The sequence below is a fragment of the Thunnus thynnus genome, chromosome 17 (genome assembly GCF_963924715.1).
Source record: "Thunnus thynnus chromosome 17, fThuThy2.1, whole genome shotgun sequence".
Classification (NCBI taxonomy): domain Eukaryota; kingdom Metazoa; phylum Chordata; class Actinopteri; order Scombriformes; family Scombridae; genus Thunnus; species Thunnus thynnus.
The window spans coordinates 11,403,449-11,547,099 of record NC_089533.1 but is presented as its reverse complement, the minus strand read 5'-3'; the positions used below and the strand labels follow the sequence as shown (position 1 = coordinate 11,547,099).

The window sequence follows — 143,651 nt, the reverse complement described above, 5'->3', positions numbered from 1 at the left end:
ACCATCAGATGCGCAAAAAGATGTCGGTGCGTGTATGTGTGTGTGTGTGCGTGCGTGTATGTGTTAGTCAGAAGAGAGAGGGAAGAAGGAGAGAAAGCGAGCGTGAGAGGAAGAGAAGCGGTTCCTTTGTCCACAGACAGTGCGCGTACGGACGGCAGTCTGTGACGCACGTAGTCTGGTTTCTGATCGACAAAGCAACTTACTTTCTCACTCATGATGGCACAAACACAGCGGTAGTCCCGAGCGGGACAAACACAAAACAGTCTAGCGTGGTGAACACAACTAAACAGGCAGCAAACTTAAAATACTCCTAAGAGTAAAGCAGGAAAAATGGACTCGGTGGTCCGTCAACAACACAACAAACAATAGCAAAAGCTAAATGCTAAACAACAGCAACTGATGCTGATAGGAACACACAAACAGTCCATACAGTTCACAAAGTTCAGAGTTCAGAGGCTTGTCTGGGCAGCTACTGAGGCAAAGTCTGAGGCAAAGTCTGAGGCAAGGTCCGAGGCAAAGTCCGAGGCAAAGTCAGGCTAGTGACAGAGTTAGAGTCTGGCTAGTGACAGAGGCAGAGTCTGGGCAGTGTTCTGACAAAAAAAGAAGCGTTTCTTCCTTCTCGAGGGAATTTGAGGACGCTGGTTGCAGCAGTGGTCTCTCTCGGATCCGGGAATGTGTTCGGGTGAACACGGGCGAAGTCTCGTCTCGTCCGGCGAGGGGAGTCTTCGATGAGGGGAAAACACGTGCCTGGGGTACCCCCTTTAGTCAAGCTGACTAACAGAGGAACAGAAGTTACCCCTAGCTCAGTGACATGGGAAAGGCGTGTGCTTCAGGGGACGTTCAGTTTTAAAGGGGCGGTGATGTCATGGCTGCGTCATCAGGACGCTCCGCTGTGCAGGAGTGTCTCCGCCAATGAGAGACTGTATGTTGACTGTTCCCTGCTGAGGTGTGAAAATCGCAAAGCATCCTTGGAAATGGAGTTTGCAATGGACTCCCATTGTCTGTAAGCAGCATTTTGGTGCTATTCCTTTGTCTCGGGGGAAACAAAGGAAAAAGCACCTCGTGGTCAGGCCTCACAGGTTACATGTAGGCCCTCTCCGTGTGACCTCATGGTTTGAGGCCCAACAATGCCTTTCCCCCTCTTCGTCTCATTCCCCCTCTACTGAAGAGAGTGAAACAATAGCAGCTATTCGTGGTGACCACAGCAGTGCTACTCTCAGATCAAACCCCTCCTTTGTCCCCAAGAACATAAGGAGTTCGTTTAGGTCGAGAACTATTTAGCTAGAGGCATTTTTCCCTCCACCCTCAATGTCATGTCAGGGAGGCAAAATTACATCTATTATGCCCAGTACGTGCATTGTCATGTTATGTTGAATGCACAGCCCCCATTCGGCGCACTGAACAGCTGTTGTGTGTGCTATGGAGAATGAGTGGCTCGTAAAGGCCTATTCAAGAAGCACCTAACTAGTTGGCTTTGTGAGTGCATCTCCAAAGCCTACTGGCAGGCGGGTGAGGACCCCCCCACCATGGCCGAGTGCATTGCACATGTGGTGTAGCAGCGTCAATGGTCTTATTCAGTGGGTTGAGTTTCAAGGACATGCATGGCAGTGTCCTGGTCTTGGTTAGCGTCTTCAAGATGGCGACTCAAGACTTGTGAAAAGGGTGGTGTGAGTGTCAGCTGTGGTACACCTGATCCATAATGACTCAGGGAATGAGGTGTGCAGGGTGTCTGTTGTATGGTTTTTGACCTCTGCCATGGTCCACCCAGTTTTATGTTCATGTTAACTGGGCTGGGTTGGGCCCCCTACTGCTCTGCTGAAGCAGCTCGGATTATAAAGTGGTAGGAGGGCCGCGGCAACTAACCTATAGCCACTTGAGCTCATTGAGGCTGTCTGATAGGTTCCTCTTCCATAGAGTCCAGTAGAGGGCTCCGCCTGTGCTTATAGATCTAGGGTTACAATATCGTAACTTTCGTTATACAGAATGGTGAACATATTTTTGTTAATGGTATGGTGAATAGAGTAACCAAGTTCATTATCCATCGGTTTGGATAACTGCCAATGTAATGTAATGTAATGTAATGCAATGTAATAGGAATTAATTTTGGCTTTGAAGGTTATATTTTGCCAATGATGATGTATTTATGTTTAAGTTATGCTTTCTGTCTCTGTAAATTGTGAAGGTGTCTTTTAAGCTTGGAGCTGACACTGCCATCACTCTTCCAAAAAGTGATGCTAAGCAGAAGACAGTTTCATTTTACCGGACATTACCATGTGGGTAAGAATCATGACTATTCCTAGTGAAGGAAAATGTTAATGTTGAGCTTAAAGACCTCCCCATCCAGACAACTAGATTCTAGCACAAGTTCTAGCCAAGTTAACTGTAGTTCCACCTAGTTACTGTGTTAAATACTGCGTGCTCAAGCGTGACTTAAAGAGAAACCAGAGTAAATAATACAGACTGAATATTATTAAATTATGAGGAAAAAGTTTATTGAATGAATACATTGTAAGAAGATAATTCAACAGCTAGTTCATATTTTATGAACTCTGTTGAAAGGCACCAAAAGGATGTCTCTTATTCAGCAGCATCAGACTAGAAATAAAACAAGAAAAAAAGATTCACCATGTATTCTTACAATAAAAAATAAATTAAAAATTGTATAGAAATATTTAGCTTATAAATAGACTTAAATAACCCCATTAAATTAAGATGCCGGCAGAATAATTTTTGTAAAATATCACGTGGTTACCTTTCCATGATCACGGCTCTTGGCTCTCAGCTTGTTGACCTGGGACTCAGAGATGTCAGCGCGCTCCTGAGCTTCCTCCAGCTCATGCTGGACCTTCCTGAACCTAGACAAGTGAGTGTTGGCCTGCTCCTCCTGTTAAGGGTTGGGAATTGAAGTATGATGATGATGTATTTTTTTGAATATGACATCATATTAGTATGCTTTCTTTCTGTTATTGATTTGTGCTACATTCCTATATGAAAAATTACAAAAAATTTGACTCACAGCCTCCTCAGCTTGTCTCTTGTAAGCCTTTACTTTGAGCTGCAGCTTATCCACCAGATCCTGAAGTCTATGCACATTCTTCTTGTCTTCCTCAGTCTATACAAAAAAAGGAGTGTTATGAATGGAGTACAGAAAGAAAATTATGAAATTAGAAAAAATCAGAATAGTTTTTAGTTAAATGAGAAATTACCTGGTAAGTCAGCTCCTTCACTCTCCGCTCATATTTGCGGACTCCCTTAACAGCATCAGCTCCACGTCTCTGCTCGGCATCAACTTCGGATTCCAGTTCACGGACCTGTAATGTGATGTTATACAGTTTGTGAAAACCTTGTTAAGGGATTTTAGTAGTGAGAAAGATTTAATTTGTTCCATACATTGAAATTGTGATTAACATCCTAAAGTGAATATATTATGAGCATACCCTTGACTCCAGTTTCTGGAGCTGCTTCTTGCCACCCTTCATGGCGAGGTTCTCAGCCTCATCCAGACGGTGCTGCAGGTCCTTGACTGTGACCTCCAGGTTCTTCTTCATCCTCTCCAGGTGAGCACTGGTGTCCTGCTCCTTCTTCAGCTCCTCAGCCATCATGGCAGCCTGAAATGATGGGCATCAAGCATAAACAAATATTTGGGGAGGTGAAGTTGAATTTTATAAAAAGAGGACTCATAAACATGAACTCACATCAGTGATAGCCTTTTTGGCTTTCTCCTCAGCATTTCTTGATTCCTGAATAGTGTCGTCCACTTCACCCTGAACCTGCACAAGGTCAGACTCCAGCTTCTTCTTGGTGTTCAGAAGACTGGTGTTCTGAATATTAAAAAAGTCACATTTAATTTGATATTGGTTATCTATACCAAAGTTTGTATATATACTCTCTTCATTCTGTAGAAAGACATTTTGAATTAGTGAACATAAACCTGAGAGTGAAGCAGTCCGACACGCTCACTAGCATCAACCAACTCCTGCTCAGCCACTTTGCGTCCTCTCTCTGTCTGCTCCAGAGCAGCTCTCAGCTCCTCGATCTCCGCCACCATCAGGCCATTTCTGCGATCCACCATGGCAGCCTGCTCCTTCATGTCTTCATGTCCTCTGATAGCATCATCAAGGTGCAGTTGGGCATCCTGACAACATGTGGAGGAAAAAAGAGTTAACTTTCTTTGCTCTTCAACATTCATTTATGCATTGATTAGACAAAGCTCACCTTGAGCTGTCCCTGGACATTCCTCAGTTGTTTCTGGGACTCAGCAGCCTGCCTGTTGGCATGGCTCAGCTGAATCTCCATCTCATTCAGGTCTCCCTCCATCTTCTTCTTGACTCTCAGGGCATCATTCCTGCTCCTGACCTCAGAATCGAGAGTGCTCTGCATGGAGTCAATCACCCTCTGGCTGTTCCTCTTGATCTGCTCCATCTCCTCGTCCTTTTCTGCAAGTTTCCTGTCAACCTCACCTTTGATCTGGTTAAGCTCAAGCTGAACACGGAGAATCTTGGCTTCCTCATGCTCCAGTGTGCCCTAAAGGAAAAAAATTGAACATGTACCTAAAGGTTACCAGTCTTTCTCAGAAAAATTAAAGTGAAAATCAAATGAATACATGCCATTACATACATGCTTTTGTATTTTATCACATAAGTGGTCTAATGTTGTAATTTAGACTTTTACCTCTGCTTCCTCCAGTGCTGACTGAATTTCAGTCTTCTCGGTCTCCACAGTCTTCTTGGCTTTCTCCAGCTCATGGATACTCTTTCCGGTCTCACCAATCTGTTCAGTCAGGTCTGAGATCTCCTCTGTAGTACACCAAAATCCAAAATCCAGTTTAGAGAAACTTAGACTATGCTGTATACATTATATCTAGAAAATTAGGTTTTAACACCACAAAACCTCATGGCCCACACCTAGAGAAGTCAAGGAAGAATGCTTACAATCAATATAATAGGTATATTAAATATCATGGGATTAACATACGCTGCAGGTTCTTGTTCTCTCTCTTCATGGTCTCCAGCTGATCCAGAGCCTCCTCGTAAGAGTTCTTCATCTTGAACAGTTCAGTGCTGAGAGAGCGAGCCTCCTTCTGGGCTCCTTCCAGCTCTGCCTGGCCCTCCTCATATTTCTGTTTCCATTCTGCAAGGACCTAGAATGATATAGATGAATAACAATGATTAATTACTAAGAAATATTTGTGTTTCACTCGTATCAGTGTGGTTTTGATTTCCTGTTACCTTATCAAAGTTCCTCTGTTTCTTGTCAAGGTTGGCAGCCAGACCATTAGCTCTCTCTACATCAATCATGAGGTCCTCCACCTCACCCTGTAGCCTCTGCTTGGTCTTCTCCAAAGAGGCGCACTTTGAGTTCACAGCCTCAATGGACTCCTCAGCATCCTGCAGACGCTGGGCAAGCTTTTTCCTGTAGTGAGGAAGTATTTGTTTACATTCAATTGCATATTGATAGCAAAATATGTGGAATGTTATCTGGAAAAGCAAGCAATTGAATTGAAAACTAATTTAAATTCTAAAAAGGTAGTGACTTACTTGGCCTCCTCCAGCTCCTCAGTGCGCTGGATAGCATCAGTCTCATATTTGGTTCTCCACTGAGCCACTTCGCTGTTAGCCTTGGACATTCCACGCTGCAGCTCAGCTTTAGCCTCTTGCTCCTCCTCAAACTGCTCTCTGAGCAGATCACAGTCATGGCGGGCTGACTGAACACCATGGGCCAGAGCATTCTTTGCCTGATGAACATGGCAAGAGGTATTTTAATTGATCTATTAAATATAGAAATATCATCTATTTCTATCAATCTTGTTTAAATACAATTTGTCATGGTGGCACATGTTGATTGAGTCATTTAGTTTTGGATAATTTACTTTTACATCAGATTTGCTATTTAGTGTAGTGTGTGGGACTGGGATGTTAGGAATTCAGGTGGAAGGTGCTTGGTGAGGAAGGAGAAGCTGGTGTGTTAGTGGGAGGTGCTTAAGTCATAAAAGACAAGGCTGAGGAGTAGCAGCAACACCCCATGAAGAGGATTAGATCCAATTCCCACAAATCCCCTGGTCAGTTATATGGTAATATGGTGATAACATTCCTAAACAGGCAATCCAACATTCACAGCCACTAAGCCACTAAGGTGTAACACTGCATTAAGAGAAATAGGTCCTATTCCCACAAATCCCCTGGTCAGTTAAATGGTAATATGGTAATAAAACAACCCAACATTCACAGCCACTTTGCGCAGTGATTGGCCAGGTATGGTGGTAGGAAATGAAGCATAAGTTTGAATTTCTCTCTCAAGCTCTTTTTTTTGCTTGATCGGATGACATGTTGCAAGACCTTTTTTTCTTTTTTTTATGCTTAACAGCTAGGAGATCTGGTGGGTTAGTAGTAGGTGAAGAGTAACAGGTGATTGACTACATTTGAAAAGGAGGACTCATTTCATCCCTTGTTAAAAGCTAATAATAGTACATAGTATAGTAACATTTAAACTTGTTATACCTTCACTTCTTCCTCAATGTGTCTCTTCAACTCCTCAATTTGCTGAGTGTAAGCCTGCTTGCCCCTGGTCAGTTGGGAAACAAGAGCGTCTTTCTCCTCAATCTGGCGGGAATACTCACCTGAATGATAAATTGTAAATGTGTTATTTATCAAAATGATCATTACTTTTATTTTTTTTACTATTTTTTATTACAAGTGACTCACCATTCTCTGTCTGCAGTCTTGCCCTCTGTGCACTTATGTCATTCAGCTGGCGCACATTCTCATCGTTTTTGGCCTTCAGCTCACTCAGCTGGTCCTCAAGAGTTCTGCACATTTTTTCCAAGTTGCCCTATCAAGAACACAACATTATGTATTTAAACATATTTACATGAACAAAGAAAATGCTGAGCATTTATCTAAGTTGAAAGTTACTGCCATACTATCCATTATAGTTCATATTTATAAGCATAATAAAAGGCAAATATTTCAGTTATACACAAAACACCCACTTTGGATTTAGCTATAGCCTCCATGTTACTGGAGAGGTCATCAATCTCCATCTTGTACTCGCTCTTCTCCTTCTCAAGCTTCTGTTTGACACGCTGGAGGTTGTCGATCTGCTCTCCCAGCTCTGCAACACTGTCGGCCTGTTTCTTGCGGAGAGCTGCTGCGGTAGCTTCATGCTGCAGGGTTGACTCTTCAAGGTCACGGCGCAGCTTCTGGAACTCAGCCTCACGCTTCTTGTTCATCTCAATCTGAGCGGCTGTTGCTCCACCAGCTTCCTCAAGCCTCTCACTGATCTCCTCAAGTTCCCTGGAGAGGTCAGCCCTCTGCTTCTCCACCTTAGCCCGAGCAGCCCGCTCAGCCTCAATTTCTTCTTCCAGCTCCTCAATACGAGCCTAAGTTTGATGATAGTAATATCAAGAAGGCTTGTTAACTGGAGCATATTGTAACAAGTGGTTTTTCAGTACAACATTAGAGTATAACATTCATGTCAAATACTAACCTGGAGTTCCTTGATCTTCTTCTGAAGCTGAGCACCAAGAGACTGTTCATCCTCAATCTTGCTGAGCAGCTGGCTGGTCTCAAACTCCTTCCTAGAGGAGGAAAAAACAGTTATTGCTGTTATAGTTTTAGTTTTGACTCAGGATCATTGTGTTGCATTATGGCAGTAGTTCAATGTAAGGGTTAAAGATGAAAAAGAAAACTTACTTCTTAATTTTCTCCTCAGATTGCTGTTTGTCATTCTCCAGATCCATTATGGATTCCTGGGCCAGTTTCAGATCTCCCTCAAGCTTCCTCTTGGCTCTCTCAAGGTCCATACGGAGCTTCTTCTCTTGCTCCAGTGATCCCTCAAGCTTTTGAGATAATATTATAAATTTGACATGAAATAATGCTTTGATTTTTTATCATGGAATGTCAATTCTAACACACAAGCTAACAATACAAACATGTTATCAAAAGAAATGTTTTCTCACATCATCCACTTGCTGTTCCAGCTTTGTCTTGGCCTTGGTCAGAGTGTTGACTTTGTCTTCCTCTGCCTGGAGATCGTCCAGCGTTTGCTGGTGAGCCTCTTGGAGGGCTTTCTTCTCCTTGGTTAACTTGGCAATAGACTCATCTTGAGATGCCATCTCCTCTGTCAGGTTTTTCACCTGGAAGTGTCAGGCAAGGTGCATTATTTCCATCACTTTATACGTTTGAAAGGTAATTTCATATACTTTGTCATTTTTTATAAATGTAGGTTTAAATTTATTCCAACCTTGTTTTCAGTTGCATGTTTCTCTTTCTCCACTTTAGCCAAGGTGAGCTCCAAGTCATCAATATCTTTCTTCAGCTCAGAGCATTCATCCTCCAGCTTCCTCTTCTTGCCAGTCAGCTCAGCATTGATTTCCTCTTCATCTTCCAGTCTCTCAGTTGTCTCTTTGAGTTTGGCCTCGAGTTGGATCTTGCTCTTAATCAGACCTTCACACCTTTCCTCTGCATCTGAGAGGTTCTCAACTTCCTACAGTACATTTTGAATAAAGTGTAAATCAATAAGTCAGTTATTCTCTGAATATATATATTTTCAGGATTAATACAAAAAAATAAATATACATTTTTAATATATTCATTAACATTTGTCAATCTAAATGCTTGGTAAGGCACATAGAACATGAGATGACCAGAAGATTATGTGGCGTCTTTAAATTTCACCTAGATATTTGAAAATGTTAGTGACAATGTTCAATTAGTATAGTGTGGATGTATCCTACTTACAGAAGCCACTTGAAGTTGCAGGTCATTCTTTTCCTGCAGCAGGGAAACCATCTTCTCCTCCAGCTCCTTCTTCTTGGCCAGGGCAGTGGCCAGGTCTGTTTTCATCTTCTCATAGTTCTCCTTCATGTTCATCAGCTCCTTCTCAGTCTCAGCGCTCTTTAGAAGAGGCTTGATCTTGAAGTACAGATTCATCCATGGCCAGTTTTTGACATTCATGAATGAACGGATATTGTACTGAATACCGAAGACAGCCTCTCTGGAAAATTCATATATATAAAGTGTCATTTTTACTGCAACGTGACTTAACAAAAACAGCTGTATCTATTTCATTGGACAGAAAAGTTCAGTGTACTGTATGACAATCATACCTCCTCTCCATCATCTTAACAAACTCAGTCCTCATGAGGAATCCTCTGCAGAGAGCCTGAGTCATGGTCACCAGATTAGCCAGTTTCTCATCTCTCATCTCCTCCAGTGTACCCAGCAGACCAGCTTTGAAGAACACCTGTGTGGTTGTTTGAAGGAACTCAGTCATCAGCACAAATTGATGCAAAAGGACATATGTACATGGCATATCTATTGAAATTGTTGATAGAAATTAACCTTAGTGTGCCCAAACTTGTACTGAGTGTGATCCACATCAATGGAGCCTAGCAGCTTCTCTGCAGCTTTCTTGTTGTCAATGAACTGTCCCTCAGGGATGACGCTGGCATTTAATACTTTGTATCTACAAGACAACATTATGTTGTTACTTACAATGACTCCACATCTTGGCCGGCTGTTTTAACTCAGCTGAAATCAACTTGACTTGCTTATATTAAAAATTGCATCACCTCTGCTTGAAGTCACCGTAGAGGATTCTGCTGGGGAAGCCCTTTCTGCAAATTCTGATGCCTTCCAGCACACCATTACACCTTAGCTGATGGATGACCAAGAAGTTCTCCATAAGACCTGAAAGTTGCAAACTCATACTGTTTCAAATATTTCTTTTAATCACTATGTCACATTTAGTGTGCAAAGCTGGGCTATGTGCTTCTAACCTGGGGTCTTTGATTCATTAGGAATCAGGCAACGGACAAAATGAGGGTGAGTGCTCCTCAAGTTGGTCATCAGCTTGCCCAAGTTCTCCTGTGGATCAACAACACAAGATAAGCGGTCAACAATATTTCAAGATGAGGTTTTTAATTAGTATCAAAAAATATGAAACAATACATACCCTGAAAAGAGCAGACACAGTCTGGAAGGAACCACCCTTCTTCTTTCCCTTTTTGCCGCCACCACCAGCCTCTGTTTTCACAAACATTAAATTTAATTAATGGCACAGAATAAATAACTTCGTAGAATTTCTCCTAAGTTTTCTTCTCTGTGGAAATAGTATTTTTTAATTAAGTCAAATGCGTGAATATATTACCACAGAGTACTCATCAGCTTTATACTATGCCTGAACCAAGTGTAACAGACACACAGTTTCTAATTTCTTACCATCAGCTCCACCGTGTTTTGCATACATTTTGCAACATAAACCATCATCTGTACTGATACTCAGAGTTTCTCATCACTCTGCTCAATCTAATTTCTCACCATCAGCTGCACCATGTTTTGCATACAGGAAGGCCAGAAGTTTGTTTGAGGCCTTCTGATAGAGCTGGACAACTGAGTCATTCAGGGGGTCCTTGTTCTTGTCCAACCAGCCACTGATATTGTAGTCCACTGTACCAGCGTAGTGAACCAGGGAGAAGTGAGCCTCAGGCTTGCCCTTTACAGGTTTTGGCTTCTCAAAAGCCTTGGTCTTGCCAAGATGCTGATCATGCAGCTTGTTCTTGAAAGTTGTGTCAGAGGCCTTGGGGAACATGCACTCCTCTTCAAGGATGGAGAAGATGCCCATTGGCTGAGGAAAAAAAAAATTCACACCATGGAAGCAATCATTTGCACATGAATCAAGAAGTCACTTCGACCCGATTGACTACTTACCTTCTCAATAAGCTCAATGCAGGCAGCCAAGTCCATACCGAAGTCAATGAACTCCCAGACAATGCCCTCTTTCTTGTACTCCTCTTGCTCCAGGACAAACATGTGGTGGTTGAAGAACTGTTGCAGTTTCTCATTGGTGAAGTTGATGCAGAGTTGCTCCAAGCTGTTGAACTGCAATTACATGAATGTATTAAATTGCATGTCAAAAAATTGTTGATCTTTGAATTGCTCAGACACTTTTCAGCCACTCACATCAAAGATCTCAAATCCAGCGATATCCAACACTCCAATGAAGTATTGTCTTGGCTGCTTTGTGTCCAGCATCTCATTGATACGGACGACCATCCACAAGAACATTTTCTCATAGATAGACTTGCACAGAGCCATGACAGAATTGTGGACCTAGAAATAAACATTTTAGAGTGAGATTTTGTCAGAATCATATTTTCATGTCAAAATGCAAATATTGCCCTTTTATATATTATTTTCAAACAATACATTTTCTTTATCTTACCTGTGGGACAGTCTGACCTTTGGTCACCATCTCATTTCCGACCTTGACTCTAGGGTAACACAGAGCTTTCAGCATATCAGCTGAGTTCAGGCCCAGGAGGTAGGCGATTTTATCAGCCACTGATGGAAAAACAAACCTTTAGCTATCTGTGAACTGGGACATGTTTACAAATATGTTACATACTAACCCTTGGTAGATTTCCTAAAAGACATCTATCAGAATTACCCTCAGTGCCATCAGGTTCAGCCTGCTCCTCACGCTGCTTTTGCTTGAATTGCATGTTGCCATGGTGCATCACAGCACCAGTCAGCTTGTAGATGCCCATCTTCTCCTCAGCAGTGAAGCCCAAGATGTCAATAGCAGTCTACATTGTACATGAAGCAAAGTTTGAAACATTTTCCACAGTTGTCTTAAGCATGCAAGATCTATTTAACTAAAATGTTGTTTTTTTGTTCGTTTTTTTACATCTGTTGCAATGAACTCCTCCACATCATCGATGCTTTTGACAGAGATTTCACCCTGACTGACCATTGGGTAGTCATAGGGGTTGGTGGTGATCAGAAGACCCTCTAGAGGAGCACAGTAACGATACCTATTATTGTTTAGTGTTGTCTTTGGTATTATTTCAATGTCATTTTCAAATTTGCATAGTAACATACCCAGGAGCTCAGGCTGGTGGCCAGTCATCAGCTGATAGAAGATGTGGTAGCTCCTCTCAGCAGACAACTGGAAGGTTACACGAGACTTCTCCAGCAGATCTAAGAAAAACGTATTTAAGGAGAGACTGTGAGATTACTCTATTACATTGTAATACTATTACTTTATCAAAGACCAGATTATAGCCCAGATGAGGCTTGAGTCATACCATGGTTGAAACTTACATGTTTCAATATCAGCTGAAGCCAGCTTTCCAGAAGAGCCAAAATGGATTCTGATGAATTTACCCTAGAGAGCCAGATCATTGATAACATCCGTTTTTTGCAATTTAGTAAGAAAATACCTTGACATGTTTCCTGGATTACTTACAAAACGAGAGGAGTTGTCATTCCTCACAGTCTTGGCATTACCATAGGACTCCAGCAGAGGGTTGGCTGCAACAATTTGGTCCTCAAGGGAGCCCTGCAAGAGAGGATTTGAGTTACACAAGCTAAACATTCAAATTAACTATCCTCTGACGAACAGTTTTACCTTAAACAACCAATTTACCTGCATCTTGCCAGGTGTTGGCTCAGCCTTCTTGGCTCCAATAGCTGCAATTGTTGCAAAGTATTGGATGACACGCTTGGTGTTGACAGTCTTTCCTGCACCGGATTCTCCACTGGGGTATAAGAGACACATGTCAAGAATCTGCTTTATCGTCATTATATGATTTAGCATTACAGTTTCTGTTATACTTACGTAATCAGGATAGACTGATTCTCACGATCTGAAATGCAAACAAACATTTCACATGAATTCCAGTTTTGTAATTCCTTCAATACACTCATGTTCAAGTTTAATTCCTACACAATTTAACACTGCTAACTTTGACCTTACCTGTGTGCATGAACTGATAGGCATTATCAGAGATGGAGAAGATGTGAGGTGGTGCCTCAATCCTCTTCTTGCCTCTGTATCCTCCCACAACTACAGCATCATACACTGGAAGCCACTTGTAGGGATTAACAACAACGCAAAACAGCCCAGAGTAGGTCTGTAATAGCACAAATAGAAAATAAACATAGTGTTAACATTTAGATATGCAGATATAAATGCACATCACATTAGTAAAGTGGAAACTCACGTAGATCATCCAGGATGCAAAACGCTCTTTGAGGTTATACAACACACAGGGCTCGTTGAGGTGGGTCATCATGGCCATGTCCTCAATTTTATCAAACTTTGGAGGGTTCCTGGGAAAGATTTCATCTTCTTTCACAGTGAGTGTCTGAAGAGATATAGTAAAAATACAGTAAAAATGTTTTTACTAAAAAAATTTTTCTTCAAATTTAGAGTTAATCAGATGAATGTCCTTGTTAACCACTGTGTCAGTATGAATTTAAAACCACTACATGTTTTCCTAAGATATAGTTTTAAATAAATATTAATGGAAAGAATGGCATCCTCCTTCAATGGAAATAGATGGGAAAATGTTGTTAAAAAAGTAAAATAATGAATTGCCTACCTTACCACAGTCTGTTTCAACTGTGGCTTTGCCACCCTCTTTATTCACAAGTTTACCCTTGAGATACATCTCCTCCTTTTCAGTCACAAAGACGGCGGTTTTGGCATCAAAAGGAGCGGTTTGTGCTTCAATCCTCTCCCTCTCTGGCTTCCGGAGGTAGATGGCCGCCGGGCCATAGCACTCCATCTCCGCGTCTGTGCTCATGGTGGCACTTTAGTGGAGACTGAAAAAATAGAGTTAAAATATCAGCATGATGTCGTAATGGTGTTGTATCCATCTGATGTTGGAGATTTTGACATCTTTTACCTCAGCTGGTTCCAAAAAATGATGAGTGGTAGAGTATCTGGTGGAGTCAAGATGCTATAAATAAGATGATTAAATGTGAGTACAATAATTTTTTTCAGTTTGGTTTTCTCACTTTAAATCTTCCTGGCAGAATGTCAGTTTGAGAGCAGTCGAGCATGAAGGTGGCAAAACTTATTCAGATTTAACTGATAAGTGCTAGCTGAATTCAGTTGAATCATTAAAGTTCAATTCTCTCCTATCCCCTCAACTGCCCCCCACACCCAGAGAAATAGTACTGCTCTTAATGATCACTTAGTATAGAGTATGTGTTGAGACAGGATGTGTACTGCACATCAACACAAATGAATTAATTGTGCGATTTCTGGGAAAAAAAAGAAAGAAACTACTTAAATGTTTTAAGAGTATTTTAAGTAAATGGTTTTGGAAAACAGTTGCCAACTCATTTCAGGTATTGCTCAAAATAAGTTTCACATGCCAAATGAACATCAGCCAGTTGCTACATTTGATACTAAAGAAGTTGTTAAAGAAGCATGATACAAGTGTCCTGGCAGATCTTGAAGGCTTATGCCCATTATGGCATGTTTGATTTGAATTCGGCTCACCAAAGAAAATATAATATATAATATATAAAAATATAGCAACATTTAACCAATATCATGAGGAGAAATAGTACTGCTCTTAATGATCACTTAGTATAGAGTATTTGTAGAGACAGGATGTGTACTGCACATCAACACAAATGAATTAATTGTGCGATTTTTGGAAGAAAAAAAAAAGAAAGAAACTACTTAAATGTTTTAAGAGTATTTCAAGTAAATTGTTTTGGAATAATATCTGCTCAAGAATACTTAAATATGACATGAAATTTCACCTGAATATCACTTAAAACAAAGATAACTCTGACAAAGAATCATTGACAATATGCATTAGTAATTAGCAACACATAAACTTTACCCACTGATCAATAGGAATTCAAACCAAGATCATAGTCGATACACTCACCTGTGTTGGGTGCCTACCAGTTCATGCAGAAGTCCAGGGCTGCCTCTTTTATAGAGGGTGGGAGTGCTTGATCAGCTGTAGTCTCACTCAGTTTGGTCATGGCCTCATCCTGTTGCTTGTTTTGTGGCAGTGATGTTTATGCAGCTTGTAAGCATTTTAATTTGTAACTAGAATTTGAAAACTACATAATGCAGCATGATGTTGTACCAATTGATTTGATTTCATCACAAATGTGAATGTGACACACAATATGGGTGTTAAAATACTGAATAAAATGTAAAATTTGACCATTGTTAAGTAGGATAATGGAAATTTATAGTAGAATGGACTACTTTGCTAAGAAGTTCAATTTAAATTATACTGAAGGCAAATACCTTCCTCACAGTTAAAGTAATTCTAATTTATTTTCAACATGCTTGCTTTCATAGGAAATGTTGACTATGAACACATTCTCTTAAAAGACAAAAAAGACAAATTGTAGAGTAGGAGAAGGACAGTTAGACATGCACACATACTTAAGTAAGACTTCAGTAAACCAAATAGGACCCAAGGGTCTGCTTAAGTAAGCATGAATATAAAATTATTTAGAGTGAAAGAAGGAGGTGCTCATTAATTTCTCACCTAGATTAACTCAGTGAGTTAAAAAACTTGTTATTATACATGTTGTTGTGTATATATGGTTTGTGTACATTTCCAATAAATGTAGCTCTTGATTTAAAGGTCATGAAAGTTGAAACATCAAAAATATTTTTTTCAATTCATGGACAGCTTTGGGGGTTGGTTTTGGAAACTCATCCAAATTCCATTGGTATTCAGTTGCAGGACACTTGCGTATTCAAGATCTTTGAAACTTCACCCCCAAATGACACTAATATAAGACAGCTTTCAACACACTTAATTAAACGCTTATATTCACCTTTAATAGAAACTATATACTAAGTCTGGGGGGAAATTATGTATAAAGCTTAATAATAAGCTTAATAATACTGACCATGGTAATGCTATATTCACCAAGACTTTCATTGTGCTCATGAAAACTTCTGTGTTCCTGTGTGTGCCAGTAATACAGAAAGAATAATCTATACCATAATATAAAGCTGTATTTGTGCACTATTTGATCTTTTAAATCTTATAAATGTAAACTTGCCAATTTCAAAATCGAAATACTTCATTAATTGCGGTTACATTACATTAATATTTTTAAAGGTCCATTTATAAATGGAGCTTAATTTTGTGAATGTGCCAAAATGTTTGTTGTCTACAGTTTCTGGATTCTGGCACATCTTGTACTCCTGTAATAAAATTAAAGATGAAGTACTATCATTAAAAGTTCAATCACCTTTTATATATCTCCCTAAATGGACATGAAAACAGTTGCCAACTCATTTCAGGTATTGCTCAAAATAAGTTTCACAGGCCAAATGAACATCAGCCAGTTGCTACATTTGATACTAAAGAAGTTATTAAAGAAGCATGATACAAGTGTCCTGGCAGATCTTGAAGGCTTATGCCCATTATGGCATGTTTGATTTGAATTTGACTCACCAAAGAAAATATAATATATAATATATAAAAATATAGCAACATTTAACCCATATCATGAAGTGAGTTAACAGTTGTAACTTCCTTCTTAACTGATTTGACTCATCTCAAAGTGGCTCTTGGGACATATACTGATTAGTTTCAGCAAATAGTGGGAGAACTTAAAATGACTAACATACGAGTATTTTCTATCACTTTTCATAGTTTCTTTGCTACTGATACTGACTCTATTCGCCCAAATCATCCCTTCAGAATGTATATTTTTATACATCTAAGAATGGATATATGTGGTGCTTTAAGTGCATATAGAAAGATAACACCTGCTTACCAGTGCAACTTTGCCTTTGTCTCTTGTTCTCTTGTATCACCTCACACAGGCTGTGAACAATGAACCATGATTAGATAATGGGATTTACTTGCAGAAATAAGTGGCCCATGAGTTGTACCTTTTGTTCTAATGATGTATGGGATTTGGGATTCTGCTATGAAAAAGAAATCCACTTTGATGTATTGGTGTTGTTATTTTGTTTTTGTTTTTCTTTTTGCTGCTTATGTGACATTGATGTGTTTATCCTGTCACCATATATTCCCTTTAGGAGGATACTCAAGCAACGCAAAAGTGATGTAAGATCCAGGCAACTTTCACCAAAAAGTCCTCAGGGCTAGCAGATGAAGGGTTGCCAAATGTCTGAATAGAGATGACTCATTCTGCTCCAGTATGCCAAGTCAAGCTTTGATGTCTTCCAGAGAATTTAGTGTAAAGACATGGAATAACTTGGCAACCTATTTTTTGCCTGTGACATCCCAATTAGAATGTTGCATGAATGCAGGGAAGGCCTGAGCCTAAGAGGAATTTGATTTGATCATTTTATTAATATGAAAAATAAATGTTCTTCATTCCAATTAGAAAATATTTTCCCATTATTTTTTTTTATCACAATCTTGATTAATCTGGATTATGAAAGTCAAAAAATGCATTAATTCATAAGATGTTTGGAACTCAAAATATATTAATAATGTAACCAGGTGCATACAGTATGATGGAAGAAAAATGTAATACAAAATTCTATGCAATAATCTACCAACAGTGGAAGAAAATTAATCAATAATTAATCTCTGCATGTGTGTCTGAACTCTGTCAATCTGATAGCTCCATGTCATTTCAGCTATACTGGAGGATGAGTGAGGAGGCTCAGGCAAGGTTTATTTCAGTTCTTGTGTGGGCATTTCTTCGTCACCCTATACATTCACATTACAAAACTGCAGCAGCATTAACAGCCCAACCACCCTTCCCAGCACCTTACACAGCCATCCCTTATATACTTTTCACTAACTGAGACCACACCGAGAACATTAGATTTCCATAGTTTAATTGAGATAATGAAAGAGAGCTGATATGTTGATGGATGGGTTGGAGAACCTGATGAAGGATTAGGGATGGAGGGATGAAGTGATGGGGAGAGGAAGGGGGTGAGGTGTGAGAGTTGAGGAACATAGAATGGAGGGTTGAGGGACGATGATGGATGTATGGTATGTCGACTGGACGACGACTGCCGACAGTAGGGAGGTAGGAGGGAACAGGGGGGAGAGGTTGAGACTCTGAGTGGGGGAACTGTCTCTCCAGTCCTTCACCTGGATAGAGCCCCCTGTTCCTGTGTTAAAACAGAGGAGAAAGGATGGTTGATGAAAAGAGATGGGTTAGGGTGGGAGGGACTTTCAACTGAGACAAGGGGAGAAGAACGGATGGGGTGTGCCTAAATACTTTGTAGTGCGGAAGTGGGATGTGTACTCAGCGTGGTCTCTGTTCCCGAACCTTGTTTATAAATCTATAAACTTCATTTCATTAACTGAAACTACACCGAGAACATTAGATTTCCATAGTTTAATTGAGATAATGAAAGAGAGCTTATATGTTGATGGATGGGTTGGAGAACCTGATGAAGGATTAGGGATGGAGGGATGAATAGATGGGGAGAGGAAAGGGGTGAGGTGTGAGAGTTGAGGAACATAGAATGGAGGGTTGAGGGACGATGATGGATGTATGGTATGTCGACTGGACGACGACTGCCGAAGGTAGGGAGGTAGGAGGGAACAGGGGGGAGAGGTTGAGACTATGAGTGGGGGAACTGTCTCTCCAGTCCATCGCCTGGATACAGCCCCCAAAAAGAACTTCATGCGGAGATGTGTTCAAGAATGTGGCTGGAGTAGTGGTTCTGGAGAAATCGCCAACTTGTGCAAAACTTGCAGGTTGGGCGGTGGAGAGCAGGTCTTGTGGATATGCGTGGTGGGCTAGCCTCTGGTTTATGTAGGTTTGAATTGTTCTGAAGGCTCGAATAAGAATTTACATGAAGAGAAAAGTGGGGCAAGAGAAGCCAAGCTGGTTGGTTTGCTTGCTTAAGGTTAAATATGAGGGTGTCTGGGAGTGGCGTCCTTGTCTCCGAAGAATGAATGGGAATATCAGACGTCGTTGCATGCTGTAGAACGTCTGTAGAGACATGGATTCTACAACTTTGTCAGGGTAGGGAGGCAGGTGGCCTGTACGGGGAATTCTGGCATAGCAGGCCAGGATGATGATGATGATGATGATGAAGTCGGGGGCAAGCACTTCGGCTTAAGGCTGGGTTCGGCCTTACTGACCTTGTTTATAATGGTGAGCAACGATATAGCGTGGGAACGAGGATGACTAAGACCTCTCTTGCCCCCAAAGAAGGGCTTCGATGATGACTTGACATGGTTCATCGAGCAGGGTGAGGGGGGGGGCAGTTGAAGTGGCCAACTGGAGGTGAACCACCTAAAACTGCTGTAACCCCGGAAACAGAGAGAGACACTGAGTCAGTGCAGCTGTATGTTGCGAGAACAGGCAATGTGGTTGTCTCCGGAAGAGTCGAGTGTCAGGATTTGGTAGAAACTATGGGACAATCACGTACGAAAAATGGATGGTCTGGCGGTTGAGATGGTTCTTTGGAGTTAATGGCAATTAGTGCTTTAGGATATAGTGGTGTCATGGGCCGTGCTTGGTGGGGTTCTGAGGGCCACTGCACCTAACATAGGCACCACTGAAGGAGGGATACTGTACGTGGGTATTGGCAGGCGTGATGCACCTGGATGGGTACGATGGCTGTCGGAAGCGAGAGAAGTGCACGGCCTGCAATGAGCTTTAGCTGTCAAGACTTTAGTACCCTGTGATGGGGCTTGAGACTGTCAGGACCTGCAAAGCCTGCTGCATGAAGGGAGTCGAAGAAAGGGGGAAAAAGGGGGAGATGGTTGGGTGTGGGGGCTGAGTGCGAACTGTGGGATAACCGTTTACGGGAAAACTGATGGTCTGGATGGCTCTTTGGAGTTAACCAAATGGAGTGGGTCAGAAGAAGGAAGCTCTGTGGCCCGCTGATGTCATGAACTAGTGGTGAGGGAATAGAAGCTGACTGGAGCACTGAATTGATGATGAATGGTTGTATTGAAGATGATTCGTTGTGTTGAAGCATTTTATATAGTCGATTGACGGCAATGAAAGAGTGAGGGCGCACCCTCCATGATGCCTTGCGATTCAGATGAAGGTAGAATGGATGAAAAGAAAATGGACGGATTTGAGTGAGCCATGTCGGCTGTGGCTAGAAAGCGAAGAACGAAAAGATGCTGTTTTATGGATAATATGGGAGGAATGAAGCCGAAGTGATATAGGAGGAAAAGATAGAAAGTCTGGAGGGAGGCACGGGGGATGAAGGGGTGAGGGTTGGAGGGATGAAGGGTGGGGAACTCAATTCAATTCTATAATATAGCACCGAATGACGACGAGGTCGTCACGTGGCACTTTAACGCAAAGCAGGTCTAGACCATTCTCTTTAATTAACGGAGACCCAACAATTCCCCCATGAGCAAGCACTTGGCGACGGCGGTGAGGAAAAACTCCCCTTTAACGGGAAGAAACCTCAAGCAGAACCTGGCTCTAGGTGGGCGGCCATCTGCTTTGACCGCTTGGGTTAGAAAAAAACAAACAAACAAACAAACAAAAAAAACAAGGGGGGGGGGGGGGGGGGGGGGGTGAAGGAGGTAAGGATGAAAATGAAAGGGTGAGGGTAAAAGTAGGGTGGAAGAGGAGGAAGGATAGAGTTAGAGGGATTAGGGGAGGGGGAAGGGATGGAGGGGGAAGGGAGAGGGTCGGGGGGCGTGAGGATGAGGGGGTAAGGGTCGAGTTCGTGGGATGCGGGATGAAGGGATGAGGGTCGCGGGATGAAGGGAATACTTACCACGCATGAGGAATGGGGGGGGGGGGGGGGGGGATGTTTATTGGGTGAGTGGTGGAAGAGCAGGTGTGGAAAAGGAGGAAGGATAGACTTAGAGGGATGAGGGGAGGGGGAAGGGATAGGGTCGGGGGTGTGAGGATGAGGGGGTGAGGGTCGAGGTCGTGGGATGGGGGAAGAAGGAAATATTTAGCATACTGGTCGAGAGAGAAAGGGAGGAAAAGAAGAGAGAGAAAGGGAGGAAAGGAAGGGAAAGGAGAGAGAGATGATAGTGGTGGGGGTTGAAGGATGAAGGGTCGAGGGATGAAGGATGAGGGGATGCATGTATGGCTGTGGGCATGAGGTCGCTCAACCTGGCCCTCGGCAAATGTGGGAGCCGTCCGCTGCTCCGCTGTAGTGGGCGGTGTGGTGCCGTGGGTGTGCCCTGTATAAGAGACGTTGGGCAGGGAACCCGGAGGTGAGCAGCTGGATACATCGGTGATGAGCTGGAGGCTGTGTGGAGCGGGAAAAGCACGGCTTTTGAGACGAGGAGGTGGCGTCTGAGTCGGGTAGAATGCGTGTATGATACGCTGGGGATGATCGATGGTCCGTTGTTTGGAGAGAAGAGGATGAGAGTTCCTGAAGAGAAGTAGAAGCGTTAACGAAGAAACATGAAAACAGAAAAGTGAGTTAGTATGAACCATGGAGTTACACGAGCACTTAATAAATAAGCAGGAAAATGGGATGAAGGGTTAATTCGGAAAATAAAATTTAAAAAAAGGGGGGGGGGGAAGAAAGTGGAGTGTGCCCTGGCCAGGGCTGGAGAGTCAGGGCTCCGTTGCACCGGGAAGCGTGGTGATGTCATCGGTGTGCGGCGTGCGTCGGGTTAGCGTTAGGCGGTGAACCCGGAAGAGCGGGACGATTTGAGCTGCCGGCAGGAGAGGTGAGGAAAAAGTTTCCGTAGAGTTGGAAAAGTTTGGCAACGCTATTGTTTCGCTGGAACAGTGTGTTTGTCCATCTGAGAGCACTCTGTAGGTGAGTGAGCGTCCGGTTGAAGATGTTGCTTGAAGGAAAACGAGCCGCGTCGGAATCGGCTATAGCGTGGGTGTGTATGGGTCCCAGGTGATCAGCAGTGTGGCATCTGAGGGAGTAGCTTTTCCTCCGAGGAGCAGCGGTGTAAACAGCCTCTGCGTGGATGTGGTGGTGAAGGAGGTATCTTGTTGGTACTGCTGGATCGAGTCGTGGATGGTACTGCCGGGGAACGTGGTCCAAGGAACACGGGCGAGGGGTAGGCGTTTGCGATGCAACCCTGTCACGGGTCACTTGCAACTGAGACGAGGGGAGAAGAACAGATGGGGTGTGCCTAAATACTTTGTAGTGCGGAAGTGGGATGTGTACTCGGCGTGGTCTCTGTTCCCGAACCTTGTTTCTAAATCTATAAACTTCATTCACAGGTAGTTGACACAGGTAATTCGCACTAATTGTGTGGACTTATCCACTAGGGGTGTGCCCGAATACAAATACGTTATTTGGCAAAGCACAAATAATGGGTTTTTTACGAACATTTATTTCATACAAATATTTTAAAATGTAGGCTATTTGTTTTCGGGAAGAAAAAAAAACATGTGAAATACCATCACACAGGTCGGTTACCTCGCTGTCTCAGTCTCTCTCCTGTGCTTCACTGTTAGACCTATCAGCAGGTCTCAAAGAGGGGAGTCACATCCACCTGCTGCATGATGCACATTTCCTTATTTGGACGTCACTCCTGGAGTTGGGGGGGGGGGGGGGGGGGGGGTTCCTCAGAGATAAAGCTGAGTCACTGACACAAACGAAGGGACTCTCAATAACCTGTTGTCCCCCTTCTCCTTTCCACAAAGTTAGGATGTAAAAAATAAGCAATAAATGAAAAGTGCATAGCAAGAATCGCCTTTGAAGTTCTTCTCTACATGTTACACACTGTGCTGTCGCTGTATTATGGAATTATAAATAAGTAGAGGTCTGTCTGTATGATAGCAATGCAATTGGCTTAGCTCAGTAGTCAGTGCAGTCATCTATGAAGTGGGAGACCCGAGTTTGAGACCCCGTGTGGGACTTCCTTTATAAGATAGTTTATTCATAAATACCTATTTTAACACTTTAATATACTAAAATTAAAAGCGTAATAAAAACAAAAACTGGATTTTTACACCTATTTCCACTTTTATTTGAATACAAATACATATTACAAATACATATATCTTTGCCGCCTCAACAAACATAGATACAAATACAAATGCTGAGCTCTCTGCACATCCCTACTTTACACAATTAGGCCAAATATACTGTATATATTCACAATTTATAAATTTTAAATTGTATTTATTATCAACCTGAACCACAGCTGACCTGATCATGGAGCCGAATGATCATAACAGGGTGTCTCAAGGACTGCAGCAATACCAGTGTCTGCTTCACCCTTTCATTTTTACTTGGCGGTCTTAGCTTCACACTATCTTTTCTTGACACTTTCTCAAACCTAAATGTCTGTTACAGGGAGATAAGTTTTCAAAAGCAATACCGATTTAACAAAAGCTAGATTCATTCTAAACTTAACTCTATAAAAACCTCTCAAGGTTTTTGTTCTTGCACTAGTCTCAAGTTTACACTTGTATGCTCAGTACACCCCCTCTCATGTCTGTCTCCATCTTGCTAGTTGGCCAATACACCTGGGAAATACTGAGCTTACAAACAATTTTGAGATTCTGGTACTTCTGGTATTTCGATTTTTTGCAGCTTTATATGTTTACTTTACATCAGTTCAGACTACAGCTTTTTAGCTCGACTGGAAGTAGTGAATGTTTTTTTTTTGTGAAATTTTAAATGTTGCAACACACTGACCATTTAGATGGGCAGTGGATTTGAGTGGTTTGAGCAGTCTCTGTGGATATTTTTATACTTTACTGTGCCACAAAAACTTGAAATCACTGGTATCCAATCTATGAATTCAAACTGACCATAGCTACTGTCTCTTGTGAGGGAACAAAACACATTACAGCTACCTCTCAATCCCACTCGGAGTGAGTTTACTCAAAAGATATATTTGGTGATATTTGGTGGAGTATGCCTTTAAGTAAAATCTTGAATGCAAGACAAAATGTATTTTTACAGTATACTGCTTAGTTACTTTAAGCATCTGAATACTTCCTCAGTCACTGCTGACAAGGAGTTCTGTTCAGTCATATAGTATCTCTCATAGAATAACTTGATTCCACATAGTCAAAGGGTGACCAGTGAATGATTCTGATACTGTACTACAAGACCTTACAACATGGCTAACTGCTCTACTTAGTTGCATCACTGTCTAGGAGTAACTGTTTCAAACAAAAAAAAGACAGAATTCAGGATAGTAATGACAATTATCATCTTTATTGAAATGTTAAAAAGCCCTCAACCAAATGTTCATATTTTATGAACTTTGTTAAAAGGCCTAAAGTTGATGATGAGTCTTACTCAGCAAAATCAGCCAAAGTGAATGTTGCTGCTCCTCCTGTGAAGGATGAAGGGAGTAATATTCAGTTACAAAACAAATTATATCATTATTGATTAAACTGTAGATTATTGGTCACAACAATTTATTTGACACACAGCCTCCTCAGCCTGTCTCTTGTAAGCCTTGACTTTGAGCCACCAGATCCTGAAGTCTGTGCATATTCTTCTTGCCCTCCTCAGTCTACACAGATAAAGGCTTATAAGTGATGAAGAACAGAGAATTAAGAGATATTAAGGTTGTTTTTATTAAAATAGGACATACCCGGTAGGTCAGCTCCTTCACTTTTCATTCATATTCGCATCTGCTTGGCCTCAACTTGAGCTTCTAGGTCACGCACGTGAAAAGTGATGATAAATGATACATCAGTATTATATACACAGTCAGTTAGACAGATCACAGTCAATCGAAATAAACATAGAATTAATTTCACACATTAAAAGTGCGATGCACATCCAGACAATAATCTTTTGTGAGCATTCATACAGTGCATACCCTTGACTCCAGTTTCTGGAGCTGCTTCTTGCCACCCTTCATGGCGAGGTTCTTAGCCTCATCCAGACGGTGCTGCAGGTTCTTCTTCATCCTCTCCAGGTTAGCACTGGTGTCCTGCTCCGTCTTCAGCTCCTCGGCCATCATGATGAGAAAATGATGAGAAGTTTTCTAATTCAACTTTAAGTTATAACGAGCTTATTATATTATCAGTCTATGGCTGTATACAAAATGTAATTATTCATAAAATTGAAGAGTTAGAGGTGTAAACTCACATCAGTGATAGCCTTTTTGGCTTTCTCCTCAGCATTTCTTGCTTCCTGAATAGCATCGTCCACTTCACCCTGAACAAGGTCAGACTCCAGCTTCTTCTTCTTGTTCAGCAGACTGGTGTTCTGAATATTAAAAAAGTCACTTTTAATTTGATATTTGTTATGTATAACAAAGCTGGTATGTATACTCTTTTCATTCTGTATAAAGACCATAGACAACTGTGCTGACTACTAAGCTAAACTGAGTGCATTGCCAATATGCAGCCAGACCTCTACTTTTTTATACACCTGTGAGAGAAAAAAAGGCTTATTTGTGAAGGAGAGATGTTCAAAATTCAATTAATGGAAATGTTCTACTCATAAGCTATGTCTTTTCATAAGAATGTGCTAATCAAAGCCTTGATGTGATGATTTAATCAACAGGGCCTCACTCTGGCCTGCAAGGTCTTTTACAAGGGAAGTTTTATATTCACGGCACCAGGCTGGGAGGTAAGGTGGTAACCTTGGATGGGTAACAACAGCTGTCCACATTATTTTCCAATTAGAGTTCATTCTGACACCAAGTGTCCTTGTGTCTCCCCTCCCTGGTGGTGTGACCTGAGCAACTCTATAAGAAGTGATTGTTTTCCTGTTTGTGCTAAGTTTTTGGTGTGATTGTATCCATGTATACACTGTGCCAAAGGCTTCTCTGATATCAGATATTTGTTTTCAATAAACTTTATATATTCAAGTAAGCATCAACTGCAGCCTGTGGAGTCTCTTCAAAGTATTGTTCGACAATTATTCAACAAATACAAGATTTTCCACATAAACACCCATAACACGGAGACATCATAGCATGTAGAGGAAAACTTCAAAGGTGATTCTTGCTTTGGACTTTTCATTTGGACTTTGTGGAAAGGAAAAGTGGAACAACAGGTTATTGAGAGTCCCTTGTAAGCACTATGTTTGTGTCAGTAGCTCAGCTTTACCTCAGGGGAACACCCCCAACTCCATGAGTGATGTCCAATGGTGAGGTTGACCATGACACCTGGTTAACCTCCTTCTTGGTGATCCTTCCTTGAATGATGTTCACAAGGTGAGAAGAATACTGAAAGGTTACTGAGTCCAGCTGCTGATGTTGTTAAACCTCTTGGAATCTCCTCACCAAGTGCTTATGTCACTCAGCTTGATTCTGCTTTTAGTGTCATGGAAGATGGAGAGGAGTTATTTGCAGTGTTTCTCAGCCTCATCCAAAGCAATGGGGAGAAACCCTGAGCATACTTGAACAGGTGTCACAGCCTCCTCACAAGGGAAATTTCCAAAAGGGGGGGGGCCTCAGCTGAAAATTCCAACAACCAGTTACTCAGACAGTTCCGTAGGGGCTTTTGGGATCAGAGCATCATCATAGGTCTGCATTTACAAAATGAGCAATCTACCATTATTTCCTGAATTCCTCTACATGTTGAGAACTGAGGAAAATTGCCGCTCAGTAAAGCTAGACAGAATGCAAAAGCGTTTACAAAAGCTACAAAAGCTACTGCACATGCTCATTACATTTTTGATACGCCCTCCTGTAGTTGTGAGCCTCTCCCATCACCCAACACAAAGCAAAATGAGGCATCAAAGCTTGAAAAGAAAGTGAATGAGCTAACTAAACAAGTTGGAGAGTTAAGCCAAAAATCACAGAACCCCACTCATGATAGTAAGCCTCCCCCAGTGCCGAAACCAAAACAAGATGAAACCTTTAAGATTGAAAATAAGATAGCTGAGCTATCAAAACAAGTTGAAAAGCTAGCCCAGAATCAAAAAGAGAGTGAGAGTATCTAAATGAAAGACTACCTTGTGATCAGCAACAATAGCAAGAAGAGTCCTCTCAGGGTCCCTAGAATGCCAAGGTTGAGGTTCTGCTTTAAGTTCGGAGAGGTAACTCATATTACAGCTAATATTTCAAACAAAAAAACCCCACACTAGTTAGCAGTAAAAATGCAGAGCAGGGCCATCTCCATGTCTATCCTCGTGGTGGCACTTTAATGGAGACTGTAAAAATGAGAGTGTCAAATATATGGGTGGAGGGACATAGAGCCAGACTGGGACAGAACCATGACCATGAGATATATTATTAACACAAAGTTGTATTACAATACAAATATCTACCTATATTACATAGGTAACAAACACAGTATAAACCCATCTAACTATTTATAGATATTGGATTTAATTGCATAAACAGTCTAATGATGTATACCAAAATACACCAAGTACAGTGTCAAATTAATTCTACTTAAAATATGTAAAATGTTATTACATTACACTTATTAGATATCATTTATATTACATTTACATCCACGTTGTCCATATGTAACTTAAATCCTTCATTCTGATACAACTTAACTTATAACTTTTAACTCGATCTTCAAAATTAATATAATTATACACCAGGTTGAAAATTACTGCCAGTAACAGATGACAATATTATTAGGTTGACATAATTTGGATCTTGATTGTGCTCATGAATACTGAGTAAACCAGTTATGTCCACAGTGTAACCAGGAGTAAATTGCAAAAGTGTACTGTGTTGTTTGTGGGTTTTTTATTCCAATAAATTTAGAGGTTGAAATCATTTCAAATTGACACAGTTTATGATACGCATGATAGGCACTTGTGTCCCGTTCATCTTGACATCAAAGCCAGTAATCAGTTTCAAACTTGGAGAAGCACTGAAATGTCACTTGTGTATAGTTGCAGCAGAACATAAATCTCAGATATCTGAAATAAAACTCAGACGGATGGTCTTTCCATGAAGGCTGAATAGATATTATATGTCTCCTGAGAATAGATTTTAAAAAGGATTGCCAACTCAGATAATTTAACACCAGAAATAAGTTCCTCACAAACGTCATTGATGTTTTGCTGTGAGGAATAAAAAAGATGCAGTTTTTAAGTGAAAGGGGTTGATATTTTGACAGTTCAAGTTCAAATGATGCCTTAAAGAAAAAGACTGGGATCATCTCCAGAATCAACTTTTATTTCCAAGTTTTGCACAGATGTAACTTATTATTTGCCATCTTATGAGCAGATCACGAGGTATTACCACGGTCAAAAATAAGTTCAGTTAAGGGAGGGAGCAGTGATTCATATTTGGCATAGAGAGATGGATATATTTTTAGACACGTTTAGATATGCTGTTAACACTATTTCTCAAGTTAAAAGATATTTATCTTATATCTCTTATTTCTCAAATGTATTTTAAATTAATAATATAATGTCAGTAAAGGTATGGTAAGACCATTGTCAGGGATTTATGCCTGATCTCAATGTATTATCACATCTAGACTATTTTGGTTGAATTAGGGAGAAAAAGGAAAGCCGACATGACAGAGGTTTCAGTATGATTGAAACAAACTATTTTGTGTAACGCGTTGTCCGACCACATCTGAAGGCAAAAGTGTTGATAGTTCTTCTTGAAGGCAGGCTGAAAGAGCCTAAAAGCAAGTTCATTAGATTCATAATAAACAAAGATGGTGATGTTGTTTTCTGTGAAAAATGAAAAGAGAAGTTATGAGAGATTTATGTGCAACCGCATATAAGAAAATAGACAATTTTAGTATTTTAAGAGAAATCTTACTCAAACCTGAAGCAACAAAAGGTTTTTATATTATTCGTTTTGATTAAAAAAAAAAAAAAGCATATGACTACATTTCCAGAGATTTTCTCTGGGCTGTGATGAAAGCATCAGCTTTCCCGGTGACTTTATACACTTGGTAAGATGTCTGTATTTTAAATGAAGTGATCGTGTAAATAACAATGGGTTTTTAACTGAGTCTTTTGAAATGGAGAGAGGTGTGAAGCAGGGCTGTCCATTGAGCACAGCTCTTTATATTTTAGCCATCAGCCCTCTAATTAAACAATGAACAACGACAGTCGTTTTGCTGGAACGTGTAGACCATGCACACAAAGTCACAGCTATTGCTTACGCTGATGATATTACCATCATTATAAAAAACAGTCAAAGATGAAAATGCTTCTGGAGCAAAACTAAATCACAACAAAACAGAAGGAGTTTGGATTGGAGTGAAATGAAGACTGATAATTAGTCATGTGACTCAGATGTATTTATCACACCTGTGAGTTCTCAGCAGTTGTACTGAGCAAACCTGAAGAAGTACAGTAAAGTCATTACAGTGTTTGGTAGTTAATTTTGATTTTCATCAAGAAATTTAAATACTCGGTTTGAACATTTTTAACAGTGAATGTAGTGAAAGAAACAGGGAGAAAAAAAATGTGTGAAATTAAAGAAGTGGTACAGAAATGAGAAAACAAAGATACTAATTATGAAACAAGAGTAAATATTGTAGAAACCTTCATCCTATCCAAGCTCCTCTTTCCAGTGACTATTTTTCCTCCACTCAACAAAATAATCCAACTAAAAGAAAAACAATGTGCCAACCTAATCTGAAGAACAACCAGGGAAGTCACCAAGAGAGAATTAAAGTATAAAAGCAAAGAATATGGTGGTTTGGGTGCTGTAGAGCTTGGTAACAGATTAAAAATTGCCTTTGTAAAAAACATATCTACTGCCATCACCAGAAATACTCTCTCTTAAGAAAAGAAGAGGCAGGGCAAGACATGGCATATTACACAATTTCAACATTTACATTTTTCTGGTTTACCCAGAAAATGATTTATAATTAAAAAAAAGTGATTTTACATATGGGGGATTAATTAATTATAAAAATTTGACTTGAAAGCACAAAGGTGATAAAAAATCTAAAAAAAATGAATCTGTCAGAGAGCAATAGGGATGTCCAGTGGCTGACATCTGTGGGAAGACTTCCTGTTAGAGCTGTTGTGTCTTGGAGTTGTTAGGTCACATCAAAAGAATGATTTACTGCAATGATGATGAGACACAACAGTATCTTCTAATGGACTGTTAATTCAAAGTGCTTGGAGTACATTTTGATGTATGTTATAAATCTCTCATGTATTGTATTATGGAAGATAAACTGCCAGCCAAACATACAGAACTGATGAAGATAATTATATGCATTGTATGTTTAAAACTGTGGAAAACAAGATGTTCCATGATAATTAAACAGAATGTAATCAACAGCGACACCATAATTAAACAGATACTTGCTGACCTCCGGAGGAGAAGTCAAATCTCAGTACCTCCCCTGGAACATACTGGACTTATGAATTGACAGCACTTTATACAAGATCACTGAACTCTATGCACTTTATAAATGTTTGCACACTGGCACTGGCTGCATTTTATTGCTTGATGTACTGTATTTGTAATTTTGTAATATGAAATTCAATAAAGATCTTTTCAGAAATGCAAAACTCCACAGGAGGGTGTTAATGCCCCTGAAACTGTTTGGTAATGGCTAAGAGTTTAGCTAGCTAGGTAATAACCATCACTTAACTCTTAACACAAACAGATGGATGACTCACATAGATTACCTACATAGAGACAAAAGTTTTGCTTGTCTTCATGTTCTTGCTCTCCCGTCACTTTCTCATCCATACAGATCAAAACTGCATGACAATTCAATTTTGAAATCATCCGTTTCATTGTGCTTTTCATGACAGCTTTACAATGTTTTAATTTTGAAAGTTCAATATTGTGTATAATATCAAATAAAGATTTTGCAAAGCATTCAAATATCACAGGGAAAGGGACAGCTCAGAACGCCTGTGGAGCTCAGCTATCGGTGATGACATACAATCAATCAATTTATAAGACTTTCTGAGACAGCTTTCCTGTCATGGTGTTGTTTGTTTTTGTGTTTGGGGTTGTTCTGTGTTTCCTTTTCCCCCCTCCCTCTTTCTGTTTCTCTCCCTGGCAGTGTGTGTGCAGCTGAGGGTGTGGCTGGCTGAGTGGGGCCTTCACTACGAGGTACACCTGGTGCTCATCAGTAATCACTCCTGCCATAAAAGCCTGGTCAAGACACAACTATGAGTCCCTGATGATTCCCTTGTTCTCCAGAGCTTCTTGTGACTTACTCGAGCTTCTTTGAGTTTTCATTTCTTGTTATTTAGAGTATGGACTGACCTTCCAGTGTATAGTTTTCTAGTGTGCCTCGCCTGCAGTCTCCAGTGCTGCTGTTTTTCTGGTGCTCAGCCTCGGTGGATCTGCTGGTCAATTTGCCACCTCACCTGCAACGCCAGCCAGCCCTCAGCCACCACTTCCAGCCTCTTGCCTTTTTTCATTGAGACATTATTCTTTCAATAAACACCCCAAGAACTCTCCTTGCCTCTGTCTCTGCATTTTGGGATCCAAACTCCAAAACTTAAAACATAACATTTCCAGGATGTAAAATTGAATAAATAAGATCACATATTTAATAGGAAATGTTTACACTGTTTAGGATCCGTTGAATTGATAACATAGTTTTTGTTGTACAAAATTGTTATATGTCCATGTTTGCCTTTTTGTTGTTAACATTGTAGATCATGTGTAGCAAATCATGACCACTGGAGACACTGAACCCATTGAAACGCATCACAAATACTGTCATTGTGATGAGTCTTTCTTAACTCAAGATTTGTAATTTGGAGACACACCATGAAATCTGCAGGACATCAAATATATACATTTATGTATGGATTTTTATTTGAGCTGCTTACATTCTATTTATGAGCAAGGATGAGAGTAACTTCAAAATATATATTGTGTAATTTATCAAATACCAAATCTCTCCATTGTAATATATATGATAGTGTATATGATGGACTTAGGAGCAGTTGTCAATCCAGTTTGGAAAAGAATCAGAATAAGTCACATTTTCTGAATCACTGGAGTTTGGGTTGCTGAAATGAAAATGTTGTGGGGACTTGAGGCGTGAGGCTGAAATTGAAATAGTGCAAATGTTAGGCCACATTTATAGTTAAGCAGAGGGTGTGTGGGTGTGTTTGTGCTCTAGAAAGTTACCACTCTGAAACAATCAGAAAATAACGTTTTATTGATGTAATTCACCGGCTTTCTCCTACCAGCGATCCCTCTCTTCATTCACTGTCTAGCTCGCTAAACCATAGCTGCTCTCTCTGTCTGTCTGTCTGTCTGTCTGTCTGTCTATCTGTCTGTCCGTCTCTCTCTCTCTCTCTCTCTCTCTCTCTCTCTCTCAGATTAGAAACCTATATTGCCAAAGCAGTACAGAAAATTATAAATATTGACAGATGATTGATTAATAATTACACAATAATATGCAAATATCAACAATAATATTAAATACAATAAAAGGCAAAAGGTCTTTTTTAACCGATGTAATCAAACAGAAACATGTACTATAGAGCTTGTTTCTCTCAGAGAATGACAAGATCTAACAGATTTTGCAGCTATTATTAGGGACCGAGCCCAAAAGGCAACAATAGGGTCCTCGCCCTTAGGTGAAGACTACTGTTTTACAGTAGTCCTGTAAAACAGTAGTCCTCACCTAAGGGCGAGGACCCTATTGTTTTTCGTGTGTTTGTTTGTTTGTTTCTTTCTTTCTTTATCATTACGGGACAGCACACCTAAATTTGACCCCCTAAACATGCTCAAAAACTCACCAAATTTGGCACACACATCAGGTCTAGTGAAAAATTTGAGAAATTTGATGTGCTCTCTAGCGCCACCTATGTAACTAAAATGGCCGCCACGGCCCATAGGAATGTCGTAGAGAGATCAAACCAAAACTTAATTATTCATCTCATCAAGACCTACAAATCATATGCTGACACCCCTTGACCTAAATCCAACCGGAAGTCCGCAATTAGCCTTTCAAAATAAGACGTTGGCCCCCGAACAAACACTATCTCCTCCGAGGGTGTTAATGGTATTAGCTTCAACCTTTAATAGGTGACTTATGACACTATGCTGAAAAAAAGTTGTTAAAAACTTTGTAATAACTCGAACGGTTTGGATTTAATAAGCCCTGAAAGTTGGGTGATGTGGCACTGAAAGCAGTAAACCAATGGGGAGGCAATCTATGGGCATGAACTTTGTGTCAAAAAGAGGCTTCTGACGTCTAAACTATAAGTCTGACCACTTTCAAACCTGTATCAATGGATTCGCAATGAAATTTCCTACCAAAAAATATGATTTTTAATGTAAGATTTGGCCAAAGTAATGGGATTTATGAGGAGATTTCACAAAAACTGGACTCTAAAACCCTGCTCTCCAACTGCTCCTGGTGATGTCACTCCCTCAGTGCTGTGAAACATTCCGCAATACACACTCATTATCAAATCACAGGCGGAGCAAGAAAAGACTTTAAAACTCACACTCTAATATCTCAAAAACAGTAAAAGATAGAAAAAACATGTAAATTCAAGATTTGTAGGTCAAAGTCTCATGACTCATTTAAAGTTAAAATGAAGTTTGTATCTAAAACTATGTGGAAGCAGTAAATGTTCAAAAAGGTGTGGGTGTATGAAGTTTGGTGTTATTATTATTTATTGTACAATAATTATAGGTCTTATATTTATAATTCAGTAGTGGGGATGACCTATGAGGGGAAGGGAAAAAATGGAGTGAGGGTGACAGTTCAGTGTTAAAGTGTTGTAGGAAAATACCATCAAAACTAAAATTTGTAGCTCTGTACTGCAGTTCTTCCTTTATTAGGGCCTGAGCACCTAGCGGTTCGCTCACACTCTCCATTCAAATATATGAGTATTTTTCTGTGTCCAGCTGCAGTTAATTATTGTCTCTTCACACCTGACAGTACACATGTCAATCAAACTTTGACCAGGTCATGTGGGTCAAAAGTCTTTCCTTTTCTAAAAAGAGACGATGAAAATTAGGAAAATAATTTGTTTTACACATAAACTCATCAAGAGTTTTCAATTTATTAATTGAAATTCAAGTGAAAGGGCCCAAAACTTGCATGATTTTGATGACACAGGTGTGAGCAAGACAGACATGTCTCACCCTGCAGAAAATTCTCATCCTGTCAATCAAACTTTAAAAATAAAACACACCACACTTGTAAGAAATATCCCTCATTTTTAAAAAGCAAAATGATCTGATCCCGAGGGGCCAGGGCGCAAGGTCCCGACCAACGCTGCTTGCAGCTTTAATTACTATTATTACCATAGCTGCTCTCTCTGTCTGTCTGTCTGTCTGTCTATCTGTCTGTCCGTCCTCTCTCTCTCTCTCTCTCTCTCTCTCTCTCTCTCTCTCTCTCTCTCTCTCTCTCTTAATGTTACCAAATGAGGAGAATTGTCACCTCAACGTTCTGCTTTGTATTTTGTTCATTTGAATTACTTGGTATATCTATTCTTAATTGAAATTAATCATATTTTAATTCTGCGTCGGGTAAAAATACTTAATCTGTGTATTAGATGTGCTGTGAGGGAGATATCAGATTTTATTAGTGGCATGTGCAATTTATTTGATGACTGCAAACATTTTCCGTTGGGGTAAGGGTATACAGCATGGTCAAAAATAGAAAGGCATTTGCAAGTCTGGCCATATGTGTCGCTAAGCAAACTGATGTCAGAGGCTACTGGAGTACATATAAGGTGGTACATAAGGTGTTATATGCCTGCGTAGTTGTGTGATTTCATCAGTAATGTAGGACTTTTATTTCATCTACAACTACACGTCCTGCTTTCCTACTTGCAGATACCACGATGTGTATAGCCAATGAATTTAGCATGTGTTGCTCATACAGTAAGTGTTTGAAGAGGACTTTGCGCAATTCATGCACAGATGTTTTGGCTTTGTTTTGCTTTGATAACCGTGAAATGGTGTTTCTAACCATTTCATTTGATAAGAGAGTTTATAGGTCTTTCTGTACAGTTCATGATTGCTTACAGCTCTGAAATTACTTTGTTTTAAAGGAGATGTAGTATGGCATGCTTAGCTTACTGAAAGATAATAGAGGATATAGAACGTCATTACTGCCAAGGTTTCAGAGCTCATGAATTGTTCCTAAATTTTGCGATAGATTGCATGATTGGTATTTTTGCTGTGAAATGCAAAAAGGACAACTGGAGTCAGTATTTTCATAGAGATTTTTAGAGCGTTCTCACATGAATGTTTTAGTTTGTTTGTTTTTTACAATAATTACATAAGCTCTTTTCTGTCACTTATGCATACATTTATAATTAAAGTCTTCACCAAAATACAATTTACTGGTTTTTCATTTGTTAGGTCCTCACTTGGACTACCCTGATTAGCAACTTTCAAAAATGTATGTTGGATTTTGTCAGTTTGCCTATTTTAGCATTAACTGAATACCAGCTCTGAGTAAGAATTTAGGGAAGACTGTCCCCCCAAAAATATGGTGTTATTGAGGCACTTGTTGTAAAATTCATATTTTTAACATTTTACATTTAACATGTTAATTTCTTTTGTAATGCTAAATTGATGCAGAGTAAGTCATCAAAGTCTGCTGATTGGATTCTCTTCTAATCTACTATAGTACAATGTAATTTTTAATTTCACTGAAAAAAGTATGTACTTTTTGAAATATGACATCTCTGGCCACAGCATTCAAGATCCATACAGAGACATAATCCTATATGCTGTTCCATCTAGAGCAGTGGTCCTCAAACTGGGGGTCCTTGAGGTGGTTCCCCAGCAAAAAGAGGAATGATTTATTTTCAATATAATTCTATCCATAAGTAACACAATGACAGAGTGTATGACTATTTCGATCATGGGTTTCATACACTTTCTGTAATAAAACATCTAAAAACAAAATTCTTATCAGATGGGGGTCCGTAGTCTAATTTGTGTCAGTTTAGGGGGCCTTAATGTGAAAAAGTTTGAGAACCACTGATCTGGAGAATTCTTGAAATAGCTTTTAATGGAAATGTTTACACATAAATTTCAGGTGCTAAAATGTGATGATGAAATTTTCCTATTCATTGAATAGATTATAGTCAGTTAAGAACATATGAACAATTTTATCGTTTGTTTGTTTGTTTGTTTTGTTGCATCATAAAGAAATTAAGCTAATATCAGTGCAAAACCATAGCCAGATACATCAATAATAAGTTTAATACATGGATTCAATTATGTCAGATGAAACCTTAATGATGCTCAGTGGGAAACAGGTGTTGTACTTTACAGTTAAAGATCATATTATCCCTTTACTGCTTTTTGACCGTCATGCCCTCCCATTTATAGATATTTTGATTTTTAATCTTTCTGATGAATCAAATGAAGACCTGAAATAAGTATAATATTGCATTTTGGGGTGGGAACACCCTTTCTTGCACTATGCCACACAAGAATAGGGTACAATAAATTTGACTATTTTAAATCATTAAAGAAGGTGGTTTATATACATATTCTATTTTTATATATATTCCTAAACTTCTTGTTGCCTTAGTCTACTTGTTAGGAAAACATCATGCTCAATGATGAAGATGTATTATGATGTAACATATAGAGACTGTAAAAACATTTTCGTCTTTATAGAATTAGATATTTCTTATGCCTATAATAATAAATATTTGCCATTGATGGTAGCATTTTGTGAAATGCAGTGGAATAGGGCAACATTTAACCATACAAATATATTTTTTCTCAACCAAAAGTAACTACCTTTCGAGGGTCCACACATTTTTTTGGGACTGATACATTATTAGAAGATCCTGTCACAAGTGGTGTGTATCAGGCAGCAGGGGTAGGACCCAGATACAGACTATAGAGGCAGGACAGGAACAGCGACAATGATGAGATACAGAAAAGTCCAGCCGGGCAGGCAGGGAAGTGCAGAAATGGTGCAGGTCCAGTTAACCAAAAACAGAGCCTTCAGATCACTGACAAAAAGCAACATGACAACAATAATGATCAGACAAGGGAACAAAGGATGTGGGCCAGTATATGAATTGAGTGGCTGCATGCGAGGAGTGAGTGGAATAGGCCAAGTAGCTGCAGGACTGATAGTAGGAAGTAGGAACAGGTGTGTAGATGGGGAAAGGACGGAAAATCCAAGGGCATCAGGTGGACAGCTTGAGGATGGCAGGTGTAGGGAGTTGGAGGAAAGAATATGGCCTGGGAGAAGTGGTAGTGGCTGGAGACAGAGAGTAATGCAGAGGGCTGTGGATGAGAGAGTATGGCTGCAGAGAGGGACTGAGGAGCAGATGGTGACAGAACTCCCCCCCCACAAGGGATGGATACCAGAAGTTCCACCGAGCCGATCAGAGTGGGTGGAGGGGGTCTGGAGGAGGGATTCAGGCAGAAGTGGTTTGGGGGCTGAAGAATGGAGGGGGGATCTTAAGCAGACAGCCTGGGCTCGACAGGGGACTAGCAGATTTTGAGGGTAACCAGGATGCAGGATCAAAGGGCAGAGCAGGTCTGGAGGGCAGCCAGGAGGAAGGGCTAAAGGGCGGAACAGCTATGGATGCTGGTGACGTAGGCAGTGCAGTTCTGGAGGACGGGCAGGAGAATGACCAGATGTGCAGAGTCGCTCAGGAGGATGACCTGGAGGCAGGCGATGTAGGTGGAACTGCTCTGGAGGCTGGTGATGAAGGCGGGACCACTTTTGAGACTGGTAACGTAGGGGGGAATGCTCTGGAGGTCAACCAGAAGGCAAGACAGATGGATGGAACTGCTCTGGTACTCGGCGACGTAGACGGTACCACTCTGGGGATGGCCGACAAAGCTGGAGATCAGAATAGGCAGGTGGCATCGGAAGTTTTGGCTGCAGGTCAGGGCAGGCAGCTGGATAAGCATCCGGCGTATGGAGTACAAGACTGGAGACCGGCGGCTGGAGTGTGGGACAAGCGTCAATGGTAATCGACAGCTGAGGGTCTGGACAGGGTACAGGACAGGCAGACCACTGGAGTGCAGAGAAGGAGGCAGATAGCTGGAAGTCTGGTTGGCCGTTGGCGAAGACCGCTGGCTGGACATCGGCAGGGACTGCCAACTGGAGGTCTAGAAGGATGTTGGCAGATGTGGCCGACAGCTGAAGATCCGGCAGGACGATGGCTGAGAAAACTGATAGCTCAGGAACAGGCTGCTGAGCAGACTGTGTGAGCTGGGAAATAGGCAGGTGAGCCGGTGGAGCCAGGAAAACAGGAGGCTGCTGAAGAACAGCCACAGAAGACAGCTGCAGCTCAGAAACTGGGGACAGCTGCAGCTCAGGCTCAGCAGATTGCTGCAGCACAGGAATAGGAGACTGCTGCAGCACAGGAACAGAGGACCACTGCAGGACAGGACTTGGTGACTGCTGCAGCTCAGGAACAGGGGACTACTGCAGCTCAAGAACAGGGGAATGCTGCAGCTCAGCAGGAAGAGGGGACTGCTGCAGCTCAGCAGGAACAGGGAACCGCTGTAGCTCAACAAGAACAGGGGACCGCTGCTGCTCAACAGGAACAGGGGACCACTGCAGCTCAGCAGTAACAGGATAGGCATTGGCAAAGGCAACTCACAGCTTGAGAACAGGCTGGACATTGGCAGTGGAATCCGATGGCTCGGGAATAGGCTGGGCCTCAGTGGTGGCACTGGGCAGTATAAAGAGCCAGTGATGTCAGGAGCCATGGGGGGCTCAGGACAGACAGACTGCAGGCTCACAAACCTGAGCCTAATTGACTGGAGTACAAGCTGGTTGAGAGCAGTCCGGGTTGCAGGCTGAAGGCTAGGAGACCAGAGTGCAGGCTGGAGGCTTTCATGCTGGTGGCTAGCATACTGGTGGCTATCCTGCTGGTGGCTAACATGCTGCAGGTTAGCTGACTGAGGTTCACAAGTGGGATTCATGAGTGCCATCTCCGTCCTCACTACTGGATGTGTATTTCCAGTCATTAGAAAGTAACAAAAGGTGGTAAGTCACCTCATGTAGTCCCAGCGAAAACAATCCATCTGCTGGGTCCATTATTGGTTAGATCTTTATGTCATGAGTGGTGTGTATGAGGCAGCACAGGAAGGACCCAAATGCAGACTTTAGAAGTAGGACAGGAACAGTTCAGTGAGTTTATTGTGAGTAAGTGAAGATACAAAAGCTTAAAGACATGGGTGGCAAGTCTAAACTCTCCAAACAGCAGTGGTATTAAATCCACATAGTTGCAGGGATGAGATATGGAAAAGTCAAGCCAGGCAGGCAAACAGGTGCAGAAATGGTGCAGGCCCAGGTAACCAAAAACAAAAGCTTGAGAGCACTGACAAAAAGCAACATGACAACAACAAATATCTGACAAAGGAACAAAGAACCTTGGCCAGTATATGAATTGAGTGACTGCAGGTGAGCAGTGAGTGTAGTAGGCCAGGTAATTGCAGGATTGATGAAAAGTGGGAACAAGTGTGTAGATGGGGAAAAGAGGGAAAGTCCGAGGGCACCTGGTGGACAGCTTGAGGACGACATGTCTGGGGAGGTGGAGGAAAGAACATGGCCGGGGAGAAGTGAGTAGGGATGGGAGACAGAGACAGAGAGTAATGCAGAGGGCTGGGGATGAGAGACTGTGGCTGCAGAGATGGACTGAGGTGCAGATTGTGACAGATCTGAATTAAAATAAATAAATTTTCACCTCAAAAACATAATTCATGTAGGTGAGGGTTCAGACAAATGGGGGGGAATGAAAGGGTTCTGTTCTACATAATGACCAGGTAAGAGACACGGTAAACACAATTTGTATCCTTGAATAAAATATTTAACTCTATGTTATATAGAATACTGGGCATGTTTTTGTTAATGACATGGTGAAAAGTGTAACAAAGCCCATTGTCCATCGCTTTGGATAATTGATATGATAATGGGAATTAATTGTGGCTCTGAAAGTTATATTTTGCCTATTATACTGTATTTATGTTTAAGTTATGCCTCTTAAATTCTGACTCTGTAAAATGTGAAGGTGTCTTTTAATCTTGAAACTGACACCGCTATCACTCTTCCAAAAAGTGATGCTAAGCAGAAGACAGTGTCATTTTACTGGACATTACCATTTGGGTATGAATCATGTTAACGTTGAGCTGAAAGACCTCCCCATCCAGCCAACTAGATAAGTGGTGTACTGCCACAAGTTAAACTGATGCAGCTCCACCTTCCTACTGTGTTGAACACTGTGTGCTCAAGTGTGACTTAAAGAGAAACTAAAGAGTAAATAATACAGACTAAATATGATTAAATTATGAAGGAAAAAAACTTTATTGAATGAATACATTGTAAGAAGACAATTCAACAGCTACTTCATATTTTATGAACTCTGTCGAAAGGTGCCAAAAGGATGTCTCTTATTCAGCAGCATCAGACTAGAAAGAAAACAAGAAAAAAAGATTCACTATGTATTCTTACAATAAAAAATAAATAAAAAATAGTATAAAATATTTAGCTTATAAATAGACCTAAATAACCCCATTAAATTAAGGTGCCCACGTAATAATATATTTAAAATATTATCACTTGGTTACCTTTCCATGATCACGGCTCTTGGCTCTCAGCTTGTTGACCTGGGACTCAGAGATGTCAGCGCGCTCCTGAGCTTCCTCCAGCTCATGCTGGACCTTCCTGAACCTAGACAAGTGAGTGTTGGCCTGCTCTTCCTGTTAAGGGTTGGGAATTGAAGTATGATGATGATGTATTTTTTTAAATATGACATCATATTAGTATGCTTTCTATAGTTACTGATTTGTGCTACATTCCTATATGAAAAATTACAAAACATTTGACTCACAGCCTCCTCAGCCTGTCTCTTGTAAGCCTTCACTTTGAGCTGCAGCTTATCCACCAGATTCTGAAGTCTATGCACATTCTTCTTGTCTTCCTCAGTCTATGCAAAAAAAGGAGTGTTATTGATGGAGTATAGAAAGAAAATTATGTAATTAAGAAATCAGGATAGTTTTTAGTTAAATGAGAAATTACCTGGTAAGTCAACTCCTTCACTCTCCTCTCATATTTGCGGACTCCCTTAACAGCATCAGCTCCACGTCTCTGCTCGGCATCAACTTCGGTTTCCAGTTCACGGACCTGTAATGCGATGTTGCACAGTTTATCAAAACCTTGTAGAGGAATTTAAGTAGTGAGGAAGGTTTAATTTATTCCACATATTGAAAGTGTGATTAACATCCGAATATATTATGAGCATACTCTTGATTCCAGTTTCTGGAGCTGCTTCTTGCCACCCTTCATGGCGAGGTTCTCAGCCTCATCCAGACGGTGCTGCAGGTCCTTGACTGTGACCTCCAGGTTCTTCTTCATCCTCTCCAGGTGAGCACTGGTGTCCTGCTCCTTCTTCAGCTCCTCAGCCATCATGGCAGCCTGAAATGATATGCATCAAGTATGAACAAGTATTCGGTGAGGTGAATTTGAATTTTATAAAAGGAAGACTCATAAACATGAACTCACATCAGTGATAGCCTTTTTAGCTTTCTCTTCAGCATTTCTTGATTCCTGAATAGTGTCGTCCACTTCACCCTGAACCTGCACAAGGTCAGACTCCAGCTTCTTCTTGGTGTTCAGAAGACTGGTGTTCTGGATATTAAAAAAGTAACATTTAATTGAAATTTGTTATGTATAACAAAGTTTGTATGTACACTCTATTCATTCTGTAGAAAGACATTTTGAACTATTGAATGTAAACCTGAGAGTGAAGCAGTCCGACACGCTCACTAGCATCAACCAACTCCTGTTCAGCCACTTTGCGTCCTCTCTCTGTCTGCTCCAGAGCGGCTCTCAGCTCCTCGATCTCCGCCACCATCAGGCCATTTCTGCGCTCCACCATGGCAGCCTGCTCCTTCATGTCTTCATGTCCTCTGACAGCATCATCAAGGTGCAGTTGGGCATCCTGACAACATGTGGAGAAAAAGAGAGTTAACTTCCTTTGCTCTTCAACATTTGTTTATTCATTGATTAGATAAATCTCACCTTGAGCTGTCCCTGGACATTCCTCAGTTGTTTCTGGGCCTCAGCAGCCTGCCTGTTGGCATGGCTCAGCTGAATCTCCATCTCATTCAGGTCTCCTTCCATCTTCTTCTTGACTCTCAGGGCATCATTCCTGCTCCTGACCTCAGAATCGAGAGTGCTCTGCATGGAGTCAATCACCCTCTGGCTGTTCCTCTTGATCTGCTCCATCTCCTCGTCCTTTTCTGCAAGCTTCCTGTCAACCTCACCTTTGATCTGGTTAAGCTCAAGCTGAACACGGAGAATCTTGGCTTCCTCATGCTCCAGTGTGCCCTAAAGGAAAAAATTGAACGTGTACCTAAAGGTTACCAGTCTTTCACAGAAAAATTAAAGAAAAAATCAAATGAATACTTGCCATTACATAAATGCTTTTGTATTTTATCACATAAGTTGTCTAATATTGTAATTTCGATTTTTACCTCTGCTTCCTCCAGTGCTGACTGAATTTCAGTCTTCTCAGTCTCCATGGTCTTCTTGGCTTTCTCTAGCTCATGGATGCTCTTTCCGGTTTCACCAATCTGTTCAGTCAGGTCTGAGATCTCCTCTGTAGAACACCAAAAGGCAAAATCCAGTTTAGAGAAACATAGACTATGCTGTATACATTATGTCTAGAAAATAAGTTTTAACACCAAAAAACCTCATGACCTACACCTATAGAGGTCAAGGAAGAACCCTTACAATCACTTTAACAGTTACATTAAATATGGTGGGATTGACATACGCTGCAGGTTCTTGTTCTCTCTCTTCATGGTCTCCAGGTGATCCAGACTCTCCTCGTAAGAGTTCTTCATCTTGAACAGTTCAGTGCTGAGAGAGCGAGCCTCCTTCTGGGCTCCTTCAAGCTCTGCCTGGCCCTCCTCATATTTCTGTTTCCATTCTGCAAGGACCTAGAATTATATAGATGAATAACAATGATTAATTACTAAGATAGATTTGTGTTTCACTCGAATCAGTGTGGTTTTGTTTTCCTGTTACCTTATCAAAGTTCCTCTGCTTCTTGTCAAGGTTGGCAGCCAGACCATTAGCTCTCTCTACATCAATCATGAGGTCTTCCACCTCACCCTGTAGCCTCTGCTTGGTCTTCTCTAAAGAGGCACATTTTGAGTTCACAGCCTCAATGGACTCCTCAGCATCCTGCAGACGCTGGGCAAGCTTTTTCCTGTAGTGAAGAAGTATTTGTTTACATTTAATTGCATATTGACAGCAAAATATGTGGAATGTTATCTGGAAAAGCAAGCAATTGAATTGAAAACTAATTCAAACTCTGAAAAAGTAGTGACTTACTTGGCCTCCTCCAGCTCCTCAGTGCGCTGGATAGCATCAGTCTCATATTTGGTTCTCCACTGAGCCACTTCACTGTTAGCCTTGGACATTCCACGCTGCAGCTCAGCTTTAGCCTCTTGCTCCTCCTCAAACTGCTCTCTGAGCAGATCACAGTCATGGCGGGCTGACTGAACAGCATGGGCCAGGGCATTCTTGGCCTGATGAACATGGCAAGAGGTATTTTAATTGATCTATTAAATATAGATCATCTATTTCTATCAATCTTGTTTAAATACAATTTGTCATGGTGGCACATGTTGATTGAGTCATTTAGTTTTGGATAATTTACTTTTACATCAGATTTGCTATTTCGTGTAGTGTGTGGGACTTTGTGGGATGGAAGGTGGAAGGTGCTTGGTGAGGAAGGAGAAACAGGTATGTTAGTGGGATGTGCTTAAGTCATAAAAGACAAGGCTGAGGAGTAGCAGCAACACCCCATGAAGAGGATTAGATCCTATTCCCACAAATCCCCTGGTCAGTTAAATGGTAATATGGTGATAAAATTCTTAAACAGGCAACCCAACATTCACAGCCACTAAGCCACTAAGGTGTAACACTGCATTAAGAGAAATAGGTCCTATTCCCACAAATCCCCTGGTCAGTTAAATGGTAATATGGTAATAACACAACCCAACATTCACAGCCGCTTCAGACAGTGACTGGCCAGATATGGTGGTAGGAAATGAATCATAAGTTTGAATTTCTCTCTCAAGCTCTTTTTCCTGCTTTCTAACATGATCGGATGACATGTTGCAAGAACTTTCTTTTCTTTTTTTTATGCTTATGCTAGGAGATATGGTGGGTTAGTAGTAGGTGAAGAGTAACAGGTGATTGACTACATTTGAAAAGGAGGACTCATTTCATCCCTTGTTAAAAGCTAATAATAGTACATAGTATAGTAACATGTAAACTTGTTATACCTTCACTTCTTCCTCAATGTGTCTCTTCAACTCCTCAATTTGCTGAGTGTAAGCCTGCTTTCCCCTGGTCAGCTGGGAATTAAGAGCGTCTTTCTCCTCAATCTGGCGGGAATACTCACCTGAATGATAAATTGTAAATGTGTTATTTATCAAAATGATCATTACTTTTATTTTTTTTACTATTTTTTATCACAAGTGACTCACCATTCTCTGTCTGCAGTCTTGCCCTCTGTGCACTTATGTCATTCAGCTGGCGCACATTCTCATCATTTTTGGCCTTCAGCTCACTCAGCTGGTCCTCAAGAGTTCTGCACATTTTTTCCAAGTTGCCCTATCAAGAACACAACATTATGTATTTAAACATATTTACATGAACAAAGAAAATGCTGAGCATTTATCTAAGTTGAAAGTTACTGCCATACTATCCATTATAGTTCATATTTATAAGCATAATGAAAGTCAAATATTTCAGTTATACACAAAACACCCACTTTGGATTTAGCGATAGCCTCCATGTTACTGGAGAGGTCATCAATCTCCATCTTGTACTCGCTCTTCTCCTTCTCCAGCTTCTGTTTGACACGCTGGAGGTTGTCAATCTGCTCTCCCAGCTCTGCAACACTGTCGGCCTGTTTCTTGCGGAGAGCTGCTGCGGTAGCTTCATGCTGCAGGGTTGACTCTTCAAGGTCACGGCGCAGCTTCTGGAACTCAGCCTCACGCTTCTTGTTCATCTCAATCTGAGCGGCTGTTGCTCCACCAGCTTCCTCAAGCCTCTCACTGATCTCCTCAAGTTCCCTGGAGAGGTCAGCCCTCTGCTTCTCCACCTTAGCCCGAGCAGCCCGCTCAGCCTCAATTTCTTCTTCCAGCTCCTCAATACGAGCCTAAGTTTGATAATAGTAATATCAAGAAGGCTTATTAAGTGAAACATACTGTAACAGTGGTTTTTCAGTACAACATTAGAGTATAACATTCATGTCAAATACTAACCTGGAGTTCCTTGATCTTCTTCTGAAGCTGAGCACCAAGAGACTGTTCATCCTCAATCTTGCTGAGCAGCTGGCTGGTCTCAAACTCCTTCCTAGAAGAGGAAAAAACAGTTATTGCTGTTATAGTTTTAGTTTTGACTCAGGATCATTGTATTGCATTATGGCAGTAGTTCAATGTAAGGGTTAAAGATGAAAAAGAAAACTTGCTTCTTGATTTTCTCCTCAGATTGCTGCTTGTCATTCTCCAGATCCATTATGGATTCCTGGGCCAGTTTCAGATCTCCCTCAAGCTTCCTCTTGGCTCTCTCAAGGTCCATACGGAGCTTCTTCTCTTGCTCCAGTGATCCCTCAAGCTTTTGAGATAATATTATAAATTTGACATGAAATAATGCTTTGATTTTTTATCATGGAATGTGAATTCTAACACACAAGCTAACAATACAAACATGTTATCAAAAGAAATGTTTTCTCACATCATCCACTTGCTGTTCCAGCTTTGTCTTGGCCTTGGTCAGAGTGTTGACTTTGTCTTCCTCTGCCTGGAGATCGTCCAGCGTTTGCTGGTGAGCCTCTTGGAGGGCTTTCTTCTCCTTGGTTAACTTGGCAATAGACTCATCTTGAGATGCCATCTCCTCTGTCAGGTTTTTCACCTGGAAGTGTCAGGCAAGGTGCATTATTTCCATCACTTTATACGTTTGAAAGGTAATTTCATATACTTTGTCATTTTTTATAAATGTAGGTTTAAATTTATTCCAACCTTGTTTTCAGTTGCATGTTTCTCCTTCTCCACTTTAGCCAAGGTGAGCTCCAAGTCATCAATATCTTTCTTCAGCTCAGAGCATTCATCCTCCAGCTTCCTCTTCTTGCCAGTCAGCTCAGCATTGATTTCCTCTTCATCTTCCAGTCTCTCAGTTGTCTCTTTGAGTTTGGCCTCGAGTTGGATCTTGCTCTTAATCAGACCTTCACACCTTTCCTCAGCATCTGAGAGATTCTCAACTTCCTACAATTTATTATGAACATACAGTAAGTTAATAAGTTTGCTATTCTCTGAATTTACCTGAACATTTTCAGGATTAATACTAATATGTATATGTATATATATATATATATATATATATATATATATATATATATATATATATATATATAATTTTTAATGTATTAATTAGTATTTGTCAATCTACATGTTTGGTCAGGCACATCGAAGATGAGATGACCAGAAGAGTATCTGGCATCTTTAAATTTCACCTAAATATCTGAAAATGTTAGCAATTCAACATTCAATTAGTGTAGTGTAGATGTGACACTTGCTTTTGTATCCTACTTACAGAAGCCACTTGCAGTTGCAGGTCATTCTTTTCCTGCAGCAGGGAAACCATCTTTTCCTCCAGCTCCTTCTTCTTGGCCAGGGCAGTAGCCAGGTCTGTTTTCATCTTCTCATAGTTCTCCTTCATGTTCATCAGCTCCTTCTCAGTCTCAGCGCTCTTCAGAAGAGGCTTGATCTTGAAGTACAGATTCATCCATGGCCAGTTTTTCACATTCATGAATGAACGGATATTGTACTGAATACCAAAGACAGCCTCTCTGGAAAATTGATATGAATAAAGTGTCATTTTTACTGCAACGTGACTTAACAAAAATAGCTGTATCTATTTCATTGGACAGAACAGTTCAGTGTACTGTATGACAATCATACCTCCTCTCCATCATCTTAACAAACTCTGTCCTCATGAGGAATCCTCTGCAGAGAGCCTGAGTCATGGTCACCAGATTAGCCAGTTTCTCATCTCTCATCTCCTCCAGTAAACCCAGCAGACCAGCTTTGAAGAACACCTGTGTGGTTGTTTGAAGGAACTCAGTCATCAGCACAAATTGATACAAAAGGACATATGTACATGGCATATCTATTGATATTGTTGATAGAAATTAACCTTAGTGTGCCCAAACTTGTACTGAGTGTGATCCACATCAATGGAGCCTAGCAGCTTCTCTGCAGCTTTCTTGTTGTCAATGAACTGTCCCTCAGGGATGACGCTGGCATTTAATACTTTGTATCTACAAGACAACATTATGTTGTTACTTACAATGACCCCACATCTTGGCCGGCTGTTTTAACTCAGCTGAAATGAACTTGACTTGCTTATATTAAAAATGGCATCACCTCTGCTTGAAGTCACCGTAGAGGATTCTGCTGGGGAAGCCCTTTCTGCAGATTCTGATGCCTTCCAGCACACCATTACACCTCAGCTGATGGATGACCAAGAAGTTCTCCATAAGACCTGAAAGTTGCAAACTCATATTGTTTCAAATATTTCTTTTAATCACTATGTCATATTTAGTGTGCAAAGCTGGGCTATGTGCTTCTAACCTGGGGTCTTTGATTCATTAGGAATCAGGCAACGGACAAAATGAGGGTGAGTGCTCCTCAAGTTGGTCATCAGCTTGCCCAAGTTCTCCTGTGGATCAACAACACAAGATAAGCGGTCAACAATATTTCAAGATGAGGTTTTTAATTAGTATCAAAAAATATGAAACAATTCATACCCTGAAAAGAGCAGACACAGTCTGGAAGGAACCACCCTTCTTCTTTCCCTTTTTGCCGCCGCCACCAGCCTCTGTTTTCACAAACATTAAATTTAATTAATGGCACAGAATAAGTAACTTCGTAGAATTTCTCCTAAGTTTTCTTCTCTGTGGAAATAGTATTTTTTAATTAAGTCACATGCATGGATATATTACCACAGAGTACTCATCAGCTTTATACTATGCCTGAACCAAGTGTAACAGACACACAGTTTCTAATCTCTCACCATCAGCTGCACCGTGTTTTGCATACAGGAAGGCCAGAAGTTTGTTTGAGGCCTTCTGGTAGAGCTGGACAACTGAGTCATTCAGGGGGTCCTTGTTCTTGTCCAACCAGCCAGTGATATTGTAGTCCACTGTACCAGCATAGTGAACCAGGGAGAAGTGAGCCTCAGGCTTGCCCTTTACAGGTTTTGGCTTCTCAAAGGCCTTGGTCTTGCCAAGATGCTGATCATGCAGCTTGTTCTTGAAAGTTGTGTCAGAGGCCTTGGGGAACATGCACTCCTCTTCAAGGATGGAGAATATGCCCATTGGCTGAGGAAAAAAAAAATTCACACCATGGAAGCAATCATTTGCACATGAATCAAGAAGTCACTTCGACCCGATTGACTACTTACCTTCTCAATAAGCTCAATGCAGGCAGCCAAGTCCATACCGAAGTCAATGAACTCCCAGACAATGCCCTCTTTCTTGTACTCCTCTTGCTCCAGGACAAACATGTGGTGGTTGAAGAACTGTTGCAGTTTCTCATTGGTGAAGTTGATGCAGAGTTGCTCCAAGCTGTTGAACTGCAATTACATGAATGTATTAAATTGCATGTCAAAAAATTGTTGATCTTTGAATTGCTCAGACACTTTTCAGCCACTCACATCAAAGATCTCAAATCCAGCGATATCCAACACTCCAATGAAGTATTGTCTTGGCTGCTTTGTGTCCAGCATCTCATTGATACGGATGACCATCCACAAGAACATTTTCTCATAGATAGACTTGCACAGAGCCATGACAGAATTGTGGACCTAGAAATAAACATTTTAGAGTGAGATTTTGTCAGAATCATATTTTCATGTCAAAATGCAAATATTGCCCTTTTATATATTATTTTCAAACAATACATTTTCTTTATCTTACCTGTGGGACAGTCTGACCTTTGGTCACCATCTCATTTCCGACCTTGACTCTAGGGTAGCACAGAGCTTTCAGCATATCAGCTGAGTTCAGGCCCAGGAGGTAGGCGATTTTATCAGCCACTGATGGAAAAACAAACCTTTAGCTATCTGTGAACTGGGACATGTTTACAAATATGTTACATACTAACCCTTGGTAGATTTCCTAAAAGACATCTATCAGAATTACCCTCAGTGCCATCAGGTTCAGCCTGCTCCTCACGCTGCTTCTGCTTAAAATGCATGTTGCCATGGTGCATCACAGCACCAGTCAGCTTGTAGATGCCCATCTTCTCCTCAGCAGTGAAGCCCAAGATGTCAATAGCAGTCTACATTGTACATGAAGCAAAGTTTGAAACATTCTCCAAAGTTGTCTTAAGCATGCAAGATCTATTTAACTAAAATGTTGTTTTTTTGTTTGTTTTTTTACATCTGTTGCAATGAACTCCTCCACATCATCGATGCTTTTGACAGTGATTTCACCCTGACTGACCATTGGGTAGTCATAGGGGTTGGTGGTGATCAGAAGACCCTCTAGAGGAGCACAGTAACGATACCTATTATTGTTTAGTGTTGTCTTTGGTATTATTTCAATGTCATTTTCAAATTTGCATAGTAACATACCCAGGAGCTCAGGCTGGTGGCCAGTCATCAGCTGATAGAAGATGTGGTAGCTCCTCTCAGCAGACAACTGGAAGGTTACACGAGACTTCTCCAGCAGATCTAAGAAAAACGAATTTAAGGAGAGACTGTGAGATTACTCTATTACATTGAAATACTATTACTTTATCAAAGACCAGATTATAGCCCAGATGAGGCTTGAGTCATACCATGGTTGAAACTTACATGTTTCAATATCAGCTGAAGCCAGCTTTCCAGTAGAGCCAAAATGGATTCTGATGAATTTACCCTAGAGAGCCAGATCATTGATAACATCAGTTTTTGCAATTTAGTAAGAAAATACCTTGACATGTTTCCTGGATTACTTACAAAACGAGAGGAGTTGTCATTCCTCACAGTCTTGGCATTACCATAGGACTCCAGCAGAGGGTTGGCTGCAACAATTTGGTCCTCAAGGGAGCCCTGCAAGAGAGGATTTGAGTTACGTAAGCTAAACATTCAAATTAAATGCACAATATGTAATTCCAGCTGCTAGGGGTCTCAATCAAAACAATAACAAAAGACGTAGTGTGTGAGTTGTTGTCTTCATTGTTAAACAACGAGCGGGTAAGGATTACTCAAGTGTTCATCGTTCAGGATGTTTTTACCAGAAGCTGAATAATCCGCAGAGGTTTCCTCCTTTCCAAAACAAACAGACACTGAATAAAGCAGTGTCATGTAAAAAATCCGTGTTTCTCTGATGCTGTTCAGCGGGCACAGGATGTCCGGTAGGGGCTGCTAGCCAAGCTGCCTCTAATGTTTGCTCAGCTCATTTCTCTGATAATTTAAGATCCAGACATTCAGCAGGTTTCTACCGAGAGCTGAATTATCCGCAGAGGTCTCCTCCTCTCCAAAAACAAACATACCAGGGGATTAAAACTGGTAAAAATACTGAATAAAAGTGTTTCATGTAAAAAATCTATGTTTTTCCAATGATGTTCGGCTGGCACCGGATGTCCGGTAGGGGCTGTTAGCTGAGCTGCTGCTAATGTAGCTTGTTTCTCTGATTTTCTCTGAATAAAGTTTTTCACGTAAAAAATCATTGTTTCTCCGACGATAATCGGCAAGCACCAGACTTCCAGGAGGGGCTGCTAGCTGAGCTGCTGCTAACATTTGCCCAGTTTGTTTCTCTGAAAACTTAAGATCTTGATGTCCGACGACTAAAATCCTTCATCTGGATATACTTAAAAATGACCAAGATGTAAAAAGTTTATCATAAAAATGTGACTTAAAACTGAATAAAAGTCAATTTATAACAGTTTCTGTCGAACAACCACAACGCTGACATATGATGTGTATACTCTTTGGTAGAGGACATTGACATTGCCAATGTATTATCTTGTAGGTGTATACTCTTTGATAGATGTAATTGTAGCGGACAAACACAACACCGATGCATACATCTTGTACTCTGGTAGAGGGGTATGATGCCATTGACAGGCAACCAAATGAAACCGACCGTTACCTTGATTAAAATTACAGTTTTCGCTGGGTTTGAAAATTGTTGGAAACATTTAGGATAATGTAAGTACGCAACTCAACAAAATATATAACATAGGTCTAGTTGTTTTTAGACAATTTAATGTGGAATAGTTACATATTATAGCTTTAAGTGTCCTCTGACAAACAGTTTTATCTTAAACAATCAATTTACCTGCATCTTGCCAGGTGTTGGCTCAGCCTTCTTGGCTCCAATAGCTGCAATTGTTGCAAAGTACTGGATGACACGCTTGGTGTTGACAGTCTTTCCTGCACCGGATTCTCCACTGGGGTATAAGAGACACATGTCAAGATTCTGCTTTATTATCATTACATGATTTAGCATTACGGTTCTGTTATACTTACGTAATCAGGATAGACTGGTTTTCACGATCTGAAATACAAACAGACATTTCTCATGAATTCCGTTTTTGTAATTCCTTCAATTCCTTCCTTATGTTTAAGTTCAGTTCTACACAATTTAACACTGCTAATTTTGACCTTACCCGTGTGCATGAACTGATAGGCATTATCAGAGATGGAGAAGATGTGAGGTGGTGCCTCAATCCTCTTCTTGCCTCTGTATCCTCCCACAACTACAGCATCATACACTGGAAGCCACTTGTAGGGATTCACAACAACGCAAAACAGCCCAGAGTAGGTCTGTAATAGCACAAATAGAAAATAAACATGGTGTTAACATTTAGATATGCAGATATAAATGCACATCACATTAGTAAAGTGGAAACTCACGTAGATCATCCAGGATGCAAAACGCTCTTTGAGGTTATACAACACACAGGGCTCATTGAGGTGGGTCATCATGACCATGTCCTCAATTTTATCAAACTTTGGAGGGTTCCTGGGAAAGATTTCATCTTCTTTCACAGTGAGTGTCTGAAGAGATATAGTAAAAATACATTAAAAATGTTTTTACTAAGATTTTTTTTCTTCAAATTTAGAATTAATCAGATGGATGTCCTTGTTAACCACTGTGTCAGTGTGAATTTAAAAGCACTAAATGTTTTACTAAGTTATAGTTTTAAATACATGTTAATGGAAAGAATGGCATCCTCCTTCAATGGAAATAGATGGGAAAATGTTGTTAAAAAAGTAAAATAATGAATTGCCTACCTTACCACAGTCTGTTTCAACTGTGGCTTTGCCACCCTCTTTATTCACAAGTTTACCCTTGAGATACATCTCCTCCTTTTCAGTCACAAAGACGGCGGTTTTGGCATCAAAAGGAGCGGCTTGTGCTTCAATCCTCTCCCTCTCTGGCTTCCGGAGGTAGATGGCCGCCGGGCCATAGCACTCCATCTCCGCGTCTGTGCTCATGGTGGCACTTTAGTGGAGACTGAAAAAATAGAGTTAAAATATCAGCAGGATGTCGTAATGGTGTTGTATCCATCTGATGTTGGAGATTTTGACATCTTTTACCTCAGCTGGTTCCAAAAAATGATGAGTGGTAGAGTATCTGGTGGAGTCAAGATGCTATAAAAAAGATGATTAAACGTGAGTACAATAACTTTTTTCAGTTTGGTTTTCTCACTTTAAATCTTCCTGGCAGAATGTCAGTTTGAGAGCAGTCGAGCATGAAGGTGGCAAAACTTATTCAGATTTAACTGATAAGTGCTAGCTGAATTCAGTTGAATCATTAAAGTTCAATTCTCTCCTATCCCCTCAACTGCCCCCCACACCCAGAGAAATAGTACTGCTCTTAATGATCACTTAGTATAGAGTATGTGTTGAGACAGGATGTGTACTGCACATCAACACAAATGAATTAATTGTGCGATTTCTGGAAGAAAAAAAGAAAGAAACCACTTAAATGTTTTAAGAGTATTTCAAGTAAATTGTTTTGGAAAACAGTTGCCAACTCATTTCAGGTATTGCTCAAAATAAGTTTCACATGCCAAATGAACATCAGCCAGTTGCTACATTTGATAAAGAAGTTATTAAAGAAGCATGATACAAGTGTCCTGGCAGATCTTGAAGGCTTATGCCCATTATGGCATGTTTGATTTGAATTTGGCTCACCAAAGAAAATATAATATATAATATATAAAAATATAGCAACATTTAACCCATATCATGAAGAGAAATAGTACTGCTCTTAATGATCACTTAGTATAGAGTATTTGTTGAGACTGTGTACTGCACATCAACACAAATGAATTAATTGTGCGATTTCTGGAAAAAAAAAAAAAAAAAGAAAGAAACTACTTAAATGTTTTAAGAGTATTTCAAGTTAATTGTTTTGGAATAATATCTGCTCAAGAATACTTAAATATGACATGAAATTTCACCTGAATATCACTTAAAACAAAGATAACTCTGACAAAGAATCATTGACAATATGCATTAGTAATTAGCAACACATAAACTTTACCCACTGATCAATAGGAATTCAAACCAAGATCATAGTCGATACACTCACCTGTGTTGGGTGCCTACCAGTTCATGCAGAAGTCCAGGGCTGCCTCTTTTATAGAGGGTGGGAGTGCTTGATCAGCTGTAGTCTCACTCAGTTTGGTCATGGCCTCATCCTGTTGCTTAATTTGTGGCAGTGATGTTTATGCAGCTTGTAAGCATTTTTATTTGTAACTAGAATCTGAAAACCACATAATGCAGCATGATGTTGTACCAATTGATTTGATTTCATCACAAATGTGAATGTGACACCCAATATGGGTGTTAAAATACTGAATAAAATGTAAAATTTGACCATTGTTTAGTAGGAAAATGGAAATTTATAGTAGAATGGACTACTTTGCTAAGAAATTCAATTTAAATTATACTGAAAAAAAATACCTTCCTCACAGTTAAAGTAATTCTAATTTATTTTCAACATGCTTGCTTTCATAGGAAATGTTGACTATGAACACATTCTCTTAAAAGAAAAAAAAGACAAATTGTAGAGTAGGAGAAGGACAGTTAGACCTGCACACATACTTAAGTAAGACTTCAGTAAACCTAATATGCCCCAAGGGTCTGCTTAAGTAAGCATGACTATAAAATTATTTAGAGTGAAAGAAGGAGCTCATTAATTTCTCACCTAGATTAACTCAGTGAGTTACAAACTTGCTATTATGAATGTTGTTGTGTATATATGGTTTGTGTACATTCCCAATAAATGTAGCTCTTGATTTAAAGGTCATGAATGATGAAACATGTAGTTAACATAAAAAATCTTTTTTTTAATTCATGGATAGCTTTGGGGGTTGGTTTTGGAAACTCATCCAAATTCCATTGGTATTCAGTTGCACGACACTTGCGTATTCGGGATCTTTGAAACTTCACCCCTAAATGACACTAATATAAGACAGCTGTCAACACACTTTCATTAAGGGTTTATATTCATCTTTTATATAAACTATACTAAGTCTTGGGTAAAATTATAATATATAATTCTTAATAATGCTTGACCGTTGTAATGCTGTATTTACAAAAACATTCATTGTGCTCATAAAAACTTCTGTGTTCCTGTGTGTGCCAGTAATACAGAAAGAATAAAATATACTATAATGTATGGCTGTATTTGTGCACTATTTGATCTTAGAAATCTTAGAAATGTAAACTTGTCAATACAAGTACTTTATTAATTGTGGTTACATCACATTAATATTTTTGAAGGGCCATGTCAGATGCTTGCATGGAGTTTAGTTTTGTTAATATGCCAACATGTTTGTTGTCTACAGTTACTGGATTCTGGCACATCTCATATTCCTGTAATAGAATTAAGGATGAAGTACCATCCAAAAACATTCAATCACCTTTTATATATCTTCCTAAATGGACATGAAATCAGTTGCCAACTCATTTCAGGTAATGCCCAAAATAAGTTCCACATGCAAAATGAACATCATCCAGCTGCAACATTTGATACTAAAGAAGCTATCAACGAAGCATGATACAAGTGCCCTGGCAGATCTTGAAGGCTTATGCCCATTATGTCATGTTTGAGTCAATTTGGCTCACCAAAGAAAATATGATATATAAAATAGAGAAACATTTAACCCATATCATGAAGTCGGTTAACAGTTGTAACTTCCTTCTTAACTGATTTTGACTCATTTCAAGATGGCTCTCGGGACATATACTGATTCATTTCAGCAAATGGTGGGAGAACCTAAGATGACTAACATATGAGTATTTTCCATCACTCTTCATAGCTTCTTTGCTGCTAATACTGATTGCATAAGCCCAGATAATTGCTTCAGAATGTATAGTTTCGTACATCTAAGAATGTATATATGTGGTGCTTTATGTGAACGTAGAGAAATTACACCTGCTTACCAGTGCAACTACCCTTAGCCTTTGTCTCTTGTTAGATATCGCCTCACACAGGCTACTGTGAAGAAAAAACCATGATTGGATAATGGGATTTGCTTGCAGAAATATGTGATCATTACAGTGGCCCATGAGTTGTACCTTTCGTTCTAATGACGTTTGGGATTTGGGATTCTGCTATGAAAAAGAAATCCACTTTGGTGTATTGGTGGTGTTGATTTCTTTTGCTGCCTATGTGACATTGACGTGTTTAGCCTGTCACCATACAGTATATTCCCTTTAGGAGGATACTCAGGCACCACAAAAGTGATATGAAATCCAGGCAACTTTCACCAAAAAGCCCTCAGGGCTAGCAGATGAAGGGCTGCCAAATGTCAGAATAGAGATGACTCATTCTGCTCCAGCATCCAAGTCAAGCTTTGGTGTCTTCCAGGGGACTTGGACTTGGAATAACTTGGCAACCCACATCTATTTGTCGTCTGTGACATCCCAATTAGAATGTTGCATGAAGTTGCAGGGAAGGCCTGAGCCTAAGAAGAATTTGATTTGATAATTTTATTAATATGAGAAAAAAAAGGTTCTTCATTCCAATTAGAAAATATTTTCTCATAATCCTTTATCACAATCTTGATGAATCTGGATTACGAAAGTCAAAAAATGCATTCATTCATAAGATGTTTTGGAACTCAAAATATATTAACAATGTAATACAAAATTGTATGCAATAACCTACCAACAATGGTAGAAAATTAATTGATAATTAATCTCTGCGTGAGTGTCGGAACTCTACTGATCTGATAGATCCATATCATTTCATCTATACTGGAGGATGAGTGAGGAAGCTCAGGCAAGGTTTATTTCAACTCTTGTGTGGGCATTTCTTTGTCACTCTATACATTCACATTACAAAACTGCAGCAGCATTAACAGCCCAACCAGCTTTCCCAGCACCTTAGACAGCCATCCCTTTTGCGGAAAAATGGTCGATGCACCAGGCACATGGTACAAAAGGGTTGTCCATAGTCTCCTAATTAATCATGGGCATGTTTTCGGCATAACATGCAATAAACCAATCAGAGTGTCATCTCCCATTCCCTTTAAGAGCCAGGTGCACTTGCCCCTTGGCGGATTGCTATTATGATGGCACATTTGCCAAGTAGTAAGAAGGGACACTTCTCTGCAGAAGAAACGGAAATGCTCGTGCGTAAAGTGAAAGCGCACGACCCTTAACAAGCACACTGGCCCCTGCTGCTCCTGAACCCTCCCGTGGTCAGCCCAGACCACCAGTTTAAGATCCTGTTCATTAATTTGTTGCGAATGTATTTTCATGTGGTTTTTGAAAAGGTTTAGGTTAGGTTCAGCTTTGGTTTCTTTAAAATAGTTTTGTTCAGTCATGGAGTAACAGGTCAAATCAGCAGGGTTTTAATTGCTGAAAGTATGGAAACCTGATCACTGTACTCTCAAAAATGTTAAAGAATATTTGTTAAATATTGTTCAAAAATTAAATCATTGTTCTTAGTCATGTAAATAATCATTAAGACAGTTATCAGGACTTGATCAGCTCTCCAAGGTGCTGATCCTGCTGCTGGCAGCAGCTAGGGGCTATCCAGAGTTATTTCCTTCTTTAGTTTAATCATTGTTTTCACCTTATTTATTCCCTCATATGCTCCTCATGTCCTCATGTATTGATGCAGCAGGAAAGTCGATCTGTGTCTGATCCATTATTGTCTGTCTGTTTAAATACCTACGTGTATTGCCATGATTTGGTCAAATAATTAGACAGTTTTATCCGTCATTACTGCGGTTAGTTAATTCTGATAAATATTATGACTAAGCATTATTATTAAAAACATGTTAATGTACACAATGTTAATGTACACAATAATAATCTTTCACACTGCAATCCTTTTATTTGTAATGTTTTGAATGTGCTGCTGTACATGTCCTGTATGTGTAACAAGCAGAGTGTATGTTGTGCACCTGCCTGTGAAGCCACATATTACGGTCTTGACAATGCGCCCTTAAAATAACAGTGAAACACTGCGCCATTGACTTAAGACCAGGTTTTTGTTGGTCAATAGCGCAATCGCTTTCTGCTGCCTCAAGATAGCAATATGCCAAAAATGCACCTGACCACACCTCATTTTAAGACCAACACACCCATGGGCACTCTGATGGGCGCAAGTGTATTTGCTATTTAAACAACGTGGGCGCTGGACGGGAAAATGACAACTGTGTCGGTCTTAAACTAACAAAGACACTTTGCGCTGGGTGTAAGATAGGGCCCTAATTGTGTGGACCCTGGCAAGGTAGGGGGGGCCCCGCCTGTAAAACTTTTTTTTTTTTTTTTTACTACAACGTAGGGTTCAGGTCATGATATTGTCTGTATTTTTAACATAAAAATAAAACAAATATTTAGATATTTAAATAATAATAACGAATAAAATAATAATGTACAACTATTTAAAATAAAATAAAAACTTTCCTGGTCCATAGTTAGTAAGGATAGGAAGTAAGGAAGTAAGTTTTGTGGAGGTTGGGATAGTGGATGGATGTGTAGCAATTCCAACATTTATGTATACACATATAACATGTATACACAGTTGATACAATTTGTATTGCTCTGTATTGAAATGTTTTGTTAGAAAAAATGAATTGCTTATAAAAGTGAAAAGCTTGTTCTTTCCTCACAGTACAGTTCTGTAAGTAATACAAATATGTTATTCGGCAAAGCACAAATAATGTTTTTTTTTACAAACATTTATTTTATGCAAATATTATTAGTGTTCGGGAAGAAAGAAAAATACCAGCGTGCAGGTTGGTTACATCTATCTCAGTCTCTCTCCTCTGCTCTGCTGTTACGTCTATCAGCGGGTCTCAACGAGGGGTGTCACATCGACTTGCTGCATGACGCACATTTCCTTATTTGGACATCACTCTCGGAGTTGGGGTTGTTCTCCAGAGACAAAGCTGACCTACTGACACATGCAAAGTGCTCCCGAGGAACTGTCCATAACCTGTTGTTTCCCTTCTCCTTTTCCACAAAGGTTTTAAAAAATAGGCAGTAAATGAAAAGTGCAAAGCAAGAATCACCTTTGAAGTTCTTTTTCTAACTTCATTCGGTGTTTCACTATAGGAATTGCTTCTGGTGTAACCACTACAGAAGCTCCAATGACACCACATCTGTCTATGACAGGCAGGTCGAACTGTGGGAAGGCCCCGCCCACCCTTTATATTACGGTCGGCCACCCTGACCGGATCATTCTCGCTTTTTTCCCATGTGTAAAAATTACTTAAGCTCCCTCAATGCATACAGATGAGTTGGATGCTTGCTCAACAGCTAAAAGACATCCCGTCAAAGTAATACATCACCTAGTGCGTTACCAGCAGCGACTCTTGACTGGGCTGGTAAGCTTTATAGCAAAGTGAATTTAGCTTTAATTGGAATAGCGACCATGTCGTGGTGAGCCATTCCAACAGACTACCGTGTATTTGCTTAATACGTAGTAGTAAGCAGTAGCTTCGGGCTAACACATCATGCGACCCTGGTCAGGTCGGCTAACATTAGTTTGTTGGCTGACTGGACTCCTGGAACATAGCTATTGCGTTGTGGCGGGCTGTCCTCCACACAGCACAGTTGTAGCTAGGTTAACACCTGCCACAGCAGGTGCTCCCTCAATAGCCTAATGTGTTATGACGAGCCTTGTTTTATTATCTGTCTAGGCCTACACCTAGATCCTCGTTTTCTCACTTCCAGTCTACATGTTTGCGCCTGCAACCCCCGGCATAGAGTCCGAGCCAAAGGAGGCAGGAGGTACATCCCGCCCGTGCCCTGCATTATGCCGAGCATTCATTTCGAGACCCACACCCACTATGCATAGTGTGCATGGGTGCTAAACACGCCCAGGCCTCAATTGCTGACCCCGAGGGCTGCGCACACTGCGCCTTGATGCCTGAGAAAATTCTGGAGAGGAGACTGAGAGTTGCAGTGGCTGATGTTAATCAGGGGGGCTCATCGGACATGCCTCCACTGTTTGAGGGTCTCATTGGGCCGGGGGAGGGGACGTTGCGGACAGCGAGGCCGGTTCTGACATCCTCAACCTGGATGAGATGGAGGGAGGGCAGGACGAATCCACCTTCCCGACTCAACAATCCAGACCCTCCAGCTCAGCCGAAGCGCCTCCCTTGGTCGCTAACAATTTGTACAAGCTTTGCAAATGTGCCGCAGCCAAGTTAAACATACAGTGGCCAGCGGCCCAGGAAACAGAGGGGATAGAGAGGGACTTGTATGATGGAAAACGGTTCCCCCCAGCCCAACCTCCGGCTAAACAGCTGCTCCCAGTGGTCCCAGCCTACATGAAAGAAATGAGACGGTTTTGGTCTGGTCCTTATAAAAGCAAGCTTGCCACACAGGGCTACTCCAAGCTAGAGGTGCATGGCATGAGTGACCTGGGGCTGGCCGAACCCCCAGCAGTGGAGCCTTCGGTGGCATACCACCTCCACCCGAACTGCCGAGATGGAGCAAGATGGAGCACGTTTCTGCAGGCATCTGTCAGAGTATGTACAAATATGCAGCTCAGTCTGTCTGCTCCCTTAACACTGTCACGCTGCTGTGAGCTTATCAGGCTGAGATTTTGGAGGACATGGGCCAACAGCTGGATTCAGGGGTCCCAAATCCAGGACTTTGACCTCCTCCTGCACTCCTCTCACGAAGCCGTGCAGGGCATCATGGGCCTGGCAGAAAGAGCACTATGGCTGAACCTGTCTGGGTGAGAGGATGCCCAGAAAGCTGAAGTGATAGACACCGCGTATGACCCCACCAAGGGTCTCTTTGGCCCAGCTCTCGAGAAAATAAGGGAATCCAGTGCCCTCAGAAAGCAGGAAGGTGAGGCTTTTGACTTGTGCCTGCCTCGCAAGCAGACACCATGGGGCATGGCTACATCATGGTCACCTGTTTAAGGGTGTTCTGGTTAAGGACATTTGTGCTGCGGCAAGTTGGGCTACGCCACGCACATTTGTGAGATTCTACAGGTTCGATGTCTCAGGTCCAGCCTTAGCCCATGCAGTACTGGAGACGGGGTTTTCAGGGACTGTCTAGTGGGATCTCAGACTGGGTCAGGGAATCATATGTCTTCAGGAGATTATGCAATCCAGGAGTGGGCCATATCTCCCATAGTGAAACACCGAATGAAGTTAGAAAAAGAACATTGGGTTAATTAATGTAATCCCTGGTTCTTTGATAACAGAGTGAGGTGTTTCACCAACACTTCCCTCCTTGCATAGACGAGGGAAGAAACCAACACAGAATGACCTGGTCAGGGTGGTTGACCGTAATATAAAGGGTGGGCGGGGCCTTCCCACGGATCGACCTGTCTGTCATAGACCGACATGGTGTCATTTGGAGCTTCCGTAGTGGTCACTCCAGAAGCGTTTGCCATGGTGAAACACCTCACTCTGTTATCAAAGAACCAGGGATTACATTAAATAACCCAACGTTCTCCTCTACACGTTACATGCTGTGCTGTCTCTGTGTTCTGGGTGTATAAATAAGTAGAGGTCTATCTGCATGATGGCAATGCAACTGGTTTAGCTCAGTAGTCAGCGCAGTCATCCATGATCTGGGAGACTCAAGTTTGAGACCCTGTGTGGGGACCTCCTTAGTAAGATAATTTATTAATAAATACTTATTTTAACATGCTAAAATTAAAAGCGTACTAAAAACAAAAACTGATTTTTATGCCTATTTCCAGTTTTATTTGAATACAAATACAAATATAAATAATTTTGTTGCCTCAACAAACATAGATACAAATACAAGTACTGGATTCTCTGCACATCCCTACTATCCACAATCAGGCCAAATATACTGTATATATTCACAGTTTGTACAAAACTGTATTTATTACCGACCTGGACCACAGCTGACCTGATCATGGAGCTGACCTGATCATAACAGTGTGTCTCAAATACTGCAGCAATACCAGTGTCTGGCTTCACACCATCCTTTCTTGACACTTTCTCAAACCTAAATGTAGGCTTACAGGGAGCTATACTTTCAAAAGCAATACCGCTTTAACAAAAGCTAGATTAATTCTAAACTCTATAAAAACCTCTCAAGGAATTATTCTTGCACTATAATACAAGTCTCAACTTTACACTTGTATGCTCAGTACACCCAAACAATAGTGGAAAATCAATCAACTCCGCTAAATCCTCTCATATGTCTCCATGTTGCTAGCTGGCCAACAGATCTGGGAAGTACTGAGCTTTCCAACAATTTTGAGATTCTGATACCTCTAGTTATTCAGTTTTGTGCACCTTTATATGTTTCAGGCACAGTTCAGACTAAGGCTTTTTAGCTCAACTGGAAGTAGTTAATGTTTTTTTTGTTTTTTTTTTGTGTGTGAAATTTTAAATGTTGCAACACACTGAGCATTCAGCATTCAGCTGCGCAGTGGATTTGAGTGGTTTGAGAAGTCTCTCTCAGCCACTGTCTCTTGTGAGGGAACATAACACCTTACAGCTACCTTTCAATCCCACTGGAAGTGAGTGTACTCAAAAGATATATTTGGTGAAGGTGGAGTATGACTTTAAGTAAAATCTTGAATGCAAGACAAAATGTATTTTTACACTATGCTGCTTAGTTAATTTAAGGATCTGAATCAGTCTTTGCTGGCAAGTCACTGCTGTTCAGTCATATAGTATCTCATATAAAACAACTTGATTCTACATAGTCAAAGGGTGACCAGTGAATGATTCTGATACTGCACCACAAGACCTTACAACATGGCTAACTGCTGTACTTAGTTGCATCACTGTCTAGGAGTAACTGTTTCAAACAAGAAAAAAAGATAGAATTCAGGATAGTAATATTCATATTTTATGAACTTTGTTAAAAGGTCTTAAGTCGATGATGACCCTTACTCAGCAGAATCAGCCTAAAAATAGAGGGGAAAAATACATAAGCAATAGCAAAAGTTCAAATTTATGAAACAAACTACTTCATAAGTTATCTTCTCTCAATGTGGAAGTATGTAATCACTTGAGTACCCTAAAATGGGATATTGATTTACAATATCAACAGTGAAAGTGCACAGCATCAAATCAATCTCTTGGCTTCTAATTTCAACAATGGATATTATAACCATGCAAACAATCTATAACAAATTAACCTTTGCATGATCACAGCTCTTGGCTCTCAGCTTGTTGACCTGGGACTCAGTGATGTCAGCGTGCTCCTGAGCTGAACCTGGACAAGTGAATGTTGGTCTGCTCCTCCTATAAAGGGTGAAGGCAGTAATATTCAGTTACATGACAAATTATATCATTATTGATTAAACTGATGATTGGTCACATCAATTTATTTGACTCACAGCCTCTTCAGCCTGTCTCTTGTAAGCCTTGACTTTGAGCTGCAGCTTATCCATCAGAACCTGAAGTCTGGCTACATTCTTCTTGTCCTCCTCAGTCTACACAGATAAAGGCTTATAAGTGATGAAGAATAGAGAATTAAGAGATATTAAGGTTGTTTTTTATTAAAATAGGACATACCTGTTAGGTCAGCTCCTTCACTCTTCTTTCATATTTGCAGACTCCTTAAACAGTATCAGCTCCATGTCTCTGCTCGGCGTCAACTTCAGCTTCAACCTCATACACCTAAAAAGTGATAATAAATGATACATCAGTTTTATATACAAAGATCACAGTCAATCGAAATAAACTCAATTTATTTCACACATTGAAAGTGTGATGCACTTCATGGTGAGGTTCTCAGCCTCATCCAGACGGTGCTGCAGGTCCTTGACTCAGACCTCCAAGTTCTTCTTCATCCTCTCAAGATGAGAACTGGCCTCCTGTTCCTTCTTCAGCTCCTCAGCCATCATGGCAGCCTGAAATGATGAGAAGTTTTCTCATTCAAATTAAAGTTATAATGAGCTTCCCATATTATAAGTGTATGGCCGTATACAAAATTTAACTATTCATAAAATTTAAGAGTTAGAGGTGTAAACTCACATCAGTGGTAGCCTTTTTGGCTTTCTCCTCAGCATTTCTTGATTCCTGAACAGTGTCGTCCACTTCACCCTGAACCTGCACAAGTTCAGCCTCCAGCTTCTTCTTGGTGTTCAGAAGACTGGTGTGCTGAATATAAAAAAGTCCCATTTAATTTGATTTGTTATGTATAACAAAGCTGGTATGTATACTCTAGTCATTCTGTAGAAAGACATTTTGAATCATTGAACATAAAACTGAGAGTGTAACGGGTATAGAATGGACCCAATAGCAGTACAAATGACACCGGTATAAATTTTACAGTCCTTATTCCACACAATGTCAAGACAATAGTAGCACGGTCAGAGAAACATAGTTCTGGTGAGTATGGCTCCACCGGGAATCGAACCCCGATCTTCCACTCCCAAGGCAGACAAACCACAGCACTGGCAACAGTCCAACAGTTCTTAGGCAGGCTAGATCGGTGACGAAGAGGGAAAGACGCAACACTGCACAAGAACAGTCTCTAGCTGTCCCTGGACATTCCTCAGTTGTTTCTGGGCTTCAGCAGACTGCCTGTTGGCATGGCTCAGGTAAATCTCCATCTCATTCAGGTCTCCCTCCATCTTCTTCTTGACTCTCAGGGCATCATTCCTGCTCCTGACCTCAGCATCAAGAGTGCTCTGCATGGAGTCAGTCACCCTCTGGCTGTTCCTCTTGATCTGTTCCATCTCCTCGTCCTTTTCTGCAATCTTTCTGGTTAAACTCAAGCTGAACATAGAAAATCTTGGCTTCTTCATGCTCCAGTGTGCCCTAAAGGAAAAAGTTGAACATGTACCTAAAGATTTCCAGTCTTTCACAGAAAAATTAAAGAAAAAATCAAATGAATACATGCCATTACATAAATGCTTTTGTATTTTATCCAATAAGTTGTTTAATATCGTAATTTAGATTTTAACCTCTGCTTCCTCTGGTGCTGACTGAATTTTAGTCTTTTCGGTCTCCACAGTCTTCTTGGCTTCCTCCAGCTCATGGATGCTCTTTCCAGTCTCACCAATCTGTTCAGTCAGGCTCACTCTGGCCTGCAAGGTCTCATACAAGAGATGTTTAATGTTCATGGCACCGGGCTGGGAGGTAAGGTGGTAACCTTGGATGGGTAACAACAGCTGTCCACATTATTTTCCAATTAGAGTTCATTCTGACACCAAGTGTCCTTGTGTCTCCCCTCCCTGGTGGCATGACCTGAGCAACTCTATAAGAAGTGATTGTTTTCGTATTTGTGCTAAGTTTTTGGTGTGATTGTATTCATATATACACTGTGCCAAAGGCTTCTCTGATACCAGATATTTGTTTTCAATAAACTTCATATATTCAAGAAGGCATCAACTGCAGCCTGTGGAGTCTCTTCAAAGTATTATTCAACAATTATTCAACAAGTACAAGATTTTCCATGTAAACACCCATAACACAGAGAAAGCACAGTGTGTAGAGAAGAACTTCAATGGCGATTCTTGGTTTGGACCTTTCATTTACTGCCTATTTTTTACATTGTAACTTTGTAACCTCCTATATATTCATTAAGCCCATCTAAGTATATATATGAATAAACTTAAATATATAAGTACACTATAACCTGCATCATCATGACATGTGAATAAGAGCGTTCTCTTATTCACATGTCATGATGATGCAGTTCTTCTAACATGGCACACAGAGGCTGTAAATGCAAATTATTCAAATCTACAGGAACAAATGTTAATAAACTTCTTTCATAATATGTTGAGGATGAGTGAAAGAGAGTCCAGCCATTGAACAGACACTTGTCACTCTCTGGATAAGAATGTCTGCTAAATGCCCTGAAAGTAAATACAGAAGACAGGTGGAATGAATTGCCTGGTGTATAAATTGCTGCATCTTTTACATCTAACTAGGTGTGTCAAACTCCTCAGTAACATTTCACAACTAGTGTGAAAGCAAGCTTCAGTTTCCTGTACAAGGACCTTCTCTTACTCGGTCTAGTTCAACATACAGGGGAAAAGTCTGGGGGCATCTGGTGGACCGGTGGAGGGACATAGAGCCAGTCTGGAACAGAACTATGACATATGTTTCATTTTCTAGATATATAATTAACACTTTACAAAGTTGTATTACAATACAAATATAATTTCAGTACATTATATTATTTAATTAAAAAACACAGTATAAACCCATCTAAATATTTATAGATTTTGGATTTAATTGGATAGGCAGTCTAATGATGTATATCAAAATACACCAGATACAGAGTCAAATTAATTATACTTAAAAATGTAAAATGTTATTACATTACATTTATTAGATATTATTTATATTACATTTACATCCACATTGTCCTAAATCCTTCATTCTAATACAACTTAACTTATAACTTTTAACTCAATCTCAAACTCAAAATTAATATAATTGTACACCAGATTGAAAATTACTGCCAGTAACAGATGACAATATTATGAGGCTGACATATTTTGGAACTTGATTGTGTTTATAAATACTAAGTAAACCAGTTATATCCACAGTGTACCCAGGAGTAAATTTCAAAAGTGCACTGAGTTGCTTGTGGGTTTTATTTCAGTAAATCTAGAGGTTGAAATATTTCAAGTTGACACAGTTTATGATATGCATGATAGCCACTTGTGTCTTATTCATCTTGATATCACAGCCAGTAATTAGTTTTAAACTTGGGGAAGCACTGAAATGTCACTAGTGTATAGTTGCAGCAGGACATAAATCTCAGATATCTGAAATAAAACTCAGACAGATGGTCTTTCCATGAATGCTGAACAGGTATTATATGTCTCCTGAGCATAGACTTTAAAAAGGATTGCCAACTTAACTGCCAATTTAACACCAGAAATAAGTTCCTCACAAACGTCATTGATGTTTTGCTGTGAGGAATAAAAATGATTCAGTTTTCAAGTGAAAGAGGTTAATATTTTGACATGCCTTAAAGAAAAAGTTTGGGATCATCTCCAGAATTAGCTTTTATTTCCAAGTTTTACACAGATTATTGTTATTATCATTATTATTATTGTTGTTGTTGTTATTAATATTATTATTATTATTATTGTTGTTGTGGTTGTTGTTGTTGTTGTTGTTGTTATTATTATTATTATTATTTGCCATCTTATAAGCAGATCATGAGGTATAGCCACAGTCAAAAATAAGTTCCGCTAAGGGAGGGAGTGTGATAAGTGATTCACATTTGGCATAGAGAGATGGATATATTTTTAGGACACATTTAGATGTGCTGTTAACATCATATCTCAAGTTTAAAGGTATTTATCTTCATACAGCCGGTCGACTTTTACCTCAATTATTGGTGAGATAAGAAAGGATGAGGTAATAGAGGCCATCAAACAGTTAAATGTTGGGAAAATCCCCGGTCCTGATGGCCTTCCCACTGAGTTTTATCAGTTGTATATTGATGAAGTCATAAACCTGCTTACTTCCATGTATAATGAAGGTCAGTACAGTGGCTTTAAGGGGGACTCTTTTTACGACGGTGTTCTTTGCTTATTGTATAAAAAAGGTGATGAATCTAATATAGAAAATTATAGACATCTTACCATAAATACTATATAATATAAATACTGACAATAAAATATTTGCTAAGATAATTATGAATAGATTTATGATATATGTTAGAGGAAATTATAGATAAAGAACAAACGTGAAATTAAAGGACAGGTAATGTGGGACAACCTTAGTATTTTATGAGAAACCTTACACAAACCTGAAGCAATAAAAAGGTTTTTATATTATTGGTCTTGATAAAAATAATAATAATAAAAAAAAGCATTTGACTACATTTCCTGAGATTATCTCTGGGCTGTGATGAAAGCATATGGCTTTTCTGGTGGCTTTATTCACTTGGTAAGATGTCTGTACTTTAAATGAAAAAATTGTGTATATGTCAATGGGTTTTTAACTGAGGCTTTTGAAGTGGAGAGAGGTGTGAAGCAGGGCTGTCCATTGAGCACAGCTCTTTGTATTTTAGCTATCAGCCATCTAATTAAGCATATAAACAATGACATTTTGCTGAAACATGTGTAGGTCATGCACACAAAGTCACTGCTGTTGCTTACACTGACGATATTACCATCATTATAAAAAAAACAGTCAAAGATGAAAATGCTTCTGGAGCAAAACTAAATTACAACAAAACAGAAAGAGTTTGGATCGGAGTGGAGAGTGTCAGACAAACGTTAATATTGAAGTCAAACAAGAAATTGAATACTCGGTTTGAACATTTGTAACAGTGAATGTAGTGAAAGAAACTGGGAGAAAAAAATGTGTGAAATTAAAGAAGAGGTACAGAAATGGGAAAACAAAGACACTTATTATGAAACAAGAGTAAATATTGTCAAAACCTTCATCCTATCCAAGTTCCTTTTTCTAGTGAATATTTTTTCTCCACCCAACAAAATATCCCAACTTAAAAAAACAGTGTGCCAACCTAATCTGCAGAACAACCAGGGAAGTCACTTAAAGGGAATAAAAGTATAAAAGCAAAGAATATGGTGGTTTGGGTGCTGTAGAGCTTGGTGAGAGATTAAAAATTGTCTTTATAAAAACATATCTGCTTCCATCACCAGAAATGCTCTCTGTTAAAAAAAGAAGAGGCAGGGCAAGACATGGCCCTTATTATAAATTATTATATGGCGATTTTATTACACAGTTCAAACATTTACAAATAGACTGGCATGGTTTACCCAGCAAAATGATTCACAATAAAATAAGCTATTTATTTATTTTTATATATATAGTTATAAATATGTGTGATTAATTAATTATAAAAATTTAACTTGAAAGCACAGAAGTGACAAAAAATCTAAAAAATAAGAATCTGTTAGAAAGCAATAGGGATGTCCAGTGGCTGATATCGCCGCACTGCTTGATTTGGTCTGAATACTAAAAATAATGACAAATTGGGATGGGACAGACTGGATTGCTTTGAACTTGTATAAACTAGTGGTGTGTGAGTGTAAATTGTTTTATCTCACCAAATACAAGCATTAGTGCATTAACGTAGGCCTGTCAAATATACATGAAACACATTCTTTGTGTTTAATTGCGCTTAATGCTTTCCAACATTAGGATTTATGTCACTATTAGAATTTTATTCAAACTCCAGTAAGCTCTATCTTATAATCCTTCTGTCACTCTGCTAGTAAAATATTTGATTGCAGTACAGTATATTATACAAACAAACAAAATACAACGTTCTGCTTCGTATTTTGTTCATTTGAATTACTTGGTGTATGTATTTTTAATTGAAATGAATATTTTAATTCTGTGTAGGGTAAAAATACTTAATATGTGTATTAGATGTGCTGTGAGGGAGATATCATGTTGTATTAGCGGCATGTGCAATTTATTTGATGACTGTACACATTTGCAGTTAGGGTAAGGTTTTACAGCATGGTCAAAAATAGAAAGGCATTTGCAAGGCTGGCCATATGTGTCGCTAAGCAAACTGATGTAGAGACTACTGGAGTACATATAAGGTGGTACATAAGGTGTTATATGCCTGCGTAGTTGTGTGATTTCATCAGTAATGTATGACTTCTGTTTCATCCACAACTACACGTCCTGCTTTACTACATGCAAATACAATGATGTGTCAAAGAATTTAGCATGTGTTGCTCATACAGTAAGTGTTTGAAGAGGACTTGGCGCAATTTCTGCACAGATGTTTTGGCTTTGTTTTGCTGTGATAACCGTGAAATGGTGTTTCCAATCATTTCAGTTGATAAGAGAGTTTGTAGGTCTTTCTGTACAATTCATGATTGCTTACAGCTCTGAAATTACTTTGGTTCAAAGGAGATGTAATATGGCATGCTTAGCTTACTGTAAGATGATAAAGGCGCAATGTCATTACTGTCAAGGTTTCAGAGCTCATTTATTGCTCCTAAATTTTGCGATAGATTGCATTAGTATTGATTGGTATTTTTGCTGTTAAACGCAAAAAGAACAACTGGAGTCAGTATTTTCATAGAGATTTTTAGAGCTTCCTCACATAAATGTTTCAGGGTTTTTTTTTTTTTTGTCACAGTAATTACATAAGCTCTTTTCTGTCACTTGTGTATACATTTATAATTAAAGACTTCACCAAAATACAATTCACTTTGTCAGTTTGCCTATTTTAGTATTAACTTGATACCAGCTCTGAGTAAGAATTTAGGGAAGACTGCGCCCCCCCCCCCTCCCCCCCCCATTGAAGCACTTGTTGCTGGATGTACTCATTCAATCTGTGTAATAAAATTCATATTTTTTACATTTTACATTTAACATGTTTATTGCTTTTGTAATGCTAAATTGATGCAGAGTAAGTTGTTAAAGTCTGCTGATTGGACTATCTTCAGTCTAATCTGTACAATGTCATTTTTAATTTCACTGAAAAAAAAAATGTACTTCTTGAAATATGGCATCTCTGGCCACAGCATTCAAAATCCATACAGAGACATAATCTTATATATAATTTATTTTCACTATAATTCCATCCATAAGTAACACAATGACAGAGTGTATGACTATTTCGATCATGGGTTTCATACACTTTCTGTAATAAAACATCTAAAAGCAAAATTCTTATCAGACGGGGGTCTGTAGTCTAATTTGTGTCAGTTTAGGGGGCCTCAATGTGAAAAAGTTTGAGAGCAACTGATCTAGAGAATTCTTGAAATAACTTTTAATGAAAATGTGTACACATAAATTTCAGGTGCTTAAATGTGATGATGAAAATTTCCTATTTATTGAATAGATTATAGTCAGTTAAGAACATATGAACAATTTTTTTTGTTTTTTTGTTTGTTTGTTTGTTTGTTTTGTTGCACCATCAAGAGATTACGCTAATCACAGTGCAAGACCATAGCCAGATACATCAATTATAAGTTTAATACATGGATTCAATTATGTCAGATGAAACCTTAATGATGTTCAGTGGGAAACTGGTGTTGTACGTTACAGTTAACGATCATATTATCCCTTTACTGCTTTTTGACCTTATAGAATTTTTTTGAATTTTAGTCTTTCAAATGAGGACCTGAAATGGGTATAATGTTGCATTTTTCAGATGGGAACACCTTTTCTTACACTATGCCACACAAGATTAGTTTATATTTGGTTTATATACATATTCTATTTATATATATATATATATATATATATATATATATATATATATATATATATATATATATATATATATATTCCTAAACTGTTTGTTGTCTTAGTCTACTTGTTAGGAAAACACATTGCTCAATGATGAAGATGTATTATGATGTAAAATACAGACACTGTAAAAACATTTTTGGTCTTTATAGAATTAGATATTTCTTATGCCTATAATAATGAATATTTGCCATTTATGGTAGCATTTTGTGAATTGCAGTGGAATAGGGCAACATTTAGCCATACAAACATATTTTTTCTCAACCAAAAGTAACTACCTCTTGAGGGTAATGGTGTGTATTAGGCAGCAGGGGTAGGACCCAGATGCAGACTATAGAGGCAGGAGAGGAACAGTTCGGTGAGTTTTTTTTTTTTTTTTCAAAAGTGAAGATACAAAAGCTTACAGGCATGGGTGTCAAGTCCAAACTGTCCATATAGCAGTGGTATTAAATCCGCAGAGTTGCAGTGATGAGATACAGAAAAGTCCAGCCAGACAGGCAAAAAGGTGCAGAAATGGTGCAGGTCCAGTTAACCAAAAACAGAAGCTTCAGAGCACTGACAAAAAGCAACATGACAACAACAATGATCTGACAAGGGAACAAAGGATCTGGGCCAGTATATGAATTGAGTGGCTGCATGTGAAGAGTGAGCGGAATAGGACAAGTAGCTGCAGGACTGATAAGAAGTGGGAACAGGTGTGTAGATGGGGAAAGGACGGAAAGTCCAAGGGCATCTGGTGGACAGCTTGAGGATGGCAGGTGTAGGGAGTTGGAGGAAAGAACATGGCCTAGGAGAAGTGAGCAGGGGCTGGAGACAGAGAATAATGCAGAGGGCTGTGGATGAGAGAGTGTGGCTGCAGAGAGGGACTGAGAAGCAGATTGTGACAGAACTCCAACCCCCCAGGGATGGATACCAGATGTTCCACCAAGCCGATCAGAAACACCAAGCAGAGTGAATGGAGGGGGTCTGGAGGAGGGATTCAGGCAGAAGTGGTTTGGGGGCTGAAGAATGGAGTGGGGATCTTAGGCAGACGGCCAGGAGGCAGGGCTAAAGGGCGGAACAGCTATGGATGCTGGTGACGTAGGCAGTGCAGTTCTTGAGGACAGGCAGGAGAATGACCAGATGTACAGAGTTGCTCAGGAGGACATCCTGGAGGCCGGCGATGTAGGTGGAACTGCTCTGGAGGCTGGTGATGTAGGTGGGACCACTTTGGAGACCGGTGACGTAGGCGGGACTGCTCTGGAGTTCGACCAGAAGGCAGGACAGATGGGTGGAACTGCTCTGGTACTCGGCGATGTAAACGGTACCACTCGGGGGTTGGCCGACAAAGCTGGAGGTCAGGAAAGGCAGGTGGCATCTGAAGTTTCGACTGCAGGTCAGGGCAGGCAGCTGGATATGTATCCAGGACAAGCATCAGTGGTAATTCAATCCAAACCAATCCACTTTATTTATATAGCATGATTTTAACAAGCACAAGGTTTTCAAAGTGCTGCACAGCAAGATAAAAAACACAATAAATAGCACAACAGAACACAATAAAATGATGAAGGACACAATAGGATAAAAGTAATAAAATAAGACAAAATCAAATAAAATAAGATGAAAACAAATAAAATAAGATAAAAACAAATAAAATCAAATAAGATAAAATCAAATAAAATAGGATAAAAACAAATAAAATAAATAAAATAAAGTGCACTGCTCACACAAGATGCAACACGCTACATGGTGTCAAAAGCCAGAGAGAAGAGGTGGTTTTAGAGAAGAGATTTAAAATGAGACAGTGTGGAGGCCTGTCTAATGTGCAGCGGCAATCTATTCCACAGTTTTGGAACTGCAACAGCAAATGCTCGTTCACCTCTGAGCTTAAGCCTAGCTTTAGGCACTGTCAAGAGCAGCTGGTCAGCTGACCTGAGAGAGCGGCTGGGAGTGTAGAGGTGCAGCAGCTCAGAGAGGTAAGGTGGGGCTAGGCCATTTAAGGCTTTAAAAGCAAATAAAATAATTTTAAAATGAATCCTAAAATGGACGGGCAGGCAGTGGAGTGAAGCTAAAATAAGTGAAATGTGCTCATACTTGCTTGTGCCAGTTAAAAGACGTGCAGCAGCATTTTGCACCAGTTGAAGACGAGCAATGGAGGACGCACTAACCCTCATACAAAGTGCATTGCAGTAATCCAGCCGAGTGGTCACAAAGGCGTGGATTACTGTCTCAAAGTGCTGTGTTTGAAGGACTGGTTTAATTTTTGCCAGCTGCCTCAACTGGAAGAAGCTTGACTTCACCACAGCTTTAATCTGGCTGTCAAATTTAAGGTCTGTGTCCACTTTTACCCCCAGATTGTGCACAGTTGGCTTGTGATACTGTGCCAAAGAACCCAGATCAACCAGGGGGGTCACAGAAGTGCCACTAAAGACCATGACTTCTGTCTTTTTTTCATTAAAATTTAGGAAGTTTAGAGACATCCAGGCTTTAATGTCATGTAAACACTCATGCAATGGCTTAACACTATAGGAGTCTGACTTTTTTAGGGGGACATAGATCTGACTGTCATCCACATAGCAATGAAAAGAAATGCCATGTTTCCTGAGAATTGAACCAAGTGGGAGTAGATAGAGGGAAAATAAAAGAGGGCCAAGCACACAGCCCTGTGGTACCCCACATGAGAGGGGAGCAGCGGAGGACACAGACTCATCAAGGCTGACACAGAAGGTTCGATGTGACAGGTAGGACCTGAACCATTCAAGTGCTGTGCCACTGATGCCCACCCACTTCTCCAAACGAGCCATCAGGATTTCATGGTCCACTGTATCAAAAGCTGCAGTCAAATCTAAAGGTACAAGGACAACACAGTGACCAGAGTCAGTAGCTAAAAAGATTTCATTAAAAACTCTTAAAAGCGCTGATTCAGTGCTGTGCAATGTTTTAAAACCGGATTGGAATGTCTCAAGAATATTTTGTTTATTTAAAAAGTCCATGAGCTGAGAATAGACAACCTTTTCTAAGATTTTAGAAAGGAAAGGCAATTTAGAGATAGGCCTGAAATTTGCCAAAACAGTAGGATCCAGCCCAGGTTTTTTTAACAAAGGTTGCACGGCATGTTTAAAATGAACAGGAACCAGTCCAGAGGACAGACTGCTATTAATAACTGTGAGAAAAGATGGTCCAACAGTCTGGAAAGCCTCCTTAAAAAGGGAGGGAGGGAGGGACAGTTTCATCTGGAGAACCTGAGGGCTTCAAATGACCAACAATCTCCTGAACAAAGGGCAGGGTCACAGGTTCAAACAAGCTCCCAGCAGAGCAGGGGACAGACACTGAAGGGTCAATGGCAAGAGGTGAAATAAGTGCTCTGGTAGAAGTGACTTTGTCAGTGAAGAAGGCCTCAATTCCAACAGTCTGTGGTGCATTCAGAGCAGAGTTGATCACTTTAAACAACACACGAGGCTTGTGGCAGTTTAACAGGACAATATCAGAAAAATATTTTCTTCTAGCCTCTTTCACAGTGGATTGGTAATGACGCCAGTAATCCCACAACATTTGAAAAGACACTTGCAATTTGTCCTTTTTCAACTTTTGCTCAGGTCTACGACAATCCTACCTGACAGCACGGGTTGTTTCATTCAGCCAGGGCTCTGCCTCCGATTAAGTTTTATACTGTCTGGTCTTTAATGGAGCCGCAATGTCTGTGGCAGTTTGACAGATGTCGAGAAACCATGAATTAAGAGCCTCTGTATCCTCATACACAGATTCAGGCATGATGCAGTTTTGACTGAAGGCATCTGAGAAGTGAGCAGCAGTGGAAGGGTTAATAACTGGACATGTGCGAGCAGCAGCGCAAGGTTTAACTGTTTGACAGCAAACAGCAGCTTCAAACAGTACAGGCATATGATCAGAGAAAAAAGCTTTACAGATCTCCAGGTTAAAAACAGGCAAACCATGAGATAAAACAAGATCAAGTGTGTGACCATGTTCATGTGTAGGTCCAAGTACAGACTGCACAAGATTAAAAGAGTCAATGATGTTTAAAAAGTCCTGACCAAAGGGTTTTCAGGGCAAAACACATGAATATTACAATCTCCAATGATAAGGACCCGGCATAATATCAGCCAAGAACACAGAAAAATCTGTTAAAAAGTCTCTGTTGTATTTAGGAGGCCGACAATTGACAGCTGAGGGTCCGGGCAGGGTGCAAGACAGGCACACCACTGGAGTGCAGAGCAGGAGGCAGGTAGCTGGAGGTCTGGTTGGGTGTTTGCGAAGACAGCTGATTAGTGGTCTGGCTGGACATCAGCAAGGACTGCCAACTGGAGGTCTGGAAGGATGTTGACAGATGTGGCCGACAGCTGAAGATCTGGCAGGGTGTTGGCTGAGACAACTGATAGCTCAGGAACAGGCTGCTGAGCAGACTGTGTGAGCTGGGAGATAGGCAGATGAGCCGGTGGAGCCAGGGAAACAGGAGGCTGCTGAAGAACAGCCACAAAAGACAGCTGCAGCTCAGAAACTGGTGACAGCTGCAGCTCAGGCTCAGTAGATTGCTGCAGCACAATGAAGGACAGGACCTGGTGACTGCTGCAGCCCAGGAGCAGGGGACTACTGCAGCTCAAGAACAGGGGACATATATATATATGAGTGGTGTGTATGAGGCCGCAAAGGAAGGAACTAAATGCAGACTATAGAGGTAGGACAGGAGCAGTTCAGTGAGTTTATTGTGAGTAAGTGAAGATACAAAAGCTTAAAGACATGGGTGGCAGGTCCAAACTCTCCAAACAGCAGTGGTATTAAATCCACATAATTGCAGGGATGAGATATGGAAAAGTTAAGCCAGGCAGGCAAACAGGTGCAGAAATGGTGCAGGCCCAGGTTACCAAAAACAACAGCTTGAGAGCACTGACAAAAAGCAACATGACAACAACAAAGATCTGACAAAGGAACAAAGGATCTGGGCCAGTACATGAATTGAGTGACTGCAGGTGAGGAGTGAGCGTAGTAGGCCAGGTAACAGCAGGGGAAATGGGGAAAAGAGGGCATCTGATGGACAGCTTGAGGACAACAGGTCTGGGGAGTTGGAGGAAAAAACATGGCCTGGGAGAGTTGAGTAGGGAGTGGAGACAGAGACAGAGAGTAATGCAGAGGGCTGGGGATGAGAGACTGTGGCTGCAGAGAGGGACTGAGGTGCAGATTGTGATAGATCTTAATTAAAACAAATAAATAAATAAATTTTCCCCAAAAAAACATAATTCATGTAGGTGAAGGTTCAGACAAATGGGGGGGAATGAAAGGGCTCGGCTCTACATAATGACCAGGTAAGAGACACATCAAACACAATCTGTATCCTTAAATAAAATCTTTAACTCTATGTTATATAGAATACTGAACATGTTTTTGTTAATTACATGGTGAAAAAGCTCACTATCCATTGCTTTGGATAATTGACATGATAATGGGAATTAATTGTGGCTCTGAAAGTTATATTTTGCCTATTATGCTGTATTTATGCCTCTTAAATTCTGACTCTATGAAATGTGAAGGTGTCTTTTAAGCTTGAAACTGACACTGCTATCACTCTTCCAAAAAGTGATGCTAAGCGGAAGACGGTGTCATTTTACCGGACATTACCATTTCGGTATGACTCATGTTAATGTTGAACTGAAAGACCTCCCCATCCAACCAACTAGGTAAGAGGTGTACTGCCACAAGTTAAACCTTCCTACTGTGTTGAACACTGTGTGCTCAAGTGTGACTTACAGAGAAACTAGAGAGTAAATAATACAGACTAAATATGATTAAATTATGAGGAAAAAAACTTTATTGAATGAATACATTGTAAGAAGACAATTCAACAGCTAGTTCATATTTTATGAACTCTGTCGAAAGGTACCAAAAGGATGTCTCTTATTCAGCAACATCAGACTAGAAAGAAAACAAGAAAAAAAAATCAGCATGTATTCTTACAATTTTAAAAAAAATGGTATAAAAATATTAAGCTCATAAATGAACATAATTAACTCCATTAAATTAAGATGCCCATGTAATAATATATTTAAAATATTATCACTTGGTTACCTTTCCATGATCACGGCTCTTGGCTCTCAGCTTGTTGACCTGGGACTCAGCGATGTCAGCGCGCTCCTGAGCTTCCTCCAGCTCATGCTGGACCTTCCTGAACCTGGACATGTGAGTGTTGGCCTGCTCCTCCTGTTAAGAGTTTGGAGTTGAAGTATGTCATATTTTTTAATATTACATCATATTAGTATGCTTTCTTTCTGTTATTGATTTGTGCTACATTCCTATATGAAAAATTACAAAACATTTGACTCACAGCCTCCTCAGCCTGTCTCTTGTAAGCCTTCACTTTGAGCTGCAGCTTATCAACCAGATTCTGAAGTCTATGCACATTCTTCTTGTCTTCCTCAGTCTATGCAAAAAAAGAGTGTTATTGATGGAGTAAAGAAAGAAAATTATGAAATTAAGACATCAGGATAGTTTTTAGTTAAATCAGATATTACCTGGTAAGTCAACTCCTTCACTCTCCTCTCATATTTGCGGACTCCCTTAACAGCATCAGCTCCACGTTTCTGCTCGGCTTCAACTTCAGATTCCAGTTCACGGACCTGTAATGCAATGTTGCACAGTTTATCAAAACCTTGTAGAGGAATTTTAGTAGTGAGGAAGTTTTAATTTATTCCACATATTGAAAGTGAGATTAATATCCTGAAGCGAATATATTATGAGCATACCCTTGACTCCAGTTTCTGGAGCTGCTTCTTGCCGCCCTTCATGGCGAGGTTCTCAGCCTCATCCAGACGGTGCTGCAGGTCCTTGACTGTGACCTCCAGGTTCTTCTTCATCCTCTCCAGGTGAGCACTGGTGTCCTGCTCCTTCTTCAGCTCCTCGGCCATCATGGCAGCCTGAAATGATGGGCATCAAGCATGAACAAGTATTCGGTGAGGTGAAGTTGAACTTTATAAAAGGAAGACTCATAAACATAAACTCACATCAGTGATAGCCTTTTTGGCTTTCTCCTCAGCATTTCTTGATTCCTGAAAAGCATCATCCACTTCACCTTGAACCTGCACAAGGTCAGACTCCAGCTTCTTCTTGGTGTTCAGAAGACTGGTGTTCTGGATATTAAAAAAGTTACATTTAATTGAAATTTGTTATGTATAACAAAGTCTGTATATATAGTCTAGTCATTCTGTAGAAAGACATTCTGAATTATTGAACATAAACCTGAGAGTGAAGCAGTCCAACACGTTCACTAGCATCAACCAACTCCTGTTCAGCCACTTTGCGTCCTCTCTCTGTCTGCTCCAGAGCGGCTCTCAGCTCCTCAATCTCAGCCACCATCAGGCAATTTCTGCGCTCCACCATGGCAACCTGCTCCTTCATGTCTTCCTGTCCTCTGACAGCATCATCAAGGTGCAGTTGGGCATCCTGACAATATGTGGAGAAAAAAAGAGTTAACTTCCTTTGCTCTTCAACATTTGTTTATCCATTGATCAGACAAAGCTCACCTTGAGCTGTCCCTGGACATTCCTCAGTTGTTTCTGGGATTCAGAAGCCTGCCTGTTGGCATGGCTCAGCTGAATCTCCATCTCATTCAGGTCTCCCTCCATCTTCTTCTTGACTCTCAGGGCATCATTCCTGCTCCTGACCTCAGCATCGAGAGTGCTCTGCATGGAGTCAATCACCCTCTGGCTGTTCCTCTTGATCTGCTCCATCTCCTCGTCCTTTTCTGCAAGTTTCCTGTCAACCTCACCTTTGACCTGGTTAAGCTCAAGCTGAATACGGAGAATCTTGGATTCCTCATGCTCCAGTGTGCCCTAAATGAAAAAATTGAACATGTACCTAAACGTTACCAGTCTTTCGCAGGAAAATTACAGAAAAAATCAAATGAATACATGCCATTACATAAATACTTTTGTATTTTATCCAATAAGTTGTCTAATATTGTAATTTAGATTTTTACCTCTGCTTCCTCCAGTGCTGACTGAATTTCAATCTTCTCGGTCTCCACAGTCTTCTTGGCTTTCTCCAGCTCATGGATGCTCTTTCCGGTCTCACCAATCTGTTCAGTCAGGTCTGAGATCTCCTCTGTAGTACACCAAAAGCCAAAATCCAGTTAAGAGAAACTTAAAATATGCTGTATACATTATACCTAGAAAATTAGGTTTTAACACCACAAAACCTCATGACCTACACCTATAGAGGTCAAGGAAAAAGCCTTACTGTCACTATAACAGTTACATAAAATATTGTGGGATTGACATACGCTGCAGGTTCTTGTTCTCTCTCTTCATGGTCTCCAGGTGATCCAGAGTCTCCTCGTAAGAGTTCTTCATCTTGAACAGTTCAGTGCTGAGAGAGCGAGCCTCCTTCTGGGCTCCTTCAAGCTCTGCCTGGCTCTCCTCATGTTTCTGTTTCCATTCTGCAAGGACCTAGAATGATATAGATGAATAACATTGATTAATTTAGTAAGAGAGATTTGTTTTTCACTCAAATCAGTGTGGTTTTGATTTCCTCTTACCTTATCAAAGTTCCTCTGTTTCTTGTCAAGGTTTGCAGCCAGAGCATTAGCTCTCTCTACATCAATCATGAGGTCCTCCACCTCACCCTGTAGCCTCTGCTTGGTCTTCTCCAAAGAGGCACACTTTGAGTTCACGGCCTCAATGGACTCCTCAGCATCCTGCAGACGCTGGGCAAGCTTTTTCCTGTAGTGAAGAAGTATTGGTTGTGTTTGTGTACTTAATTGCAAATTCATAGCAAAATATCTGGAATGTGTAACTGGACTTGAATTGATAGCTATTTTAAACTCTGAAAAGGTAGTGACGTACTTGGCCTCCTCCAGCTCCTCAGTGCGCTGGATAGCATCAGTCTCATATTTGGTTCTCCACTGAGCCACTTCGCTGTTAGCCTTGGACATTCCACGCTGCAGCTCAGCTTTAGCCTCTTGCTCCTCCTCAAACTGCTCTCTGAGCAGTTCACAGTCATGGCGGGCTGACTGAACACCATGGGCCAGGGCATTCTTGGCCTGATGAAAATGGCAAGAGGCATTTTAATTGATCTATTAAGTATATAAATATTATCTAAATCTTGTTTAAATACATAATTTGTCATGGTGGAAAATGTTAACTGAGTCATTTTTCATCAGTCAGTTTTGGATAATTTACTTGAACGTATATCAGATTCGCAATTTAGTGTAGTATGTGAGACTTAGAATCCAGGAATTCAGGTGGAAGGTGCTTGGATGTGGAAGGAGAAGCTGGTGTGTTAGAGGGAGGTGCTTAAGTCATAAAAGACAAGACTGATCAGTTAAATGGTAATATGGAAATTAAGCATATGTTTGAATTTCTCTCTCAAGCTCTTTTTTTGCTTTCTAACATGGTCGGATGACATGTTACATGAACTTTTTTTTTCATGCATAACAGGCAGGAGATCTGGTGGTTTAGTAGTAAGTGCTAGGTGAATGTGGAGAAACGGATGACTGACTACATTTGAAAAGGAGGACTCAATTCACCCCTTAAAAGCTAATAAAAGTACAATGTATAGTAACATGTAAACTTGTTATACCTTCACTTCCTCTTCAATGTGTCTCTTCAACTCCTCAATTTGCTGAGTGTAAGCCTGCTTGCCTCTGGTCAGCTGGGAAACAAGAGCGTCTTTCTCCTCAATCTGGCGGGAATACTCACCTGAATGATAAAAAGTAAATGTGTTATTCATCAAAATGATCATTATTGGTTTTTATAAGTACTTTTTATCACAAGTGACTCACCATTCTCTGTCTGCAGTCTTGCCCTCTGTGCATTTATGTCATTCAGCTGGCGCACATTCTCATCATTTTTGGCCTTCAGCTCACTCAGCTGGTCCTCAAGAGTTCTGCACATTTTTTCCAAGTTGCCCTATCAAAAACAAAACATGATGTATTTAAAAACATTTACATGAACAAAGCAAATGTTGAGCATTTATCTAAGTTGAAAGCTACTGCCATATTTATCCATTATAGTTAATATTTCTAAGCATAACAAAAAGGCAAATATTTCAGTTATAAACAAAATACTCACTTTGGATTTAGCAACAGCTTCCATGTTGCTGGAGAGGTCATCAATCTCCATCTTGTACTCACTCTTCTCCTTCTCAAGCTTCTGTTTGACACGCTGGAGGTTGTCAATCTGCTCTCCCAGCTCTGCAACACTGTCGGCTTGCTTCTTGCGGAGAGCTGATGCGGTAGCTTCATGCTGCAGGGTTGACTCTTCAAGGTCACGGCGCAGCTTCTGGAACTCAGCCTCACGCTTCTTGTTCATCTCAATCTGAGCGGCTGTTGCTCCACCAGCTTCCTCAAGCCTCTCACTGATCTCCTCAAGTTCCCTGGAGAGGTCAGCCCTCTGCTTCTCCACCTTAGCCCGAGCAGCCCGCTCAGCCTCAATTTCTTCTTCCAGCTCCTCAATACGTGCCTAAGTTTGATGATAGTAATATCAAGAAGGCTTGTTGACTGGAACATACTGTAAAACAGTTTTTTTTCACTCTGAGTATTCATGTCCAGTACGAACCTGCAGTTCCTTGATCTTCTTCTGAAGTTGAGCACCAAGAGACTGTTCATCCTCAATCTTGCTGAGCAGCTGGCTGGTCTCAAACTCCTTCCTAGAAGAGGAAAAAACAGTTATTGCTGTTAAAGTTTTAGTTTTGACTCAGGGTCATTGTGTTGCATTATGGCAATAGTTCAATGTAAGGGTTAAAGATGAAAAAGAAAACTTACTTCTTGATTTTCTCCTCAGATTGCTGCTTGTCATTCTCCAGATCCATTATGGATTCCTGGGCCAGTTTCAGATCTCCCTCAAGCTTCCTCTTGGCTCTCTCAAGATCCATACGGAGCTTCTTCTCTTGCTCCAGTGATCCCTCCAGCTTTTGAGATAATATTATGATGTTGACATGAAATAATGCTTTGATTTTTTATCATGGAATGTCAATTCTAACACACAAGCTAACAATACAAACATGTTATTAAAAGCAAGGTTTTCTCACATCGTCCACTTGCTGTTCCAGCTTTGTCTTGGCCTTGGTCAGAGTGTTGACTTTGTCCTCCTCTGCCTGGAGATCGTCCAGTGTTTGCTGGTGAGCCTCTTGGAGGGCTTTCTTCTCCTTGGTTAACTTGGCAACAGACTCATCTTGAGATGCCATCTCCTCTGTCAGGTTTTTCACCTGAAAGTGTCAGGCAAGGTGCGTTATTTCCATCACTTTATATGTTTGAAAGGTAATTTCATATACTTTCTCTTTATTTATTTATTTATTTATTTATTTTTTATAAATATAGGTTTAAAATGATTCCAACCTTGTTTTCAGTTGCATGTTTCTCCTTCTCCACTTTAGCCAAGGTGAGCTCCAAGTCATCAATATCTTTCTTCAGCTCAGAGCATTCATCCTCCAGCTTCCTCTTCTTGCCAGTCAGCTCAGCATTGATTTCCTCTTCATCTTCCAGTCTCTCAGCTGTCTCTTTGAGTTTGGCCTCGAGTTGGATCTTGCTCTTAATCAGACCTTCACACCTTTCCTCAGCATCTGAGAGGTTCTCAACTTCCTACAATTTATTTTGAACATGCAGTAAGTTAATAAGTTAGGTATTCTCTGAATGTACCTGAATATTTTCAGGATACTAAAAAATAATTATATATTTTTAATATATTCATTAATATTTGTCAATCTACATGTTTTGGTCAGGCACATCGAAGGTGACCAGAAGAGTATCTGGCCTCTTTAAATTTCAAATAGATGAAAATGTTAGCAACAGTATTCAATTAGTGTAGTGTGGATGTATCCTACTTACAGAAGCCACTTGCAGTTGCAGGTCATTCTTTTCCTGCAGCAGGGAAACCATCTTCTCCTCCAGCTCCTTCTTCTTGGCCAGGGCAGCAGCCAGATCTGTTTTCATCTTCTCATAGTTCTCCTTCATGTTCATCAGCTCCTTCTCAGTCTCAGCACTCTTCAGAAGAGGCTTGATCTTGAAGTACAGTTTCAGCCATGGCCAATTTTTCACATTCATGAATGAACGGATATTATACTGGATAGAATAGATGGATTCTCTGGAAAATTAATATAAAGTGTCATTTTTACTGTAATGTGATTTAATAAAAACAGCTGTAATCTATTTTATTGGTCAGGACATTTCAGTGTACTATATGATAATCCTACCTCCTCTCCATCATCTTAACAAACTCCCTCCTCATGACATATCCTCTGCAGAGAGCCTGAGTCATGGTCACCAGAGCAGCCAGTTTCTCATCTCTCATCTCCTCCAGCAGACCCAGCAGACCAGCTTTAAAGAACACCTGTGTGGTTGTTTGAAGGAACTCAGTCATCGGCACAAATTGGTACAAAAAGACATATGTACATGGCATATCTATTGATATTGTTGATAGAAATTAACCTTAGTGTGCCCAAATTTGTACTGAGTGTGATCCACATCAATGGAGCCTAGCAGCTTCTCTGAAGCTTTCTTGTTGTCAATGAACTGTCCCTCAGGGATGACGCTGGCATTCAATACTTTGTATCTACAAGAGAAAATTATGTTGTTACTTACAATAACAACACATCTTGGCCGGCTGTTTAAACTCAGCTGAAATTTAACTTGACTTGCTTATATTAAAAATTGCATCACCTCTGCTTGAAGTCACCGTAGAGGATTCTGCTGGGGAAGCCCTTTCTGCAGATTCTGATGCCTTCCAGCACACCATTACACCTCAGCTGATGGATGACCAAGAAGTTCTCCATAAGACCTGAAAGTTGCAAACTCATACTGTTTCAAATATTTCTTTTAATCACTATGTCACATTTAGTGTGCAAAGCTGGGCTATGTGCTTCTAACCTGGGGTCTTTGATTCATTAGGAATCAGGCAACGGACAAAATGAGGGTGAGTGCTCCTCAAGTTGGTCATCAGCTTGCCCAAGTTCTCCTGTGGGTCAACAACACAAGATAAATGGTCAAAAGTATTTCAAGATGTGGCTTTTAATTGGTATCCAAAAATATGAAACAATACATACCCTGAAAAGAGCAGACACAGTCTGGAAGGAACCACCCTTCTTCTTTCCACCCTTTTTGCCGCCACCAGCAGCCTCTGTTTTCACAAAAATTTAATTTAATCAATGGTACTAAATTGATCACTTTGTGGAATCTCTTTTCTTCTGTATGGAAGGGTATTTTTTGATTAAGTACCATGCATGAATATACTACGACAGAATAGTCATCAGCGTTATACTAGGCCTGAACCAAATGTAACAGACACAGTTTCTTCTACAAACTTACAGCAAACTTACATCATAAATTGCTACTGATTATCTGCTAATAGCCAATATCAAATGCGCAACCTCAACGACGTATTTCACTTTCTTGTGCAATTAGTAGTAGAAAATAGTTCTGAAAATTGTGTTCAAGAAATGTAAGTTGTTTCTGACACCACAGAAAAAACATATTGTTTGTACTGATACTCAGTTTCTGATCACTCTGATCAATCTAATTTCTCACCATCAGCTGCACCGTGGGTTGCATACAGGAAGGCCAGAAGTTTGTTTGAGGCCTTCTGGTAGAGCTGGACAACTGAGTCATTCAGGGGGTCCTTGTTCTTGTCCAACCAGCCACTGATATTGTAGTCCACTGTACCAGCGTAGTGAACCAGAGAGAAGTGAGCCTCAGGCTTGCCCTTTGCAGGTTTTGGCTTCTCAAAGGCCTTGGTCTTTCCAAGATGCTGATCATGCAGCTTGTTCTTGAAAGTTGTGTCAGAGGCCTTGGGGAACATGCACTCCTCTTCAAGGATGGAGAAGATGCCCATTGGCTGAGGAAGAAAATAGATTTCATGGTAAAAATTTAAACCGTGGAAGCAAACATTTGCACATGAATCAAGAAATCACTTTGACCTGATTGACTACTTACCTTCTCAATAAGCTCAATGCAGGCAGCCAAGTCCATACCAAAGTCAATGAATTCCCATTGAATTCCTTCTTTCTTGTACTCCTCTTGCTCCAGGACAAACATGTGGTGGTTGAAGAACTGTTGCAGTTTCTCATTGGTGAAGTTGATGCAGAGTTGCTCCAAGCTGTTGAACTGCAATTACATGAATGTATTCAATTGCATGTCAAAATATTGTTGATCTTTGAATTGCTCTTCTTTTCAGCTACTCACATCAAAGATCTCAAATCCAGCGATATCCAACACTCCAATGAAGTATTGTCTTGGCTGCTTTGTGTCCAGCATTTCATTGATACGGATGACCATCCACAAGAACATTTTCTCATAGATAGACTTGCACAGAGCACTGACAGCATTGTTGACCTAGAAAAAAACATTTTAGAATGAGGATTTTTCAGAATCATATTTCATGTCAAAATGCAAATATTGCCCTTTTATTTCTTTTTTTTCAAACATTAAATTTTCTTTATCTTACCTGTGGCACAGTCTGACCTTTGGTCACCATCTCATTTCCGACCTTGACCCTGGGGTAGCACAGAGCTTTCAACATATCAGCTGAGTTCAGGCCCAGAAGGTAGGCGATTTTATCAGCCACTGATGGAAAAACAAACCTTTAGTTATCTGTGAACTGAAACATGTTTAGAAATATGTTACATACTAACCCTTGGTAGATTTCCTAAAAGATATCTATCAGAATTACCCTCAGTGCCATCAGGTTCAGCCTGCTCCTCACGCTGCTTCTGTTTGAAATGCATGTTGCCATGATGCATCACAGCACCAGTCAGCTTGTAGATGCCCATCTTCTCCTCAGCAGTGAAACCCAAGATGTCAATAGCAGTCTACATTGTACATGAGGTAATGTTATTGGTATTTGAAACATTTCCCCAGTTATCTTAAGCATGCAATATCTATTTAACTAAAATATTTTTTTCTTTTTTTGTTTTTTACATCTGTTGCAATGAACTCCTCCACATCATTGATGCTTTTGACAGTGATTTCACCCTGACTGATCATTGGGTAGTCATAGGGGTTGGTGGTGATCAGAAGACCCTCTAGAGCAGAGTAAAAACACATATTATTGTTTAGTGTTGTCTCTGGTATTGTTTCAGTTTCAATTTCAATTTTGCAAAGTAACATACCCAGGAGCTCAGGCTTGTGGCCAGTCATCAGCTGATAGAAGATGTGGTAGCTCCTCTCAGCAGACAACTGGAAGGTTACACGGGACTTCTCCAGCAGATCTAAGAAAAACAAATTTAACCAGACACTGTGAGATTACTCTATTACATTTTAATACTATTACTTTATTAAAGCCCAGATTATAGCCCAGATGAGTCTTGAGTCATACCATGGTTGAAACTTACATGTTTCAATATCAGCTGAAGCCAGCTTTCCAGAAGAGCCAAAATGGATTCTGATGAATTTACCCTAGAGAACCAGATCATTGATAACATCAATTTTTGTAATTAAGCAACAAAATACCTTGACATGTTCCCTGGATTACTTACAAAACGAGAGGAGTTGTCATTCCTCACAGTCTTGGCATTACCATAGGACTCCAGCAGAGGGTTGGCTGCCACAATTTGGTCCTCAAGGGAGCCCTGCAAGAGAGGATTTGAGTTACATAAACATTCAAATTAACTCTCCTCTTAAACTTAAGTTTTATCTTAAACAACCAATTTACCTGCATCTTGCCAGGTGTTGGCTCAGACTTCTTGGCTCCAATAGCTGCAATTGTTGCAAAGTACTGGATGACACGCTTGGTGTTGACAGTCTTTCCTGCACCGGATTCTCCACTGGGGTATAAGAGACACATGTCAAGAATCTGCTTTATCGTTATTATATGATTTAGCGTTACAGTTTCTGGTTATACTTACGTAATCAGGATAGACTGGTTCTCACGATCTGAAATGCAAACGTAGACATTTCACATGAATTCTGGTTTTGTAATTCCTTCAGTAAGCTTATGTTTAAGTTCAATTCTACACAATTTAACACTGCTAACTTTGACCTTACCTGTGTGCATGAACTGATAGGCATTATCAGAGATGGAGAAGATGTGAGGTGGTGCCTCAATCCTCTTCTTGCCTCTGTATCCTCCCACAACTACAGCATCATACACTGGAAGCCATTTGTAGGGATTCACAACAACGCAAAACAGTCCAGAGTAGGTCTGTAATAGCACAAATAGAAAATAAACATAGTGTTAACATTTAGATATGCAGATATAAATGCACATCACATTAGTAAAGTGGGAACTCACATAGATCATCCATGAGGCATAACGCTCTTTGAGGTTATACAACACACAGGGCTCGTTGAGGTGGGTCATCATGGCCATGTCCTCAATTTTATCAAACTTTGGAGGGTTCCTGGGATGGATGTCATCTTCTTTCACAGTGACTGTCTGAATATGAAATACAGTTAAAATGTTTTTACGAAGTTTCACAGTGAGTGTCTGAAGAGATACAGTAAAAATGTTTTTACTATGATTTCTTTTTCTTCAAATTTAGAGTTATTCAGATGGATGTATGGATGTCCTTGTTAACCACTGTGTCAGTATGAATTTAAAACCGCTAAATGTTTTACTAAGATATAGATTTAAATAAATATTAATGGAAAGAATGGCATCCTCCTACATAGAAAGGGTCTTCAATGGAAATAGATGGGAAAATGTTGTTAGAAAAGTAAAATAATGAATTGCCTACCTTTCCAGTGTCTGTGTCAACTGTGGCTTTGCCACCCTCTTTCTTCACAAGTTTACCCTTGAGATACATCTCAGCCGGATCAGCCACAAAGTAGGCGGTTTTGGCATCAAAAGGAGCGGTTTGTGCTTCAATCCTCTCCCTCTCTGGTTTCCGGAGGTAGATGGCCGCCGGGCCATAGCACTCCATCTCCGCGTCTGTGCTCATGGTGGCACTTTAGTGGAGACTGAAAAAATAGAGTTAAAATATCAGCATGATGTCTTAATGGTGTTGTATCCATCTGATGTTGGAGATTTTGACATCTTTTACCTCAGCTGGTTCCAAAAAATGATGAGTGGTAGAGTATCTGGTGGAGTCTCAAGATGCTATAAAAAAGATGATTAAACATGAGTACAATAACTTTTTCAGTTTGGTTTTCTCATTTTAAATCTTCCTTGCAGAAGGTCAGTTTGAGAGTAGTCGAGCGTAAAGGTGGTAAAACTTATTCAGACTTAACTAACAAGTGCTGTATTGAGTTAAATAATCAAAGTTCAGTACTCTCCCATCCCCTCAACTTCCATCCGCAATCATGGAAATAGTACTGCTCTTAATGATCACTTAGTATACAGTATGTGTTGAGACAGGATGACAATATGCTTAGTAATTAACAACACATTAACTTTACCAATTGATCAATAGGAATTCAAACTACACAGTCACACATCACACATCACAGTCGATACACTCACCTGTGTTGGGTGCCTACCAGTTCATGCAGACGTCCAGGGCTGCCTCTTTTATAGAGGGTGGGAGTGCTTGGTCAGCTGTAGTCTCTCACTCAGTTTGGTCATGGCCTCATCCTGTTTCTTATTTTGTGGCAATGATGTTTATGCAGCTTGTAAGCTTTTTTGTTTGTAACTAGAATTTGAAAAATACATAATGCAGTTTGACCAATTGATTTGATTTGATAGCAAATGTGAATGTGACATATATGATGTGGGTGTTAAAATATTGAATATACTAATTTTATATTTTAAAATTTAATATTACCAGTAGAATGGGCTACATTGTTAATAAACTCTATCTATTTCAATTATACTGGAGCAAATACCTTTCTCACTGCTATTTTAATGTAGAGTATATGGGAAAGACTGTCAGACATGCACACATACTTAAGTAAGACTTCAGTAAACCAAATAGGACTTAAGGGTCTGCATATTCATTTCTGTCCTAGATTAACTCAGTGAGTTACAAACCTGCTATTATAAATGTTGGTCCACTACTGCCTCCAAGTGCAGGTATGGAACTATGGCCACATTTTCATTATTCGTTAAATAGTGCAGAATGTGGTTTGTGCACAATTCCAATAAATGTAGTTCTTGATTTAAAGGACATGACAGTTGAAACATGTAGTTAACATCAACAATTAGTTTTTTTTTTAATTCATGGAAAGCTTTGGGGTTGGTTTTGGAAACTCATCCAGATTCCATCAGTATTCAGTTGCAGGACACTTGCGTATTCAAGATCTTTGAAAGTTAACCCCTAAACGACACTAACATAAGACAGTTGTCAACACACTTTAATTAAATGTTTATATTCATCTTTAATATAAACTATATACTAAGTCTGGGGAAAATTATGTACAATACTTAAAATGCTTGACCATAGTAATGCTATATTTACAAAAACTTTCATTGTGCTCATAAAAACTTCTGTGTTCCTGTTTGTGCCAGTAATAAAGAAAGAAAAATATACCATAATGCATAGCTGTGGTTGTGCACTATTTGATCTTATAAATCTTATAAATGTAAACTTGCCAATTTGAGAATTAAAGCACTTTATTAATTGAGATTACATCACATTAATGTTTTTAATGGGCCATGTCAGATGCATGCATGGGGCTTAGTTTTGGAAATGCACCCAAAGTTCTGTAGTCTACAGTTACTGGACTCTGGCACATCTCTTACTCTTGTAATAAAATTAAGGATGAAGTACTATCCAAAAGAGTTCAATCACCTGTTATATATCTCCCTAAATGGACATGAAAACAGTTGGCAACTCATTTGAGATCAAGCCCAAAATAAGATACACACTACGCAAAATGAACTTCATCCAGTTGCTACATTTGATACTAAAGAACCTGTTAAGGAAGCATGATACAGGTCTCCTGGCAGATCTTTAGGGCTTATGCCCATTATGGCATGTTTGAATCAATTTGGCTCACCACAGAAAATATATAAATATAGAAACACGTAGCCCATACCATGAAGTGGGTTAACAGCTGTAACTTCTTTCTTAACAGATTTTGACTCATTTCAAGGTGGCTCTTGGGACCGATACTGATTCATTTCAGCAAATGGTGGGAGAACCTAAAATGACTAACATATGAGTATTTTCTATCACTCCTTATAGCTTCTTTGCTGCTGATACTGATTGCATTCGCCCAGATCATCCCTTCAGAATGTATATTTTTATACATCTAAGAATGGATATATGTGGTGCTTTATGTGCATGTAGAGAGATTACACCTGCTTACCAGTGCAACTACCCTTAGTCTTTGTCTCTTGTTAGATATCACCTCACACAGGCTGCTGTGAAGAATGAAGAGTTATTAGATATAAGATTTACTTGCAGAAATATGTGATCGTTACAGTGGCCCATGAGTTGCACCTTTTGTTCTCATGACATATGGGATTTGGGATTCTGCTATGAAAAAGAAATCCACTTTGGTGTATTGGTGGTGATTTCTTTTGTTGCTTATATGACATTGACATGTTTATCCAGTCACTATATTTTCCCTTTAGGAGGATACTCAAGCAGCACAAAAGTGATGTGAGATTCAGGCAACTTTCACCAAAAAGTCCTCAGGGCTAACAGATGAAGGGTTGCCAAATGTCTGAATAGAGATGGCTCATTCTGCTCCAGTATTCCAAGACAAGCTTTGATTTCTTCCAGGGGATTTAGTGCAAAGACTTGGAATAACTTGGCAACCCACATCTATTTGTCGCCTGTGACATCCAATTAGAACATTGCATGGATGCAGAGAAGGCCTGAGCCTAAGTAGAATATGATTCGATAATTGTATTAATCTGAGAAATAAAAAAACATTTTTGTTCTTTATTCAAATTAGAAAATATTTTTTCATAATCCTTTATCATAATCTTGATAAATCTGGATTACGAAAATCAAAAAATACATTCACTCATAAAATATTTGGAACTCAAAATATATCAATAATACACTATAATGCAAGATAAATGTAATACAAAATTGTATGCAATAATTTACCAACAATGGAAGAAAATTAATCGATAATTAATCTCTGCGTGAGTGTCTGAACTCTGCCAATCTGATAGCTGCATGTCATTTCAGCTTTACTGGAGGATGAGGGAGGAGGCTCAGGCAAGGTTTATTTCAGCTCTTGTGTGGGCATTTCTTTGTCAACCTATACATTCACATTACAAAACAACAGCAGCCTTAACAGCCCAACTACCCTTCCCAGCTCCTTAGACAACCATCCCTTATATACTTTCACAGGTAGTTGATACAGATAATTCACACTAATTGTGTGGACCTATCCACAATTACGCCAAAAATACTGTATATATTCACACTTTATACAAAATTGTATTAATTATCGACCTGAACCACAGCTGACCTGATCATGGAGCTGAATGATCATAACAGTGTGTCTCAAGGACTGCAGCAATACCAGTGTCTGCTTCACCCTTTCATTTTTACTTGGCTGTCTTAGCTTCACACCATCCTTTCTTGACACTTTCTCAAACCAAAATGTAGAATTACAGGGAGCTAAGCTTTCAAGAGCAATACCAATTTAACAAAAGCTAGATCAATGTTGAATACAACTTTATAAAAACCTTTCAAGGAATTATTCTTGCACTATAATACAAGTCTCAAGTTTACACTTTTATGCTCAGTACACCCCAAACAATAGTGCAAAATCAAACATCTCTGCTAAATCCTCTCATGTCCGTCTCCATCTTGCTAGCTGGCCAACAGATTTAGAAAGTACTGAGCTTACAAACAATTTTGAGATTATATGTTTACTTTATATCAGTTCAGACTAAGGCTTTTAGGCTCAACTGGAAGTAGTAAATGTTTTTATTTTTTGTGAAATTTTAAATGTTGCAACACACTGACCATTCAGATGGGCAGTAGATTTGAGTGGTTTGAGAAGTCTCTGTGGATATTTTTATACTTATTTGTGCTATGAACTTGAAATCACTGGTATCCAATCCATAAATTCAAACTGACCACAGCCACTGTCCCTTGTGAGAGAACAAAACACATTACAGCTACCTCTCAATCCCACTGGAAGTGAGTGTACTCAAAAGATATATTTGGTGAAGGTGGAGTATCACTTTAAGTAAAATCTTGAATACAAGACACAATGTATTTTTACACCGTGCTGCTTAGTTAATTTAAGGATGTGAATTCCTCAGTCACTGCTGACAAGGAGTTCTGTTCAGTCATATAGTATCTCATATAGAATAACTTGATTCTACATAGTCAAAGGGTGACCAGTGAATGATTCGGATACTGTACCACAACAACAACATGGTTAACTGCTCTACTTAGTTGCATCACTTTCTAGGAGTAACTGTTTCAAACAAGAAAAAAAAAGACAGAATTCAAGATAGTAATGACAATTAACATCTTTATTGAAATGTTAAAAAGCCCTCAACCATATGTTCATATTACCTGAAAAGTGATGATAAATGATACATCAGAATTATATACAAAGATCACAGTCAAAGAGATAAGTAACATGAGTGCTACTGATGTCCCTCAAACCACCTGTGCTCATGGAAGGGCATATAAATTCTATGTTTATTTTGATTGACTGTGATCTTCAAGGAGAGCGGAAGAATTATGGCATAAAAAATCCAGGTCCAGGCTTTCAAGGGAGGTTTGAAAAACTTCTTCAGGTGACCCTGAAGAAGCCAACATGTGTTGGTGTGTTTTTTAGTGACTCTAGCCCACTGAAATAAATGCTTTTTATTTTTCAAACCCACCTTGAGTGCCTGGACCTGGATTTTTTGTGCCAAACAAGAGCTTCTTTCTCCTCAAGATTTTTAAAAAGTATTTATTTCTTGGAAAATGCAGAACATGGGCAGAAAAGTTAGAGAACCAGGCTTTTGACAGGTCAGTTCGATCTCCAAACAGCACTTGTCTTTCCCTCATTAACACCACTGAGGTGCCTCTGAGCAAGGCCCTTAACCACAACTGCTTAGTGGTCAGCAGGTCAGACTGTGGTTGCACTGAGCAACATCCAAGTGTGAATGTGTGTAACTGTGTGAATGTGATCAGGCTAAAAGCAAGCCTGGAGTGTCCCTGAATAAATACAATTTAAAAGTTATGTATCAGCTAAAAGTTATGTATCAGCTAAAACCCCTTCTGTTGCAGCAGAGATATTAACAAATGAAATGGAGGGTATATCCCAGTGGCTCAAAAACAATCATCTAATGCTGAATCTTAAAAAGACTGTGTCAATGTGTTTCTCCATGAGAAGGAAAGAAAAAGATAAGTTTATAATCAAAATAGATCAAGAGGTAATAAAGGAAGTCAGTGACTTTACATTTTTAGGTGTTATTTTAGATTCCCAACTCATATTTGATAACCATGTTAAAAAGCTATGCAAGACAGTAAAGACGAATCTGAACTGTTTTAGAATGATAAGACATTACATACCCCTTAAATCAGCTCAACTGTTTATGCATGCTATGATATTTTCACATTTATCCTATTGTGTTACTGTATGGAGCCAGGCTTCACAGTCAACTGTCAAACCTGTTAAATCATCATACAAACAAGCATTTAAAATAATGGATCAAAAACAAATTAAATGGCACCACTGTATAATTCTGAAAAAGTACAAGCTGCTTAGTTATGACAGCTTTATCAAGTTTTCTTTTATCAAACTGATTTTTAAATGTTTGAATAATCTCGCCCCAGCTGTACTTTGCCCATATGTAACAAAAATAAACACCAATAGAATAACCACAAGGGGATCAGCAAATGGCAACTGCAGGGTGGCACAGTGCAAAACTACTTTCAGTCAGTCATCTTTTTCAGTAAAAGGGATACATCTTTGGAATGCCCTACCAACAGAAATAAAAATACAAACTGAAAACATTTAATGAAAAGGGGAAACATTGGCTGAAACAAAATCAAACTTGTGATCACTGATCTATGATCATGTCCACGTGCATGCACACATACACGTGGACATGTACACATAGATAGAGGAATAGATACATACAGATAAACATACATGCACTGATATAGCTTATGCATGTATGTACACGGACACATACACCTATAAATATTATGCACATAAATACATCATTGCCATGAATTAGGGAACATACACATGTGCACACATATGCACGTCATGTAAATTGATTGTTATGTAATGTAAATACTGTTGTTATTGAGAATGTCATTATTTATTATGAGCCTTATTTAATTAATATATTTCTGGTAGTGATATGTTATGACTATTTTAAGTAGAAAATTCTAACCAGGGACAGGGGTCACAAATTAGCCTTGGCTAGAAATCCTATATGCAATATATCTATTTCATATTATCTTAACCTTTTACAATGTTTTTTTTGCATTGTCCCTGACAAATAAACTAATAAAAAAATTTTTTTAAAAAATGATACAATATGATAAACCCCACCCATAGAGTGGTTTTAATTTTAGGTGACTCACCATTTTCTGTCTGTATTCTTACCCTCTGTGCATTAATGTCATTCAGCAGGCGAACATTCTCATTATTTTTAGATTTGAGCTCACTCAGCAGTCTTCAAGAGGTCAGCACATTTTTTCCAAGTTTCCCTACCACCAAAAAAACAATTTATTTAAAAACAATAAATTTAGCAATTCATACTTACACTATGCAATGTAATACTTAAACACAGGGGTAAATAGTTTTATCTTAACAACTAATTTATATCTGTAACTTATATTTCTCAACATTCCTGAGATGTTAAAAACCACTTACTTTGGCTTCAGCAACAGCCTCCATGTTACTGGAGAGGTCATCGATCTCTAGCTTGTGCTCGCTCTTCTCCTTCTCCAGCTTCTGTTTAACACACTGGAGGTTGTCGATCTGCTCTCCCAGCTCTGCAATACTGTTGGTCTGCTTCTTGCGGAGAACTGATGCAGCAACTTCATGCTGCAGGGTTGACTCTTCAAGGTCACGGCGCAGCTTCTGGAACTCAGCCTCACGCTTCTTGTTCATCTCAATCTGAGCGGCTGTTGCTCCACCAGCTTCCTCAAGCCTCTCACTGATCTCCTCAAGTTCCCTGGAGAGGTCAGCCCTCTGCTTCTCCACCTTAGCCCGAGCAGCCCACTCAGCCTTGATTTCTTCTTCCAGCTCCTCAGTACGAACCTGTGTTTGATGATGATATGGTTTATTATCGCAACATACTGTAACATGTTGTTTTTCATGCACTGAGTATAATATTCATGTGTAATATGTTACCTAAAGTTCCTTGATCTTCTTCTGAAGCTGAGCACCAATAGACTGTTCATCCTCAATCTTGCTGAGCAGCTGGCTGGTCTCAAACTCCTTCCTAGAAGAGGAAAAAACAGTTATTGCTGTTATGGTTTTAGTTATGACTCAGGATCATTGTGTTGCACTGTGGCAACAGTTCAATGTAAGGTTTAAAGATGAAAAAGAAAAACTTGCCTCTTGATTTTCTCCTCAGATTGCTGCTTGTCATTCTCCAGATCCACTATGGATTCCTGGGCCAATTTCAGATCTCCCTCAAGCTTCCTCTTGGCTCTCTCAAGGTCCATACGGAGCTTTGGAGGGTGATCCAGTGATCCCTCAAGCTTTTGAGATAATATTGTAATGTTGACATGAAATAATATTTTGTATTTTTATCATGGAATGTCAATTCTAACACACAAGCTAACAATAGAAACATATTATCAAAAGTAACGTTTTCTCACATCGTCCACTTGCTGTTCTAGCTTTGTCTTGGCCTTGGTCAGAGTGTTGACTTTGTCCTCCTCTGCCTGGAGATCATCCAGTGTTTGCTGGTTAGCCTCTTGGAGGGCTTTCTTCTCCTTGGTTAACTTGGTTAACAAATGACAGACTTTACTGTATGTGACAGTAATCACTTCTTCATTTATAGGACAAATCCAGAATTTGCTCTTGTATTCTACTCACAGCTGCTTCTTGCAGTTTGGTCAGTCTTTTCCTGTAGCAAGGAAACCATCTTCTCCTCCAGCTCCTTCTTCTTGGCCAGAGCGGCAGCAGCAGCTCCTTCTCAGTCTCAGCACTCAGAAGAGGTTTGATCTTGAAATACAGATTCATCTATGGTCAGTTTTTCACATTGATGAATGAATGGATATTATACTGGATAGAATAGATAGATTCTCTGGAAAATTAATATAATTTTTTTCTGCAATGTGTCTTAACAAAAACAGCTGTATCTATTTCATTGGACAGAACAGTTCAGTGTACTGTATGACAATCATACCTCCTCTCCATCATCTTAACACACTCCCTCCTCATGAGGAATCCTCTGCAGAGAGCTCGAGTCATGGTCACCTGACTAGCCAGTTTCTCATCTCTCATCTCCTCCAGCGTACCCAGCAGATCAGCTTTGAAGAATACCTGTGTAGTTTTATTGAAAAAAAAAATCTGTAGAATACATACAACAGAGCAAGCCCAAAGGTGTTGTAGTCTGTGATGATATACCTTAGTGTATCCAAACTTGTACTTGTGTGATCCACATCAATGGAGCCTAGCAGCTTCTCTGAAGCTTTCTTGTTGTAATGAATTGCCCTCAGGGAGGACACTGGCATTCAATACTTGAGAGAAAATTATGTAATTTCCTATAGTGACTGCCTGAAATCACCATAGAGGATTCTGTTGGGGAGGCCCTTTCTGCAGATTCTGATTCCTTCCAGAACACTGTCACACCTCAGTTGATGGATGATCAAAAAATTCTCCATGAGATTGAAAACTTACATTGTTAAACATAATTCTTTATAATACATTATTACACATAGTGCACAAAGCTAGGCTATGTGCTTCTTACCTGAGGTCTTTGATTCACTGGGAATCAGGCAACGGACAAAAGGAATGTGAGTGCTTCTCAAGTTGGTCATCAACTCATCCAAGTGGATTAGCAACACAAGATAAACGGTCAACAGAACGGTCAATAGAAATGACAGATATCCCCTAAAACACCTCACATGCAGGCTTTCAGTAGATGCTAGTGAGGCAGCTACGCACAGACAAGCCTCTAGTCACCCCTTGCAAACATTTTTTTCCTAGGACAGCCACCGAATGACCCGCCCTACTCTGCCTCACTCTGCCTCTGATTGGCTAGTACTCGTTTACTTCGGTGGTTAGGTTTAGGCATGAGGAGTGAGATGGTTAGGGTAAGAATATCATGGTCAGAGCCAATCAGAGGCAGAGTAGCAGAACTTTGCCATTCTAGGGGAAAAAAAATCCCCCTTCAGTTATTGCAGCATATGCGACTCAGACAGGTATGTGGCCAAAAAATTAGTTAGTTTGAAAAGAGTAAAATAATGCATGCTAAATTGAAACTGAGTGGAGATTCTATATTGCCAGAGAGAGAGAAAACTGTTAAGCAGAGTGGCTGTGGAAAGGGAATCTTTGGGAGAAACTCCGGTAAGTGTTTCCTACCAAATTAATGGATTATCTGGTGAGTTAGCCACCTGAAGTTAGCTGGTTGGCATTTAGTTTTTGTTATAATACTTTAATTGTGTGTTATTTTACCTTGAAAGGTATGGTGAAGCAAAAAACAGTCAGGATATAATGTGTATGTGATGTGAAGAGACCCTAGCTAATGGTACTAAGCTTTTTAGACTCTCACCACTTTTGGCTTGATTGTGGCCTTGAAGCTAGGCTAAGTGCAACTTGTTGCATGTGTTCCAGCACGTAAGGCAATTTATGCATATTTGAAATGTGTTTAAAAGCAAATGTCAATGTACTATATGATGTAAAGGACCAGATATGTGCATTCATTTAAAACGTATATGCACAAAAAAAGGAAAGAGAATTTAGTTCAGAAATGTTAATTATAGCCATTGTAAGGGTTGTTTCATTCTGTGTGGGAGCAAATTTAATTCTTATAATTCTAATGTCATGGACAATGAAACAAGTAAATTCAGACTGCATGATAACTGTTATGCAGGCTGTTTTTTTTTTTTGTTTCTTTGTTTCTTTGAGGGATGGTTCCATCTGTGACATCATGGAGCTGCTTCATCTGCTAACCAGATCATCATCACTCCTCATGGATGCCTTCATCTTGTCGAGATGCTGAGATGTGGATGTTGCGCCGTTCGAAGGGGGCATTAGGAACCAAATCAAAGGGAAACTAACTAAGGAGAATTCTATTTTATTTTTGTGCTTTTTTTCTGAGATCTCAGATTATGTTTTTGTGCTTGGGCCCAAAACAAACTAAAAACTGACTAGAACTGATATAAAAAACTCAAGGTTGACAAACAACATTAAAGTAACATTCAAAGTGAAGGAACTCAAGACCATATAAGAATAATAACCTTAAGGGAACTTAAGGGAGTGTTCAAAGGGAAAACAAAGACTATCAAGAAGTGATAACTGATAATAAATGCTCACAAGGTGAGAAGAATCTTTGAAAGTTTACTGAGTCCAGCTGATGATGTTCTGAAACATCTTGGAATCTCCTCACCAAGTGTTTATGTCACAGCTTGATTCTGCTTTTGGCGTTGTGGAGGAAGGGGATGTCTTATTTGAAGTGTTTTTCAGCTTCAACCAAAACAATGGAGAGAAACCCTCAGCATACCTGAACAGGTGTCACAGCCTCTTCATGAGGGCAGTTTCCAGAGGGGGGGCCTCAGCTGAAAATTCCAACGACCAGTTACTCAGACAGTTCTGTAGGGGCTGTTGGGATCAGGGCATCATCATAGGTCTGCAGTTAGAGTAGAAAATGAGCGTCTACCATCATTCCCTGGCATGTTGAGAACTGAGGAGGATCGCCCTTTTATGAGGGATGTGCAGAGACCCCAGTATTTGTATTTGTATCTATATTTGTTGAGGCAGCAAAATTATTTTTATTTGTATTTGTATGCGAATAAAAGTGGAAATAAGTGTAAAAATCCAGTTTTTGTTTTTATAATTTAAATTTTTATATACGTTTTTTTTAAGTGTTAAAATAAGTGCTTATGAATAAACTATCTTACAAAGGAGGTCCCTACACCAGGTCTTGAATTCAAGTCTCCCATATCATAGATGACTGCGCTGACTATTGAACTAAACCAAGTGCACTGCCAATATGCAGACAGACCTTTACTTATTTATACACCCATAACACTGAGACGGCACAGTAGAGAAGAACGTCAAAGGTGATTCTTTCTTTGCACTTTTCATTTTCTGCCTATTTTTAAATTTTTTTTACAAAAAAGTAAAGTAAAAGGGAGTACTTTGCACGTGTGAGTAGCTCAGCTTTATCTCTGGGCAACACTCTCAACTCTGGGAGTGATGTCCATATAAGGAAAGGTGCGTCATGCAGCAGGTGGATGTGACTCCCCTCATTGAGATCTGCTGATAGACATAACAGCAGAGCAGAGGAGAGAGACTGAGATAGTGATGTAACTGATCTGACAGCAATGTATCCGACCTGTGTGCTGGTATTTGACGTTTTTTTTTCTCCAGAAAAGATAACTGCCTTGAGAGACTGGCTTCGGACTTCAACCAGGAAGGAGTTTAAATGTTTCCTATGCTTTGCTGGATACTATCAACGTTTTGTCGAGGGGTACTCTCAGATAGCCAAGCCTCTTAAAAGCCTGAAAGCAGGCTACTATTAACCAAAGTAAAGGGCAAAGTGTACTAGAGAGACCACTCCAAACCTCTTGTGAGTCCCAATGTACCCCTTGGAGAGGAGTGGACTCCCAAGTGTGAAAGTGCATTCAGAACTCTAATCGTGAAAATTGACACCTGCACCCGTCCTTGCCTTTGCATACCCACAACTACTGTACATTGTACATACTGATGCTTGTCATGAAGGCTTGGGGGCTGCACACTACCAAACGCAGGAGGGGAAGCTCAGAGTTGTTGTGTATGTCAGTCGAGATCTTTCCAAAAGTGAAAGAAACTACCCCACACACAAGCTTGAATTCTTTGGCCAAAAGTGGGCTATTTATGAGAAGTTTAATGACTACCTTTATGGCAAAAGTTTCACTGTACTTACTGACAACAATCCCCTCACATACGTGTTAACATCTCCTAAGCTAGATGGTGCCGGACATCACTGGTTAGCCACTCTTTCTACCTGCAAGTTCATCATTAAGTACAGAGCAGGGCAAGCCAACCGTGATGCAGATGTGTTATCATGCCGGCCTAAATACCTGGATCAAGAGGATGAAGCTTTCATTAAAGAAAGAGACAACTGAGGATATGAAAAGGCACCTCTTGGATGCAAGAGACAACATGGGTCATGAAGTCTTCTCTACCTTATGTCAACGTCATCTTGTGACATTTAGAGGTGAACACCACCACCACCCACAACAACCTGTTGTTTCAGAGTCTCTTGCCATTGACCCCTCATTAGTACATACTTTGAATGGTGTAATGCTCAAAAATACAATCTATCTATCTCACATGTCATCACCTTTGTGATGACAGAGAGCTTTAAAACCCAGCTTTATAGAGACAAATTATGAGCATCCAGATGTCATACTCCTTCTCAGAGAATGGAAAAGACTCAAACAAAGGTTACTATATTGTAATCCTAGTTCTATAAGCACAGGCGGAGCCCTCTACTAGACTCTATGGATAATACTCCTCTCAAGTACACGCACGCAATTGCTCACTGGAATTTGAACGTAGCTGGCCAATCAGGACGTGCCTACCAATTACGTGCATCCTGCATCCTATATAAGCAGTATCTCGTTGCCGCTCACCATCCAAAACCACTTCAGGGGACGGCATTGGAGTGGTAGTATCCATCGGTAGAGGGTTCCGCCTGTGTTTATAGAGCAAGGGTTACAATATTGTAACCTTCGTTCTATCTCACACAGGCTCTGCCCTTTACTGGACTCTATGGGTACAGTAGGTGGAGCCTGATGAATGTATGCCCTGCTGCACCATATCATCAGACTGCCTCACTGATCTTGGCCAGCCACAAGTTAGTCGCCACGGCCCACCTACTTTATAATCTCAGCTGCTTAGTGGAGCAGTGGGGGGCCCAACCATGTCCAATTAACATGGACAAGAGCCGGGTGAAAAAATGGCCTAACCTCGCAGGGTCATATACCAAACACCCTGCACACCCCATTTCCCGAGTCATCTGGATCACAGGAGAATGCTGGTGTATCATTGCCCAGGGGGGGTCACGTGAATCACAGCTGACACACACACCACCCTTTTCACAAGTCCTGAGTCGCACATGTGAGCACGGACCTTGAAAAGGAGCCCATCATGTCCAAGAGATAGAACCTTCTGAACAGACAAGGCGTAGACCAGGATGCCGCCATGCATATGTCCTCGACACTTGCCCCACCAAACAAGGCCGTAGATGCTGCCATGCCATGCATGGAATGCACTCGGACCATGGTGGGGGGGTGCTTGCCCACCGACCTGTAGGCTTTGGAGATGCACTCACAAGGCCAACTAGCTAGGCACATCCTGGATAGGGCTTTACCAGCCACTCCCTGTCCATAGCACACAAACAGCTGTTCAGGGCACCAAAAGGGAGCCATGCATTCAACATAACATGCCAACACACGTACTTGGCACAAGAGGTGCAGTTTTTACCTCCCTAGCATCCCCGTGGGGCAGAGGACAAAACGCCTCTGTCTGAATAGTTCTCGACCCAAATGAGCTCCTTATGTTTTTAGGAATAAAGGAGGGGTTCGGTCTGAGGGTAGCACTACTGTGGTGCTACTCAGGGTGTTCAACTTGCTCACTCTCTTAGCTGAAGTCAGTGCAAGCAGCAAAGCTGTCTTGAATGACAATGCCTTTATAGAGGAGCACCCCAGAGGCTCATAGGGATCACTCACTAGAGCCTCAAGCACCACCGGCAGTTCCCACTGAGGGGTGGAGACATGCCTCACCGGCCGTTGTCTCCTAACCCCTTGCAAGAAACGCTTCACGAGGGGGTGGGCAAAGACAGGTCTGTCACCAAATCCCTCATGACAGGAGGAAACAGCTGCTGCATACAGTTTAACAGTGACATGAGACAGCCCCTTATCCACCAGATATTGTAGAAAGGAGAGGACCTCTCCCACTGCACATGTCAGGGGGTCCAGCCTCCTCCCCTTGCACTGGCATTGGAATCCCAACCATTTTGCCTCGTAGCAAGCAATGGTGGATCCCACTTTTGCTGCCTGGATAGTCTGAGCGACCCGTGCAGACAGTCCAGCCCTCATCAGCCTATCCCTCTCAGGAGCCAAGCCCGTAGAGGTTGGCCTAACGTGGGTAGCACACCTATTGAGCCCGCCTCCTGGGACAAAGCCCCCCATACCTGGGGAATGGACCAGGGCTGGGCTGCCAATATCTGAGTCATCTCTGCATACCAAGGCACCGAATGGTGGTCCAGGGCTATCAGGATGACCAACAACCGCTCTTTTCTCACCTTCTCCAGCAGCGAGGGAATAAGACAAAGAGGGGGAAAGGTGTGAAGCAGCCTTCTTGGCCATTGCGCGTATGCAAATGCATGCACCCCACAGGGTGGATGGTCGTGCGGCGTCAGGAAGAACCAGAGTGGGCAGTGGGTGTTGTTTCGACTGGCGACCAGGTCCACTTCCGCTCTTCTGAACTGGTTCCAAATCTGCTGCACCAACCTGGGTTTCAGCACCCACTCGTTTGGCAGAGGGCAACCCCTCGACATGAGGTTGGCGCCACTGTTCTCCAGAGCTGGAACGAGGAGGAATCTCAGAGACAGAAGGTGTTCTGAGGCCCACACCAACATGTTCTCCACTATCTTCACCGGGGTTGCAAACCGGACTCCTCCCTGCCTGTTGATGTAGGCGACTGTGGTGCGGTTGTCCATTCTCACCAACACCTGTCTCCCCTGAACCAGAGACAGGAAGTGTTGGAGAACCAGGAGCACCGCCAGAAGTTCGAGAAGGTTGATGTGTCAGTTTTCAGGCCACACACCACCTATCACTCTCCCCAGACAGGTGCCCCCCCACCCCGTCAGGGATGCATCTGTGAACACCTCTATGTAGGAGGTCACTTGGCCCAGTGGTGTGCCTGCCAACAGATTCTGTGGGGACTCCTAGTAGTGAAGATCCTCCTGCACTGATAGGGGAATGTTCACCAAGTGATGCTTGTGCCTCTGTGGATCCAAGCACAGGCTGGCGAACCACCGTCGGCAAACCCAGATGGCACATGTGCAGGAGCCCCAGTGGAATGCCATGAGCCCCAATGCCTGCATGACAGTCAAAGCTGTCACTGCCACTCCCCGCTGCAGTCTGAGGACTGCCTGCTGCAGGGTCATCCATCTGGGTTCCAAGAGAGCAGCCTGCAGCCTGGCCGAATCAAGCAATGAGGTCCTCTAAGTAGAAAAAGACCCTCATGCCACAGTCACGCAGTGGTTGCAGTGCTGCGTCGACACATTTGCTGAATGTGCGGGGAGCCAGGGAGCAGCCGAATGGTAGCTTGTAGTACTCGTAGGCTATCCCCTGGAAGGCAAAATGCAGGAACTTCCTGTGTTTTGTCTTTCAGGTTGATGGTGGTGAACCAGTTGCCTGGTTGAATCATCCCAGCAATCTCCTGATGGTCAGCATGCCAAACATGTTTCTGGCGAAGTATTGGTTCAGAATGCGAAGCAGCAGATGACAGCTCAGCTGCATCTTCTCTTCTTCGAGCCACTGGAAGTGCTGAGTGACAGAGGAGAGGGATCCGAAGAGACCGTCCAGCGTTATGAGAGCTCCCAGGAGGTCCTCTCTGTCCTTCCTCTGTAGGGCGGTAAGTCCCAACCACATGTGTCGCCTACTTTGGCAAGTGAAATCACTCGTCCTGCAGAAGTGGCAACATCCAGAACGAGGATGGTCGATGGTGCGACCCAGAAATTCAACCTGTTCTGCCATGGTGGACGCATGTAGCCAAAGGTCAGCAAAGTCATCGAGACAGATGAGAGGTTGTCGTCATCGTCCATCGGAAAAGCCGCTCAGCCGCTCAGCCGAGTGAGAGGCAGTGGTGGCAGAGGGCCAGGTGGAGAGGTGATTTCATCTTCACCGCAGAGATCTATCTCAAACTCCGGCTCGCTCTTGTCACAGCGGAGTGAGACGTCACAACATTGAAAATGTTCCCACCGCTTCTGCCGTTGATCTGAAGGAGGCGCTCGGCAGAGTATGCAGGGTGGTGGCTGCATCATGCCGCTCTCTGCGTGGTCCTGTCAGGGACACGATGGGCAGGAATGAGCAGTTACCGACAACTCCATCCCTGGAGAAAAGAGGTCAGTGAGCTGACTAACCGGTACTCAAGAAAGAAAGAAGGTATGCAGCAGTGAGATCCTACTTATATAGGGTGCGGGACGCACATAATTGGTAGGCGCGTCCTGATTGGCCAGCTAAAAAATGCTAAAAAGTGCAAAAAATAGGAACACTGTTTCAGGAGAAAAGCTGTTCCTTAAAAGAGACACATTGTCAAGATTCTTCTTCATTATCATAAAGTTTATAAAGATTTAGCATGATATTATGCGCCATAATCAGTAATCAGTCCAGACCAGTTCTCACGATCTGAAATACAAACATACACATTTCACATGAATTCCGTTTTGATCGTTCCTTCAATAAGCTTAAGGTTAAGTTCAATTCTACACAATTTAACACTAGTTACTTTGATCTTACCAGTGAGCATGAACTCATGGACATTGTCAAAGATGGAGAAGATGTGGGGTGGTGAATCAATCCTCTTTTTGCCTCTGTATGCTGCTACACATACAGCGTCATACACAGGAAGCCACTTGTGGGGATTCAAGACAAAGCAAAACAATCCAGAGTCCATCTCCGTGTCATGGTGGCACTTTAATGGAGACTTTAAATATTAGAGTGTCAAATGTATATCATAATAGGAACAGTTGACTGCACTCTTCTGTCTTAGATGCCTGTCAGTTAGAGCTAAAGTCATCATAAGTGCTCTGCTCAGTTTGGTCAAGAATGCTTGACACCTTGTTGTGTGATAAGTGTATATAAGTTAATGAGTATGTTGTTAGGTGGAGTGGAGCAGGTAGACCCAAATGCAGGAAGACAGGAGCCAGTATGAACTGAAGAATTGTCTTTATTTAGCCTCGGGAGCAAGCAAACCTGAACAATGACAGAACAATACGGAACAAAGGATCTAACAACACTGGACTGAAAACCAGGACGTAAACACAAACTAAACTGACAAGGGGGTGAGGTGCAGGTGGAATAGGAGAACAAGAAAGGAGCTGACAGGCTAAGGAAGACAGCGAGCAGAGTAGGGCTAACAAGATTGATGCAGGTATCATGAAGAGTAGCAGGAAATGGACCCAAATACAAGACGGCAGGTCAAGCAATACTGAAGAGACAGCTTTATTAAAGAATCTCAGGCAAATACACAAAGCTGGCTGACCGGAACAAAACAGAAAGCAGAACGACACTCGAACAAACAGAGCAGAACTAGAACAAACCAGAACAAAGGATCCAACAAAGACTGACTGCAAACCAAGACTTCAATACTAACTGAACTAATAAGGGAATGGGGAAGAGGTGACTATACACAAGGGCAGGCAGGGAGTGATTGGCTGGGAAAGACACTGGGAGCAAGGCAGGGATAATGAGGATAATGCAGGGCAGGTGTGAATGGAAAATATGGAGGGAAAAAGCAGAACAGAGACAAACACACCCACACCACACTCGCAGACTGAGAGGCAGAGGAAAAAACACTAGTAAGAAACAGAGAACAGACCAACCAATAAAAGGCAACCAAAGTAACACCATGTCAGAACGTCCCTCAAAAAGTCCAACTCAAAAGAAGTCCTCTCCCACAAAGTCCAATGTTCACAGAACAGAAAAAGTGGGCATCTGGTGGACAATAGCAACTAAAGAATACATAGACAGACTCACAAAAGTCTCTAGAGTCAGTGTCAGAACCATGACAGCAGGTGTGAAGGGAAGTGTGGAGGAGAAAATAGTCTGAGGACACAAGAGGAAAAACATAGGACAAACAGAAAACCAAAAAACCCAGAAACACAACCGTCTTATATATCCAATAAGCCCATCTAAGAATATACATGAATAAACATACACAAGTGTACACTACAATATGCAAACTCTCTTATTTACAATTTCATGATGATGCAGTTCTTCCAACATGGAACACAAAGACTGTAAATGTGAATTATTCAAGTCTACAGAAACAAATGTTAATAACTTTTTTCATAATATGTTGAGGATGAGTTAAGGAGAGTCCAGCCACTGAACAGACACCTGTCAGTCACTGGATAAGAACATCTGCTAAATGCCCTTAATTTAAATGCAGAATACATGTGAGATGAACTGCCTGGTGTATAAAGTGCTGTACATTTGACATCTAACTAGGTGTGTCAAACTCCTCAGTCACATTTCACAACTAGTGTGAAAGCAAGCTTCAGTTTCCTGCACAAGGACCTTCTCTTACTCAGTCCAGTTCAACAAACAGGGAAAAAGTCTGAGGGCATCTGGTGGACTGTTGGAGGGACATAGAGTCAGACTGGGACAGAACTATGACATATGTTTCATTTTCTAGATAAATAGTTAACATTTTACAAAGTTTTATTACAATTCAAATATCATATAAATATTTAGAGATATTGGATTTAACTGAATAGGCAGTCTAATGATGTGTACCAAAATACACAGAGTCAAATTAATTCTTCTTAAAATATGTAAAATGTTATTACATTACATTTATTAGATATTATAAATATTACATTCACATTTTCCATATGTAACCTAAATATTTCGTTCTGATAAAACATATATAAATAAACTTATAACTAAGTCTACAAAATTAATGTAATTGTACACCCGGTTGAAATACACTGCCAGTAACAGATGACAATATTATTAGGTTGACATATTTTGGAACTTGATTGTTCTTATAAATACTGAGTAAACCAGTTATGTCCACAGTGTACCCAGTAGTAAATTGCAAAAGTGCATGGCGTTGTTTGTGGGTTTTTTAGTCCAATAAATCTAGAGGTTGAAATCATTTCAAGTTGACACATTTCAAGTTGATACGTATGATAGGCACTTCTGTCCTGTTCATTTTGATATCACAGCCAGTAATTAGTTTTACATTTGGAGAAGCATTGAAATGTCACTGGTGTATAGTTGCAGCAGGACATAAATCTCAGATGTCTGAAATAAAACTCAGACGGATGGTCTTTCCATTAATGCTGAACAGGTATTATATGTCTCCCGAGAATAGACTTCAAGAAGGATTGCCAACTCAGGTAATTTAACACCAGAAATAAGTTCCTCACAAACATCATTGACGTTTTGCTGTAAGGAATAAAAAACATGCAGTTTTTAAGCAAAAGGGTTTGATATTTTTACATAAGTTCAAATGCCATAAAGAGAAAGTTTGGGATCATCTCCAGAATCACCTTTCATTACCAAGTTTTGCACAGACATGGCTTATTATTTGCCATCTCATAAGCAGATCACGAGGTATTACCATGGTCAAAAATAAATTCCGCTAAGGGAGGGAGCAGTGATTCATATTTGGCATAGAGAGATGGACACATTTAGATATGTTTTTAACACTATATCTCAAGTTTAAAGATATTTATCTTTTCAAATTATTCATTAATAAAGTGTATTTAAATTAATAGTATAATGTCAGTACAGGTAAGATAAGAACATTGCCAGGGATTAATCAAGTACGTTATGATATATATATTTATTGTAGTTGTCCTGGGTCAGGTAGAATTGCCAGAAAAGTGCAGCTGACACACACCATTAAGAAGTAGCAACAACCAAAAAAAGAAGATTATTGACTTGCTCTTCTTGTCTCTAGCGCAGGTATAGAATAGTTAGTAGGTATGGTAGTGTCTTACAGGTAGTCCGGTCTAATGCCACAGTGCTTAGTCAGATGTGCAGCATTAAGTGTTGCTGTAGTTGAAGTTCATGTAGTCCTTGAATAATATGTCCTTGGTTATCTGAGCACAGATGCAGCTCACTTAAGGACTCCACAGACTTGCTCTCATCTTTGTGGTGAAATACGCTGAAATTTGTCGGTCAGGGTCGACCCACCAACTATTTTGTGCACATGTGGTCCAACCACATCTGAAAGCAAAAGTATTTATAGTTGTTACACTGCAAGCCTTAAGAGGCTAAAGTGTTATATCCCATATATAGTCAAGCATTTCACACAAGCATTTCACACAAATAACAACCCGCTTACAGTGGACCGAAGGCTAGCTTACTGAACACACTGGTAAACAGCCTGCTTGCCAGCTACCTAACAACAACTAGGATACTTCTGTGAATAAGTATATGGTGACTGACTCTGTCAGTCTCAGTCAGCAAACAAGGAAGACATGGTGTCAATTTCTCATGAAGAAACTTCTGTTAGTACCCTTGCTATAGCCTAATAAAATTATATTTTGTTTTATTTATAAGCTTTGAAAACACCTTCTGAACAGTTCTACAGGTGTGAGTTCCAAACCTGGTTACAGACTGTGAATAAAATAAGAATAACATAAGATTATTAAAGTGACCATTATCAACATGCCAAGCAGATGTATAGTTACTTTATCTTACAATCGTATTATTATAATGTGACCTAAAGCAATCTTTGAGTTATAAACTTGTCAGGTTTTAAAGTTGTCATTTCATTAACCTCAGGACACATAAGTGAAACATTGTTTTGCATCCACAGCAAACCTCTGGGGTGTAGGCAACAGCAGCATCCAGCTCTGGACTGCAGTAGAGACCATGTAGATCAACCTCAGTGAAAAAACATCCATCACCTTCTATTGATTTGGTTATTTTGCAAATTTAACTCATCCTCAAGTTAATGCAAGCATAGACCAGATACCACCAAGATGAGTGGAAAGAAATCCTGAAATCCTTGAAATCAACCCTTTCATTATGCTTTTCATGATAGCTTTACAATGTTTTAATTTAGAAATTTTAATACTGTATATTAGGAGTTGAACATAAATTTTTTGCAAAGCATTCAAATGTCACCTAAGTTTATGGCAGGGACAGCTCAGAAGGCCTTTGGAGCTCAGCTATCAGTGATGATATACGATCAATTTATGAGACTTTTGTTTGTTTGTTTGAGACTTCTGTTTGTGGTTGTCGTGGAAATTTATGACAGCTTTCCAAGATGTAAACCTGTATAAATAACAAACCATATCCAATAAGAAATGAATACACTTGTTAGGACACCTTAAATTGACAACATAGTTTATGTCATACAAAATCCTTATACGTCCATGTTTGCCTTTTTGCTGTTAACATTGAAAATCATGTGTAGGAAATCATGACTACTGGACACACTGAACCCATTAAAACGCATAGCAAATACTGTCATTGTGATGAGTCTTTCTTAACTCAAGATTTGTAATTTGGAGACACACCATGAAATCTGCAGGACATCAAATATATACATTTATGTATGGATTTTTATTTGAACTGCTGACATTCTCATTATGAAACCAAACATGAGAGTAACATCAAAATGCATATTGTGTAATTTATCAAATACCAAAGCTCTCAATTTTAATATATATGATAATGTATATGATGGACTTAGGAGCAGTTGTCAATCCAGTTTGGAAGAGAATTAAAAAAAAACGCTGGAGTTTGGGTTGGTGAAATTAAAATGTTGTGGGGACTTGAGGTGTGAGGCTGAAATTGAAATAGTGCAAGTGTTAGAAAAACTGAAAATAATGATAAATTGGGATGGGACGGTTTGGATTGTCTTTAACTTGTATTAGCTAGTTGTGCATAAGTATAAATTGTTTTATTTTACCAAAACACAAGCATTAATTCATTAAAGTAAGCCTATTAAGTATACATGAAACATTCTTTGTGTTTAAATATGTTTAATGCTTTCCGACGTTAGGATTTATGTTTTTATTCAAACTGTAGTAAACCTCATCTAATGCATCTATGTAAAATATATGATTGCAGTACAGTACATTATACAGACTACCAAAATACAATGTTCTGCTTTGTATTTTGTTCATTTGAGCTACTTGGCATATGTATTTTTAATTGAAATAAATCATATTTTAATTCTGTATAGGGTAAAAATACTTAATATGTTTTAATATACTAGATGTGCTGTGAGGGAGATATCAGATTTTATTAGCGGCATGTGTGATTTATTTGATGACTACACACATTTGCAGTTAGGGTAAGGTTATACAGCATGGTCAAAAATAGAAAGGCATTTGCAAGCCTAGCCATATGCGTCGCTAAGCAAACTGATGTCAGAGGCTACTGGAGTACATATAAGGTGGTACATAGGGTGGTATATGCCTGTGTAGTTGTGCGATTTCATCAGTAATGTATGACTTCTATTTCATCTACAACTACACATCCTGCTTTCCTACATGCGAGTCCAATGATGTGTCAATGAATTTAGCTTATGTTGCTCATACAGTAAGTGTTTGAAGAGGACTTTGCACAATTCATGCACAGACGTTTTGGCTTTGTTTTTCTGTGATAATCGTGAAATGGTTTTTCCAATCATTTCAATTGATAGGAGAGTGTAGGTTTTTCTGTACAATTCATGATTGCTGACAGCTTTGAAATTCTTTGGTTCAAAGGAGATGTAATATGGCATGCTTAGCTTACTATAACAGAATAGAGGTGGAACATCATTACTGATGTTTCAGAGCTCATGCATTGTTCCTAAATTTTGCAGTAGATCGCATGATTGGTATTTTTGCTGTGAAATGCAAAAAGCACAACTGCATCGAGGAGTCAGTATTTTCATAGGGATTTTTAGAACGTCCTCACATGAATGTTTCATGTTGTTGTTTTTTTACAATAATTACATATGCTCTTTTCTGTCACTTGTGAATACATTTATAATTAAAGTCTTCACCAAAATACAATTTACTGGTTTTTCATTTGTTAGGTCCTCATTTGGACTACCCTGATTAGCAACTTTCAAAAACTGATGTTGGATTTTGTCAGGTTGCCTATTTTAGCATTAACTGGATAGCATGTCTGAGTAAGAATTTAGGGAAGACTGTCCCCCCATTATTGAAGCACTTGTTGCTGGATATACTCGTTCAATTCAGTCATATTTTTAACAGTTTACATTGAACATGTTTATTGCTTTTGTAATGCTAAATTGATGCAGAGTAGGTGGTCAAAGTCTGCTGATTGGACTCTCTTCAGTCTAATCTGCAGTATGTACTATAATGCAGTCATTTTTAATTTCACTGAAAAAAAGTTTGTACTTTTTGAAATGTGACACCCATCAGCATGGGTCCTCAAACTGGGGTCCAGGGACCCCCAGGGATGCCAGGGGGCAAAAAGGGGAATAAGTATCCAGAAGTAACACAAATATCCATAAGTAACATCAATAAGTAACACAAATATCAGAATGTATGACTATTTTGTTCACGGGTTTAATACACATTCTGTAATAAAACATCTAAAAGCAACATTCTTGTCAGTTGGGGGTCAGTGGTCTAATTTGTATCAGTTTAGGGGTCGTTGACATGAAAAAGTTTGAGAACCACTGATCTGAAAATGTGTCCACATAAATTTCAGGTGCTGAAATGTGACAATAAAAATTTCATATACACTGGAAGATTATAGTCAGTTGAGAACATACAGACATTTTTAACTGTGACTGCATCATCAAGAAATTAAGCTAATCTCAGTGCAAGACCATAGCCAGATACAATCATAAGTTTAATACATGGATTGAATTAGGTCAGATGAAATCTTAATGATGCTCAGTGATCATCATTAGGTGTTGAAACTGGTGTTGTATATTACAGTTAAAGGTCATATTAACCCTTTGCTGCTTTTTGTCCTTCACACCCTCCCATTTATAGATATTTTGATTTTTAATCTTTCTGATGAATCAAATGAAGACCTGAAATGAGTATAATGTTGCAGTTTTGATTGGGAACACCCTCTCTTGCACTATAACACAATAATAGCGTCAATAAATTTGACTATTTTAAATCATTAAAGAAGGTGGTTTATATACATATTCTATTTTTATATATATTCCTAAACTGTTTATTGCCTTAGTCTACTTTTTAGGAAAACACCATGCTCAATTATGAAGATGTATTATGATGTAAAATATAGAGAATGTAAAAACGTTCTTGGTCTTTATAGAATTAGATATTTCTTATGCCTATAATAATCAATATTTGCCATTTATAATGGCATTTTGGGAATTGCAGTGGAATAGGGCCACATTTAGCCATACAAATGTATTGTTTCACAACCAAAAGCAACTACCTCTTGAGGTTCCACACATTTTTTGGGGGGCTCATTATTAGAAGATCCTGTCACAAGTGGTGAGTATCAGGCAGCAGGGGTAGGACCCAAATGTAGACTATAGTGGCAGGACAGGAGCAGTTCAGTGAGTTTATTGTCAAAAGTGAAGATAAAAAAGCTTACAGGCATGGGTGTCAAGTCCAAACTCTCCAAACAGCAGTTGTATTCAATCCACAGAGGAGCAGGGATGAGATACAGAAAAGTCAAGCCAGGCAAGCAAAAACAAAAGCTTGAGAGCACTGACAAAAAGCAACATAACAACAAGAACAATCTGACAAACGAACAAAGGATCTGGGCCAGTATGAAGCGAGTGACTGATGAGGGAATGAGTTGCAGGTGAGCAGTGAGCGTAGTAGGCCAGGTAGCTGCAGGATTGATGAGAAGTGGGAACAGGTATGTAGATGGGGAAAAGAGGGAAATTCCACAGGCATTTGGTGGACAACTTGAGGATGGCAGGTGTGGGGAGTTGAAGGAATGAACATGGCCTGGGAGAAGTGAGTAGGGACTGGAGACAGAGAGTAATGCAGAGGGCTGGGGATGAGAGAGTGTGGCTGAGAGAGGGACTGATGTTCAGATTGTAACAGATTAAAATAAATAAATAAATTTCCCCCAAAAAACATGATTCATATAGTTGAGGGTAAGACAAATGGGTGGGGGTGCATGAAAGGGCTCCGTTCTACATAATGACCAGGTAAGAGACACAGTAAACACAATCTGTATCCTTAAATAAAATCTTTAACTCTATGTTATATAGAATACTGAACATGTTTTTGTTAATGGTATTGTGAAAAGTGTAACAAAGCTCATTATCCATCACTGGATAATTGACATAATAATGGGAATTAATTGTGGCTCTGAAGGTTATATTTTTTGCCTGTGATGCTGTATTTATGTAGAAGTTATGCCTCCTGAATTCTGACTTTGTAAAATGTGAAAGTATCTTTAAATCTTGAACCTGACACTGCTATCGTTCAGGTGATGCTAAGCAGAAGACAGTGTAATTTTACCGGACATTAACATTTGGGTATAAATCATGTTAATGTTGAGCTGAAAGACCTCCCCATCCAGCCACCTAAATAAGTGGTGTACTGCCACAACTTAAACTGATGCAGCTACTGTGTTGAACACTGTGTGCTCACTTAAAAAGAAACCAGAGAGTAAATAATACGGAGTTAATATTTTTAAATTATGAGGAAAAAAAGTTTATTGAATGAATACATTGTAAGAAGACAATTCAACAGCTAGTTCATATTTTATGAACTCTGTTGAAAGGCGCCAAAAGGATGTCTCTTATTCAGCAGCATCATGCTAGAAAGAAAACAGGAAAAAAAAGATTCAGCATGTATTCTTATGATAAAAAATTTTATAAAAATATTTAGCTTATAGATAAACTTAAATAACTCCATTAAATTAAGGTGCCCACGTAATAATTTTTGTAAAATATTATCATTTGGTTACCTTTCCATGATCACGGCTCTTGACTCTCAGCTTGTTGACCTGGGACTCAGCGATGTCAGCGCGCTCCTGAGCTTCCTCCAGCTCATGCTGGACCTTCCTGAACCTAGACAAGTGAGTGTTGGCCTGCTCCTCCTGTTAAGGGTAAAGGGAGTGATATTCATATAGTTACAAGACAAATTATATCATTATTGATTAAACTGTAGATGATTGATCACATCAATGTATTTGACTCACAGCCTCCTCAGCCTGTCTCTTGTAAGCCTTCACTTTGAGCTGCAGCTTATCCACCAGATCCTGAAGTCTATGCACATTCTTCTTGTCCTCCTCAGTCTATACAAAAAAAGGAGTGTTATGGATGGAGTACAGAAAGAAAATTATGAAATTAAGAAATCAGGATAGTTTTTAGTTAAATCAGATATTACCTGGTAAGTCAACTCCTTCACTCTCCTCTCATATTTGCGGACTCCCTTAACAGCATCAGCTCCACGTTTCTGCTCGGCTTCAACTTCAGATTCCAGTTCACGGACCTGTGATGTGATGTTGCACAGTTTATCAAAACCTTGTAGAGGAATTTTAGTAGTGAAGAAGTTTTAATTTATTCCACATATTGAAAGTGTGATTAACATCCTGAAGCGAATTTATTATGAGCATACCCTTGACTCCAGTTTCTGGAGCTGCTTCTTGCCACCCTTCATGGCAAGGTTCTCAGCCTCATCCAGACGGTGCTGCAGGTCCTTGACTGTGACCTCCAGGTTCTTCTTCATCCTCTCCAGGTGAGCACTGGTGTCCTGCTCCTTCTTCAGCTCCTCAGCCATCATGGCAGCCTGAAATGATGGGCATCAAGCATGAACAAGTATTTGGGGAGGTGAAGTTGAATTTTATAAAAATAAGACTCATAAACATGAACTCACATCAGTGATAGCCTTTTTAGCTTTCTCCTCAGCATTTCTTGATTCCTGAATAGTGTCATCCACTTCACCCTGAACCTGCACAAGGTCAGACTCCAGCTTCTTCTTGGTGTTCAGAAGACTGGTGTTCTGAATATTAAAAAGAAGACACAGTTAATTTAATATTTGTTATGTATGACAAAGTTTGTATGTATATTCTATTCATTCTGTAGAAAGACATTTTGAACTATTGAATGTAAACCTGAGAGTGAAGCAGTCCAACACGCTCACTAGCATCAACCAACTCCTGCTCAGCCACTTTGCGTCCTCTCTCTGTCTGCTCCAGAGCAGCTCTCAGCTCCTCGATCTCAGCCAGCATCAAGCCATTTCTGCGCTCCACCATGGCAGCCTGCTCCTTCATGTCCTCATGTCCTCTGACAGCATCATCAAGGTGCAGTTGGGCATCCTGACAACACATGGAGGAAAAAAAGAGTTAACTTCCTTTGTTCTTCAACATTTGTTTATTCATTGATTAGACAAAGCTCACCTTGAGCTGTCCCTGGACATTCCTCAGTTGTTTCTGGGACTCAGCAGCCTGCCTGTTGGCATGGCTCAGCTGAATCTCCATCTCATTCAGGTCTCCTTCCATCTTCTTCTTGACTCTCAGGGCATCATTCCTGCTCCTGACCTCAGAATCGAGAGTGCTCTGCATGGAGTCAATCACCCTCTGGCTGTTCCTCTTGATCTGCTCCATCTCCTCGTCCTTTTCTGCAAGCTTCCTGTCAACCTCACCTTTGATCTGGTTAAGCTCAAGCTGAACACGGAGAATCTTGGCTTCTTCATGCTCCAGTGTGCCCTGAAGGAAAAAGTTTAACATGTACCTAAAGGTTACCAGTCTTTCTCAGAAAAATTAAAGAAAAAATCAAATGAATACTTGCCATTACATAAATTCTTTTGTATTTTATCACATAAGTTGTCTAATATTGTAATCTAGTGTTTTACCTCTGCTTCCTCCAGTGCTGACTGAATTTCAGTCTTCTCAGTCTCCACAGTCTTCTTGGCTTTCTCCAGCTCATGGATGCTCTTTCCGGTTTCACCAATCTGTTCAGTCAGGTCTGAGATCTCCTCTGTAAAACACCAAAAGGCAAAATCCAGTTTAGAGAAACATAGACTATGCTGTATACATTATATCTAGAAAATTAGGTTCTAACACCACAAAACCTCATGGCCCACACCTAAAGAAGTCAAGGAAGAACGCTTACAATCAATATAATAGTTATATGAAATATCATGGGATTGACATACGCTGCAGGTTCTTGTTCTCTCTCTTCATGGTCTCCAGCTGATCCAGAGCCTCCTCGTAAGAGTTCTTCATTTTGAACAGTTCAGTGCTGAGAGAGCGAGCCTCCTTCTGGGCTCCTTCCAGCTCTGCCTGGCCCTCCTCATATTTCTGTTTCCATTCTGCAAGGACCTAGAATGATATAGATGAATAACAATGATTAATTTAGTAAGAGGGATTTGTGTTTCACTTGAATCAGTGTGGTTTTGATTTCCTCTTACCTTATCAAAGTTCCTCTGCTTTTTGTCAAGGTTGGCAGCCAGACCATTAGCTCTCTCTACATCAATCATGAGGTCCTCCACCTCACCTTGTAGCCTCTGCTTGGTCTTCTCCAAAGAGGCACACTTTGAGTTCACAGCCTCAATGGACTCCTCAGCATCCTGCAGACGCTGGGCAAGCTTTTTCCTGTAGTGAAGAAGTTTTTTTTTTTCTTTTACATTAACTTGCATATTGATAGCAAAATATGTGGGATGGTACCTGGAAAAGCAAGCAATTGAAAACTAATTTAAATTGTAAAAAGGTAGTGACTTACTTGGCCTCCTCCAGCTCCTCAGTGCGCTGGATAGCATCAGTCTCATATTTGGTTCTCCACTGAGCCACTTCGCTGTTAGCCTTGGACATTCCACGCTGCAGCTCAGCTTTAGCCTCTTGCTCCTCCTCAAACTGCTCTCTGAGCAGGTCACAGTCATGGCGGGCTGACTGAACACCATGGGCCAGGGCATTCTTTGCCTGATGAACATGGCAAGAGGTATTTTAATTGATCTATTAAATATAGAAATATCATCTATTTCTATCAATCTTGTTTAAATACGATTTGTCATGGTGGCACATGTTGATTGAGTCATTTAGTTTTGGATAATTTACTTTTACATCAGATTTGCTATTTCGTGTAGTGTGTGGGACTTTGTGGGATGTTAGGAACTCAGGTGGAAGGTGCTTGGTGAGGAAGGAGAAGCTGGTGTGTTAGTGGGATGTGCTTAAGTCATAAAAGACAAGGCTGAGGAGTAGCAGCAACACCCCATGAAGAGGATTAGATCCAATTCCCACAAATCTCCTGGTCAGTTAAATGGTAATATGGTGATAACATTCCTAAACAGGCAACCCAACATTCACAGCCACTAAGCCACTAAGGTGTAACACTGCATTAAGAGAAATATGTCCTATTCCCACAAATCCCCTGGTCAGTTAAATGGTAATACGGTAATAACACAACCCAACATTCACAGCCGCTTCAGACAGTGACTGGCCAGATATGATGGTAGGAAATGAAGCATAAGTTTGAATTTCTCTCTCAAGCTCTTTTTTCTGTTTTCTAACATGATCGGATGACATGTTGCAAGACCTTTTTTTCTTTTTTTTATGCTTAACAGCTAGGAGATCTGGTGGGTTAGTAGTAGGTGAAGAGTAACAGGTGATTGACTACATTTGAAAAGGAGGACTCATTTCATCCCTTGTTTAAAGCTAATAATAGCACATAGTATAGTAACATGTAAACTTGTTATACCTTCACTTCTTCCTCAATGTGTCTCTTCAACTCCTCAATTTGCTGAGTGTAAGCCTGTTTGCCCCTGGTCAGCTGGGAAACAAGAGCGTCTTTCTCCTCAATCTGGCGGGAATACTCACCTGAATGATAAATTGTAAATGTGTTATTTATCAAAATGATCATTACCTTTATTTTTTTTACTATTTTTTATCACAAGTGACTCACCATTCTCTGTCTGCAGTCTTGCCCTCTGTGCACTTATGTCATTCAGCTGGCGCACATTCTCATCGTTTTTGGCCTTCAGCTCACTCAGATGGTCCTCAAGAGTTCTGCACATTTTTTCCAAGTTGCCCTATCAAGAACACAACATTATGTATTTAAACATATTTACATGAACAAAGAAAATGCTGAGCATTTATCTAAGTTGAAAGTTACTGCCATACTATCCATTATAGTTCATATTTATAAGCATAATGAAAGACACAAAACACTCACTTTGGATTTAGCTATAGCCTCCATGTTACTGGAGAGGTCATCAATCTCCATCTTGTACTCGCTCTTCTCCTTCTCAAGCTTCTGTTTGACACGCTGGAGGTTGTCAATCTGCTCTCCCAGCTCTGCAACACTGTCGGCTTGCTTCTTGCGGAGAGCTGATGCGGTAGCTTCATGCTGCAGGGTTGACTCTTCAAGGTCACGGCGCAGCTTCTGGAACTCAGCCTCACGCTTCTTGTTCATCTCAATCTGAGCGGCTGTTGCTCCCCCAGCTTCCTCAAGCCTCTCACTGATCTCCTCAAGTTCCCTGGAGAGGTCAGCCCTCTGCTTCTCCACCTTAGCCCGAGCAGCCCGCTCAGCCTCAATTTCTTCTTCCAGCTCCTCAATACGAGCCTAAGTTTGATGATAGTAATATCAAGAAGGCTTATTAAGTGGAACATACTGTAACAAGTGGTTTTTCAGTACAACATCAGAGTATAACATTCATGTCAAATACTAACCTGGAGTTCCTTGATCTTCTTCTGAAGTTGAGCACCAAGAGACTGTTCATCCTCAATCTTGCTGAGCAGCTGGCTGGTCTCAAACTCCTTCCTAGAAGAGGAAAAAACAGTTATTGCTGTTATAGTTTTAGTTTTGACTCAGGATCATTGTGTTGCATTATGGCAGTAGTTCAATGTAAGGGTTAAAGATGAAAAAAAAAACTTGCTTCTTGATTTTCTCCTCAGATTGCTGCTTGTCATTCTCCAGATCCATTATGGATTCCTGGGCCAGTTTCAGATCTCCCTCAAGCTTCCTCTTGGCTCTCTCAAGGTCCATACGGAGCTTCTTCTCTTGCTCCAGTGATCCCTCAAGCTTTTGAGATAATATTATAATGTTGACATAAAATAATATTTTGTATTTTTTATCATGGAATGTCAATTCTAACACACAAGCTAACAATACAAACATGTTATCAAAAGAAATGTTTTCTCACATCATCCACTTGCTGTTCCAGCTTTGTCTTGGCCTTGGTCAGAGTGTTGACTTTGTCCTCCTCTGCCTGGAGATCATCCAGCGTTTGTTGGTGAGCCTCTTGGAGGGCTTTCTTCTCCTTGGTTAACTTGGCAATAGACTCATCTTGAGATGCCATCTCCTCTGTCAGGTTTTTCACCTGGAAGTGTCAGGCAAGGTGCATTATTTCCATCACTTTATATGTTTGAAAGGTAATTTCATATACTTTGTCATTTTTTATAAATGTAGGTTTAAATTTATTCCAACCTTGTTTTCAGTTGCATGTTTCTCCTTCTCCACTTTAGCCAAGGTGAGCTCCAAGTCATCAATATCTTTCTTCAGCTCAGAGCATTCATCCTCCAGCTTCCTCTTCTTGCCAGTCAGCTCAGCATTGATTTCCTCTTCATCTTCCAGTCTCTCAGTTGTCTCTTTGAGTTTGGCCTCGAGTTGGATCTTGCTCTTAATCAGACCTTCACACCTTTCCTCTGCATCTGAGAGGTTCTCAACTTCCTACAGTACATTTTGAATAAAGTGTAAATCAATAAGTCAGTTATTCTCTGAATATATATATTTTCAGGATTAATACAAAAAAATAAATATACATTTTTAATATATTCATTAACATTTGTCAATCTTCATGTTTGGTAAGGCACATAGAAGATGAGATGACCAGAGGAGTATGTGCCGTCTTTAAATTTCACCTAGATATTTGAAAATGTTAGTGACAATGTTCAATTAGTATAGTGTGGATGTATCCTACTTACAGAAGCCACTTGCAGTTGCAGGTCATTCTTTTCCTGCACCAGGGAAACCATCTTCTCCTCCAGCTCCTTCTTCTTGGCCAGGGCAGTAGCCAGGTCTGTTGTCATCTTCTCATAGTTCTCCTTCATGTTCATCAGCTCCTTCTCAGTCTCAGCGCTCTTTAGAAGAGGCTTGATCTTGAAGTACAGATTCATCCATGGCCAGTTTTTCACATTCATGAATGAACGAATATTGTACTGAATACCGAAGACAGCCTCTCTGGAAAATTCATATATATAAAGTGTCATTTTTACTGCAACGTGACTTAACAAAAACAGCTGTATCTATTTCATTGGACAGAACAGTTCAGTGTACTGTATGACAATCATACCTCCTCTCCATCATCTTAACAAACTCCGTCCTCATGAGGAATCCTCTGCAGAGAGCTTGAGTCATGGTCACCAGATTAGCCAGTTTCTCATCTCTCATCTCCTCCAGTGTACCCAGCAGACCAGCTTTGAAGAACACCTGTGTGGTTGTTTGAAGGAACTCAGTCATCAGCACAAATTGATGCAAAAGGACATATGTACATGGCATATCTATTGAAATTGTTGATAGAAATTAACCTTAGTGTGCCCAAACTTGTACTGAGTGTGATCCACATCAATGGAGCCTAGCAGCTTCTCTGCAGCTTTCTTGTTGTCAATGAACTGTCCCTCAGGGATGACGCTGGCATTTAATACTTTGTATCTACAAGACAACATTATGTTGTTACTTACAATGACTCCACATCTTGGCCGACTGTTTTAACTCAGCTGAAATCAACTTGACTTGCTTATATTAAAAATTGCATCACCTCTGCTTGAAGTCACCATAGAGGATTCTGCTGGGGAAGCCCTTTCTGCAGATTCTGATGCCTTCCAGCACACCATTACACCTCAGTTGATGGATGACCAAGAAGTTCTCCATAAGACCTGAAAGTTGCAAACTCATACTGTTTCAAATATTTCTTTTAATCACTATGTCACATTTAGTTTGCAAAGCTGGGCTATGTGCTTCTAACCTGGGGTCTTTGATTCATTAGGAATCAGGCAACGGACAAAATGAGGGTGAGTGCTCCTCAAGTTGGTCATCAGCTTGCCCAAGTTCTCCTGTGGATCAACAACACAAGATAAGCGGTCAACAATATTTCAAGATGAGGTTTTTAATTAGCATCAAAAAATATGAAACAATTCATACCCTGAAAAGAGCAGACACAGTCTGGAAGGAACCACCTTTCTTCTTTCCCTTTTTGCCGCCGCCACCAGCCTCTGTTTTCACAAACATTAAATTTAATTAATGGCACTAAATAAATAACTTCGTAGAATTTCTCCTAAGTTTTCTTCTCTGTGGAAATGGTATTTTTTAATTAAGTCAAATGCGTGAATATATTACCACAGAGTACACATCAGCTTTATACTATGCCTGAACCAAGTGTAACAGACACACAGTTTCTAATTTCTTACCATCAGCTCCACCGTGTTTTGCATACATTTTGCAACATAAACCATCATCTGTACTGATACTCAGAGTTTCTCATCACTCTGCTCAATCTAATTTCTCACCATCAGCTGCACCATGTTTTGCATACAGGAAGGCCAGAAGTTTGTTTGACGCCTTCTGATAGAGCTGGACAACTGAGTCATTCAGGGGGTCTTTGTTCTTGTCCAACCAGCCACTGACATTGTAGTCCACTGTACCAGCGTAGTGAACCAGGGAGAAGTGAGCCTCAGGCTTGCCCTTTACAGGTTTTGGCTTCTCAAAGGCCTTGGTCTTGCCGAGATGCTGATCATGCAGCTTGTTCTTGAAAGTTGTGTCAGAGGCCTTGGGGAACATGCACTCCTCTTCAAGGATGGAGAAGATGCCCATTGGCTGAGGAAAAAAAAAAAATTCACACAATGGAAGCAAACATTTGCACATGAATCAAGAAGCCACTTCGACCTTATTGACTACTTACCTTCTCAATAAGCTCAATGCAGGCAGCCAAGTCCATACCGAAGTCAATGAACTCCCAGACAATGCCCTCTTTCTTGTACTCCTCTTGCTCCAGGACAAACATGTGGTGGTTGAAGAACTGTTGCAGTTTCTCATTGGTGAAGTTGATGCAGAGTTGCTCCAAGCTGTTGAACTGCAATTACATGAATGTATTAAATTGCATGTCAAAAAATTGTTGATCTTTGAATTGCTCAGACACTTTTCAGCCACTCACATCAAAGATCTCAAATCCAGCGATATCCAACACTCCAATGAAGTATTGTCTTGGCTGCTTTGTGTCCAGCATCTCATTGATACGGACGACCATCCACAAGAACATTTTCTCATAGATAGACTTGCACAGAGCCATGACAGAATTGTGGACCTAGAAATAAACATTTTAGAGTGAGATTTTGTCAGAATCATATTTTCATGTCAAAATGCAAATATTGCCCTTTTATATATTATTTTCAAACAATACATTTTCTTTATCTTACCTGTGGGACAGTCTGACCTTTGGTCACCATCTCATTTCCGACCTTGACTCTAGGGTAACACAGAGCTTTCAGCATATCAGCTGAGTTCAGGCCCAGGAGGTAAGCGATTTTATCAGCCACTGATGGAAAAACAAACCTTTAGCTATCTGTGAACTGGGACATGTTTACAAATATGTTACATACTAACCCTTGGTAGATTTCCTAAAAGACATCTATCAGAATTACCCTCAGTGCCATCAGGTTCAGCCTGCTCCTCACGCTGCTTTTGCTTGAATTGCATGTTGCCATGGTGCATCACAGCACCAGTCAGCTTGTAGATGCCCATCTTCTCCTCAGCAGTGAAGCCCAAGATGTCAATAGCAGTCTACATTGTACATGAAGCAAAGTTTGAAACATTTTCCACAGTTGTCTTAAGCATGCAAGATCTATTTAACTAAAATGTTGTTTTTTTGTTTGTTTTCTTACATCTGTTGCAATGAACTCCTCCACATCATCGATGCTTTTGACAGCGATTTCACCCTGACTGACCATTGGGTAGTCATAGGGGTTGGTGGTGATCAGAAGACCCTCTAGAGGAGCACAGTAACGATACCTATTATTGTTTAGTGTTGTCTTTGGTATTATTTCAATGTCATTTTCAAATTTGCATAGTAACATACCCAGGAGCTCAGGCTGGTGGCCAGTCATCAGCTGATAGAAGATGTGGTAGCTCCTCTCAGCAGACAACTGGAAGGTTACACGAGACTTCTCCAGCAGATCTAAGAAAAACGAATTTAAGGAGAGACTGTGAGATTACTCTATTAAATTGTAATACTATTACTTTATCAAAGACCAGATTATAGCCCAGATGAGGCTTGAGTCATACCATGGTTGAAACTTACATGTTTCAATATCAGCTGAAGCCAGCTTTCCAGTAGAGCCAAAATGGATTCTGATGAATTTACCCTAGAGAGCCAGATCATTGATAACATCAGTTTTTGCAATTTAGTAAGAAAATACCTTGACATGTTTCCTGGATTACTTACAAAACGAGAGGAGTTGTCATTCCTCACAGTCTTGGCATTACCATAGGACTCCAGCAGAGGGTTGGCTGCAACAATTTGGTCCTCAAGGGAGCCCTGCAAGAGAGGATTTGAGTTACACAAGCTAAACATTCAAATTAACTATCCTCTGACGAACAGTTTTACCTTAAACAACCAATTTACCTGCATCTTGCCAGGTGTTGGCTCAGCCTTCTTGGCTCCAATAGCTGCAATTGTTGCAAAGTATTGGATGACACGCTTGGTGTTGACAGTCTTTCCTGCACCGGATTCTCCACTGGGGTATAAGAGACACATGTCAAGAATCTGCTTTATCGTCATTATATGATTTAGCATTACAGTTTCTGTTATACTTACGTAATCAGGATAGACTGGTTCTCACGATCTGAAATGCAAACAAACATTTCACATGAATTCCAGTTTTGTAATTCCTTCAATACACTCATGTTCAAGTTTAATTCCTACACAATTTAACACTGCTAACTTTGACCTTACCTGTGTGCATGAACTGATAGGCATTATCAGAGATGGAGAAGATGTGAGGTGGTGCCTCAATCCTCTTCTTGCCTCTGTATCCTCCCACAACTACAGCATCATACACTGGAAGCCACTTGTAGGGATTCACAACAACGCAAAACAGCCCAGAGTAGGTCTGTAATAGCACAAATAGAAAATAAACATAGTGTTAACATTTAGATATGCAGATATAAATGCACATCACATTAGTAAAGTGGAAACTCACGTAGATCATCCAGGATGCAAAACGCTCTTTGAGGTTATACAACACAGCAGGCTCATTGAGGTGGGTCATCATGGCCATGTCCTCAATTTTATCAAACTTTGGAGGGTTCCTGGGAAAGATTTCATCTTCTTTCACAGTGAGTGTCTGAAGAGATATAGTAAAAATACATTAAAAATGTTTTTACTAAGATTTTTTTTCTTCAAATTTAGAATTAATCAGATGGATGTCCTTGTTAACCACTGTGTCAGTGTGAATTTAAAAGCACTAAATGTTTTACTAAGATATAGTTTTAAATAAATGTTAATGGAAAGAATGGCATCCTCCTTCAATGGAAATAGATGGGAAAATGTTGTTAAAAAAGTAAAATAATGAATTGCCTACCTTACCACAGTCTGTTTCAACTGTGGCTTTGCCACCCTCTCTATTCACAAGTTTACCCTTGAGATACATCTCCTCCTTTTCAGTCACAAAGAAGGCAGTTTTGGCATCAAAAGGAGCGGCTTGTGCTTCAATCCTCTCCCTCTCTGTTTTCCGGAGGTAGATGGCCGCCGGGCCATAGCACTCCATCTCCGCATCTGTGCTCATGGTGGCACTTTAGTGGAGACTGAAAAAATAGAGTTAAAATATCAGCATGATGTCGTAATGGTGTTGTATCCATCTGATGTTGGAGATTTTGACATCTTTTACCTCAGCTGGTTCCAAAAAATGATGAGTGGTAGAGTATCTGGTGGAGTCAAGATGCTATAAATAAGATGATTAAATGTGAGTACAATAATTTTTTTCAGTTTGGTTTTCTCACTTTAAATCTTCCTGGCAATCTTCATGTCAGTTTGAGAGCAGTCGAGCATAAAGGTGGTAAAACTTATTCAGATTTAACGAATAAGTGCTAGCTGAATTCAGTTGAATCATTAAAGTTCAATTCTCTCCCATCCCCTCAACTGCCCCCCACACCCAGAGAAATAGTACTGCTCTTAATGATCACTTAGTATAGAGTATGTGTTGAGACAGGATGTGTACTGCACATCAACACAAATGAATTAATTGTGCGATTTCTGGAAAAAAAAAGAAAGAAACTACTTAAATGTTTTAAGAGTATTTCAAGTAAATGGTTTTGGAAAACAGTTGCCAACTCATTTCAGGTATTGCTCAAAATAAGTTTCACATGCCAAATGAACATCAGCCAGTTGCTACATTTGATACTAAAGAAGTTATTAAAGAAGCATGATACAAGTGTCCTGGCAGATCTTGAAGGCTTACGCCCATTATGGCATGTTTGATTTGAATTTGGCTCACCAAAGAAAATATAATATATAATATATAAAAATATAGCAACATTTAACCCATATCATGAGGAGAAATAGTACTGCTCTTAATGATCACTTAGTATAGAGTATGTGTTGAGACAGGATGTGTACTGCACATCAACACAAATGAATTAATTGTGCGATTTTTGGAAAGAAAAAAAAAGAAAGAAACTACTTAAATGTTTTAAGAGTATTTCAAGTAAATTGTTTTGGAATAATATCTGCTCAAGAATACTTAAATATGACATGAAATTTCACCTGAATATCACTTAAAACAAAGATACCTCTGACAAAGAATCATTGACAATATGCATTAGTAATTAGCAACACATAAACTTTACCCACTGATCAATAGGAATTCAAACTAAGATCACAGTCGATACACTCACCTGTGTTGGGTGCCTACCAGTTCATGCAGAAGTCCAGGGCTGCCTCTTTTATAGAGGGTGGGAGTGCTTGGTCAGCTGTAGTCTCTCACTCAGTTTGGTCATGGCCTCATCCTGTTGCTTATTTTGTGGCAGTGATGTTTACACAGCTTGTAAGCATTTTAATTTGTAACTAGAAAAATACATAATGCAGTATGATGTTGAACAAATTGATTTGATTTTATCGCAAACGTGAATGTTATGTACACAATATGGGTGTTAAAATATTGAATATAATGTTATAAAAGGCAAATACCTTCCTCACTGCTAAACTAATTTTAATGTACTTTCAATATGCTTTCTTTCATCAGAAATGTTCACTATGAACACATTCTCTTAATAGAAACAAGAGAAATTGTAGAGTATTAGAGAAAGGTTGTCAGACATACACACATACTTCAGTAAGACTTCAGTAAGCCAAATAGGACTTAAGGTTCTGCTTAAGGGAACATAAAATTATTTAGAGGGAAAGAAGGAGGTGCTTATTCATTCTGCCCTAGATAAACTCAGTGATTTACAAACTTGCTATTATAAATGTTGGTCCAGTTCTGCCTCCAATTGCAGGCATCAAATGATGGCCAAATTTTATCATTCATTAAATAGTGCAGAGTATGGTTTGTGTACAATGCCAATAAATGTAGTTCCTGACTCAAAGGACATGAAAGTTGAAACATGTAGTTAACATCAACAATTTGTTTTGTTTTTTTATTCATGAACAGCTTTGGGGGTTGGTTTTGGAAACTCCTCAAAATACCATCAGTATTCAGTTGCAGGACACTTGCGTATTCGAGATCTTTGAGAGTTCATACCTAAATGACACTAATATAAGACAGTTGTCAACAAATTTTAATTAAATGTTTATATTCACCTTTTAATAAAAATTAAATACAAAGTCTGAAGAAATATTATGTATAATGTTAAATGATGCTTGACCATGGTAATGCTATATTTACCAGAACTTGTGCTTATGAAAACGTTTGTGTTCCTGTATGTGCTGGTAATACAGAAAGAATAATATTTAAAAAATATACCATAATGCATAGCTGTGTTTGCGTACTATTTGATCTTATAAATTTTATAAATGTAAACTTGCCAATTTGAAAATCAAAGCACTTTATAAACTGAGATTACATTACATTCACATTTTTAATGGACCATGTCATGCATGGAGCTTGGTTTTGGAAATGCACCCAAATTTTTGTAGTCTACAGTTACTGGATTCTGGCACATCTCTTACTCCTGTAATAAAATTAAGGATGAAGCACTATCCATAAGAGTTCAATCACCTTTTATATATCTCCCTAAATGGACATGAAAACAGTTGGCAACTCGTTTGAGATCAAGCCCAAAATAAGATCCACTCAACACAAAATGAACCTCATCTAGGTACTACATTTGATACTAAAGATCTTGTTAAAGAAGCATGACACTAGAGTCCTGGCAGATCTCGAAGACTTATGCCCATTATGGCATTTTGAGTCATTTTGGCTCACCACAGAAAATATATAAATATAGAAACACTTAGCCCATATCATGAAGTGGGTTAACAGTTGGTAACTTCTTTCTTAACAGATTTTGACTCATTTCAAGCTGGCTCTTGGGACATATACTGATTCATTTCAGCAAATGGTGGGAGAACTTAAATCAAATCAAATCAAATCAAGTTCGTTTATAAAGCACATTTAATAACAACCAGAGTTGACCAAAGTGCTGTACAATAAAATAACAAAAATAAAATAAAATAGCATAACATGGTCACAATAAAAATAGAGTAGAGATAACATAACAATGCTATCCCATAAGCATACACAAATAAGTCATAGTGAAAGATAAAGCCTCAACGATACTCAAAGGCCTGAGAAAACATGTGGGTCTGAAATTTAGCCTTAAACGTTTCTACAGAGGCAGAGCACTTAATTGAGAATTGTAAACTGTTCCAAAGTTTTGGGGCGGCTACTGCAAACACACAATCACCCTTACCCCTTAGCCTCAATCGAGGGACAGCCAGGAGCAGCTGGTCTAAGGATCTGAGAGATCTGGGGTTGGAAAGGGGGCAGACGAGCTTAGAGATGTACTGGGGCACCAGGCTGTGTAAACCTTTACAAACAAATAACAGAACCTTAAACTCAGGCCTATACTTGACTGGTAGCCAATGGAGGGACCTCAGTACAGATGTGATGCTGTCTCTTCTCCTGGTACCAGTTAGTAGTCTAGCAGCAGCATTCTGCACCAGCTGCAAGCACGACAAGGATGACTGGCTAATGCCCAAATAAAGAGCCCTGCAGTAGCTCAGCCAAGAGGTAATTAAGGCATTTGTGACAATTTTCAGATCAGTAAATGAGAGGAATGGTTTAAATTTAGCCTTATTTTTTTAGCTGGAAAAAGCAACCTTTCACAACAGTGTTGAAAATGAACACAAGATTTCTGGGATGGGCTTGAAAGTGATTAGCTATACCCCCGATGGAGTTGGAGGGACCAAATAAGACCACTTCTGTCTTACTATCATTTAACTGAAGACAATTGCCATCCAATTTTTTACATCCTGGGGGCAGTCAAGGGGGGACCTAACTGTGTTATTCATAGCTTCATAGCTTCTTTGCTGCTGATACTTATTGCATAAGTCCAAATCATCCCTTCAGAATGTATATTTTTATACATCTAAGAATGGATACATGTGGTGTTTAATGTGCATGTAGAGAGATTACACCTGCTTACCAGTGCAATAACCCTTAGCCTTTGTCTCTTGTTAGATATTGCATCACACAGGCTGCTATGAAGAATGAACCATAATTTGATAATGGGACTTTTTTTGCAGAAATAAGTGATCATTACAGTGACTCATGAGTTGTACCTTTTGTTTTAATGAGATATGGGATTTGGGATTCTGCTATGAAAAAGAAATCCACTTTGGAATATTGGTGGTTTTGATTTCTTTTGTTGCTTATGTTACGTTTTTAGCCTGTCACCATACAGTATATTTCCTTTAGGAGGATACTCAGGCACCACAAAAGTGATGTGAGATCCAGGCAACTTTCACCAAAAAGCCCTCAGGGCTAGCAGATGAAGGGCTGCCAAATGTCTGAATTGAGATGACTCATTCTGCTCCAGTATTCCAAGTCAAGCTTTGATGTCTTCCAGGGGACTTGGACTTGGAATATCTTGGCAACTTACATCTATTTGTCGCCTGTAACATCCCAATTAGAATGTTGCATGAATGCAGGAAAGCCCTGAGCCTAAGAAGAATTTGATTTGATAATTTATTAAATATGAGAAAAAAAGGTTCTTCATTCTTCAAAATATTAGAGTATTTTTTTTATTAGTAAGTATTTTCTCATAATCCTTTATCACAATCTTGATGAATCTGGATTACAAAAGTCAGAAAATGTATTCACTCATAAGATCTTTGGAACTCAAAATATATTTATAATGTAGCCAGCTGCATACAGTATGATGCAACAAATGTAATACAAAATTCTATGCAATAATTTACCAACAATGGAAGAAAATTAATCAATAATTAATCTCTGCATGACTGTCTGAACTCTGCCAATCTGATAGCTCCATGTCATTTCAGCTATACTGGAGGATGAGGGAGGAGGCTCAGGCAAAGTTTATTTCAGCTCTTGTGTAGGCATTTCTTTGTCACTCTATACATTCACATTACAAAACTTTAGGTTATTTACATAACTCCAATTCTCTGAGTAATATGAGTGAGATGTCTCACTATGGGGTGCACGCCTCGCTGCAGACCTCAGAAGCATTAATCTCATTACGCCAATCCTGATTGGTTGCTGAATGTGTTCGTCCTCACCAGGTAGTGCCACCAACCTTAAATAGCTGCTGTGGACAACACGGTCTCATTCAAGATAAGCACCTCTTCTCACTCGCCCAAGCAAGAAGGGTTGTCTGGTGAGACATCTCACTCATATTATTCAGAGAACCAGGGTTATGTAAATAACCTAAAGTTTTCTTTCATAATATTCATTTTGATGTCTCACTATGGGATGTGGTAGCTCCCGTATTGCCAGACAGGCTTATCTAGCGTCCACCAACCCACAGGGAGAGCCGCTCTGTTCCAGCTACACATGGGGCAGAGACGTCCAGCATATAGAAACGGACAAAAGTGAGAGGTGAAGACCAACTCGCTGCAGCACAAATATACTGAACAGAAACTCCCCTGAGTAAGGCCTAGGATGCGGCCAAGCCACAAGTAGAGTGCGCTGGCACCTGCAGACCCTGACTTGCATATGCCAAAGTGATCGCCTCCACCACCCAGTGGGAGAGGCATTGCTTAGTAACAGGTTTTCCCTTATGAGGATTAGCCCAGGAGACAAACAGCTGATCCCTCCTCCTGAAACCCCCAGTCCTATCCATGTAAGTGCGCACCGCACAAACCGGACATAATGCACACGACCACTGCCCTCCAGGCGGGGCAGCGAAAGCCACAAGGTCAATAGGAGAACATGAACCAACCACCTTGGGCACAAAGGTCGGGTTTGGCTTCAGAGTCATCTTTACATCACCTGGGGTGAACTGAGGGCACGAGGGATGCACCTGGATGTTGCATGGATGTCGCTAACTCGTTTAACTGCAGCCAGAGCCAGTAACAACGCTGTCTTGAAGGACAGGTGTTTCAGGTCCACTTCCTCCAGGGGTTCAAACAGAGGGCCCTTAAGCCCCTCCAGAACCACAGCCTAATCCCACGGAGGCACCAGCGGTCACGAGACAGGGAGAAGCCTGCATGCTCCCCTCATAAAACGGCAAACCAGCGGGTGTTGGCTCGCTGTTCGTCCCCCAAATCCGACATGGCAGGCGGTGATGGCTGCCAAATACACTTTAATCATGGAAAAGGCTTTTCGCTTGTCAATCAGGTCCTGCAAGAATGACAATATCACTCGCACCAGACACTGAAAAGAAATGTGTCCCTCTCTATGACACCATTACTCGAACACTCCCCACTTACAGCTATACAGAGACCTAGGGGAGCAGGCTCTAGCATTTTGGATAGTGGCAATCACTCTCTGTGGAAGCCCCACAGCGGTCAAATCGAGCCGCTCATGGGCCCAAGCCCACAGTGCAAATCAGTCCAGGTGTGGGTGAAACACTGTCCCCCCTCCCTGCAACAGCAGGTCCTGCACAGCGGGAGTTGCCAAGGCTGAGCACGCAGCAACCAATCAATCTCGGTATCGCAGGCCAGTGTGGAGCAATCAGAATCAGCGTCTGTTCCACAATCTCCGGGTGCAGAGTCCACTCCCTGTATACTGGTGCGCCCCTGTACAGCAGGTCCACATCCATGTTCAGGGCCCCCGGGACATGCGTCGCTCTCAGAGAGAGGAGACGCTCACTGTTCCAAAGGAGCAGTTTGCGTGCCAGCATGTGTAACTGATGGGAACATAACCCCCCCCGACGATTGATATACGCCACTGTCGTCGTATTGTCCATCCTCATCAAGACATGGTGACCAGCGAGAGACGGGAGGAAGTGTTTCAGGGAGAGAAACACCGCCGAGAGCTCCGGAAATTTATGTGAGACTCTTAGCCAAGGGCAACTTCTTCCCTTCGTAGTGGGATCTGGTGGTCTCCGTTACGTCAGCAGGCCAAGGGATGGCCAGTCGGTCTGCAGCGCATCTACACACAAGCATGTCTGAGCTGGGGAGAGGAGAAGCTGGTGTGCTGCTCTCATCTCCATCCGCATCCAGCAGCGGAGGTCCCGGGCTGCGCAGCCCGGGCCAGAGTGATGGAGATGTCATTGTCCTCTTCATCCTCTGATATGAGGATATCCGAGGCATCATCTTCATCTTCTCCATAGTCCAATTCCAGGATGTTCTCCTCTGGCAGGGGAACCGGAGCCATGTCCAGCTGTGAGCCCCAGCTGACGTTAGCTGCCAGTGTCGCTTCCGCAGTGACGTCCCTCTCCCCATCGCTCTGAACCGGGTGGTCACTGGTGGGGAGGTAGGGGTCATGTTCAGACAAGCTAGCTTTGCGGGCTAGCCGTCTGCGGAGACTTTTGACGGTGAACACAGTGCAGTGTCGACACAAGCCGGGAACATCGATAGCTAGTTGGGCATGTTCCAGCCCTAGGCAGCCCGAGCAGACCCGGTGTGCCTCTTTGCTCAAAATTTTATTTCCACAGTGACAGGGACGGGCCCCAGAGTCTCTGACACCTCTGGTGTGAGGAATTTTGGCCTCCATTCCTCACAAGCTGGTGTGCTGGCAGGAAGTCGAGGCAGTTAGCTGGTGTGCTAACCATAAAGAAGTCGATGGTTTAGCTGGAATGCTAATGCTCAACAAAGCTCAAGCTACCGTGGTGATGAGCCAAGAAACGATGACCAAGCCATGGAGGGCGAGGAAAACACCAAATCTAATCCGGTGTGTTCGGAGAAGAAGCAAATCCAAAGCTAGCTAGCGCCCAGCGACGGAAGCTAATTAAGACTCGTCTGTGGACGGTTAAGCTAGCTAGCTCCTGACGCGAGATATGCTCTGAGTATTTATATAGGTGGCACTACCTGGTGCGGACGAACACGTTCACCAGCCAATCACGATTGGCATAATGAGATTAATGCTTCTGAGGTCTGCAGCAAGGCATGCATCCCATAGTGAGACCTTGAAACAAATATTATGAAAGAGAATTGCAGCAGCATTAACAGCCCAACCACCCTTTCCAGCACCTTACTTACCTTACCCTGACTGCAAAGACTCTATCCCTTTTGTATATCAATCTAGACCTTGGAACAACAAGAAACAGTGCATCCAATGATCTCAGAGAGTGGGACGGGACATAGGGCAATAAGAGATCTGATAGATACCTTGGGACAAGGCCACTCTGGGCTTTGTAAGCAATCAATAAAATCTTAAAATCAACAGGTAGCCAGTGTAGGGAAGCCAGCATTGGTGAAATGTGATCATGTTTCCTAGACCTGGAGTTAAAATTCTGGCAGCAGAGTTTTGGATGAGCTGGAGGCAGGAGAAGGATTTTTTGCTGATGCCAGAGAGCAGGAAATTATAATATTCCGATTGACTGGTTATGAAAACGTGAATGAAAGTTTCCAGATTTTTGGCAGAGAGAAATGGTCTAATTCTTGATATGTTTCTGAGATGATAAAAGCAGATTTGAACAATTGAATTAACATGTTCATCTAGGCTGAGGTTTTGATCAAAAATGACACCATGATTTCTACAATACTAAGTTATTTAGTGAGATAGTGAACCAAGACTGTTCAAAATTTGGTCGTTTGCACTATCTTGACTTCTGTCTTATCAATGTTCAAGCTTCAGGAAATTTTGTGACATTCACTTGTGGATGTCATGCAGACATTTTAGCAGGTTGACATTGTTCTGAATGTTGTTTTCAGGGTCACAGTTTAGATACATCTAAGTATAGTCTATGTAAAAATGGAAATTGATATCATGTCTGTGTATGAGGTGGCCTAGAGGAAGCATTTAAATAGAAAAGAGCACTGGACCGAGCATCAAGCTATGGGGCAGCCCACAATGAACACCCATTGTAACTGACTTAGAATCATTGGTACCTATACAGAAATGTCTGTATTTTAGGTACTGACCTGAACCATTTCAGAACAGTGCCACTGATAATAATCCAGTAACCCAGAGGATCTAGGAGAACAAGAATGGATTTATGGCCAGCATCAGCTGACAGCAATAAGTCATTAATGACTTTGAGAAGAGTAGTACTGTGGTTTATTTCTAAAACCATATTGGAATTTCTCAAAAATATGTTTCACTAATAAAAAAATAAAATATATTTTCATAAGTAAATATGTAAAGAGCTTGTTTAAACAAACAAATCCTCACAAAAAAATACTGATGTCATTTCTTAAGTCCACTACAAGTAAAAAAAAAAATCAAATCACTGAACTTGACCATATACTAGACACCGAAAACAGTGCTTCCCTCCCTCATCCCCTCCCACACACGGCACTGTCGGGCCGACCACTCCCACCCAAAGGCACTCACACACTCCCCTGCGGAAGTACCAGGTGGGGGACCCGATGGAGCATGGTGGCATGGACATCCTAGGCCTTTTTCCTACTACCAACCAATGGTACTACCACATCCTCGTGGCCTGAGGAACTACACAGCAACCAGGGGTGGAACTCCAAGGCTTGAGTGCTCCATGAGGTCTACCAGCAGCTGGGCATCAAGTAGACCCGAACTACACCACTACACCCCCAGAGTCATGGGCTGGTTGAGCATTTCAACCACATCCTGGCCACCCAGCTCACTATCCTGACCAGATGCCAACAATGAGACTGGGACCTACACCTGCCCTTGGTCCTGTAGGCATACCAGATGGCGGTTCAGGAATTCACAAAGTTCATCCCTGCAGCCCTCATGTTTGGGCATGAGCTCTGCACTCCTGTGGACTTGGTGTTCGCCCCCCTCACTGCTTCTACAACTTCCAAGAATGGCTCTGGGTGGTGCACAAGCTGACAAAAGCAGGCCCTTTCAGATGCTGGGTCTCAACAGAAGTGGGCTTACAACTCTCGATGCAGGACTGAGAACACACACCCTATCTCCAAAAGCCACCAAGGGACCTTCCACGACAGCTCAGCGACAGCCTAGGCTTCTCCAACACCCCAGGAACTTTGTCATGGGCATGTGGTTTGCTGGGGACAGCTAAAAATGAAAAAGCTAAAAATGGGCATCAATGGGCATGTAGAAATTAATTGCATCACCCTCTTCATCCAGCTGGTTAGAGGTGGATAAAGAAGATTCAATACAAGAATAAAAACAAAAACATAGTGGAACACAGTAATTTCACACAGTTTGGTGGTAGACTAATGTATATTCTTCAGTGCCTCATTTTCCCATTTCCATCAGACCTAACATTACAGTAATTACTTATTAAGTTACAGAGATGAAAAGACCAGGGTGATGTTTTCACAATGACCTGGTATAATGTTAAACGGTGCTGAGTAAGCCAGGGGTGACACAAGCTAAACACACCTTACAGTGCTCTCACATGCTGTTACAGTTTGGCAGGCAAGTGGACCCAAGTGCAGAGAACAGCAGGCACAGGAAGTATGTCTTTTATTCCACAAGTGTGCAAGCAAAGCAAAACTGGCAGGACTAACAGAACTAAACAAGACAGAGCAATGCAAAACAAAGGATCCAACAAAGACTGAACAGAAAACCAGGACTTAAAAGCTAAGTGAACTAATGAGGAGATGAGGTGCAGGTGGGTGGATGGGTGAGGAAGCTCAGGAGAGGGGAGTGAGGTGATGAAACAGGAGAAAAGACAGGGAGCCAATTGGCTTACGAGGCTGATACAGGGCATGTGAGGGGAAAACCCAGAGCAGGGCAGGGCTAACAAGGCTAGATGTAGGGCAGAGTAGGCAAAGAAGGGAAAATTAGTACACAAACACAGGAAGGAAAACATACAGCAGAAAACACAAAACCTCCTAATAACAAATCAGCATACATCAACTCCAAGAATATACATGAATATAAACTTAAGTACACAACACTATAAGCTAGATAATCATGTAAGACAGTCCTTTTTAAAGATACAACTCAAATTATATGAACAAGTAAAACCATAAGACCAAAAGAACTGGACAACAGAAGTGTAACAAAATGTCCTACAGGATCTTCCTTTGTCTTTATGACAGCTCTAAATTGACTATTAATATTAGAACTGTTAAAATGTCTCCCATGATGAATTCAAAAAAATTGAAATATAGTTTCTGTTGTAATTACAAAAGATATCAACCGTTAGGTTGACCTTTCATTTCTTTAACAATACAGTAATTCAAGTAAACCTAAGTAACTGCACATTTTTTTTCAAGTTTCCATATCACCAAAAAACATAATTTATTTAAAAACAATAAATTCAAAAATTCATATATAATGTGATTCAATAGTTAAACATAGGGGTGAATAGTTTTATTTTAACAACTGATGTATAGCTGTAAGTTATATTTTTCAGCATTCCTGAGAAGTTAAAAAAAATGCAAATTCCTCACTTAAAACCACTTAACTTTGGATTTAGCAACAGCCTCCATGTTACTGGAGAGATCATCAATCACCACGAGTGCACTTGCTCTTCTCCTTGCCCAGCTTCTGCTTGACAGAAAATTGACAGATAATTGACTGAAAGGTGTAGTTATATAAGCTAAACATCTATATGAACTATGCTCTGACAAACTGTTTTATCCTAAATAATTAATTTTATCTACATTTTGCCAGATATTGACTCAGCCTTCTTTGATGTTCTTTCTTGCACCGGATTCTCCACTGGGGTGTAAGAGATACATTGTCAAGATTCTGCTTCATTATCATAAAGTTTATAAAGATTTAGCATGATATTATGTGCCATACTCACATAATCATACACACTTCACATACATTCTGTTTTCACATAAAATCATTCTTTCAATAATGTTTAAGTTCAATTCTACACAATTTAACACTAGTTACTTTGATCTTACTAGTGAGTATTAAAATGCAAATATCATTTTAGTACATTATATTATTTAAGTATAAAACACAGTATAAAACCATCTAAATATTTAAAGATATTGGATTTAATTGAGTAGGCAGTCTAATGATGTGTACCAAAATATAAGTACAGTGTCAGATTAATTATACTTAAAATGTTATTACATTACATTTATTAGATATTACCTTTACATCCTATACATCCTTTACATCCATACATTGTCCATGTGTAACTAAAATCCTGTATTCTGACACAACATAACATAACTTAGAACTTAGTCTTCAAAATTAATATAATTGTACGTCAGGTTAAAAAGTTACTGCCAGTAACAGATGACACTATTATTAGGTTGACATAATTTGGAACTTGATTGTGCTTATAAATACAGAGTACACCAGTTATGTCCACAGTGTACCCAGTAATAAATTGCAGAGGTGCACTGCAGTGTTTGTGGGGTTTTTTATTCCAATAAATGTAGAGGTTGAAATAATTTCAAGTTGACACAGTTTATAAGCACTTGTGTCCTGTTCATTTTGATATCACAGCCAGTAATTAGTTTTAAACTTGGAGAAGCATTGAAATGTCACTGGTGTATAGTTGCAGCAGGACATAAATCTCAGGTATCTGAAATAAAATTCAGACGGATGGTCTTTCCATGAATGCTGAACAGTCTGAGAATAGACTTTAAGAGAGATTGCCAACTCAGATAATTTAACACCAGAAATAAGTTCCTCACAAACATCATTGATGTTTTTCCATAAGGAATAAAAAAGATACAGTTTTTAAGTGAAAGGGGTTGATGTTTTGACATAAGGTCAAATGATGCCTTAAAGAAAAAGTTTGGGATCATCTCCAGAATCGACTTTCATTTCCAAGTTTTGCATGTAACTTTTTATTTGCCATCTTATTAGCAGATCACGAGGTATTACCATGGTCAAAAATAAATTCAGCAAAGGGAGGGAGCAGTGATTCACATTTGGCACAGAGAGAGGGATATATTTTTAGACACATTTAGATATGTTGTTAACACTATATCTCAAGTTTAAAGATATTTATCTTTTAAAATTATTTATTTCTGAAATGTATTTTCAAGAACATTATAATATGTTTATTTATTGTAGTTGTCCTGGGGTCGGGTAGAATTGCCAGAAAAGTGCAGAGCTGACACACACCATTAAGAAGTAGCAACAACCAAAAAATGAAAATTACTGACTTGCTCTTCTTATTTCTAGCGCAGGTATAGAATAGTAGTAGGTATGGTAGAGTCTTACAGGTAGTTCTGTCTAATGCCACAGTGCTTAGTCAGATGTGCAGCATTTAGTGTTGCTGTAGTTGAAGTTCATGTAGTCCTGGAATAATAAGTCCTTAGTTATCTGAGCACAGATGGAGCTCAGTTAAGGACTCAACATGCTTGCTCTCATCTTTGTGGTGAGGTACACTGAAATTTGAGGTACACTGAAGGATTTGTCAGTCAGGGTGGACCCACCAACCCTTCCCAGTACACACATGGCATTTGTGTTGGTTCCTGACAAGATTACAGGATAGGGTTGATCGAGCTCCCATCTCTCTCAGAAATGCTAAAATAAGCAAATATTGCTTGATCATAATTTATTATTACATGTTGAATGTTTTGGTTTAATTAGTGATAAAAAGGAAAGCCAGTTCAATAAAGGTTTCAGTATGATCGAACCAAACAACTTTGTGCAACGTGTTGTCGGACCACACCTGAAGGCAAAAGTGTTTGCCCCTCTCAAAGGTGGGGTGAAAAGACTGCCTTCATAGAGTAAGAACAAAGACTGTAGATTTACACTTTAGGCCATAGGAGGCTAAAGTGTTATATACAATGCAGGGATATAACACTTTATGTTTCAGAGTACACTGCTATCATTACATGAACTTGTAGACACGCCTCACAACGTGGCTCATCTTTGATTAAACTTAATTCATTTTATTTCGGTGATACACCTGTGATGATGAGGGAAAGAGGGAAGGAACTGCCTCTTACTAAGGCGTGTACTTGCTGGAATACTTAATTGATGTGGATAAGTTTATGGTGACTGACTCTGTCAGTCACAGTCAGCAAACAAAGAAGACATGGTGTCAATTTGTCATGAAGAAACTTTTGTTCACCTTGGTATTGCCCAATAAAATTATATTCTATTTTATTTATTAGCTTTCAAAACACCTGCTGCACAGTTCAAAACCTGGTTACAGACTGTGAATACCATTCAACATTATTATTGAATAATTTAAGTGACCATTATCAACATGCTCAGCAGATGCATAGCTACTTTACCTTACAACCTGATTATTATGATGTCATCCACAGTAATCTGAATGAGTTGTGGCAAACTGTGAGTAAATAAAGTTATCAGGTTTTAAGCTGTCAGTTTCATTAACCTCAGGACACATAAGTGAAACACTGTATTTTGCATCCACAGCGAACCTCTGGGGTGTAAGAGACAGCAGCATCCGGCTTTGGGCTGCAGCAGAGATCACGTACACCAACCTCAGTGAAAGAACATCCATCAGCATCTATTGATTTGGTTATGTTGCAGATTTAACTTATCCTCGTGTTAACACAGACAAGTGTAAACCACATACCACCAAGACAGGTGGAAAGGACCCTTCTGGTACAACCATGTCTCTTAGAAATTACCTTAATATACTTCTAATTTGGTTTTCCAGTTACGTTTTCAAGGAATTGTTATTGCGGCCTGGATTATGTTCAGTGGAAATGTTTTTTCCAGTACAGGAAGTGCTATATTTTAGTACCACATGCATAGGGTGTCATACTTTAAGTCACTGTTGACTTTGTTAATATTAAACCAAGACCATGATCTTTCACTTACCCTAGCCATGTGCTATGAGTGCTCCAGTTAGGGGTGCAGCTAAGACCATAAGGCATGCATTGTAGCAAAACAACACACTGTGGGTTACAAAAGCTGTAAGGTAACTGCTGCTTGGGTGTGTGGAACTTGTATGTCACCCTGCTGAATTATTAGCCTCAAAATTTGGCAGTCAGTCCCTCCACCAAGGGTAGTGGGTTCTGCCGGGGATCACAGCTTAGTTGACTGACCTGAGGTCATGCATGGGCATAGGCCCCCACACTGCAGCTTTTGCAGCTCAGCAGTCACAGGGGAAGGTGGCCTACAGGCTGGATGAAAGGCCACGTCAGGGTATTGTGGCAGCCCAAGCAATTTCACAGAAGGGACCAGTGCTGCTACCAAGGCAAGAAAACAGTGGGAATGGTGGAGCCAGTGTTGTCCGTTGTAAAATGGTTATGCTTGACACAGTGTTGAATATTCTGTCCCTTGGCAAAGCAATTTAGGGCTATGGTGGTGTAGGGATGAATTTTTGTGGACCTGGGCAACTTGAGTCTGACCACAGAAAGATTAATGACACTGTCAGTTGCATAAGGGCCAAAGAAGTGGGGAGAACTTTTGGGGGGGGCCCGTCTTTAAAGGGATGTTCTTAGAACAAAGCCAAACTTTCTGACCTGAGTGGCAGTTGAATGCTGGGATCCGGTGATGGTCGGTGAAGCATTGGTTGCGGTCAGCTGAGCGGAGCAGGGAAAAGCAATTTGGCATCCTTCCAAATTTTGCAGCAGTGGCAGAGATGAGCCTGGACAGAAGGACTTCCCCTTCCTGGGCAGGAAACAGAGGTGGTAAGTAACCCAAGGAGCACTCAAATGGGGTCATACCTGTGGCAGTGCTGGTCAGGGAGTTTTGCACATATTTGGTCAAGGTTAGGTGAGTGCTCCAGGAAGAGGGATTCCAAGCAGTGGCACAACAGAGCGCTGCCTCCAGGTCCTGATTAGTCCACTCCATCTGCCCATTGGTCTGAGGATGGTAACTGGAGGTCAGACTCACAAGGTTCCAAAGGCCTGACAGAAAGCCTTCCAGACTAGGGAGATAAACTGGGGTCCTCTGTCTGAGATGATGTCCAAAGGGATGTCATGGAGACGGAACACATGGTGTACGAGGAGGTCCACAGTTTCCAAAGCTGTAGGGTGTTTGGGAAGAGCCACAAAATGCACAGCCTTAGAGAATCCGTGAACGATGGTACAGATAACAGAGTTACCTTGGGAAGGTAGCAGATCAGTAACAAAGTCCAGACCATAGTTGACCTGGAATAGGCAGGTGGTCAGTGGGTGGCTTTTCTGCGAGCACATACAATGCAAGCAGACACAAAGGCATGGGTGTCTGCCTCCATAGATGACCACCAGAAATGTCGCTTCAGTAGGGACAGAGTGTGGCTGATCCCAGGGTGACAGGTGAACCTGGAAACGAGCCCACTGGAGGACCTGGGAACAGACAGAATCAGATATAAAATGAGGAGGACCGGTACTTGGGTCTGGTTGAGTTTGTTGGTCCTGCTCAACAAGGGACTCTAACTCCCAAGTAACTGCTTATGGGAAGGATGGTGTCAGACTTGGTTGGAGCTTCATCAGAAATGTGTGGTAGACATTAGCAAACCCAAAGAACCACTGGAGTTGTTTAAGAGACAAAGGTTTGGACCACTCTGCCACTGCCTGAATCTTCACAGGGTCCGTCTTCACTTGTCAACTCTCAAAGATGTAACCCAGTAAAGAAACAGAGTTGACATGAAATTCACATTTTTCTGCCTTCACAAACAACTTGTTGTGCAAGAGTCTTCAAAGCACCTGCCTGACATGCTGGATGTGTTCCTCCAAATTCCAGGATAGGAGGAGGATGTCATCCAGGTAAACAAACACAAAGTGATTGAGAAAGTCTTGAACAACATGGGCATGACCAGGTATTCAAAGTGGCCAGGGGGGTTGTTAAAGGCAATTTTTCAGTCATCTCCCTCTTTGATCCTGACCAGATAGTAAGCATTCCTGAGGCCCAGTTTAGAAAAGGTTTTGGCTCCCTGAAACGGCTCAAACGCAGAGCTGATAAGGGGCAGAGGATACTTTTTCTTTATGGTAATGTTATTGAGTCCACGGTCATCAAGGGCCAAAGGTCTTATCTTTCTTGGAGACAAAGAAGAAACCTGCACCAACAGGAGAGGAAGATGGTCTGATAATACCAGCAGCTAGAGAGTCATGTATGTATTTCCCCATGGATTCTCTTTCAGGACGAGACAGATTATACAGATGACTGGAGGGCTGTGGGGCTCCGGGAAGAAGGTTGCTGGTACAGTCATAAGGACGATGGGGGACAGAGAAAGCGCACACTGTTTACTGAATACCTCTCTCAAGTCATGATAGACACAGAGGGTATGGAGGAAAGATCTGGGGGTTCAGTGACTGGTGAGGGAACAGCAGCTTTGACTGGGGCAAGAGCAGAGTGAAGACAAGAGGAACAACAAAATGAGCTCCAACCCACCACTTTGCCAGAAGACCAGTCTGTGAGGATTCTTTTCAACCAAGGCTGACCAAGAACCATGTGAGCATGGGAGGAAGGGATAACATGAAACTGAATTATTTCAAGATGGTTGCCAGAGAGCAGAAGGTGCAGAGGTTCATAAGTATTATAGGCGAGGAGTTCCCCATTCAAGGTGTTAGCATCTAGGGGAGTAGGAAGCAGTTCCACCACAATACCAGCCTGAGAAAGTCTCAAAAGTTCTCATCAGTTGAACAAAACTAGCAAAGGAAGAGATTGGTGATTAGCTGCTAGTTAAGCCTCCACTGAAAGGCTGTCCAGGGTAACAAAGGAATAGTAGATTGGCTCACCAGAACCCAAACTGTTACTGGTGAGCCTCCTCTTTTGGCCCAGTGGGGGCAAGATGCCAGGAAGTCACCAGCTTGACCACAGTAGATGCAGGGTCCTGCATTAATTCTCCAAAGACATTTGGCCAGTGAGAGGTGGGTCCAACCTGCCTGCCTAGGTTCTTCTTCCTCACAAGAAATGGAGGGATTGAACGAGAGAACGAGAGAGGGATTGTGCACTGGTCGTGCACAAGTGTAATTTTTTTTATTTTACCAAAACACAAGCATTAGTGCATGAATGTCGGCCTATTAAGGGTACAATGCCATATATAGATTACCCCAAACAAAGCTTATGTGTTTGTTTTTTGGTGTCACTCACCATTTGTCTGTAATTAGTTACCAAACTTTTGAAGGCATGGCCTCATGCGCTTAACAGGCCATAACTCTTCAGTGCTAAATTGGATTGACACCAAATTTGTGAATGTTGTACATACAGCCACACTGCCCAAGTGTGTAACTTTTGATACAATTCTTCCCACAGGGGGCGCTACTGTAATATTGTAACATAATATTTCTACAATTCTGTTGTCTTTAATGAAATAAAGCTTGGTACACAAGTTCTCCATGAGAATGTGCATGACATTTTGAAAAATGGCACCATCAGCCCCACCTTGTGGCCATTAGTGAAACACCACCATACTACTTATTCAGTTCCATATCTCTAAAATATAATATTCCATGTTAACAAATTCAGCAAAGTTGTACAGATGGGGTTGCTGAACAAGTCTGTAATATTTTCAGCAATGCTTTATGATTTACAGTGCTGCTTGAAAGTTTGTGAACCCTTTAGAATTTTCTCTATTTCAGCTTAAATATGGCCTAAAGCGTGATCAGATTTCCATTCAAGTCCTAAAACTAGATAAAGAGACATCAGTTAAACCAATGAGACAAAAACCTTAAACTTGTTTGTTTATTTATTGAGGAAAATTATCCACTGTTACATATTTGTGTGTGGCAAAAGTATGTGAACCTCTAGGATTATCAATTTATTTGGAGGGGAAATTAGAGTCGGGCGTTTCAATCAATGGGATGACAATCAAATGTGAGTCTGGAAGGCTCTGCCTTATTTAAATAAGATAAATCTGGGTCTTCACTATTAAAGTCTGAGCTTCACAACACAGGTTTGTGGAAGTGTGTCAAGGCTCAAACAAAGGATATTTCTGAGGACCTTAGAGGAAGAGTTGTTGATGCTCACCAAGCTGGAAAGGGTTACAAAACCAGTTCTGAAGAGTTTGGACTCCACCAGTCGACAGTCAGGCAGATTGTGTACAAATCGAAGACATCCAACACCATTGTTACCTTCAGCAGGAGTGGTCAAACAACCAAAATCACACCAAGAGCATATGTGTAATACTCCGGGAGGCCACAAGGGACCCCAGGGTAATGTCTAGGAAACTAAACGCCGCTCGTGCAGTGGCAATAGTCAGTGTTCATGAGGCCACCATCAGGAGAGCATTGAACATCAATGGTGTACATGGCAGAGTTGCAAGGAAAAAAGCCACTTCTCTCCAAAAAGAACATTGCTGCCATCTACGGTTCACTCAAGACCATGTGGATAAGCCAGAAGATGATTGGAAACATGTTCTGTGGATGGATGAGACCAAAATCGAACTTTTTGCTTGAATGAGAAGCATTATGTTTGGCGATGAGCAAACACTGCATTCCAGTATAAGAATCTTAACCCATCTGTGAAACATGGTGGTGGTAGTATAATGATTTGGGCCTGCTTTGCTGCCTCTAAACCAGGACAGCTTGCAATCATTGAAGGAGCTATGATTTCTGAGTTGTACCAGCACATTCTGTAGGAAAATGTCAAGGTATCTTTCTATGAACTGAAGCTCAACAGAAAGTAGGTCATGCAGTAAGACAACAACCCTAAAAACACAAGTTGTTCTATCAAAGAATGGTTAGAGCAGAAGAAAGTTAATGTTTTGGAATGGCTGAGTCAAAGTCCTGACCTTAATCCTATAGAAATGCTGTAGAAGGACCTGAAACAGTTCATGCAAAGAAGCCCACCAACATCCCCGAGTTGAGACTGTTCTATAAGGAGGATTGGGCTAAAATTCCTCCAAGCTGATGTGCGGGGCTGATAAACAGTTACCGGAAACATTTGGTTGAAGTTATTGCTGGAAAAGGGGTCACACCAGTTACTGAAAGCAAGGGTTCACATACTTTTGCCTCCCACAAATATGTAACATTGGATAATTTTCCTCGATAAATAAATGAAAAAGGGTTTTTTTTGTCTCATTTGTTCAATTGGGTTCACTTTATCTAGTTTTAGGACTTGTGTAAATATCTGATCACGTTTTTCATAGAAATACAGAAAATTCTAAAGGGACCACAAACTTTCAAGCAGCACTGTATTTGAGCCTTCAATATTCACACGTATTTTCTGCAGGAAATGGATTTGTAGTTGCTTTTGTAATGCGAAATTGATGCAGAGTAATTTGTCTGCTGATGGACTGTCTTCAGCCTTCAAAGACATAATCCTATATGCTGTTCCATTTAGAGCATTTCGAAAAACCTTTCAGTGAAAATGTGTCCACATAAATTTCAGGTGCTAAAATGTGATGATGAAAATTTCCTATACATTGAATAGATTTTAGTCAATTGAGAATATATGGACATTTTAAACTTTTTTGTTGTGTTTTGTTTTGCACCATTGAGAAATAAAGGTAATTTCAGTGCAAAACCATAGCCAGATACATCAATTATAATTTAGGTCAGATGAAACCTTAATGATGTTCAGAAGGAAA

At 40.4% G+C, this 143,651-nt stretch overlaps 5 protein-coding genes across 13 annotated transcripts; all 5 read right to left on the bottom strand.

Annotated features, from left to right (window-relative positions):
• Positions 1-2,467: 2,467 nt before the first annotated feature.
• On the bottom strand, positions 2,468-13,799 carry LOC137168613 (myosin heavy chain, fast skeletal muscle-like). Its single transcript, XM_067571308.1, has 40 exons — positions 13,694-13,799; positions 13,388-13,610; positions 13,007-13,150; positions 12,760-12,916; positions 12,622-12,649; positions 12,430-12,541; positions 12,250-12,342; positions 12,105-12,168; positions 11,883-11,981; positions 11,689-11,792; positions 11,449-11,587; positions 11,224-11,342; positions 10,962-11,111; positions 10,710-10,880; positions 10,320-10,626; positions 9,955-10,025; positions 9,779-9,866; positions 9,572-9,689; positions 9,342-9,465; positions 9,107-9,243; positions 8,739-8,994; positions 8,242-8,484; positions 7,958-8,134; positions 7,692-7,837; positions 7,486-7,576; positions 6,989-7,378; positions 6,702-6,828; positions 6,498-6,616; positions 5,538-5,734; positions 5,229-5,412; positions 4,975-5,140; positions 4,672-4,796; positions 4,216-4,524; positions 3,932-4,135; positions 3,696-3,821; positions 3,438-3,608; positions 3,207-3,311; positions 3,017-3,112; positions 2,753-2,884; positions 2,468-2,595 (listed from the first exon to the last, which is right to left on the bottom strand). The coding sequence occupies exons 2-40, from the start codon at positions 13,589-13,591 to the stop codon at positions 2,578-2,580; spliced, it is 5,811 nt and encodes a 1,936-aa protein (XP_067427409.1). The 5' UTR covers positions 13,592-13,610; positions 13,694-13,799; the 3' UTR covers positions 2,468-2,577.
• Positions 13,800-23,840: 10,041 nt separating this feature from the next.
• Positions 23,841-26,772, bottom strand: LOC137168620 (myosin-7-like). 6 transcript variants are annotated; one of them, XR_010924305.1, is made up of 5 exons: positions 26,569-26,772; positions 25,719-26,068; positions 24,751-24,870; positions 24,479-24,655; positions 23,841-23,983 (listed from the first exon to the last, which is right to left on the bottom strand). XR_010924305.1 is itself a non-coding variant. In XM_067571322.1 (5 exons), the coding sequence occupies exons 2-5, from the start codon at positions 25,770-25,772 to the stop codon at positions 23,924-23,926; spliced, it is 402 nt and encodes a 133-aa protein (XP_067427423.1). In that variant the 5' UTR covers positions 25,773-26,068; positions 26,569-26,772; the 3' UTR covers positions 23,841-23,923. The 6 variants fall into 6 exon arrangements, 5 of the variants coding, with proteins under 5 accessions (XP_067427423.1, XP_067427424.1, XP_067427425.1 ...); XM_067571322.1 differs by having other exon boundaries at positions 24,479-24,646; XM_067571323.1 differs by having other exon boundaries at positions 24,479-24,616; positions 26,569-26,771.
• Positions 26,773-39,782: 13,010 nt separating this feature from the next.
• Positions 39,783-52,240, bottom strand: LOC137168614 (myosin heavy chain, fast skeletal muscle-like). The gene is made up of 40 exons (XM_067571309.1): positions 52,116-52,240; positions 51,810-52,032; positions 51,429-51,572; positions 51,182-51,338; positions 51,042-51,069; positions 50,851-50,962; positions 49,527-49,619; positions 49,383-49,446; positions 49,161-49,259; positions 48,967-49,070; positions 48,727-48,865; positions 48,502-48,620; positions 48,240-48,389; positions 47,988-48,158; positions 47,598-47,904; positions 47,332-47,402; positions 47,156-47,243; positions 46,949-47,066; positions 46,719-46,842; positions 46,484-46,620; positions 46,116-46,371; positions 45,545-45,787; positions 45,261-45,437; positions 44,991-45,140; positions 44,789-44,875; positions 44,293-44,682; positions 44,006-44,132; positions 43,802-43,920; positions 42,843-43,039; positions 42,534-42,717; positions 42,280-42,445; positions 41,978-42,102; positions 41,523-41,831; positions 41,239-41,442; positions 41,004-41,129; positions 40,746-40,916; positions 40,521-40,625; positions 40,333-40,428; positions 40,070-40,201; positions 39,783-39,910 (listed from the first exon to the last, which is right to left on the bottom strand). The coding sequence occupies exons 2-40, from the start codon at positions 52,011-52,013 to the stop codon at positions 39,893-39,895; spliced, it is 5,811 nt and encodes a 1,936-aa protein (XP_067427410.1). The 5' UTR covers positions 52,014-52,032; positions 52,116-52,240; the 3' UTR covers positions 39,783-39,892.
• LOC137168611 (myosin heavy chain, fast skeletal muscle) lies at positions 39,783-87,182 on the bottom strand. 4 transcript variants are annotated; one of them, XM_067571302.1, is made up of 40 exons: positions 87,125-87,182; positions 86,819-87,041; positions 86,374-86,517; positions 86,127-86,283; positions 85,988-86,015; positions 85,795-85,906; positions 85,619-85,711; positions 85,475-85,538; positions 85,253-85,351; positions 85,062-85,165; positions 84,814-84,952; positions 84,589-84,707; positions 84,327-84,476; positions 84,078-84,248; positions 83,673-83,979; positions 83,192-83,265; positions 83,016-83,103; positions 82,809-82,926; positions 82,578-82,701; positions 82,343-82,479; positions 81,978-82,233; positions 81,489-81,731; positions 81,182-81,358; positions 80,916-81,061; positions 80,710-80,800; positions 80,224-80,613; positions 79,935-80,061; positions 79,733-79,851; positions 78,997-79,193; positions 78,690-78,873; positions 78,435-78,600; positions 78,132-78,256; positions 77,677-77,985; positions 77,393-77,596; positions 77,158-77,283; positions 76,900-77,070; positions 76,669-76,773; positions 76,482-76,577; positions 76,226-76,357; positions 39,783-39,910 (listed from the first exon to the last, which is right to left on the bottom strand). In XM_067571302.1, the coding sequence occupies exons 2-40, from the start codon at positions 87,020-87,022 to the stop codon at positions 39,893-39,895; spliced, it is 5,814 nt and encodes a 1,937-aa protein (XP_067427403.1). In that variant the 5' UTR covers positions 87,023-87,041; positions 87,125-87,182; the 3' UTR covers positions 39,783-39,892. The 4 variants fall into 4 exon arrangements, with proteins under 4 accessions (XP_067427403.1, XP_067427405.1, XP_067427406.1 ...); XM_067571303.1 differs by lacking the exon at positions 39,783-39,910 and adding an exon at positions 75,951-76,072; XM_067571304.1 differs by lacking the exons at positions 39,783-39,910; positions 76,226-76,357; positions 76,482-76,577; positions 76,669-76,773; positions 76,900-77,070 and adding an exon at positions 62,739-62,856.
• Positions 87,183-112,467: 25,285 nt separating this feature from the next.
• Positions 112,468-123,747, bottom strand: LOC137168612 (myosin heavy chain, fast skeletal muscle-like). Its single transcript, XM_067571307.1, has 40 exons — positions 123,659-123,747; positions 123,353-123,575; positions 122,972-123,115; positions 122,725-122,881; positions 122,587-122,614; positions 122,395-122,506; positions 122,215-122,307; positions 122,071-122,134; positions 121,849-121,947; positions 121,655-121,758; positions 121,415-121,553; positions 121,190-121,308; positions 120,928-121,077; positions 120,676-120,846; positions 120,284-120,590; positions 119,919-119,989; positions 119,743-119,830; positions 119,536-119,653; positions 119,306-119,429; positions 119,071-119,207; positions 118,703-118,958; positions 118,206-118,448; positions 117,922-118,098; positions 117,651-117,800; positions 117,449-117,535; positions 116,952-117,341; positions 116,682-116,808; positions 116,478-116,596; positions 115,506-115,702; positions 115,195-115,378; positions 114,940-115,105; positions 114,637-114,761; positions 114,182-114,490; positions 113,897-114,100; positions 113,659-113,784; positions 113,401-113,571; positions 113,170-113,274; positions 112,982-113,077; positions 112,748-112,879; positions 112,468-112,597 (listed from the first exon to the last, which is right to left on the bottom strand). Exons 2-40 carry the CDS (start codon positions 123,554-123,556, stop codon positions 112,580-112,582), a joined length of 5,811 nt encoding a protein of 1,936 aa, XP_067427408.1. The 5' UTR covers positions 123,557-123,575; positions 123,659-123,747; the 3' UTR covers positions 112,468-112,579.
• Between the last annotated feature and the right edge of the window lie 19,904 nt (positions 123,748-143,651).

Excerpts from the sequence above, each read along its gene's own strand:
- LOC137168620 (XM_067571322.1), bottom strand. The coding sequence starts at position 25,772 with ATGGTCAACCTCACCATTGGACATCACTCATGGAGTTGGGGGTGTTCC. Across the intron at positions 24,871-25,718 it reads GTTGGGGGTGTTCCCCTGAG|AACACCAGTCTGCTGAACAA; the intron begins GTAAAGCTGAGC and ends TTTAATATTCAG. Across the intron at positions 23,984-24,478 it reads TCCAGAAACTGGAGTCAAGG|GAGGAGCAGCAACATTCACT; the intron begins GTATGCACTGTA and ends CATCCTTCACAG.
- LOC137168612 (XM_067571307.1), bottom strand. The coding sequence starts at position 123,556 with ATGAGCACAGATGCGGAGATGGAGTGCTATGGCCCGGCGGCCATCTAC. Across the intron at positions 122,507-122,586 it reads AACCAGTCTATCCTGATTAC|TGGAGAATCCGGTGCAGGAA; the intron begins GTAAGTATAACA and ends CTTATACCCCAG. Across the intron at positions 117,342-117,448 it reads AGAAGATCAAGGAACTCCAG|GCTCGTATTGAGGAGCTGGA; the intron begins GTTAGTATTTGA and ends CATCAAACTTAG.
- LOC137168613 (XM_067571308.1), bottom strand. The coding sequence starts at position 13,591 with ATGAGCACAGACGCGGAGATGGAGTGCTATGGCCCGGCGGCCATCTAC. Across the intron at positions 12,650-12,759 it reads CTATCAGTTCATGCACACAG|ATCGTGAGAATCAGTCTATC; the intron begins GTAAGGTCAAAG and ends TTTGCATTTCAG. Across the intron at positions 6,617-6,701 it reads AAGACTGCAGACAGAGAATG|GTGAGTATTCCCGCCAGATT; the intron begins GTGAGTCACTTG and ends TTTATCATTCAG.
- LOC137168611 (XM_067571302.1), bottom strand. The coding sequence starts at position 87,022 with ATGAGCACAGACGCGGAGATGGAGTGCTATGGCCCGGCGGCCATCTAC. Across the intron at positions 85,166-85,252 it reads CCACAAGCCTGAGCTCCTGG|AGGGTCTTCTGATCACCACC; the intron begins GTATGTTACTTT and ends ACTCTGCTCTAG. Across the intron at positions 77,986-78,131 it reads CAGCACTGGAGGAAGCAGAG|GGCACACTGGAGCATGAGGA; the intron begins GTAAAAATCTAA and ends TTTTTCATTTAG.
- LOC137168614 (XM_067571309.1), bottom strand. The coding sequence starts at position 52,013 with ATGAGCACAGACGCGGAGATGGAGTGCTATGGCCCGGCGGCCATCTAC. Across the intron at positions 51,070-51,181 it reads CTATCAGTTCATGCACACGG|ATCGTGAAAACCAGTCTATC; the intron begins GTAAGGTCAAAA and ends TTTGTATTTCAG. Across the intron at positions 49,447-49,526 it reads ATGACAACTCCTCTCGTTTT|GGTAAATTCATCAGAATCCA; the intron begins GTAAGTAATCCA and ends CTGGCTCTCTAG.